The sequence below is a fragment of the Somniosus microcephalus genome, chromosome 6 (genome assembly GCF_052327205.1).
Source record: "Somniosus microcephalus isolate GS21.2 chromosome 6, FLI_Smic_1.0, whole genome shotgun sequence".
Taxonomy (NCBI): Eukaryota; Metazoa; Chordata; class Chondrichthyes; order Squaliformes; family Somniosidae; genus Somniosus; species Somniosus microcephalus.
This window is the reverse complement of record NC_140992.1, coordinates 7,438,271-7,582,449: the sequence shown is the minus strand read 5'-3', so window position 1 is coordinate 7,582,449 and position 144,179 is coordinate 7,438,271. Positions and strand designations below refer to the sequence as shown.

The 144,179-nt window shown below is 45.0% G+C and overlaps 3 protein-coding genes across 3 annotated transcripts; all 3 read right to left on the bottom strand.

Moving 5' to 3' along the window:
* Positions 1 to 11,412: 11,412 nt before the first annotated feature.
* On the bottom strand, positions 11,413 to 24,821 carry LOC147115418 (extracellular calcium-sensing receptor-like). The gene is made up of 6 exons (XM_085989412.1): positions 24,599 to 24,821; positions 17,170 to 17,461; positions 15,662 to 16,495; positions 15,284 to 15,511; positions 12,614 to 12,737; positions 11,413 to 12,513 (listed from the first exon to the last, which is right to left on the bottom strand). Exons 1-6 carry the CDS (start codon positions 24,805 to 24,807, stop codon positions 11,606 to 11,608), a joined length of 2,595 nt encoding a protein of 864 aa, XP_085845538.1. The 5' UTR covers positions 24,808 to 24,821; the 3' UTR covers positions 11,413 to 11,605.
* Positions 24,822 to 72,464: 47,643 nt separating this feature from the next.
* LOC147115417 (extracellular calcium-sensing receptor-like) lies at positions 72,465 to 111,442 on the bottom strand. The gene is made up of 6 exons (XM_085989411.1): positions 111,234 to 111,442; positions 78,178 to 78,469; positions 76,629 to 77,462; positions 76,220 to 76,447; positions 73,479 to 73,602; positions 72,465 to 73,372 (listed from the first exon to the last, which is right to left on the bottom strand). The coding sequence occupies exons 1-6, from the start codon at positions 111,440 to 111,442 to the stop codon at positions 72,465 to 72,467; spliced, it is 2,595 nt and encodes an 864-aa protein (XP_085845537.1).
* Positions 111,443 to 126,794: 15,352 nt separating this feature from the next.
* LOC147115416 (extracellular calcium-sensing receptor-like) lies at positions 126,795 to 141,007 on the bottom strand. The gene is made up of 6 exons (XM_085989579.1): positions 140,927 to 141,007; positions 132,457 to 132,495; positions 130,913 to 131,173; positions 129,377 to 130,210; positions 128,972 to 129,199; positions 126,795 to 126,929 (listed from the first exon to the last, which is right to left on the bottom strand). Exons 1-6 carry the CDS (start codon positions 141,005 to 141,007, stop codon positions 126,795 to 126,797), a joined length of 1,578 nt encoding a protein of 525 aa, XP_085845705.1.
* Between the last annotated feature and the right edge of the window lie 3,172 nt (positions 141,008 to 144,179).

The following is a 144,179-nucleotide window of genomic DNA, read 5'->3' as shown; positions in this document are numbered from 1 at the left end:
GGCCGCAAACGAGACTCCAGGATGGTATGTTGTCTCCCTGGTACAAGTGTCAAGGATGTCTCGGGGCAGCGGCAGGGCATTCTGGAGGGGGAGGGTGAACAACCAGTTGTCGTGGTGCATATAGGTACCAACGATATAGGAAAAAAAACAGAATGAGGTCCTAAAAGCTGAATATAGGGAGTTAGGGGGTAAATTAAAAAATAGGACGTCAAAGGTAGTAATGACAGGATTGCTACCAGTGCCACGTGCTAGTCACAGTAGAAATACAAGGATATTTCAGATGAAGACGTGGCTAGAAGAATGGTGCAAGGGGGGGTTCAAATTCCAGGGACATTGGAACCAGTTCTGGGGGAGGTGGGACTAGTACAAACTGGATAGTTTGCACCTGCGCGGGACCAGTACCGATGTCCTTGGGGGGTGTTTGCTAGTGCTGTTGGGGAGGGTTTAAACTAAAATGGCAGGGGGTTGGGAATCTATGCAGGGAAACAGAGGATAGAGAAACAAGGATAGAAACAAAAGACAGGAAGGAGAACAGCAAAAGTGGAAGGCAGAGAAATCAAGGGTGTAAATAAAACAGGGCTACAGTAAATAATAATTCTAAAAGAACTAAAAGTGTGAAAAAAAACAAGCCTGAAGGCTTTGTGTCTTAATGCAAGGAGCATTCATAATAAGGTGGATGAATTATCTGTGCAATAGATGTAAACGGATATGATGTAATTGGAATTATGGAGATACGGCTCCAGGGTGACCAAGGCTGGGAATTCAACATCCAGGGGTATTCAATATTCAGGAAGGACAGGCAAAAGGAAAAGGAGGTGGGATAGCATTGCTGGTTAAAGAGGAGATTAACACAATAGTAAGCAATGATATTACCTCTGATGATGTGGAACCTGTATGGGTAGAGCTGAGAAATACCAAGGGGCAGAAAACGTTGGTGGGAGTTATATACAAACCCCCAAACAGTAATGCTGAGGTTGGGGATAGCATTAAATGGGAAATCAGAAATGCGTGCAATAAGAGCACAGCAGTTATCATGGGTGACTTTAATCTACGTATAGATTGGGCTAACCAAATTAGTAACAATACTGTGGAGGAGCAATTCCTAGAGTGTATACGGGATGGTTTCCTGGACCAATACGTTGAGGAACCAAATAGAGATCAGGCCATCTTAGACTGGATATTATGTAATGAGAAAGGATTAATTAGCCATGTTGTTGTGCGAGGCCCGTTGGGGAGGAGCGATCATAATGGCCCAGAAATTCGGGTTGGGGGCTTCCCGCGGGTGCAATTCCCCGACCTGCACTTACCTTGCGCGCCGGCCATTGAGCTGTGGGCACGCATGGAATTCCAATCCTGGGCCTGCTGCAGCTGCCGGCGCGCAATGCTTGCATATCCCAGGGGCGCAGTTAGTTCGATGCGGCCCCTGGGATCACGTGGGCCATGGGGAGCCAATCGGAGCAGGGAATGCTCCATTCATAAGATTGACAGGAAGTGCTGTCAAAACTTAGAAATACTACGGGCCCCAAATCATCACTAAATCTTCAAATAAATTTTTTTTTAATCACATTTTTTAAATAAACTATAAATTACATGAAATAACTAATTGAAACAATAATTAAAATTTTTGAAAAAAATAATTTTATTTTCTAACAGGGCTAAAAATAAACTTACCTTGCTTAAAATATTTAATAATAATAAACCTGTGGAAAAAATGTTTTAATTTTAATTAATTCACCACTTACCTTGTAAAAAGCAGGCCTTACGCCTACTTTTTACATGTGTAACTTCTGCAGACTTACCCTCCCAGGAACACCTGTAACAAAAATGTAAGTTTGATGCGCACCCGCAGCCTCTCCTGTGCATGCGTTCGAACTCTGAACCCCTTCTTTCAGGGGAATGGAAGAGCCGGTTTCCCACGCATGCACAGTGCATGCAGGAAACCGAAACTTCCATTGGGACTACAGGTGAGTACCCCATGCGTGCTCACCCGTGGAGACCCGAATTTCTGGGCCAATATGATAGAATTCTTCATTAAGATGGAGAGTGAAGTAGTTGACTCAGAGACTAGTGTCCTGAATTTAAATAAAGGAAACTACAATGGTATGAGACGCGAGTTGGCTAGGGTGGATTGGGGAATGTTACTTAAAGTTTTGACGGGGATCGGCAATGGCAAACATTTAAAGAATGCATGGATGAATGACAGAATGTGTTCATAGAAACATAGAAATATAGAAGATAGGAGCAGGAGTAGGCCATTCGGCCCCTCGAGCCTGCTTCACCATTCAATGCGATCATGGCTGATCATCCAAATTCAGTACACTGTCCCTGCTTTCTCTGCATATCCTTTGATTCCCTTAGTCTTAATAAATATATCTAACTCCATCTTGAATATATTTAATGAATTAGCCTCAACTGTCTTCTATGGTAGAGAATTCCACAGGTTCACCACTCTCTGGGTGAAGAAATTCCTCCTCATCTCAGTCATAAATGGCTTACCCCTTATCTTTAGACTGTGACCCCTGGTTCTGGACTCCCCCGGCCATCGGCAGCATCCTTCCTGCATCTAGTCTGTCTAGTCCTGTTAGAATGTTATAAATTTCAATGAGACCCCCTCTCATTCTTCTCAGCTCTAGCGAATATAAGCCTACTCGACCCAATCTCTCTTCATACATCATTCCTGCCATCCCAGGTATCAGTCTGGTGAATCTTCGCTGCACTCCCTCCATGGCAAGAACATCCTTCCTCAGATAAGGTGCCCAAAACTGCACAATGTGTGGTCTCACCAAGGCCCTGTACAACTGCAGCAAGACATCCTTGCTCCTGTAGTCGAATCTTCTCGCTATGAAGGCCAACATACCATTTGCCTCCTTAACCGCCTGCTGCACCTGCATGCTTACCTTCAGTGACTGGTGCACAAAGACACCCAGGTCTCGTTGCACTTCCCCTTTTCCCAATCTATTGCCGTTCAGATAATATTCTGTCTTCCTGTTTTTGCCACCGAAGTGGATAACCTCGCATTTATCCACATTATACAGCATTTGCCATGCATCTGCCCAATCACCCAACCTGTCAAAATCACACTGGAGTTTCTCTGCATCCTCCTCACAGCACACAAGCCCATCCAGCTTTGTGTCATCTGCAAACTTGGAGATATTATATCTAGTTCCCTCGTCTAGATCATTAATATATATTGTGAATAGCTGGGGTCCTAGCAGCAATCCTTGCGGTACCCCACTAGTCACTGCCTGCCACTCGGAAAAAGACCCATTTATTCCAACTCTTTGCTTCTTGTCTGCCAACAAGTTCTCTATCCAAGACAGTACCTTACCCCCAATCCCATGAGCTTTAACTTTGCATGCTACTCTCTTATGCGGGACCTTATCGAAAGCTTTCTGAATGTCCAAATACAACACATCCACGGGTTCTCCCTTATCTATTCTACCAGTTACATCCTCAAAAATTCCAGTAGATTAGTCAAGCATGATTTACCTTTTGTAAATCCATGTTGACTTTGTCCGATCCTGTCACTGTTTTCCAAGTGCTCTGCTATTACATCTTTTATAATGGACTCTAGCATTTTCCCCACTACCGATGTCAGGCTTATATATAATTCCCGGTTTTCTCTCTACCACACTTTTTAAATATTGGGGTTACATTAGCTATCCTCCAATCCATGGGAACTACCAGAGTCTATAGAATTTTATAAGATGACCAGCAATACATCTATTATTTCTAGGGCTACTTGCTTAAGCATCCTAGGATGTCGATTATCAGACCCTGGGGATTTATTGGACTTCAATCCCGTCAATTTCCCTAACACCATTTCCCTACAAATACTGATTTCATTCAATTCCTCCATCTCATTAGACCCTATGTTCCCCGACAACCCTGGGAGGTTATTTGTGTCCTCCTTTGTAAAGACGGAACCAAAGTATGTAGTTAATTGTTCTGCCATTTCTTTGTTACCCATTTTAAATTCCCCTGATTCTGATTGCAAGTGACCTACGCTTGACTTCACCAATCTTTTTCTCTTCACATATCTATAGAAGCTTTTACAGTCAGTTTTTATGTTCCGTGCTAGCTTCCTCTCTTAATTTATTTTCCCCCTCTTAATTAATCCCTTTGTCCCCCTTTGCTGAATCCTAAACTGCTCTCAATCCTCAGGTTTGCTGCGTTTTCTGGCCAATTTATATGTCGTCTCCTTGGATCTTATGCTATCCCTAATTTCCCTTGTTAGCCACGGTTGAGTCACCTTTTTTGTTTTATTTTTATGCCAAACAGCGATGAACAAATTCTGTCGTTCATCCATGCGATCTTTAAATTTTTGCCATTGCCCATCCACCGTCGACCCTTTAAGTAACATTTCCCAATCCATCCTAGCCATCTCGTGCCTCATTAGAGAACGTGTAGAGGGGCAGCATAAAGCTAAAAGAAAAAGCATACAACATTGCAAAAAATAGCACAAATCATGGCGAATGGCAAGATACAAAGAACAGCAAAAGGTCACAAAACAGATAGTAAGAGCTACAAAAAGGGAGTGCAAAAGGAAACTGGCAAGGGATATCAAATTCTACACAAAATATTTTTACAATTATATTAGGAAAAAGGGGGCAGTCAGGAGCAATGTTGACCCCTTAAAAACTGTAAGTGCTGACATTATCAATGATAATAAGGAAATGGCAGACATGTTGAATAAGTATCTTACATCAGTACTTACAATACAGGAAGAAGATAGCATGCCAGAAATCAGAAGGAAACTAAATCAGGGACAGGGCCTCAATAAAATTAATGTAAGTAAAATAACAGTAATGAAGAAATTAATGGCACTAAAGAGTGACAAATACCCCAGACCAGATGGTTTCCATCCCAGGGTTTTAACGGAAGTAGTTGGGCACATTGCAGATGACCTAACTATAATCTTCCAAAGCTATCTAGATTCAGGAACCGTTCCTTTTGATTGGAAATTTGTGCATGTCACTCCGCTATTTAAAATGGTGAGAGAGGGAAATCAGGGAATTATAGACCAGTTAGCCTAACATCTGTTGTCAGGAAATTGCTAGCGTCTATAATTAAGGATAAGGTGACTGAACACCTCCAAGATTTTCAGTTGCTCAGAGAGAGTTGTGGATTTGTGAAAGGTAGGTCATGCCTGACAAATTTGATTGAATTTTTTTGAAGTGGTGACTAAAGTAATGGACAGGGGAATGTCCAGAAGGCATTTGATAAAGTCCCACATAAGGGACGGTTAACTAAGGTGGAAGACACGGAATTGAGGGTAAATTATTGACCTGGTTAGGAAATTGGCTGAGTGGCAGGAGACACGTATCAGAGATAAAAGGTACATACTCAAATAGGCAGGGTATGATTGGGGTGTCCCGCAGGGATCTGTTTTGGGGCCTCAACTAATCACAGTATTTATTAACGACTTAGATGATATCATAGAAAGTCATATATCTAAATTTGCCGATGATACCAAGATAGGCGGCATTGTAGGCAGTGTAGATGGAAGCACAACATTACAAAGGGATATCGAAAGATTAAGTGAATGGGCAAAACTGTGGCAAATAGATTTCAATGTAGGCAAATGTGAGGTCAACCACTTTGGACCCAAAAAGGAGAGAACATGTTACGTTCTAAATGGTGAAAGGCTAAAAAGAGTGGAGGTCCAAAGAGACTAGGGGATCTAGGTACATAGATCATGAAAATGTCATGAACAGGTACAGAAAATAGTCAAAAGGGCTAATGGGATGCTGGCCTTTATATCGAGAGGACTAGAATACAAGGGGAATGATGTTATGCTGCAGCTATACAAAACCCTGGTTAGAGCACACCTGGAGTATTGTAAGCCGTTCTGGGTACCTCACCTTAGGAAGGACATATTGGCCTTGGAGGGAGTGCAGCGTAGGATTACCAGAATGATTCCCGGACTTCAAGGGTTAAGTTAAGAGGAGCGATTACACAAATTAAGGTTGTAATCCCTAATATTTAGAATGTTAAGGGGTGATCTGATCGAAGTTTTCAGGATATTAAGGGGAACAGATAGAGTAGAGTGAGAAAACTAATTCTGCTGGTTGGGGATTCTAGGACTAGGTGGCATAGTCTAAAAATTGGAGCCAGACCTTTCAGGAGCGACATTAGGAAACACTTCTACACACAAAGGCTGGTAGAAGTTTGGAACTCTCTTCCACAAATGGTAATTGATGCTAGATCAGTTGTTAATTTTACATCGGAGATTGCTAGCTTTCTGTTAACCAAAGATATTAAGGGATATGGGCCATAGGCGGGTATATGGAGTTAAGTCACAGACCAACCATTATCTCATAGAGTGGCGGAGCAGACTCGAGTGGCTGAAAGGCCTACTCCTGTTCCTAAGTTCCTGTGTTCCTATATGGGCTTTAATTTTGCTAACAATTCTATCATGTGTTACATTGTCAAACTCCTTTTGTAAGTCCATATACACAACATCAATCGCACTATCCTAATCAGCCCTCTCCGTTACTTCATCAAAGACCTGAAGTTAGTTACATTTGGCAAATCCATGCTGACATTCATTTACTACCAAATACTTTTCGAAATGCCAATTAATTTTCTCCAAGATTATTGTCTCTAAAAGTTTCCCCATCACTGACGTTAGGCTAACTGCCTTCTAATTGCTAGGTTGTTACCTCTCCCATTTTCCAAACAGGGGGTGCAACCTTTGAAACCATCAAGTCCTCTGGCACCACACCTACATCTAAGGAGCAATGGAAGATTGTAGCCAGCGTCTCCACAACTTCCACCATTAATTCCCTCAGCAAACTAGGGTGTATCCTATCCGGACCAGGTGACTTTTCTACTTTGAGAACTGCCAACCTTTAAAGCTGCTCCTCTGTATTTCTTTTTATCATTACTGCCTCCTCTTTTACCGTGACTTTGGCAGCTGCCTCTTTTTTAATGAAGCCAGATGCAAAGTATTCATTTAGTACCTCAGCCATGCCCTCTGCCTCATCAAGAATATCTCCTTTTTGGGCCATAATCGGCTCCACCCTTCCTTTGACTAACTTTTTACCATTTGTATGTTTATAAAAGACTTTTTGGAGCCCTTTTATGTTACTCGCTAATCTATTTCCATTCTTTCTCTTTGCCGCACTCAGTCGCCTTTTTAGATCTCCTCTGTAATTTCAGTATGCAACTTGGTTCTCTACTGTATTATGAACCTTAATTTGTCAGAAGCTTTCTTTTTCTACCTCATTTTAATCTCTATATCTTTAGTTATCCTTGGAGCTGTAGCTCTGAAAGCCCTGCCTTTCCCCTCGTGGGTATGTGTTTACTCTGTACACAAACCATCTCCTCTTTGAAGGCCGCCCGTTATTCAATTACTGATTTGCCTACCAAGTTTTGATTCCAATCCACCTGGGCCAGATCCCGTACTACTTCAATGAAGTTAGCCCGCCTCCAGTTAATTAATATTACGCTTGATTGTTCCTTGTCCTTTTCCATAACTATTCTAAACCTGATGATATTATAATCACTGTTCACCAAATGTTCCACGACTGAAAGTATCAGTACAACTTTCTTACTAATATAAACTAAGAGTGGAGATATTCAGTTGTAATCACTAATATCAGAAGACAGTGTTCCTGAAGACAGAGGTTCTGAACATTTCACATTATCCTTCCAGATTGGCAACCTAATCAGCTTCCTATTACAGCATCTAACAGCTCCATAAATTAGTCCATTTTCCTGGTCTCAACCACCCTTCATTGACAATGTGGTTCTGATGTTGATTGTGTTCTGTTTAAAATAATAATGTCCTGCCTTCTATCCAAAACCTCGCCCTTTAAAACCACGAGCATCTACTGGCCTGTCCTGGTGATTTGAAATCAACGGACAGGAAAGTTGAACGGTTTCCATAAGGGCGGCCGAGCCACAACACCAATTTCATACCTAAGCCGCAAATTGAAAATCTATCCGTCTTTGACTGCAAGATTTGTATCGGGTTTATTTTCTCTTTCCCAGTATGTGTACCATGTACCTCTACAAGTTAAGCTCTGAGATGTATTTATTTTGAGATTGAAAAGCGCTCCCATGGCTTCAATTTAGGCAAGTTTTCTACCCTGCACCACGTGTTTTCATTTATTCACGGGATGTGAGTGTCGCTGGTAGGGCCAACATTTATTGCCCATCCCTAATTGCCCTTAAGAAGGTGGTGGTGAGCCGCCTGCTTGAACCGCTGCAGTCAGTGAGTTGAAGGTATTCCCACAGCGCTGTTAGGGAGGTAGTTTGAGTTATTCTGACCCAGCGCCGATGAAGGAACGTCCGATATATTTCCAAGTCAGGATGGTGGGTGACTTGCAGGGGAACTTAGAGGTGGTGCTGTTCCTACCTGACTGCTGCCATTGTCCTTCAAGGTGGTAGAAGTCGCGGGTTCGAGAAACATTTCTAACATGTGGATGCCTCACCATGTAACCAGGACCAGGATGGCATACATTATTTGATGGTTAGCCAGATCAGAAATCTGGACAGCTCCAACATATCTATGAACTCCTGATTTATACTCAAATAATTCAGCTGTATAAGCCAATATTCTGATTACTGTGTTTATTATCCCTTTACATTGTTTAGACACGACAGCCTAGAAATTCATTCACACCAGCCTGCCAGCACGACTAATATTGGGATTCAGGCCTCATTTAAATTAGACTGGCGAACTGCAGATGCATGCTGGCTTTTCCCAGGCAGCAGGCCGGTGAGCCCTGCCTTCGATCTAGTTCCTTTTCTCTCCAGTTTTGAAGAAGGGTCAAACCCGAAACGTCAACTCAAATTTCTCTCCACGGATGTTGCCTGACTTGCTGAGTTTTTCCAGCATTTTCTGTTGTTAATCAACATTAGATGTTTGGTAGCTGTATATTACGGTTGTGATCCGTGGTAAGTGGTGGGCAACGGCGTGAGTGAAGCGATCGAGAAGGGCAAACGATTGGGAAAGCAGGAAGTGATCAGGAAGGAAGGGCAATCAGGAATTCAGAGGGAGATTCGGAGAGGGAAGGCATTTTCTGGAGGTATTTGGGAGCAGGACAAGCGGGAGCTGGCAATTATCTCGAGCACTGCACTGGAGCCAGGAGGAGCACTCCTGCACTTCTCCACGCCACATTCAGATGAGGATCTTTTAACAAACGTACCTTTTTGGTGGCGGCCTCCAGCCGCCCCTTTAAGGACCACTGATTAGGCCACATTTAAAGACATTTTCCTGAACGCAGGTGGTCCGGCACTCGCTGAGTTCATGGCAGGCCAGTTTTGGTAAGGTGGCTGCAGACTGAGTTACAACCCTTATATGCATAAGCAAAGGGACCACCGCTTATTTCAGGTGCCGGCCCTGGGCGCCTCATTTAATGCCTTGATCAATGTGTTGGGCAGCGTGCAAGTCCTCCGCCGTACTGGGTGCTGTTGTTTACGCCGGCTCGGCACCAGCCAATTTCCTCTAGCCAGTCTCCCTTAGCTTGGTGTCATGTGCAAATATACCCTAACCCACCCTCAATAAACTCACGGAATCGGGTGCATCACTGGTTTAACACACCGCCCGAATTACTCTCTACTGCACACGTTGAGGTAAAAGGTCCAATCAACGTCGCTCGGTGCCATATGCACAATTGCAGAAATTTCTGACTGAGATAAAATGTGAAATTTATTACATTCAAAGCTAAAAACTTAAACGTTAAGGCATCAGATTGCATAATGCCCAGGACAGTTTAAAACGTAGAATGCTGTTCCCTGTATTATTTGATTCTGTCTTAGGGTTTGCGGTAATTATTGATTCACCTAAAACACGTCCTGAATAAAATCAGAAATAAATTGACGCAGGAATCTCAAGGAGCAAAATAAATTAAGGCTGCAGTCATGAAAATATAAAAGTCTGCAGCCCCCGCCCCCGAGAAAAGGAATCAATCCACTCTTCTCAATAGTTACATGCGGTATTTCAGTGTCAGCATTTAAAGTATTTGCTTGACAGAGTTCAGTATCGTAATTAATTGGCTTCCTTTAATTAAGGACTCTACTCAACTTCGTGCACAGCGACAGAAAGTGCACATAATGCCAGTTTTTGGATAAAAGCTATATGAATTTGAAAATTCAATCGGTTCCATGTAACAGCCTAAGTTCAGACCCCTTCTGTGTGCCAAGTGCTTGGCACCTGAAATAAAATGATAAGTTACCATTAACGTCCCCAAAACATAACATCAAAAATAAAGTGAATTAGGACTATATTTTCCAAGTCATTATTTACTCCATTACAGGGTATGTATTATGGTTATTATCCCGGTACTAAGAAAGTCTAACGCCTTGGTATAACAATGGTCTTTCCGCAATTTTAACCAAGGCCTTATCTACTTCAAAGGAGATAATTCTACCCACAAAATAGAGGCAAAGGCGCGGCATGCCAAGGTGTTGGGAGTTATTACAGTAAGATTGCTAACAGTAAATTCTGTGTGTGTGTGTACGCGCGCACCCGCAAATGAAGTATAGAATTCTGCAAGGACAAAGGGGGAAATTATAACTTTGGGCGAGGGTGTGAAACGAGCGCTTTCGAATTTGCCTCCCGCTATACACCATGTCCGAATTTCCTTGAGTTGAGGTCAATTGAAATAATAATTAGGACAGATATAAAAGGAGCTGCTCACTTGTTTTACACCATCGCACAAAGTCAAGATCTGCCCCAGTGTGAGTCCGCCCTGATTGTGGTGGGTGAACTTCCTACTCTGCAGCTACCAGTCTCACACAGATAGTTTATTGTACAACTGCAGGCTGCGACATACACAGAGGAATGACTGAGTTGTCAATTGAAAAGTTCCACTTTGGTAATAGGTCCATATACGTCCAATAAATCAGTATTGCTTATTATGAACACAATGGGAAATTGCTATACTGAAAACGTAAACCTGTTATTTTCGACTGCATTAATACGTCTTTGTGAAAACAGCAGTTCATTTTCCTTTAATGTCGTCAACATTTACTCTAGTAATTGAAAAACAACAATAGATTTTCTTTTATTTACGTGCTTTTCTTTATTGAAGGAAATATTCACATCCTGGTGTGTGTGAGGCGTCTCCCTCTCAAATGTGTGAACACACGTGTGAAACAAGGATTGAACAATCAAGCCTGAACTCACCATCATTTCAAACCTCAACTATTATACCCTGAGTAGGCTGGGACCATGAAGCAAGTGTTAAAACCTGCTAACGCCAAAGACTGACATCAGCTCAGACATCACAAAGTACTGAACCTGAGATCTTCCAAATCTGCAACTCAGTGCCATACAGGGCGGAGACAGTACCGTGCCATCAAAGTTAAATGCATGGATGTGGAATACTTAAATGCGGAAATAAATTAAAGTTCAAATATTATGTTGGAGAACAATATGTTTATTCATTATATGTTGAATTGTAATTCCACACTTTAAAGTCAATGTTTCCAGCACAATATAGTAGAACAGATGAATCACGTTAAAACATATACTTGAGCTTGATAAATGAATCGATTTGTATGATTTGAGCTCATTGCTACACAAAGCCTTCGACGTACAAATTCTGTGGCAGCAAATATTCATACCACCAAGTCTTATCGTTCTTTAAACCTACTTTTCAATCCCTTTACCCATTAGGTACTTCTTTGTATTTTTCTCTGGAGTGATCATCATAATATAACATTTCGGAGCAAAAATGCAAAGCAACAATCCGAAGCAGGAGGCCAGAATCGCAAACACTTCCACCGCTACAGTGTATTTCCCAGGAGAACTCACAGAAGCCGGAATAAAAGTTATCCAAACAGCACAAAAAATAAGCATGCTGAAAGTTATACATTTAGCCTCGTTGAAATTATCTGGCAGCTTCCGGGCGAGAAAAGCGAAGACAAAACATACGCAGGATAACAAACCAATATAACCTGATACAGAATAGAAGGCTGCAGAAGAACCCGCATCGCATTCTAAAATAATAATGTCCCTGTAATACTTTGTGTTTCTCATGGGAAATGGCGGCGCAGTGACCAGCCAAAGGGCACATATTAAACCCTGAACGAATGTTAGGAGGAAAGCACTTACACGCTGCTGTTTTTGTCCAAACCATTTCATCCTGTTACTGCTGGGATGCGTTGCCTGAAATGCCATCAGCACCAGGATGGTTTTAACCAAAATGCAGGAAATACACAGCACAAATGTAACACCGAACGCTGTGTGTCGTAACATACAAGACCAGTCGGACGGTTCGCCAATGAATGTAACTGAGCACAAAAAACAGCATGTTAGTGCTAAAAGAAGGAGGAAGCTCAGCTCGGAATTGTTAGCTTTAACTAGAGGTGTCTCTCGATATCGAAAGAATAGAACAGATATACTTATAGACATGCCCACTCCAATCAATGCAAGAGTCACCAATACAATTCCCAGGATTTCTGTGAAAGCCAGATATTCTATATTCTTTGGTATGCATTGATCTTTCCGCTCATTGGACCAGTATAGGACAGGACATCTGATGCAGTCTGTGGAGTCTAAGGGAAAAGGAGAACATTATATAGTGAAGAAGCTCAGTATCTCTGAGGACACTTGCCGAATCACACGTGTTAAAATAAAATCTGTATTTCGACTCACCTGTAGTGTTACTAATCTCCCCATCCGCACAGGAAGAGCAGTCAAAGCAACAAACAGGTTGTCCTTTCCTAACCTTTTTTACTGTTCCAGGAGAACAACTTTCAGAGCAAACTGCACGGGGGATCTTAAAGGAAGGAAACAATACATTATTTAGCTTGTTGATAGATACACTGCACATGCACGTAATGTTAACATCAATATTTGTGTCTTCATCGGCAAAATTGTGGGTTTAGATTTAAGGACCTGCACAAACGAACCACGCCAACCGTAATGCTCTGGGCCGGCATGGGATTCCGTTGATGTGCCTCCTCAAACTGCCGGTGTGTAGGGCACGCGTATCCCAGGGGCGCAGCTAGTTCACAGCATCCCTGGGATCACGCAGGCCATGGGGAGCCAATCGGAGCAGGGAATTTCCATTCATAGATTTGACAGGAAGACCTGTCAAATCTATAAATAGAGATCACCCTCAAAACATAAGTAAAACTTCAAATACATTTTTTTTAAATCACAGTTTTAAAAGGGCTATAAATTATATAAACAAAAATTTAAATTTTTGAAAAAAATAATTAACTTTTTAACGGGGCTAAAAATAAACTTACCTTTCTTTAAAGTATTTGAAAATGATAAATAAGTGTTAAAAAATGATTTTACTGATATCACCTCTTCCCTTATTAAAAGCAGGCCTTGCGCCTGCTTTTCCAGGCGCAGCTACTGCCGACTTACCCGGACTGCATCAACCTCGAAAGAAACGGAATTTCCAGGCCTAAGCGCTGCCTCTCCTGCGCAGGCGTTTGACCCTTTCTTCAGAGAACGGAAGTTCCGGTTTCCAGCGCATGTGCAGTGCATGTGTGAAACCGGCACTTCCGTTGGCCCTATGGGTGAGTACACAGCGCGTACACACCCGTAGGGAACGGAATTTATGGGCCATTGTCGTATTCCAAGACCTTCATATGTTTTACTGACTAAAGTTCTGTCATTTATGAAGGCCAGGGGAGCTCTCCCTACCCGCTTGCTAACAGTTGTCGCTCAATCAATATCACCACAAACAGATTAAATGGTCATTTAGCTTCAATTATTTTTTGTAGGATGTTGCTGTGCGCCAAATATCTACAAAACTACAGAGGCTACACTTCAAAAACAATTATTTGGTTGTGTAGCTCTGTGAGACGCCATGAGGCGGCGAAAGGTTCTATATTAATGACGCTTTGGTTTTCTTTTTTAAGTTGAATTACAATTGACACATGTCTGCCCAAGTCTCTAATATGTCCCCTTGCAGTCCTCAAATGTTGATAATATCCCCGGGCTTTCGGCATCTACACTCTCCAAGCCCAGCTTTTCTTGTCCACAATAATGGGAGAATAAAGGGCTAACGTGTGCTTCAGAAGAAAACCGGGGCCTCTCTGCATATTGGACTACACGGCTAACTCAATCTTGTCAATCAGAAAAAAGAGATCCATTTACTTCTACTCTGTTTGCTATGCTTCAGCCATTTATCTACCGTGTTACCAATTCATCTGTAATTGCGTCTTAATTTCTCTAACTAGTCTCTTACGTGGAATTTTATCAAACGATGCTTTGAAAGATTACCAGACCCAAATCATTCCCTTGTGACCAGAGGCAACTGTAACCTATCCCGGCGGCCGGATCATTGACGAAACGGGGGAAATGCTGGTTTTGCACAACGCCAATTTTTACTCTGCATTGAAGACAAGGGTGAGTAATGTTGGGCGGGGAGTAAAACCGGCGTTCCGCCCAATCCCATGGGTTCCCACACTGGTGAGTTAGATTATAATTATGGAATGATTATTTGCAACGCATCTTTGACTCCATCTGCACAGCTGCACCCGTATAGTGCCACGCATGCGCCATCAATCTGGTCAAGCGTGCGCAATACATTACGGTGCCGTGGTTGCGGCCTGCCCCGGCACCTTTCGCTCAGCTCCGTGCGGAGAAGGTCAGGGCAATCGGATGGGGGAGGAAAAGGAGAGAGGATCGAAGGGGGAGGAGAGGGGTTAGAAGAGGGAGGACAGAGGCGGTCAGGCGCTGGCAGAAGAAAGTCAGGAACTGGGGGTGGGAGGAAAGTCAGAAACTTGTTGTTGGGGAGAGAAAAGGTCAGGAACTTTTTGGGGAGGTGCAGGTCAGGAAATCGGGCAGGAAGGACAGGAACTTGTTGGGGTGATCAGGAATTTTATTTTGGGGGAGGGGGAGGGGATAGAGTCGTAATCCCCGAGGGTGATCCCTGTCTGTTCTCTGAAAGCAGCACTGTGAGCTGAGGAGCCTGGCAGTGAGAATGAAAGGATCAAATAATACTTTGCAAAGTACTTGATTATTCAGGCAGCCAGGATTTAATTACACATCCCAGACAAACTGCTGGATGTATCTTGTCCTCCAAGGGGGCCAATTAGAAATATGGTCTTGTCATCCTAGGGGATAAATCAGAACTTTCGTGTTGCAAATACACACTGCCTTAAAAATAATCCTCCGCCTTGTCTACATCTGGCTAATTTCTTGCGTTAAGTTTCGGATTAGTAAAGCCGGATTCGCCTTTTATAAACGACTGTAGCCTGGGCTTAGCTGTCGGGTTTCTGCGGCTATTCCAATAATAATGATTAGACATGAACAAATATGAAATACAGTAAAATTACAGCCAGTTTCAATTGGCAGACATACCTCCTGCTCACCACCTCTCCAGACAATGTGCTTCGGATTCAGCATCAGTTCTTTCCCCGGAGGTGCTGACCCATTATAATGTCCAACTATCCTTAGTTGAACAATACCGTTTTCATTCTTTTGCCAGTTGACAAAGTCGTACCCGGCTACTGGATTGCCACTATCATCAAAGTACACATTCTCGCCAGTTTTCGTTGTGAAATATACGGACTTCATGTAATGGAGCAGCTTTAGAAAATAATGGGACAGATTTCTTTATGCAATTTACATGTAAACAGAGTCTTTTACACTTTAAGATGATACCGTTCGCTTCTTTTTGGATTGGCCAACTTACTTTGCAGTTAAAATGAATGAAATTAAATGGGGTATATACCCTACCTGCCACGGTTGAAAGTTTGAAACATGAGCACATGTATTATTTATAAATGGTCCTTTGCCATTTTCACACGAAAACATGTTGTGCAGCGCGTGTGCGAAAGTATAGACTGCTTTATACACATTGTAGGAACTTCCGTCCATCGTTAGGTCAGTATAGACGTTGTATATTCCATTCAAAGTTTCATTTCCGGTGCATTGAGGGAGCCGAGAAGTTGAACCTACTTGGCTTCTGTTGTTATCTAATATTAGAGTGCATCTGAACGTCGTTTCCCAAAACTCCCTTACGAAACTATCCCCGGGAAATATAGAAGGGTGGACCCTGAACAGGAAGTCCCGCAGACCTGGAACTTCTACCGCACGCACCGCAGTTCCGATTGCCCCGGTAAGGAACCTCGATCTTTTATTTGGAGCAATAATATCCGCTGTGATCCAGCCTTCGCTTCCTACCCACTGAATGCCAGTGAGGTTTTGCCGTAAAATCTCCGCAAATAAAACGCGCATATCCCCTGATGGTGCAAAAGCCACCACAACTTTTGTGGTCGCAGCTTTTATCACTTGTACAATTTTCGTAATTTTTTCTGCAGGATCGGTTCTGTAAAACGATTCGGAGAAGGCAATGCAAATGCCGAAATTCACTGCAGCTTCTATAAACGCTTTCATTCCGGAGATGCCATAGTCATTGTTGCTGTTAATGGTTCCAATCCAAGTCCATCCAAACCCCTTAACAAGTTGAACCAAAGCCTTGGATTGATGGTAGTCACTTGGTATTGTTCTAAAAAAGGTTGGATATTCGTTCCTATTACTGAGACATACACACGTGGAAAAGTAACTAACCTGCATTAAATCAAAAAGGAAATAAAATTGAAGTAGTCCATTGACATGCGGGTGAAATAAGCATATTTCACACTTCCAAATATTCTAAATGCATTGGAATCAGAAAGAGTAACCGTAACCCTAATAGCACATTTAGTGTTACAGCGAAATCACCTTTTCCCTTTGATAACATCAAGGCGCAACATAAAGATGCAGGGAAGAAAGAACTTGCATTTATTTTGGGACTTTCACGAACTCGGAACATCCCGACGCACTTTACAGTCAATGAAGAACATTTGAAGTGTAGTCACTGTTGTAACGTGTTCAAATGCAACAGCCAATTTGTGCACAGCAATGTCCCACAAACATTTTGGCCAAGACAACGGGGCGAGCTCCTCAGCTCTTCTTCAAATAGTGTCATGTGCATTTCAAGTCCACCTCAGAGGGTAGACATCAGTCTATCTCATCGGAAATATGGCACCGCCGACAGTGCAGCACTCCCTCAGCAGTCAGCATAGATTTTCTGCTCAACTCTCTGGAGGGGGAATTGAACACACAACCTTCTGACTCAGAGGGAAGAATGCTGTCACTGTGCCAGGGTTGACAGCTAAATATAGAAATAGCAATATATATCGAACAATTAATTATTTTGTTCCATTTATATGAGAATAACCGCAATAACAGTCGAATCTCACCACTGGTATTTTAAAAAGGCCGATTGTTCTTGCCACTGCTATAGACTCTGAGGATCCATCGCAACCAATAATACCCGGGACATTGAGAGACCCGTTACAGGCATGACCCACATATGTCTCTTCCTGCCCATTAACCAGAGCCAGAGCGACTTTTGTTGAAATCTTGGGAGACGCGCAATCGTCATGAATCATGTAGCCCAGTGTAATGTTCGGAAGAAGTGTCTCATCCTTGTTTATTTCCTCTGTTGTAAAAATCATGGTCTGCACCAAGCGAAACACCCTTGAATCAAAACTGAGGAAAAAACACAGTTAATGTTTAGAGAATGTTGACAGAGTTGCGAAATAAAGAACATTAAAGTAGGCACTGTCCTTTTAAAGCTAGTTAGTTGGTATGGGCTGTACAAATGACTCCATAGCAAGCATGAATTTGCTAAAACTGTTGTAGAACAATGTATCGTATAATCTTACCTTGTTTTACTTAATCAATGTTGGCAAAAATATACTTTTTGGTTCAGGTAGTTCTGCAGTTACTTTGAAAACGTCTTGTAACAGCATCGCACCAGTTAATATCATAGATCAATGAAAGATCACAGTTACGCTTTTAACAGACAAATTACATATCCTCTGCTACATGTTTATATCAAATAAAACATACAGTTTGGCTAATATTTACATTCACAAATAATCATAGCAAGCTTAATGAACATATATCACGTAGAAAGCTGATCAAATCCTTCGTAGGTCTACATTACCTTTAAAAAATGTACAATTAATAGGTGTAGAAGGGCATACATGGATCTGTTTTCCTCGCTGGTGCTTCAAACAAGTAACTGAAGTTAAAATTAGTTTTCTGGTGCTGCTGCAGGTTGCTAAATTACAACCATCAAAAACACGGATTGCGGAAAATGTGTTCGCAGCCTGTCTGCAGAATATTGCGGCGATTCATAGAGTCATAACCGCATAGAAGGAGGCCATTCGGCCCATCGAGTCTGTGCCGGCTCTCTGTAGAGCAATCCAGTCAGTCCCATTCCTGCGCTCTATCCCCATAGCACTGCAAGTTTAATTCCCTCAAGCGCCTATCCAGTCTCCCCTTGAAAACATTGAGTATCTCCGCTTCCACCACATCTGTCGGCAGCGAGTTCCAAGTCATCACCAGTCGATGCGTAGAAACGTTTTTCCTCACACTGCCCCCCCCCCCCACTGTATCTCTTCCTCAAAACCTTAAATCTGTGTCCCCTAGTCCTTGTACCATCAACTAATGGGAACAACCTTTCCTCGTCTAGCCTATACAACCCCGTCATAATCTTGTACACCTCTATCAAATCACCCCTCAACCTCCTTTGCTCTAATGAAAACAAATCCAGCTTCTCCAACCTGTCCTTGTAACTGTGATTCTCCCATCCCCGGAACCACTCTGGTAAATCTCCTCTGCACCCTCTGAAGTGCCTTCACACCCTTCCTAATGTGTGGTGACCAGAACTGGAAGCGATACTCCAGTTGTGGCCTAACCAGCGCTTTATAAATGTTCAGCATAACTTCTCTGCTTTTGTACTCAATACCTCTATTTATGAAGCCCAAGATCCGATATGCTTTGCTAACCACTCTCTCAATATGTCCCGCCACCTTCAGGGACCTATGCACATTAACTCCCAGGTCTCTCTGTCCCTGCACACTCTTTAAAACTGTGCCATTAGGTGTATATTGCCTCTCCCTGTTCCTTCTGCCAAAATGCATCACCTCACACTTCTCTGTATTAAATTCCATCTGCCACTTGTCTGCCCATTCTGCTAGCCTTTCTATGTACTGTTGCAGTCGATTGGTATGATCCTCACTGTTTGCCACACCCCCAAGTTTGGTGTCATCGGCAAATTTAGATATTCTACTCAGTAATCCAATATCCAAGTCATTTATATATATCAAAAAGGCGGTGGCCGCAGCACAGACACGTGGGAAACATCACTGTCTACCATCCTCCAGTCTGAAAAACAGCCATTTACCACAACTCGCTGTTTTCTGCCCTTAAGCCAATTCCTTATCCAAGCTGCCTCAATTTCGTTAAGCAGCCTTCCTAAAATCCATGTAGACAACATCCATTGAATTCCCTTCATCAATCCTCAATGTCACTTCATCCAAAAATTCACTTAGATTAGTCAAGCACGATCTGCCTTTTACAAATCTGTTTTGGCTCTGCTTTGTTACATAGAAGATAGGAGCAGGAGTAGGCCATTCGGCCCCTCGACCCTGCTCCGCCATTCAATGAGATCATGGCTGATCATCCAAATTCAGTACCCTGTTCCTGCCTTCTCTCCATATCCCTTGGTCCCTTTAGCCTTAAGAAATATATCTTAGCTTAGACCTGTCCAACTGCCCGTTAATTTTTTCCTTGATTATTGTTTCAAATTCTCCTGAACGTCCACCACAACTTTGGCGTAAGAGAAGCGAAATCCCGGGAAAATAGTTTTGTAGGGGTTACACTGGCCCCTCTGCTGAAGTTACGGTGGAAGAGTGACAGACCGGCCCCTGCGGAAATTCACCTCCATATTTCAGGTCAGATTTCTAAACCTGCTGCAAATTCCCCTCCCCAAAATGTGTACACTCTATCAGTTGAAATGGCCTGAATTAGCGGTGGGCGGCGAAGCTAAGGAGTACGCCGCCGACATCGCAATGAAATCCGCACCTACCTCGAATGATCCTCCCTGCGAGAATTTCCTTTCAAACGCTGCAGAGTTCCACCCGGCGTACTCCCCCACCGAGCCCAGGAGCGCACCCTTGTGCGTTTGTGAACCCGGGATCACGTGGGGCGGTGGTTCTTTTACTTCCTGATTCTTGGCCTGTGAGCTACAATTATTTCACAAAAGTCTCCCAGCCATTCCTTTACAAGAGTCAGGAGGGAAAAAAGTATTTTACCCGTTATATATATAAATTAAACGAGACGATTGGACAGAAGTGCTCGGAAAAAAGCTTTAGTGCGAAGTGACAAGAGGAGGGATTCACTCACATAGGACAAGAATGGAAATGAAACCTTCACAAATATAATTGCTGTGAAATAAATCGATCCCTTTTCAGCAACGAATGCTGCAGGAGTCGGTAGATTTTGATTATGTTGTGCGATTTATAGAGCATTAAGATTATAAAGTTCTTTTGGACATGTCCGTGAAACGTTTCTGCACATTTATGACAGCAGAACAGGGACAGCAATTAAAAGCAAATATCAACAAAGTTGTCGATCTAGTGAAAAAATGGAGCGTTAGTGTAAATGAAAATAAATGGGAGATAAAATTTGCAGCTACTTCAAAGTGCAATATCTTAAAGAGAAACATAACCAACATGTTTAAGCTTTCCACGTTTAACTCTTTTAACAACAGGAATTGGGCTGTAATTTTACAACAACTGTATTCCACTTTTAAATATGTTCTGCATGTCTTTTTAATCGATGTCTATTACTGGCGAAAACGTGAAAATATAGGTGAGCCAATATGCAATTCCCTTGCCATTTTTGGCACTTTGCAAATTGAGATTAAATGGAACAAATTCTGCAGAAAAAAATGAAGATAGGACTGTTACTAAAAGCTAAAATTGTTAACTAATTTTGTGAGAAGATTTGTTCGGTTCACTATGAGTAGCAAAATCATCAATGCACTGGCAAATGTATTTATGGTTTTGCTGTATAGGACAAATCTTCCCCATAAGCCTCAGCACTGTGTACTCTGCTGTTACAAATCGTTGACAGGAACTTTTGTTATTACAATTTTCTCATCTGGTCCGCTTCCTGTGCCTGTTTGCACAAGACTTAAAAATTTAAAGCGTAATTACTGCAGAGTAGGTGGACAATTAGCCCAACCTTTCGCCAGTACGTTAATTTCTCTCAGGAGTTGAAAGATGCAGTGAAGCCTCTGAGTTCGGGTAACTGGACAGATCGCAAGTTTGGGATTTTGTGCATAGAAATCCTGAACTTGCCATCATTTTCAAAGGCGGTATGACGGTGTACGCTGAAAGTTCGCTGTGAAACTGAACGCAAATTCAGGGCCAGAATGAATTCAGTGATTAGACAAAGATTACAACGACGGTGATGATGATGATTATGGATGAATGCAAAGTATGACTTGCTTTATACTGACCACAGATATACCGACATAAATGATCTGCTGAGGCATTTCAACAAAACATAATCACGAAAGTTATTAATGTTGTTTATAATTCAGGACTATACACCTTAAATCACCTAGAAGGACAAGGACAGCAGGCGCATGGGAACACCACCACCTCCAAGTTCCCCTCCAGGTCACAAACAATCCTGACTTAAAAGTATATCGGCCGTTCCTTCATCGGCGCTGGGTCAAAATCCTGGAACTCCCTCCCTAACAGCACTGTGGGAGTACCTTCATAAGAACATAAGACGTAGGAGTAGGTCATTTGACCCCTCGAGCCTGTTCCGCCATTCAATAAGATCATGGCTGATCTGATCTTGGCCTCAACTCCACTTCTCTGCCCGCTCGCCATAACCCTTGACTCCCTTACCTTTCAAAAATCTATCTATCTCCATCTTAAATATATTCAATGACCCAGCCTCCACAGCTCTCTGGGGAAGAGAATTCCAAAGATTCACGACCCTCTGAGAGAAGAAATTCCTCCTCATTTCCGATTTATAAGGGTGCCCGCTTATTCTGAAATTATGCCCCCTAGGTCTAGATTCCCCCACGAGGGGAAACATCCTCTCTGCATCTACCCTGTCAAGCCCCTTCAGAATCTTATGTTTCAATAAGATCCCTTCTCATTCTTCTAAACTCCAATGAGTATAGGCCCAAGCTGCTCAGCCTTTCTTCATAAGACAGCCCCTTCATCTCCGGAATCAACCTCGTGAACCTTCTCTGAACTGCCTCCAATGCAAGTATATCGTTCCTTAAATAAGGACACCAAAACTGCACACAGTACTCTAGGTGTGGTCTCATCAACGCCCTGTACAGTTGTAACAGGATTCTCTACTTTTAAATTCCACATTCCACATTCTCACCACTCTCTGGGTAACGAAGATTCTTCTGAATTCCCTATTTGATTTCTTGGTGACGATCTTATATTGATGACCTCTAGTTATGCTCTTCCCCACAAGTGGAAACACTCTCTGTATACACTCTATCAAATCCTTTCATACTTTTAAAGATGTCAATTAGGTCACCCCTCAGCCTTCTTTTTTCAAGCGAAAAGAGACCCAGTCTGTTCATTCTTTCATGATAGTTATACACTCGCATTTCTGGTATCATCCTGGTAAATCATCTCTGCACCCTCTCCCATGCCTCTATTACACTGTTGTGTACGATTTCTATTGCTGATGGCTTTCATCTTACTAACCACAAAAGGTAAATCGTGCTTGACTAATCTACTAGAGTTTTTTGAGGATGTAACTGGTAAAGTAGATAAGAGAGAACCAGTGGATGTGGTATATTTGGACTTTCAGAAGGTTTTCGATAAGGTCCCACATAAGAGGTTAGCGTGTAAAGTTAAGGCACATGGGATTTGGGGCAAGGTATTGACTTGGATAGAAAACTGGTTGGCAGACAGAAAGCAAAGAGTTGGAATAAATGGATCTTTTTCCGAATGGTAGGCAGTGACTAGTGGGGTACTGCAGGGATCGGTCCTTGGACCCCAGCTATTCACAATATATATTAATGATCTAGACGAGGAAACTAGATGTAATATCTCCAAGTTTGCTGATGACACAAAGCTGGGTGGGCGTGTGTGCTGCAAGGAGGATGCTGAGAAACTCCAGGATGATTTGGACAGGTTGGGTGATTGGGCAGAAGCATGGCAGATGCAATATAACGTGGATAAATGTGAGGTTATCCACTTTGGTGGAAAAAAGAGGAAGGCAGATTATTATCTGAATGGCAATAGATTGGGCGAAGGGGGAGTGCAACGAGACCTGGGTGTCCTTGCGCACCAGTCGCTGAAGGTAAGCATGCAGGTGCAGCAGGCAGTTAAGAAGGCAAATGGTATGTTGGCCATCGTAGCGAAAGGCTTTAAGTACAGGAACAAGGATATCTTGCTGCAGCTGTACAGGGCTTTGGTGAGACCACATCTTGAGTATTGTGTGCAGTTTTGGTCGCCTTATCTCAGGAAGGATGTTCTTGCCATGGAGGGAGTGCAGCGAAGATTCACCAGACTGATACCTGGGATGGCAGGAATGACGTAAGAGGAGAGATTGGGTCGATTGGGCTTGTACTCACTGGAGTTTAGAAGAATGAGAGGGGATCGCATTGACACTTATAAAATTCTGACAGGACTGGACAGACTAGATGCAGGAAGGATGTTCCCGGTGGTCGGGGAGTCCAGAACCAGGGGTCACAGCCTAAGGATAAAGGGTATGCCATTTAGGACAGAAATGAGGAGAAATTTCTTCACCCAGAGAGTGGTGAACCTGTGGAGTTCTCTACCACAGAAGGCAGTAGAGGCCAATTCATTAAATATATTCAAGAATGAGTTGGATATATTTCTTAAGGCTAAAGCGATCAAGGGGTATGGGGAGAAAGCAGGGGCCGGGTACTGAATTTGGATGATCAGCCATGATCACGTTGAATGGCGGAGCAGGCTCGAGGGGCCGAATGGCCTACTCCTGCTCCTATCTTCTATGTTTCTATGTTTCTATGATAATAGAATAATAAAATAAAATCATTGAATCTAACAGCAGAGTCGGAGGCCATTCGGCCCGGCGTACTTCTGCAAGTTCTTGCAAACATCTATCCAATTTATTCCAACACCTCAGGTTTTTCAAAATAGCCCTGCAAATTAGTTCTCTTCAAGTGCATTTCCAATTGCATTTTGAGTGTTTCTATTCATATTTAGACACTATAGAAGATTTTGAAAATATTCAGTGATAGTAATAATGTTACAGGGCGAATGGTTCATATAATTACACAGATTGCACAGCGCAGAAACATGCCATTAGGACCAACAGGTCCATGCCAGACATTAAGCTTCACACCCGTCTCCTCGCAACTCCTTTCCTCTATCCTATCAGAATATCCTATTCTTTTCACCCTCAAGTGCTTATCTAGCTTCCCCTGAAATGCACCTCAACTACTAGTTGTGGTAGCGAGTTCCACATTCTCACCACTCTCTAGGTAAAGAGGTTTGTCCTGAATTCTCAATTGGATTTATTAGTGACTATCTTATAGGAATGACCTCTCAGTTTGATTTCACCCACATTTTTGTGAAGTTCCAGCTGCTTGGTAGAGACCAAAGACTGCGATCAGATAAATGTTTAATGATTTAGCAATTTATATTGGCTGCAAATTGCCTCCCTGAATACAATATAAAAGAAATATATTTAGCAAAATGCCACTCGGAATGGAAAACATTATGAGCATTAACTCAAACAGGACTATTAGTTAAACTTGGTGGAAAATAAGAACGATCACACCAGAACTGAACTAACCTTCTACATTTGGTTTCTTCTGGTGGTTTTGTAAATCGATTGATCTGCTCAAACCTGTTCGAGTGCACGGCAAACAACCCTCCAAGCACGATGTCCCCATCCTTAGATATATTGGGTAGAGAGAACCTTGCCCGGAGTGTGCAGTTTCGCTCATCTGACCCCCGTGCAAAATACACCATCAGCTGCACTCCCAACATAAGCTGAAACATCGCAGAATTGAGGATATCTATTACTGATTACCTTGCAACGCGTTAACAATACTGTTTATGCTCCTTATATAGTCTGTAAATAATGAATTGCTGGAGCGCTGGGTTTCAAACGCCGAAAAACAAATAGGAAACTATTGTGCCTGCCTCCGGGAAATTAGTCAATATCCTAAGCGAATACAAATGCCTTTGCGACTACGAAATGCTCCAACATATTCCATGTGTCAATTTCTAAGTGATCAGGGCATGGTTCATTTTTCAATTAAGCCGGAAGCCAAAATAAGAATGCAGAAGAACAAGAATTAATGAGGAAATTATGCGGGAGATGCAGAACGAGTCCATGAATTCAGCAAGGACAATGTAAAAAAAATGCTTCCAAATGGATGGACAAGAAGATTTAAATATTAGGAGGGAAAATATTTACAAAGCTTACAGGGCGAAGAATGAGTTCGAACGTTGAACAAGGACAGGAAATATGTCAAAAAAGCGTTTGAGTGTGCCAAGTGAGGCGGGAAAGGAATACAGCAGCAAATTCAAAACATGACTCCCAAATATTCTTCCGTTACTATAAAAACAATTAATGAGAGAGACAAAAGAGTCATTTCTGATGCGCTAAAAGTCACTTTAAGAGAATAATTGAGCACAGCTAAGGTTTGAAAGATGGGCAGACGTAGTTTCCTCGACAGATCCGTTGATTGTGAGATCGCTTAGCATGTCTATAGCCTGCTGCTTCCGTGTTTTAACATGCATCACCTGTGTTGCAGCTTCCCCAGGTTCGCACCTCATTTTTATGTATGCCTGGTGCTGCTCCTGGCATGCTCTTCTACTCTCCTTATTGAACCAGGGTTGGTCCCCTGGCTTGATGATAATGGTAGAGTGAGAGATATGCCGGGCCATGAGGTTACAGATTGTATTGGAGTAAAATTCTGCTGCTGCTGATGGCCTACAGCACCTCATAGATGCCCAGTTTTCAGCTGCTAGATCTGTCCTGAATCTATTCCATTTAGCACGGTGGTAGTACCACACAACACGATGGAGGATGCCCTCAGTGTGAAGATGGGACTTTGTCACAACAATGACTGTGCGGTCATCACTGCTGTCATGGACAGATGCATCTGCAACAGGTAGATTGGTGAGCACGAGTTCAAGTAGGTTTTTCTCTCGTGTTGGTTCCCTCACCACCTGCAGCAAGCCCAGTCTGTCAGCTATGCCCTTCAGGACTCAGCCAGCTCGGTGGTGCTACCCAAACACTCTTGGTGATGGACATTGAAATTCCCCACCCAGAGCATATTCTGTGCCCTTGCTGCTCTCAGTGCTTCTTAACATGGAGGAGTACTGATTCATCAGCTGAGGAAGGGCGGTAGGTTGTAATCAGCAGGAGGTTTCCTTGCCCATGCACCATGAGACTCCGAATCAATGTTCAGGACTCCCCGGGTGACTCCATCCGGGGACCTCCTCCCCTGCTGGGTCTGTTCCGCTGGTGGGAAGGGATGGTGATGGAGGAGTTTGGGACATTGGCTGAAAGGTATGATTCTGTGAGTATGACTATGTCAGGCTGCTGCTTGCCTAGTCTGTGGGACAGCTCTCCCAATTTTGGCGCAAGCCCCCAGATGTTGGTGAGGAGGATTTTGCAGGCACGACAGGGCTGTGTGTGCCATTGACATGTCCGTAACCGATAGGTCCATCTGGTTTCATTCTTCTTATTGTTTTTCATAGCGGTTTGTTACAACTGACTGACTGACTGACTGACTGACGTGCTAGGCCATTCCAGTGGCCAGTTAAGAGCCAGCCACATTGCTGTGGGTCTGGAGTCAGACCAGGTAAGGACAGCAGGTTTTCTTCCCCAAAGAACATTAGTGAACCAGTTGGGTTTTTACGACAATCCGATAGTTTCATGGTTAACATTATTGATACTAGCTTTTTATTCCAGATTTATTTAATTAACTGAATTTGAATTCTCCAGCTGCTGTGGTGGGATTTGATCTCACGTCTTTGGATCATTAATCCAGGTCTCATGATTACTAACTCAGAGACAGTACCATTATACTACCGTTCCCTACTTGTGGAGATGGAGTCCCAGTTGTGTGACACTACCACTGTGCTAAATGGGACAGATTCAAATCAGAACCATCAGATTAAAACTGGGCATCCATGACGTGCTGTGGGCCTTCAGCAGCAGCAGAATTGTATTCCACCACAATCTGTAACGTGAGTACAAAAGAAAAAACTGAAGTGTTTGCAACCATCTTAGGCCAGAAGTGCCGAATGGATGATCCATATCGGCCCACTCCTGAGCTCCCCACCATCACAGAAGCCAGCCTTCAGCCAGTTCAATTCACCCCACGCGATATCAAGAAACGGCTGGATACAGCAAAGGCTATGGGCCCCGACATCATTCCGGCTATCATGCTGAAGACTTGTGCTCCAGAACTAGCCGCGCCTTCAGTCAAACTGTTCCAGAACAGATACAACACGGCATCTATCCCACAATGTGGAAAACAGCCCAGGTATGTCCTGTCCACCAAAAGCAAGACAAATCCAATCTGGCCAATTATCGCCCCATCAGTCTACTTTCAATCATCAGCAAAGTGATGGAAGGGGACATCGACTGTGCTATCAAGCGACACTTACTCACCAATAACCTGCTCACTGGTGCCCAGTTTGGGTTCAGCCAAGACCACTCAGCTTCCGACCTCATTACAACCTTCGACCAAACATGGACAAAGGAGCTGAATTCCAGAGGTGAGCTGAGAGTTACTGGGTACAAACGAAAGTTAACCTTACGTTTCTCACTCTAGCGATGTTGCCTGACCTGCTGAGTGTTTATATATTTTTTGTTGTCATGTACATAGCATGATGCAAAGCAACAGTAAGGCAAAATGGAACTCAGACGATCCGTGAACAGCAAACAATTAAGCAACATGAAAATGAAATAGGATCGGGGAAAATTATTTGTTAACGGGTGTGGAGCCTCAAAAGCCAGATCCATGAGGGGCCATATGACCATAACCGGGGATACAGGAATCGATTTAGAACCCGCCCCCTGTAAAGTCTGTGGGTTGTACAGTTAATAACGACACAGACTTCAGGAATAACAAACAAACAGGTCTTTACTATTCGAAGGTCAGGGCGAATCTGCCCAAGGAATCATGCCACAACACTTATATACCGGTGTGGTCACCGTCGGTATTACAGTATACAGAAGCCAAACAAGTAGTGCCACACCTAAAGTAGTTCTCTTAAAGGTGAACGGTTACATACAATAATTCTCTTAAAGGTAGACGGGTACATACACTACAATCCTCCCTTTTTAGCTTATTACATACAGAGTCCCCATTAAACATAACATATCTTCAACTTCATATAAAACAATTTACAGACATAGTCTCGGTGGGAAACAGTTCACAGGTTCAGTCTCTGCGGGAACAGTTCACAGATTCAGTCTCTGATCTTGACTCGGTCCGAACAACATCTCTTTGGTGTAGATGGTTCACATTGCTAGCGTGACTCCTCCATATCCTTTTCTTGACGTAACAGCTTGAACTTTCGTCCTGCTGAACCAGCAGTGCTGACTTTTACAACAACTGGGTTGCCTTGATATATTCCTACTTCCCAACTGATTTAACTCCTTTCGTAGAGTCCACGCATGATCTGGTAGAAGTGATAATATTTGCGATAGTTATCATCTTCTGCTTCTTCTTTTTCTTTTCTGCTTTTTGGAGACTCTCGGGGCTCCCTTATCAGCTGCCAGCTGTAGCGCCACCAACTCTCTATGTTCCTTCGACTTTAAGTGCTTCATCCTGATTTCGGCACTTTGGGAGTTTTCATCACAAACTGGGCAGACCACATCCTCGTAATATTCAGTGTCACTCAACAGGTCATGGTAATATTCGGGTTCGTCCTGAGTTAGGCCAGCGAGAGGGCCTTCTACTTCCTCCTTACCCATCTGGACGTTAGCTGACTGTGGTTCCTTCCCTAGACATCTTTCTTGAAAAGACTTCTTCATGCATTCATCTTCATCCCGCTCTTCCTGGGTTTCCTGCAAATCCTTCACTAATGACCTCATTTGTGATTTCAACACTTCCCCTTCCCTCGGGGATTGATTGATCGGGCTATTCAATCCTTCTACTGGAGCAGCTGTTTCAACATTCTGTTGTTCACATAGATGCGATTCAGCGTACTTTTGGCATCCCAGTAAAGTCTGTTTTGCAACCTCAGCTATTTCCCAAACTTTTGAGAGCTCCGAACTCCTTCCCGTTGAAGATTGAAGCTCGTGTTCAGATTGTTCCCATTGCAGAGTCTTTTCCCTCAGCATATGAAGGAGTTGGCTGACCGTTAACTCTTCCACGGGAACACTGTGGATCAGAGTCTTCTCCATTTCATCCACCTTTTCCTCCAATGCTTCCACCTTCTGTTCCTCTTGTACTTTGGCTTTCAGCGCTCGGAAAAGTTGCGCCCTGATGCTCTCTAGCTCATGTTCAGGGACCATTCTTACAGTCTCTGTGTTTCTTACAGTTTCCTTTTCTTCCACTGAAAGGATTCCCAGTTGAATCTGTTCTTCAAGTTGTTGAACCTCGGACATTGCCGCCTCATATTTGTCTTGGGTTTCCTTCAATATTTTTATGAGTTCTTGGACCTCTTGTCTTTCATGTTCTGCCATGTCTTTCACCTCTAATTTCTCATCTATGGATGGAACTTCTACCGATGAGTCTGTCTTGGCCTTGAGCTCATCAAGAATTTCCTGCAGCCTTTGGACTTCTTGCTCATGTTCAACCTTTAGTTGTTCATATGCTTCTACTGAAACTAGCTTTTCGGAGGTTGCCGAGTTAACCCCCTCCAGAATTGTAGCCTGGGCCTGTTCATGCTGTTCTTTCAACTTCTCACACTCTGCTTGTAAGGAGTCGTAGAGAAGAACTGGAATAACATCCTGGCTTCCTGAAGATTCCTCTTCATTTGCTTCTTTCGCAATTTCCTGTTGGAGTTCAGCCAAGGCTGCTATGCTATCTGCCTCTCGAAGTCTCGCTGCCATCAAATCTTCTTTATTCTTGCAGTCTATCTCAGCCATTTTCCGATTACTTTCATTTAACTGAGTGAGTAGTCCCTTATTCTGGGCTGAGAGATATTGCACCTTCTCATGTAGACCATAGCACTTCTTCTCTGCTCGACATAGCTGGTTACTGCTGATTTGGTTCTGTGTTTCAAGTTCCAACATCCTTTGCTTAGCTTCTTTCAGTTTCGCCCCTATAAGCTCCTCTTGCAACATGGCCACATTATTCACATCAGGTAAAGAAGCATTTCTCTTTTCCATGTCCAAGGTTTTTTTCTGCATATCCTTAAGTGCACACTGCGATTCAGCTTCTCTTAACCTTGCTTGCACTAGCTCCGTCTCCAATTGCAGAACAAAATCCTCAGTGTAGCGTGGTTTGCCTTTATGCTGTATCTCTAGATCATGCAAATATTCTAACTCCTGAACATCATAAGGGAGATGTGATCGGTAATTGGTCACGATGGCTCTATGGTCGCTCTTTGCTTGAGCTAGCTGCCTCTGCTGTCTTTCCAGGTTCTCCCATTCGGTGTCCCAGAACTTTTCCATTGTTTTCATCTCTTGTACGAGACGGTAACTCAACTGTTCTAATTGTTGTCGTACTTTGAAATAAGTTTGAGTCCGAGTTCGGTGTTCTTCCGTCGTGGATAAGTCCTTAACTTGAACAGGCTCAGAAGTCTCTGTCAAACTGGAGTTCTGCTCTGAAGCTTTATTCTTCTCGGTAGCATAAGCCTTTATGCATGTCTTCGTTTTCTCCACCATAGTCGGCAAGTTCATTTTAGCCTTGTCTTCCATATTTGAGTTGGTCTTATCGTCATCCGTTTCAGAATCTGAGCTGATAGCTTGCACCGAGTCCTCACTCATTATGGCTTTTAGATAGTGCCATTCCATGTCTATTTTCTTGATCCACTCTCGTCCTAGAAGTGGTGGTCCTCCCTCAGATAATACATACAAGTTCATTCTTGGGTGTTCTTTACCCCTATCCTCACCTTGACACTTATCTTCCCCATGGGGTATACCTTATGCCCCGTGTATGTCTGCAATACGAACTTGGTATTTCTTAAGGGTATGTGAGAGAATAGCCGGTGGTAGTCCCTTCGATTTATGACTGATACAGCTGATCCAGTGTCCAACTCCATTCTTACTTGGACTCCAGCTATTTTTAGTATGACCCAGATAGTTTGTAGGTCAGCCTCCTTACTCACATTGTGAATTCTCAGACTACCCAACTCCTGGCTGTTTGGGTCTGAGTCTGAATTCTGTTCGTCTGAACTCTTCTCAGCCACCTTGTGTACCTTGTTGTACTTTTCTTGTGGTGGCTTCCTTTGGTTGTTGGTCTTCTTCCCTGACCGGCATACCTTAGCGATGTGACCCAGTTTGCCACATTTCCTACATTCTTGGTTCTTAAACCAGCATTGATTCTGGTCGTGTGTTGTCTTCCCACAACGATAGCATTTTGTTGTACTTGAGGTAATTTGGTCCACCCCGAGTGCCGCCGCCTTTAGCTGCATTTCCACCGTTCCTTTCGCTGCAGCTTCGTGCGATGCGGCTATAAGGACAGCCCTGTCAAGTATGAGGTCGTTCTCTTCGAGTAGTCGCTTTTGTGTCCCTTCCTTGGACAATCCGCATACGACCTTGTCTCGCAGTGCCTCTGTCAGATTCCCTCCGAACAATTTGAATCGTTCGGCCAACATCAACGGTGTGGGGTTCAAGTGGTCCTTCAGAACAGCCACAATCCCTTCGAAAGTCTGATCCACCGGTTTAGCTGGTGCTAGTAGATGCTTCAAGAACCCGTATGTCTTTGCGCCCATCGAGTTTAGCAATGTTATCACTTTGTCGTCTTCCTCTATTTTGTTGGCTTCACAATAGATCTCGATGCGTTCCACGTACGTGGCCCAGTCTTCTATCTCAGAATTAAAATCGTTAATATTCTCTCGCTTAGGCATCTTCCTTTCCTTGGGAGCAGCACAAGTATTTCTTTAAATTCTTATTTATTTCTAAGGTGGCGGTTTTTCCCACGAAAATGGCGGTTTCCCGCTCTTTCCTTCTCTCTCCGCCCCTCCAATGGCGGTCTCCCGCGTCTGTCGTCTTCTCCGCCTAATGGCGGCTTCCCGCATTTCTTCCCTGGTGGGAGGGGTACGCTTTCCCCACAGCGGACAGGTTCAGCCACTGGGCTGGCTTCCGCACAGCTCCCCTTACTCGGCTCTGTCTTTCTCTCCCGCTCGCACGGCTCTACCGGCACTGGGTACCCCGTTCACGGAGAACAGTTCAGCCGCTGGACTGGCTCTCGCGCAGCCTCTCTCCCCTTGCTCGGCTCTGTCTCTCTCTCCCCCACGTTCGGCTCTACCGGCGCTGGGTACCCCGTTGGTGGAGAACAGTTCAGCCGCTGAACTGGCTCTCGTGCAGCCTCCTTTGGTCGGCTCTGCCTCTCCCACACGCCCGGCTCCCGTTCACCTCCCAGCCCTCATGCAGTCCGGTGCTTCCCTCCCCGGCTGCGGCTGAGTTTCTCTCTTCCCGCGCCTGCTCCCGGTCTCAGCGCTTCGTGGCTTCGGTCGCTGCCCGGCTTTTCCCGCCAATCACGGTCCGGCTATCTCACGACGCCGTTGGACCCGCCTTCCTGACCAGCTCTGCTCCCCCTCGACCGTGGTCGAGTGCACAGCCCTTATCCTCCGGATTTCGTTACACTTTTCCCTACTCACAGTCTCTGCGGCCGCCTTGTTTCCTGCTGATCGGCTCACTCCGCACCGTGGTAGAAGGGTAGTCAGTGCCTGTTGCTGATGGAAGCTTTTGTTGCTAAAGTCTTCCTCCTTTCTATTGCTGCAGCCTCGTGTTTTCTTCCAGCAGAACGACGAGGGCGGTTGCCTCTCTTCGACGCTCTTTAGTTGCTTTGGTAGTCTTGCCGCAGGGTACGATCGGACTCGTCGCCACTGTAAAGTCTGTGGGTTGTACAGTTAATAACGACACAGACTTCAGGAATAACAAACAAACAGGTCTTTACTATTCGAAGGTCAGGGCGAATCTGCCGAAGGAATCATGCCACAACACTTATATACCGGTGTGGTCACCGTCGGTATTACAGTTTACAGAAGCCAAACAAGTAGTGCCACACCTAAAGTAGTTCTCTTAAAGGTGAACGGTTACATACAATAGTTCTCTTAAAGGTAGACGGGTACATACACTACACCCCCGAGTTCGATGATGTCTGCTGGGTCGGTGATAAAGTTACTACATTTGGCTTCAGTGCACCTGCTTTAAGCAGGGAAATCGTCTTGGGTTCCCACTCCTGATGGTTACCCAGTGACCCATGCTGGAATTATATATCTTCAGGTCATTTGAGGACACCCTTCATGCCTGATAATAATTAAATCGCCTACCAATACTCATTAGGCTGAGGTAGCTTAGTTAATTTCCATTGTGTTTTGCTCCGAATTCAAATTCAGAGTGATCATTATAATGCATTTTTGACTATCTCTGCACATGTACACTCGATCCGGTCGTGCATGCGTAGTACCAAACGATGTGCCCGCAGCCTGCACTGCCATGCTTCCCTCGGCTCCGGGTGGAGAAGGTCAGGGGCTCTGGTTAGTGTCCGGGAGCGGGGGATAGAAAGGTGGCAGAGGAGAACAGATCAAAGCGGAGAGAGAGAGGCGAGGGGATGAAAGAGGAGAGACGATTTACGAGGGAGAGATAAAACAGGGAACTACAGGCCAGTTAGCCTGACATCAGTAGTAGGGAAAATGATTGAATCTGTTATTAAGGACGTGGTAACAGGGCACTTAGAAAATAATAGTAGGTTTGGGCAGAGTCAACACGGATTTATGAAAGGGAAATCGTGTTTGACAAAGCTGTTAGAATTTTTTTAAGTTGTAACTAGCAGAATAGGTAAGGGGGAACCAGTGGATGTGGTGTATTTGGATTTTCAGAAGGCGTTCGATAAGGTGCCATACAAGAGGTTATTAAAGAAAATTAGGGCTCATGGGGTTGGGGTTATATACCAGCATGGATTGAGGATTGGTTAACGGACAGAAACTAGAGTAGGAATAAACGGATCATTTTTGGGTTCACAGGCTGTAACTAGTGGGGTACCGCAAGGATCAGCGCTTGGGCCTCAGTTATTCACAAATTACATAGGTGATTTGGATGAGGAGAGCAAATGTAATATATCCAAGTAGGCTGATGATTCAAAGCTGAGTGGGAATGTAAGTTGTGAGGAGGATGCAAGGAGGATTCAAGGGCATGTGGACAGGCTAAGTGAGTGGGCAAATAGAAACATAGAAACATAGAGATAGGAACAGGAGTAGGCCATTCGGCCCTTCGAGCCTGCTCCGCCATTCAATGAGATCATGGCTGATCTTCGTCTGAGATCTTAGCTGATCTTACCAGTTCAGTACCCCGTCCCCGCCTTTTCTCCGTAACCCTTAATCCCCTTAGCCTTCAGAAATATATCCAATTCTCTCTTGAAAATATTTATTGAATTAGCCTTCACAGCCCTCTGTGGCAGGGAATTCCACAGGCTCACCACTCTTTGAGTGAAGAAATTCTTCCTCATCTCTGTTTTAAATGATTTGCCCGCTATTTTTAGACTGTGGCCCCTGGTTCTGTGCTCCCCTGCCATTGGAAACATTCTCTCTGAATTCAGCCTGTCCAGGCCTGCCATAATTTTATATGTTTCGATGAGATCCCCTCTCAATCTTCTAAACTCCAGTGAGTACAAGCCCAAACTATTCAATCTCTCCTCGTAGGTCATTCCCGCCATTCCAGGTATCAGCCTGGTGAATCGCCGCTGCACTCTTTCCATGGCAAGAACATCCTTCCGCAGATGGGGCGACCAAAACTGTACACAATACTCCAGATGCGGTCTCACCAGCACCTTGTACAGCTGTAGTAAGGTATCCCTATTCCTATACTCGAACCCCCTTGATATGAAGGCCAACATACCATTTGCCTTCTTAATCGCCTGTTGCACCTGCATGCTCTCCTTCAGTGACTGGTGCACAAGAACACCCAGGTCCCTCTGCACTTCCCCATCTCCCAATCTATTGCCATTTAGATAATAATCTACCCTCCTGTTTTTACCCCCAAAGTGGATAACCTCGCATTTATCCACATTATAGTGCATCTGCCACGTATCCGCCCATTCCCCCAACCTGTCCAAATCGCACTGTAGCCTCCTGACATCCTCATCAGAGCCCACCCCTCCTCCTAGTTTAGTGTCGTCAGCGAATTTGGAAATATTGCATCCAATTCCCTGATCCAGATCATTTATATATATTGTGAACAGCTGGGGTCCCAGGACAGATCCTTGTGGCACCCCGCTGGTCACTGCCTGCCACTCCGAAAACGAGCCGTTTATTCCAACTCTCTGTTTTCTATCCGCCAGCCAGTTCTCTATCCACGTTAATACTTTGCCCCCAATCCCATGAGCCTTAATTTTGCATGATAATCTTTTGTGTGGAACCTTATCGAAGGCTTTCTGGAAGTCAAGGTACACCACATCCACTGGCTCTCCCCCATCTATTTTACCAGTTACTTCCTCAAAAAATTCCAGCAGATTAGTCAAACACGATTTACCCTTTGTAAATCCATGTTGACTCTGTCCGATCCTTTCCCCATTTGTCAAGTGCTCCGCTATTTTATCCTTAATAATGGACTCTAGCATTTTGCCCACAACCGATGTAAGGCTTACTGGTCTATAATTCCCTGCTTTCTCTCTACCCCCCTTTTTAAATATTGGGGTAACATTAGCTACCCTCCAATCCACGGGTACTGTTCCCGAGTCAATGGAGTTCCGGAAGATGATCCTTAGAGCATCTGCTATCTCCAGGGCCACCTCCTTAAGTACCCTAGGATGTAGTTTATCAGGCCCCGGGGATTTGTCGGCCTTCAGTCCCCTCAACTTACCCAACACCATATCCCTAGAGATACTAATTTCTGTCAGCTCCTCCCTCTCATTAGTCCCTATGTTTGCCGATATTCCTGGGAGGTTATTTGTGTCCTCCTTTGTGAATACAGAACCAAAGTATGAGTTTAATTGGTCTGCCATTTCCTTATTCTCCATTATATATTCTCCCGAATCGGACTGCAAGGGACCGACTTGGGATTTTACCAGTCTTTTCCTCCTGATATACCGATAAAAGCTTTTGCAGTCTGTCTTTATGTTTGCTGCAAGTTTACTTTCGTATTCTATTTTCCCCTTCCTGATTAATCCCTTTGTCCTCTTTTGCTGTATCCTGTACTGCCCCATGGCAAATGGAATATAATGTGAAGAAATGTGAAGATATCCACGTAGGAAAAATAGAAAAGCAGAGTAGTTTTTAAATGGCGAGAGATTGGGAAATGTTGGTGTTCAGAGGAACTTGGATGTCCTTGCACACGAATCACTGAAAGTTAATATGCCGGTACAGCAAGCAATTAAAAAAGCAAATGGTATGTTGGCCTTTATTACAAGAGGAATTGAGTATAAGAGTAAAGATATCTTACTGCAATTATATAAGGCCATGGTGAGACCGCACCTGGAGTATTGTGTACAGTTTTGGTCCCCTTACCTAAGAAAGGATATGCTTTTTTTATATTCATTCATGGGTTGCAGGTGTCACTGGCAAGGCCAGTATTTATTGTCCATTACTAATTGCTCTTGAGAAGGTGATGGTAAGCCTCCTTCTTGAACTGCTGCAGTCGATGTGGTGACGGTAATCCCACAGTGATGTTAGGGAGAGATATCCAGGATTATTAACCAGCGACGATGATGGAATGGAGATATACTTCCAAGTCAGGATGCTGTGTGACTTGCAGGGGAACTTGAAGGTGGTGGTGTTCCCATGCATCTGCTGCCCTTCTCCTTCTAGGTAGAGGGGGTCACGGGTTTTGGAGGTGCTGCCGTGCATCTTGTAGATGGTACACAATGCAGTCATGGTAAATGGGTGGTGGAGCGAGTGAATGATTAAGATGATGAATGGGTTGCCAATCAAGTGGGATGCTTTGTCCTGGATGATGTCAAGCTTCTTGAGTGTTGTTGGAGCTGCACTCATTCAGGTAAGTGGAGAGTATTCTATCACACTCCTTACTTGTGCCTTGTAGATTGTGGAAAGGATTTGGGGAATCAGGAGGTGAGACATTCGCTGCAGAATACCTAGCCTCTGACCTGCTCTTGTTGCCACAGTATTTATGTGGTTGGTCCAGTTAAGTTTCTGGTCAATGGCTACCCCCAGGATGTTGATGATGGGGGATTCGGCGATGGTAATGCCGTTGCAAGTCAAGGGGCGGTAGTTAGACTCTCGTTTGTTGCAGACAGTCACTGTCTGGCATTTGTGTGGCGCGAAAGACACATGCCACTTATCAGCCCAAGCCTGAATGTTGTCCAGGTCGTGTTGCATGCGGGCAAGAGGGAGTGCCATAGAGTGAGTGCAACGAAGGTTCACCAGACTTGTTCCTGGGATGGGGGGATTGTCCTATGAGGAGAGATTGAGTAGACTAGGCCTATATTCTCTAGAGTTTAGGAGAATGAGAGGGGATCTCATTGAAACATACAACATTCTTACAGGCCTTGACAAGGTAGATGCAGGGAGGATGTTTCCCCCTGGCTGGGGAGCCTAGAACCAGGTTTCTCAGACTCAGAATGAGGGGTTGGCCATTTAGGACTTGGATGAGGAGAAATTTCTTCACTCAGAGGGTGGTGAATCTTTGGAACTCTCTACTCCAGAGGGCTGTGGAGGCTCAGTCGTTGAGTATATACAAGACAGACATCGATACATTTTTGGATATTACGGAATCGAGGGATATGGGGATAATGCAGGAAAGTAGAGTCGAGGTAGAAGATCAGCCATGATCTTATTAAATGGTGGAGCAGAATCGAGGGGCCGAATGACCTACTTCTGCTCCTACTTCTTATTTCTTGTATTCTTATGAACAAAATGAGGGAGGGAGAAGAGGGAATCAATGGGAGGAAAGAGCGGTTCGAAGAGGAGCAGAGAGGGATCGAAGGGGAGAGGAGAGTGGGTCAGAGGGGAGAGGAGATTGAATGGGGAGGAGATTGGATCGATGGGGAAGAGAGGGGATGAGAGATGAGTGGGAATCGAAGGGGGAGAGAGGAGAGAGGGGATCGAAGCAGGGAGAAGAGGGGATGAGAGAAGAGAGGGAACTGAAGACAGCGAGATACGAGGAGATCGAAGGGGGGCGAGAGATGATCGGAGTGGGGAGGAGAGGGGATGAGAGACGAGTGGGGATTGAAGGGGTGGAAAGGGAAGAGGGGATAAAAGGGGAGGGAGGAAGGAGCGAGGGTCAAAGGGGGAGAGGAGAGGAGCTCGGAAGGGGGAGAGGAGGTCAGGAGCTCGGGGGTTGGGGGAGAGCATAGAGAGAACAGTGGGGATGGGGGAAGAATGTAATCCAGGACTAAAGTGGGGGGGGGAGAGAAAGAACGTGATCCAGATGGGAAAATGGATTAAGTTATCCCTCCTCTGTTAGATGTGGATCACGTTCTTCGACCCCCACCCCTTTTACACCCACACCAGTGTTGTGGCAAGTGATACCATCGGACTGGATGTAATCCAGAAGTCATGACACCATCACATAGAAACATAGAAAAATAGAAGTAGGAGTGGGCCATTCGGCCCTTCGAGCTTGCTCCACATTCAATATGATCATGGCTGATCCTCTATCTCAATACTATATTCCCGCTCTCTCCCCATACCCCTTGATGCCTATTGTGTCTAGAAATCTATCTCCTTCTTAAATATATTCAGTGACTTGACCTCCACAGCCTTCTGTGGTAGAGAATTCCACAGGTTCACCACCCTCTGGGTGAAGAAATTTCACCTTATCTATGTCCTAAATATCCTACCCCACATCCTGTGACCCCTCGTTCTAGACCCCCCAGCCAGGGGAAACATCCTCCCTGCATGCAGTCTGTCTAGTCCTGTTAGAATTTTATACGTTTCAATGAGATCCCCTCTCATTCTTCTAAACTCTAGTGAATACAGGCCTATTTACTTCATACCCAACAAACCTGTTAACAATCCGTAACCCACACACAATGCCCCAGCGGTGGGGTGGGGGGGGGGTGCGGGGAGAAGTTCAGGAAATTGCTTCACATCCAGGTCAGTAACTTCTTGGGGGGGTTCGGGAACTTGTGGGGTGGGTTCTAACTTATTAGGATGAGCCCTGTCTCTCCTCTGAAAGCTGTGATGTGAGATGTGTCCTGAGCTTGGCAGACAGAATGAGTGGCAGGAAGGATCTAATTACACATTCCAGGCAAGCTGCTGGGTGTGTCTTGTCCTCCAAGAGGACCAAGCAGAAATCTGGTCTTGTCATCCAAGGGGATCAATCAGAACATGAGAACATAAGAAAATGGAGCTGGAGTAGGCCATACGGTCCCTCAAGCCTGCTCCGCCAATCAATAAGATCATGGCTGATGATTGACCTCAACTCCACTTTCTCGCCCGCTCTCCACATCTCTTGATTCCCCTAAAGTCGAAAAATCCATCTATCTCAGCCTTGAATACACTCAAAGACTCAGCATTCACAACCCTCATAGAATCTGCTTTTATATGTCTTGCTAGTTTTATCTCATATTCTATTTCTTCCCTTTTTATCAATTTTTTGGTCAACCTTTGCTGGTTTCTGAAACTCTCCCAATCGCCAGGGTTACTATTATTCTTTGCAACATTATAAGCTTCTTCTTTCAATCTAATGCTATCTTTAACTTCTTTAGTTAGCCAAGGATTGACTACTTTGGTGTTGCAAATACAGACAACCATTTAAATTAGTGAGGATGGCAATCAAGCTTCATTATCGCTGAGTCAAAATCCTGAAACTTGCTACCTAACAGCACCTGAGTACGTTCACCACACGAACTGCAGTGGTTCAAGAAGAAGGCTCCCACCTCCCTCTTAGGGGCATTTAGGAATGGACAATATATTCTGGCTTTGCGAGCGGCGCCCAAATCCCCAGAACAATTTTTTTAAACTACACGTGGTTTGCTCTGCAATATTGAATATGAACGCTGAAATGCACAGTGGGTGATAACCAAGTCACTTTTAATGCTGCCGATTGCACTCTATTTGCAAGGAGGGAGCTCTTCAAAGCTATGTTGGTGCCCAAGCCAAGAAGTCCATAGCCCCCCACAAATTATTTTACTGTTAGGGTAGAGTCAGCAGAAGCAGCTATTTTCTCTTAATATTAAACAGATTGAATATGAACTTGATAAACTGCTCAGCAATCCAACTAACTGCTTCGAGAATTTAAATCACAGATTCATTCCAGACTGGAGTTATACTCCGTGTGATGACAATCCCAACCGGTATGAAATGATTGAGTCGCTTAAGCTTAATGCACTCTGGAACCGGATTAGAGCCTAACTCCGGAGTTTTGCTGTAATTTTCACGTTCTGTATGTGGAAGTATTAATATAGCATTAGCTGTCGATAATATATAATTTCACATGATCTATTGATTTTTAGATAACCGTCCGAGGTGTTATACAAACCCCAACCAAATATTTTTGAGCAAGGACTTCTTTCGAAAGGAGGGTTGGGCAGGTGGTGTCAACATTGATCCACATTAACAGTGCATATTGATGTCGCAGTCTGTGATAGGTCAAATTAAACTCAAATCTATATGTGCTGATTAGTAATTAAGCTAATTTTCCATTTCTGACCATAGGTTCTGTTGGCATATGGAACTCGGTTAATTCAGCTTCTGAAACGTGTTCATGTTTAGTTCATTCGATATAGGGGGAAATGTGGTTGGTATCATTGGAGAGAGCGAAGGAGGGAGAGGCAAAGATTTCACTTAGCAACAGCTGGTGTTTGGTAACTATGGCCTTGGATATTTTCATACGGTTTAGATTAGAAATTATATATTAGGATAAGAAAGAGACTAGAGTACCAGAGCAAGGCCACGATGATTTTTCGTGCTTCTAACGTTGTTGATGTATGTTAAAGAAAATGTAGGCTTCTGTCTCTGGACTATGCACATTCAAAGACTTGTGAGCACACATCCATCTGTTTCACAGTTCCTACACCCACTTTAAAATTGAACCATTGAGTTTATATTGTCTCTCCTCATTCGTCCTACCAAAATGTAGCACGTCACACTTTTTTACGTTAAATGTCATCTGCAATGTGTCTAGATGTTTCACCAGTCTGTTCATATCCACCTGAAATCTGTTACTATCTTCTCCATTGTTTAGTACAATTCAAAGTTTCGTATCATCGTCAAAATTTGAAATGATCTCTTGTATAACCAAGTCCAGGTCATAAAAAATATCAAAAAGAGCAGTTATCGTAATACTGATCTCTGCGGAGCACCACTGTACACTTCCCTCCAATCAGAAAAGCAACCGTTCACCACTACTCTCTGCTTTATGTTCCTTAGCCAAATTCGTACCCAGGCTGCCATTGTCATTTTAATTATATGCTTTGTAAGCCGGATGTTATGTTGCCTACCTGGTGCCAGGGTAAAGGACATCTCGAACTGGCGTGAAACGTTACTGGAGAGGATGGGGGAGGATCCAAACATTGTGGTCCAAGTTGGGGAGTACCAGAAACTAGGAGCTAAATAAAAGAACAGGACCTCAAGGGTTATAATCTCTGGAATATTACGCGAGCCAAGTGCAAATTGGCGTAGGGATCAGCTGATTAGGGGAGCAAATGAGTGGTGTGGGAATGAGGAGTTCCATTTCATGGGGCACTTGCACCAGTATTGGAAAAGGAAGGAACATAACAACATAATAATTAGAAGCAGGAGTAGGCCATTTGGCCCTTCGAGGCAGCTCTGCCATTCAATAAGATCGTGGCTGATTTTCTTTCTCGTCTCCACTTTCCTGCACTATCCCCACATACCTTGATTCCCTGAATATTCAAAAATCTATCGATCTCTATCTTGAATATATTAACTACTGAGCCCCCACAGCCCACTGGGGTAGAGATTTCCAAGGATCCATCACCCTCTGCGTGAAGAAATTTCTCCTCATCTCAGTCCTAACCACTTATTCTGAGACTGTGACCCCTGGTTCTAGGCTCCCCAGCCAGGGGGAACATCCTCCCTGCATCTACCCTGTCAAGCCCTGTAAGAATTTTGTATGTTTCAATAAGATCACCTCTCATTCTTCTAAACTCCAGAGAATATAGGCCTAGACTACTCAATCTCTCCTCATAGAACAATATGCCCATCCCAGGAACCAGTCTGGTGAACCTTTCAGTGATTCGTGTACAAGAACACCCAGGTCCATCTGAACACTAACATTTCCCAATCTCTCACCATTTAAAAGATACTCTGCTTTTCTATTTTTCGTACAAAAGTTGATGACTTCACCTTTCTCCATTTATTTCCCATTTGCCATGTTCTTATCCATTCACTTAGCCTGTCTATATCCCCTTTAAGCCTCCTTGCATCCACCTCAGAACTTACATTACCACCCAGCTTTGTATCATCAGCAAACTAGGATTTATTACATTTGGTCAACTCATCCAAATCATTGATGTAGATTAGATATAGCTGTGGCCCAAGCACTGATCCTTGCGGCACCCCACTAGTTAAAGTTTGACAACCCGAAAATTAACTGTGCCATTGAGACGGGCTCCACCTGAACCGGTCTGGGACCAGGGTCCTAGCGGAAAGGATAAAGAGTGCAATCACAAGGACTTACATAGGATTACATACATAGGATATACGGCACAGAAACAGGCCATTCGGCCCAACCAGTCCATGCGGGTGTTTATGCTCCACTCGAGCCTGCTCCCGTCTTTCCTCCTCTAAATCTATCAGCATAACCCTCTATTCCCTTCTCGCTCATATATTTGCCCAGCCTCCCCTTAAATGCATCTACACTATTCACTTCAACCACTCCCTGTGGTAGCGAGTTCAACATTCTCACCACTCTTTGGGTAAAGAAGTTTCTTCTGAATTCTCTATTGGATTTCTTGGTGACTATCTTATATTGATGGCCTCTAGTTATGCTCCTCCCCACACGTGGAAACTTTCTCTCTGTATCCACTCTATCAAAACATTTCATAATTTTATAGACCTCTATTAGGTCACCCCTCAACCTTCTTTTTTCAAGAGAAAAGAGACCCAGCCTGTTCATCCTTTCCTGATATGTATACCCTCGCATTTCTGATATCATCCTTGTAAATCTTCTCTGCACCCTCTCCAGTGCCTCTATAACCTTTTTATAATATGGCGACCAGAACTGCACGCAGTAATCCAAGTGTGGTCTAACCAAGGTTCGATACAGGTTTAGCATAATATCCCTACTTTTCAATTCTGTCCTACTAGAAATAAACCCTAGTGCTTGCTTTGCATTTTTAATGGCATTGCTAACCTATGGCGAAACTTTTACTGATTTGTGTATTTGTTCTTCGAGATCCCTTTGTTCCTCTGCCCCACCTAGACTCGCACCCTCCAAGTGATAAGTGACCTCCCTATTCTTCTGACCAAAATGTAATACCTCACAATTGTATGTTTTGAACTTCATTTGCCAATTATTTGCCCATTCTGCAAGTTTATTAATGTCCTCCTGTAATTTGTTGCAGTCCTCCTCAGTATTGACTATCCCAGTATTGGTATCATCTGCAAATTTAGAAATTGTGCTTTTGATTCCAAAGTCAAAATCGTTAATATAAATTTTGAGCAACAGTGGCCCCAGCACTGATCCTTGTGGAACACCAGTACCCACTTTCTGCCAATGTGAATAGCAACCCTTTAGTCCCACTCTCTGTGTGTTGTCTTGAACCCAGCTAGCAATGCATCCTGCTACTGTGACTTTAAAATACTAAATAGAGGAGGAGGGTTCAGGAGGAAATTGTAGTAAAAATTGTGACATTAATCATTCATGAAAGAAAGACTTATGAAATAATACTGAGCGACCTGCGGGTGGTGCTGTCCAGGGAGAGTATAAATACTCGGGCATGGGCCCAGTGTGCGCAGGACATTCTTAACAGGAACTGATGAAGGACACACCTAGACCTCCATGTTGTAAAACAGTTGATTAAAGCTTTGTTTACTGCTTAGACCAAGTGCCTAGTAGTTTTCTTATGTCAAATAGTAGCTCATAAACAAACGCAAAGGAAGAGTGTAGAGTAATAGTCAAAAATTGTACTTTAGGCACTACATGTAGAGGGAAAACTAAAAGAAGTAAAGTGATTAAACCAGGTGAGCGAAATAAGAAACAAGTGAGAAATACATTAGAGCAGAAGGACAGGCTAGGGTGTGTGGTCTAAATAAGCAGTCTTTATACCAATGCATGGAGTAAAAGGAATAAATTGAATGAACTGCAGGTGCAAATTCAAATTGGAGGGTGTGACATGGTAGCCATTACTGAGACATGGTTGCAAGACTGTCACGACTGGGAACGAAATATACCAGGTTATAAAATCTACAGGCAATATAGGGAAAATGGCAGAGGGGGTGGAGTAGCCTTAGTGATTAAAGACAAAATCAATTCAATGATAAGAGAGGATATAACGAGAGGTAACCAGGCAGTGGAGACTTTAAGTGCAGAAATAAGAAATAGGAACCGATTTAAGACTGTAATAAGAGTTGTGCACAAGTCCACTGGTAGCAGCTGTGAAGGGATAGATTGTATAAATAGATAGATTAGACAAGCGTGAAGTAAAGGCAGAGTGGTTTTAATGGGGGGTTTTATCTTTCATATAGATTGGGATAAGCAGACTAGCACCTGTCAGAAAGGTACTGAATTTCTTGAGTGTTACTGGGATAGTTTTCTACAACAATATGTCCTAGAGGCAACAACGGGGCATTCAATATTAGATTTAGTAATGAGTAATGAGCCAGATTTAGTTTACAGCCGAACTGTGTGTGAACATTTATCCAATAGCGATCATAACATTATTAAGTTCAATGTAGCATTTGAAAGGGAGAAATGCGAAACAGCTACTAAGATTCTAGATTTCGGTTAGGCCGACTTAAAAGGGATGAGATAGAGACTGTCCACAGTAAACTAGGCAAACCTGGTAATGGGTAAAATGATAGACGATCAGTGGGAGATGTTCAAAAAAGAATTTAACGTGATACAGAACCAGTTTATACTCCTGAGGGGCAAGAGCCCTACTTGCCAAAAAAAAAGCCATGGACGACTAAGGAGGGAAGGGAAAGCATAAAACTGAAAGAAAATCATACAAAAATGCAAAATATAGCACAGATCGTAGCAAATGGGAAAGATACAAAGAACAGCAAAGAGTCACAAAACAGATAGTAAGAGCTACAAAATGGGAGTAGAAAAGGATACTTGCAAGGGATATCAATATCAACACAACACTTTTTTACAATTATATTTAGAAAAAGAGGGTAGTCAGGAGCACTGTTGGCCCCTTAAAACCTGAAAGCGGTGACATTATCAATGATCATGAGGAAATGGCAGACATGTTGAATAATTACTTTGCGTCAGTACTTAAAGTAGAGGAAGATGATTGAAACATAGAAACATAGAAGATAGGAGCAGGAGTAGGCCATTCGGCCCCTCGAGCCTGTTCTGCCATTTAATGAGATCATGGCTGATCATCCAAATTCAGTACCCTCTCCCTGATTTTGCCCCATATCCCTTGATCCCTTTAGCCTTAAGAAATATAGAAACATAGGCCCCGAAATTTGGGTCCCAACATGTGAGTATGCACGAGGTACTCACGCGTAGGCCCAACGAAAGTGCTGGTTTCGTGCATGCACTGCGCATGCGCGGGAAACCGGCACTTCCATTCCCCTGAAAGAAGGGGTTCAGTGGTCAAACGCATGCATGGAGAGGCAGCGCGTGTGCATTGAACTTACGTTTTTTTTCCAGGTTTTTCCAGGCCTGCTTTTAAGAAGGTAAGTGGTGAATTAATTAAAATTAAAACATTTTTTCCACAGGTTTATTATTTTTAAATACTTTAAAGAAAGGTAATTTTATTTTTAGCCCCGTTAGAACATGTAATTAATTTTTTCACAAATTTAAATTATTGTTTAAAATAGTTATTTCATGTAATTTATAGTTTATTTTAAAAATGTTACTTTTTTAAAATTTATTTGAGGTTTTACTGATGTTTTGGGGCTTATAGTATTTATAGGTTTGACAGCTCTTCCTGTCAAACTTATGAATGAAGCATTCCCTGCTACCATTGGCTCTCCATGGCCCACGTGATCCCAGGGGATGCATCGAACTAACCGCGCCCCTGGGATACGCAAGCACTGCGTGCCGGCAGTTGGAGGAGGCCCAGGATCGGAATCCCATGCAGGCCCACAGCTCAACGGCTGGTGCGCTAGGTAAGTGCAGGTCGGGGGCTTGCACCTGCGGGAAGCCCCCGACCCGAATTTCTGGGCCACAGATAGAATGTCAGAAATCCCAAGGAACCTACATCAGGGACAGGGACTCAATAAAATTAATGTAAGTAAAATAACAGTAATGAAGAAAATAATGGCATTAAAGAGTGACAAATCCCCAGGACCAGATGATTTCCATCCCAGGGATTTAAAGGAAGTAGGTGAGTACATTGCAGGTGTCCTAACTATAATATGCTGAAGTTCTCTCGATTCGTGAACTGTTCCATTAGATTGGAAACCTGTGCATGTCACTCTGCTATTTAAAAATAGTGAGAGAGGGAAACCAGGGAATTATAGACAAGTTAGGCTAACAACTGTCATCGGTAAATTGCTAGAGTCTATAATTAAGGATAAAGTGACTGAACACCTCGAAAATTTTCAGCTGAACAGAAAAAGCCAGCATGGATTTGTGAAAGGTAGGTCATGCCTGACAAACCAGATTGAATTTTTGAAGAGGTGATTAAATAGGTGGACAGGGGAATGTCTATGGATGTTATTAATATGGACTTCCAGAAGGCATTTGATAAAGTCCCACGTAAGATATGGTTAATTAAGGTAGAAGCCGATGGAATTAGGGCAAATTATTGACCTGGTAAGGAAAATGGCTGAGCAGCAGGAGACAGAAGGTAGAGATAATTGGTAGGTACTCAAAAAGGCATCAGCTGGTGTCCCACGGGGACCTGTGTTGGGGCTTCAACCATTCACAGTATTTATTAACGACTTAGATGATGGCATACAAAGTCACATATCCAAATTTGCCGATGACACAAAGATAGATGGCACTGTAGGTAGTGTAGATGGAACCATAAAATTACAAAGGGACAGCGACAGATTAGGTGAACCGGCGAAACTGTGGCAAATTGATTTCAGTGTAGGCAAATGTGAGGTCATCCACTTTGGACCTAAAAAGGATAGAACAGGTTACTTTCTAAATGGTGAAAGGCTAAAAACAGTGGAGGTCCAAAGAGACTTGAGAATCTAGGTGCATAGATCATTAAAATCTCATGGACATGTACAGAAAATAATTGAAAAGACTAATGGGATGCTGGTGTTTATATCTGGAGTGCTAGAATATTAGGGGGTGGATGTTAAGCTGCAGCTATACAAAGCCCTGGCTAGACCACACCTGGAGTACTGTGAGCTGTTCTGGGCACCACACCTTAGGAAGGATGTATTGGCCTTGCAGGGAATGCACCAGAATGACACCTGGACTTCAAGGGTTAAGTTACGAGGAGCGATCACACAAATTAAGGTTGTAAACCCTAGAATTTGGAAGGTTATGGGGTGATCTGATCGACGTTTTCAAGATATTTCGGGGAACAGATAGGGTAGATAGAGAGAAACTATCTCCGCTGGTTGGGTATTCTAGGACTAGGGTGCACAGTCTCACAATTCGAATCAGAACTTTCAGGGCGGAAATTAGGAAACACTTCCACACACAAATGTTTGTAGAAGTTCGGAGTTCTCTTCCACAAACGGCAATTGATGCTGGATCTGTTGTTAATTTTAAATCTAAGACTGATAGCTTTCTGTTAACCAAAGAAAATAACGGATATGGGCCATAGGCGGCTATATGATGTTAGGTCGCAGAACATCCATGATCTCATAGAATAATTGAGCAGACAGTAGGGGCTAAATAGCCAACTCCTGCTTCTAAGTTCCTATATTGCAATGTTCCTATATGGGGTTTAATTTTGCTAACAATTCTATCATGTGGTACATGGTCAAACTCCTTTTGGAAGTCCATATACACAACATCAATCACAATATACTCATCAGCTCTCTCCGTTACTACATCAAAGACCTCATAGAATCATAGAGTCATAGAGTTATACAACACAGAAAGAGGCCCTTTGGCCCATCGTGTCCACGCCGGCCATCAAGCCCTATCTATTTTAATCCCATTTCCCAGCACTTGGTCCGTAGCCTTGTATGCTATGGCGTTTCAAGTGCTCATCTAAATGCGTCTTGAATGTTGTGAGGGTTCCTGCCTCTTCCACCCTTTCAGGCAGTGAGTTCCAGATTCCAACCATCCTCTGGGTGAAACAGTTTTCCCTCAAATCCCCTCTAAACCTTCTGCCCCTTACCTTGAAACTATGCTCCCTGTTTATTGACCCCTCTATGTAGGGGAAAAGTTCCTTGCTATCTACCCTATCTATGACCCTCATAATTTTTTACACCTCAATCAGGATCCCCCTCAGCCTTCTCTGCTCTAAGGAAAACAACCCCAGACTGTCCAGTCTTTCTTCATAGCTGAAACGCTCCAGCACAGGTAACATCCTGGCGAATCGCCTCTGCACCCTCTCCAATGCAATCACATCCTTCCAATAGGGTGGCGGCCAGAACTGCACACAGTGTTCCAGCTGTGGCCTAACTAGCGTTTTGTACAGCTCCATCATAACCTCCCTGCTCTTATATTCTATGCCTCGGCTAATGAAGGCAAGTATCCCATATGCCTTCTTCACCACCTTATCTACCTGCCCTGCTGCCTTCAGGGATCCATGTACATGCACACCAAGATCCCTCTGATCCTCTGTCCTTCCTAGGGTCCTACCATTCATTGCGTATTCCTTTGCCTTGTTAGTCCTCCCAAAATGCATCACCTCACACTATTCAGGGTTAAATTCCATTTGCCACTGTTGTGCCCATCTGACAGACCCATTTATATCGTCCTGTAGGCTGAGGCTTCCCTCCTCGCTATTTACCACTCCACCAATTTTCGTGTCATCTGCGAACTTACTGATCATACCTCCTACATTCATATCTAAATCATTAATGTACACTACAAACAGCAAGGGACCCAGCACCGACCCCTGCGGTACACCACTGGACATAGGCTTCCAGTCACAAAAACAATGTTCGACCATTATCCTCTGCCTTCTGCCACTAAACCAATTTTGGATCCAATGTGCCAAATTTCCTGGATCCCATGGGCTCTTACCCTCTTGACCAGTCTCCCATGCGGGCCTTTGTCAAAAGACTTACTGAACTCCATGTAGACGACATCAACTGCACTACCCTCATCCACACACCTAGTCACCCCCTCGAAAAATTCAATCAAATTGGTTAGACATGATCTTCCCCCTGACAAAGCCATGTTAACTATGCTTGATTAATCCTTGCCTCTCCAAGTGGAGACTAATTCTGTCCCTCAGAATTTTTTCCAATAACTTTCCTACCACTGATATTAGGCTCACTGTCCTGTAATTCCCTGGTTTATTCCTACTACCCTTCTGGAATAATGGTGCTACGTTAGCTACATTAGTTCTTGACTTATCCCTCCCCAAGGTCCTGAACTAACCCACCCCCACAGCATCCTGACATTCTCATCCTGCCAAGTTCCTGACCTTCCCACCACTTGGTTCCAAACATTCTCACCCCTAGGTTCCTGACTTTCTCCCCCTGCCCAATTCCTGACCATCCCCCTTCCCCATAGATGGGGCATTGTGTGTGGGTCACAGGTTTATTGGCTATGAAGTGAATCACTACAGTGTCATGGCTTCTGGATTTCATCTATTCCAATTATGTCACTTGCCACACACGTACCGAGCTTGCCAAGAAATCAGCCAGGTCTAGCGGGAGGAGAAGGAGAATGTGGTACAGGTGTAAAGGGGGTGGGGTTTGAAGAACGTGATCCATCTTCCCATCTGGACCAAGTTCTCGCTCTCAATCCCTAAGCTTTGGACCTGGATCAAGTTCTTCTCTTGTCCCCACTGTGCTCTCTGTGCTCTTTACCTCCTCCCACACCACCCCACCGAATTCCTGGCCTCCTATTCTGCTCCGAGCTCCTCTCTCCCTTCGAACCTCTCTCTCCCCTTCGAGCCTCTTCCTCTTTCGATGCTCCCACCCCTGTGATCCTCTCTCCCCTGTGATCCTCTCTCCATTTAGATCTCCACTCTCTCCGATCTCCTCTCTCCTACTGTGATTATATCTTCTCCCTCCGAGATCCTCTCTATCTACAATCTCCTTACTCTCCCCTCTGGTCTCCTCTCTCTCTCTGATTTCCTCTCACTCTCCCCCCTCTGATTCCCTCTCTCAGTGCACGGTGCAGGCCACTGTTGGGTGCTGCACGTACGTGAATACCGGTCTACTGTGAGCTTTCGCAGAATGCCGCACAGGTGTTCATGTAAATAATCACAGCTTTAAAAAAAAGGAGCCATGGTGTGGAGATGCCGGTATTGGACTGGGGTGGACAAATGTAAGAAGTCACACAACACCAGGTTATACTCCAACAGTTTTATTTGAACTCAAAAGCTTTCAGAGCTCTGCTCCTTCGTCAGGTGAGGTGGAGAGATGCATAAAGACACAGCTTATATAGTCAGAGAACAATGCCAGATGATTACAGGTAATCTTTCTAACTGCCATTTATCACACCTCGGCAGAGAGATAATCACAGCAATCAAAGGTGTGAATGGTGTCCAAACAGGTCTGTCAGGAAAACATTACATCAAAGAACAATGAGGTGGGGTCACAAGGGGTCAAATGTTGCAGATGCTGGGGTCTGTATGAAGAACAAAAAACAGACATCAGTCCAGACATGAGTGACTGATGTATGCCATGTAGCTGTATGATATGTAATTCTGTCAGCAGGATGCTGAGATGTCCCCCTCTCTCCCTCTCCCACCTCCAGCTGCCCGCTGACTCCAGAGGTTTCTAAAGCAGCCTCCTCTGCTGTTGTGAGGTTCGCAAATGATGCAGGGCCACTGCCGGTTCTACCACTTTCTCAAACAGACTATTGTTTGCAGCAAATTACCCAGCTTTCAGGAGAACAGCGACCACGACACCACACAACCCTGCCACGGCAACCTCTGCAAGACATGCCAGATCATCAACACAGATACCATCATCACACATGAGGACACCACCCACCAGGTACATGGTACATTCTCATGTGACTCGGCCAACGTTGCCTACATCATACTTTGCAGGAAAGGATGCCCCGGAGCATGGTACATCGCCGAGACCATGCAGACACTGCAACAATGGATGAACGGACACTGCACAACAATCGCCAGGCAGGAGTGTTCCCTCCCAGTCAGGGAACACTTCAGCAGTCAAGGACATTCAGCCTCTGATCTTCAGGTAAGCATCCTCCAAGGCGGCCTTCGAGACACATGACAACGCAAAATCGTCGAGCAGAAACTGATAGCCAAGTTCCGCACTCATGAGGATGGCCTCAACCGGGCTCTTGGGTTCATGTTACGCTACATGTAACCCCACCTGACGTAGAGTCATTCAGACTCGAGTCGTCATTGGCTTGTTCTCTCTACACAGATGCGGCTGGACCTGCTGTGATTTCCAGCAAAAAAAAAGTTTTTATTGTTTTTTGTTTGTGTTTTGTTTTTCATACAGACCCCAGCATCTGCAACATTAGATCCCTTGTGACCCCACCTCATTGTTCCTTGATGTAATGTTTTCCTGACTGACCTGCTTGGACACCATTCACACCTTTGATTGCTGTGATTATCTCTCTGCCGAGGTGTGATATAGGGCAGTTAAAAGGATTACCTGTAATCATCTGGCAGTGATCTCTGACTATATATGCTGGGCCTATATGCATCTCTTCACTTCACCTGATGAAGGAGCAGCGCTCCGAAAGCTTGTGATTTCAAATAAAGCTGTTGAACTATAACCTGGTGTTGTGTGACTTCTCACATAAACCTTCAAACTGCCTCCTCTTTATCTATTTTTAACATATTCAATTAATCCTACCACCTTCTTTATTGTGACATTGGCAGCATCCTGTGCTTTAATGAATACAGATGCAAAATATTCGTTTCGTACCTCAGCCATGCTCTCTGCCACCATAATAAGAGTTCGTTTTTGCTACCTAATCGGCCCCACCCATCCTTTGCCTACCCTTTTATTATTTACATGTTTTTAACTGACTTTTGGGCTCCCTTTAATTTTACTCGCTATTCTATTCTCACACAATCTCTTTGGCCCTCTTATTTATGTTTTCCCTTCTCCTCTGTGTTTTCTGTATTCAGTTTGGTTCTCTAATGTATAATGAATTAACATTTACCATAAGCCTCCTTTTTCAGTTTCATGTGAATCTCTATATCGTCAGTCATTCAGGGAGCTCTAGCTTTATATGCCTTCCCTTTCCCTCTCGTGCGAATGTCTCTAGACTCCAGAATTATCTTGTCACTGAAGATTTCCCATTGCTTGTTTACTACTGTACCTGGCAATCTTTGATTAGAATCCACCTGGGTCAGATCCCCTTTGCAGCCCACTGAAATTAGCCCTCCTACATTTCACATCTGATTTTCCCTTTGTTATTTCCATAACTACTCTAAACTTAATGATATTGTGATCACTGTTCCCAAATATTCCCCCACTGAAGCTTACTCCACTTGCGCCACTTCATTCCCCAGAACTAGATCCAGCACTGACTCGTTCCTCATTGAGTTCGAAACATACTGATCAAGAAAGTTCCATTGAACACATTCATATTGTTTACTTCACTGTCACTTCTTTTTAAAGAAGGCCAACTTTAAGAAGGTTCTGCCACCTCTATTCATAATGGTTCAAACTGACGGTCATTGGCCTGAAAGTTAATCTTACCTTTCTCACTCGAGCGATGTTGCCTGGCCTGCTGAGTGTTTACAGTATTTTCTGCTGTCATATAAATAGCATGATGCAAAGCAGCAGTAAGGCAAAAGGGAAATCAAATGGTACATGAACAGCATACAATTAATCAACATGAAAATGAAACAGGATCAGGGAAAGTGGTTTGTTATCAAAATTAACACAATTATTTTTACAATTATATTAGGAAGAAGAGGGTAGTCAGGAGCAATGTTGGTCCATTAAATACTAAAAGCAGTGATATTATCAATGATAATAAGGAAATGGCAGACATGTTGAATAAGTATTTGTGTCAGTATTTAAAGTAGAGGAAGAGGATAGCATGCCAGAAATCCCAAGGAAACTAAATCTGGGACAGGGCCTCAATAAAATTAATATAAGTAAAATAACAGTAATGAAGAAAATAATGGCACTAAAGTGTGAGAACTGGTTGGCAGACAGGAAGCAAAGAGTTGGAATAAACGGGTCTTTTCTGAGTGGCAGGCAGTGACTAGTGGGGTACTGCAGGGATCGATGCTAGGACCTCAGCTATTCACAATATATATTAATGATCTAAACGAGGAAGCTAGATGTAATATCTCCAAGTTTGCAGATGACACAAAGCTGGTCGGGCGTGTGTGTTGTGAGGAAGATGCCGAGAAAGTCCAGTATGATTTGGACAGTTTGAGTGATTGGACAGATGCATGGTAGATGCAGTATAATGTGGATAAATGTGAGGTTATCCACTTTGGTGGCAAAAACAGGAAGGCAGATTATTATCTGAATGGCAATAGATTGAGAGAAGGGGAAGTGCAACGAGACCCGGGTGTCCTTGTGCACCAGTCGTTGAAGGTAAGCATGCAGGTGCAGCAGGTGGTTAAGAAAGCAAATGGTATGTTGGCCTTCATAGCGAGAGGGTTCGAGTACAGGAGCAAGGATGTCTTGCTGCAGTTGTAAAGAGCCTTGGTGAGACCACACCTTGAGTATCGTGTGCAGTTTTGGTCGCCTTACCTGAGGAAGGATGTTCTTGCCATGGAGGGAGTGCAGCAAAGATTCACGAGACTGATACCTCGGATGGCAGGAATGACGTATGAGGAGAGATTGGGTCAATTGGGCTTATATTCGCTGGAGTTTAGAAGAATGAGAGGCGATATCATTGAAACTTATAAAATTCTAACAGGACTAGACAGACTAGATGCAGGAAGGATGTTCCCGATGGCGGGGGAGTCCAGAACCAGGTGTCACATTCTAAAGATAAGGAGTAAGCCATTTAGGACAGAGATGAGGAGGACTTTCTTCATCCAGAGAGTGGTGATTCTGTGGAATTCTCCACCACAAAAGGCAGTTGAGGCCAAATCATTAAATATATTTGACGTAATAAAACTCACTACGCACTTGGTTTGAGCATAAAGCAAGGCTTTAATCAACTTGTTTCAGAACATGGAGGTCTGGTTGTACTTCACTAGTTCCTTGTCTTACAAAATGTCCCTGGAAAGCAGGGCCCACGCACAAGTATTTATACTCCTTGGACGGCGCCACCAGCTGGCCATACAGCGTTATTTCATGCATAGTTTCTTGATGATGATGAGATTTATAACAATATTCAAGAAAGAGTTAGATATATTTCTTAAGGCTAAATGTATCAAGGGATATGGGGAGAAAGCAGGGACAGGGTACTGAATTTGGATGATCAGCCATGATCTCATTAAATGGTGGAGCAGGCTCGAGGGGCCGAATGGCCTACTCCTGCTCCTATCTTCTATGTTTCTATGTGACAAATTCCCGGCCCAGATGGTTTCCATCCCAGGGTTTTAAAGGACGTTGGTGAGTACATTGCAGATGCCCTAACTTTAATCTTCCAAAGTTCTCTCGATTCAGGAACCATTCCTTTAGTTTAGCAAATTGTACAAGTTACTCCACTATTTAAAAATGGTGAGAGAGGAAAGCCAGGGAGTTATAGAGCAGTTAGCCTAACATCTTTTTTTCGTTCATTTATGCAATGTAGGCGTCGCTGGCAGGGTCAGCATTTATTGCACATCATTAATTGCCCTTGAGAAGGAGGTGGTAAGCTGTCTTCTTGAACTGCTGCAGTCCGTGTGGTGAAGGTACTCCCAAAGTGCTGTTAGGTACGGAGTCCTAGGATTTTGACCCAGCAGCTATGAAAGGTCGATGATATGCTTCTAAGTCAGAATGGTGTGTGACTTGGATTGGAACTTGGAGGTGGTGGTGATCCCATGCGTCTGCTGCCGTTGTCCTTTATAGGTGGAAGAGGTCGCGGGTATCACAGGTGCTGCCAAAGAAGCCTTGGCAAGTTGCTGCAGTGCATCTTGTAGATGGTACACACTGCAGCCATGGTACGCCGGTGGTGGAGGGAGTTAATGGTTAAGGTGGTGGATGGGGTGCCAATCAAGCGGGCTGCTTTGTCCTGGATGGTGTCGAGATTCTTGAGTGTGGTTTTTTTTTATTTCTTAAGTGTTGTTGGAGCTGCACTCATCCAGGCTAGTGGAGAGTATTCCACCACACTCCTGACTTGTGCCTTGTAGATGGTGGAAAGGCTTTGGGGAGTCAGGAGGTGAGATACACGCCGCAGAATACCTTGCCTCTGACCTGCTCTTGTTGCCACAGTATTTAAGTGGCTGGTCCAAGTGAGTTTCTCGTCAATGGTAACCCCAAGGATGTTGATGGTAGTGGATTCAGCGATGTTAATGCCATTGAATGTCAGGGGTGGTGGTTAGAATTCCGCTTGTTGGAGATAGTAATTGCCTGGCACTTCTGTGGTGCAAATGTTACGTGCCACTTATCAGCCCAAGCCTTAATGTCGATCTGGTCTTGTTGCATGCGGGCATGGACTGCTTCATTTTCTGAGGAGTTGTGAATGGCACTGAACACTGTGCAGTCATCAGCGAACATCCCCATTGCTGACCTTATGTTGGAGGGAAGGTCATTGATGAAGCAGCTGAAGATGTTTGGGCCTAGGACACTGCCCTGAGGAACTTCTGCAGTGATGTCCTGGGGCTGTGCTGATCAACCATCTTCCTTTGTGCTATGTATGACTCCAGTCAGTGGAGAGTTTTCACCCCGATCCCCATTGACTTCATTTATACTAGGGCGCCTTCATGCCACACTCCGTCAAGGGCAGTCACTCTCAATTCTCCTCTGGAATTCAGCTCCTTTGTCAATGTTTGGACCAAGGCTGTAACGAGGTCAGGAGCCGAGTGGTCTTGACAGAACCCGAACTGAGCATCTGTGAGCAGTTTATTGGTGAGTAAGTGCCACTTGATAGCACTGTCGATGACACCTTCCATCACTTTGCCGATAATTGAAAGGAGACTGATGGGGCGGTAACTGGCTGGATTGGATTTGTCCTGCTTTTTGTGGACAAGACATACCTGGGCAGCTTTCTACATTGTCGGATAGCTGGCAGTGTTGTAGCTGTACTGGAACAGCTTGGCTAGAGGAGCAGCTAGTTCTGGAGCACAAGTCTTCAGCACGATAGCCTGGATTTTTCAGGGCCCATAGCCTTTGCTGTATCCAGTACGCTCAACCGTTTCTTGATATCACGTGGGAGTGAATCGAATTGGCTGAAGACTGGCTTCTGTGATGATGGATACCCCAGAAGGAGGCTGATTTGTATCATCCGCTCAGCACTTCTGGCTGAAGAAGGTTGCAAATGCTTCAGCCTTGTCTTTTGTAATCACGTGCTGGGCTCCACCATCATTGAGGATGGGAATATTCATGGAGCCTCCTCCTCCCGTTAGTTGTTTAATGGTCCACCACCATTCACGACTGGATGTGGAAGGACTGCAGAGCTTTGATCTGATCCATTGATAGTGAGGTCGCTTAACCATGTCTATAGCATGCTGCTTCCACTTTTTAGCATGCATGTATTCCTCTGTTGCAGCTTCCCCAGGTTGGCCCCTCATTTTTAGGTACGCCTAATGCAACTCCTGGCACGCTCTTCTACACTCATATTGAACCAGGGTTGGTAGAGTGGGGGATATACCGGGCATGAGGTTACAGATTGTGGTGGAATACAATTCTGCTGCTGCTCAAGGCCCAAAGCACCTCATGGGTGCCCAGTTTTGAGCTGATCATTCTGCTCTGAATCCACGACACGATGAAGGGTGTCCTCAGTGTGAAGATGGCACTTCGTCTCCACAATGACTGTGCGGTGGCCACTGCTACCAATACTGTCATGGACAGATGCATCTGCGACAGGTAGATTGGTGAGGACGAGGTGAAGTAGGTTTTTCACTCGTGTTGCTTCTCTCACTACCAGCCGCAGTCCTTTTCTGGCAGCTGTGTCCTTCAGGTCTCGGCCAGCACAGTCAGTAATGGTGCTATTGAACCACTCTTGGTGATGTACATTGAAGTCACCCATCCAGAATACATTCTGTGCCCTTGCTACTCTCAGTGCTTGTTCCAAGTGGTGTTCAACATGGAGGATGCCCTCGACGTATCCAGAGAGGTTCTCACACAGGGTTCCATTGCCTGATACGATAGGACGTCCGGGTGTGTTGGCTTTGTGCATCTTTGGGAGGCAGTAGAAGTCTCCCACGCGGGGAGTACGTGGGATGAGAGTGCGTAGGATGCTTTGAAGGTCTGGATCAAAGGTCTTGATCAGTCTGTTGAGTTGGCGGGTGTGTTCTTTGGTCGGATCTGCGGGTAACTGTCTGTAGTGTTCCTGGTTGCCCAGTTGTCGGTATGCTTCTTTGCAATAGTCCGTTCTGTTCTGTATGACGATGGCTCCTCCTTTGTCTTCTGGTTTGATGACGATGTTGCGGTTGGTCTTGAGAGCGTGGATGGCATTGCGTCATGCTCGGGTGACATTCTGGACTGTCTTGTGAGTGCAGCTGATGAATCTGGCGTTGATGCATCTCCTGACAGCTTGAGCATACATGTCAAGCTTAGGGCAGTGACCGTCCGGAGGGGTCCAATTTGACTCTTTCTTCTTTGGTTGCTGCACTGCGGATCCCTCTGTCTGCTGTTCCACAGACAAGCCCTGCGAATACACAGGATCTGCTCAGACAAGAAGGAACGCGATGAACACCAACAGACGCTGAAAGACACCCTCGTAAGAATGGGATATGATGCTCGACTCGTCGATCAACAGTTCCGACGGGCCACAGCAAAAAATTGCATAGACCTCCTTAGAAGACAAACACGGGACACAACCAACAGAGTACCCTTCGTTGTCCAGCACTTCCCCGGAGAGGAGAAACTATGCCATGTTCTTCACAGCCTTCAACATGTCATCGATGATGGCGAACACCTCGCTAAGGCCATCCCTACGCCTCCACCAGTTGCCTTCAAACAGCCGCCTAACCTCAAACAGACTATTGTTCGCAGCAAATAACCCAGCTTTCGGGAGAACAGCAACCACGACACCACACAACCCTGCCACGGCAACCTCTGCAAGACATGCCAGATCATCAACACAGATGTCATCATCACACGTGAGGACACCACCCACCAGGTACATGGAACATACTCATGTGACTTGGCCAACATTGTCTACCTCATACGTTGCAGGAAAGGATGCCTGGAGCATGGGACATCGGCGAGACCATGCAGACACTGCAACAACGGATGAACGGACACCACACAACAATCGCCAGGCAGGAGTGTTCCCTCCCAGTCGGGGAACACTTCAGCAGTCAAGGACATTCAGCCTCCGATCTTCGGGTAAACATTCTCCAAGGCGGCCTTCGAGACACACGACAACACAAAATCGTAGAGCAGAAACTGATAGCTAAGTTCCACACTGATGAGGATGGCCACAACTGGGATCTTGGGTTCATGTCATGCTACTTGTAACCCCACCTGACGTAGGGTCATCCAGACTCGAGTCGTCGTTGGCTTGTTCTCTCTACAAAGATGCGGCCGGACCTGCTGTGATTTCCAGCAAAGAAAATGTTTTTTGCCTGTTTTTTGTTTTTCATACATACCACAGCATCTGCAACATTTTACTCCTTGTGACCCCACCTCATGCGGACGGCGTTGAGTGAAGCGAGAGTTTGGTAAGTGAGAGAAAAGTTATTTAAGCTTATTTAGTGAGTTTAAGTGAAGGGAAAATTTAATTTTCTGAAGTAAGTTTAAATTATTAAAGTAAATTAAACTGCTGGGGAGTTTAAGCTGGAAGTAGAATCTGGTATAAAAAGGGGCGTGCCAAGTGCAGCAGCGTGAGTGCGGATGGCGTTGAGTGAAGTGAGAGTTTGGTAAGGAAGAGAAAAGTTATTTAAGTTTATTTAGTGAGTTTAAGTGAAGGGAAAATGTAATTTTCTGAAGTAAGTTTAATTTATTAAAGCAAATTAAACTGCTGGGGAGTTTAAACCGGAAGTGGAATCCGGGTATAAAAAGGGGCGGGCCGAGTGTGGCAGCGCGAGTGCAGACGGCGTTGAGTGAAGCGAGAGTTTGGTAAGTCAGAGAGTTCGGGCAAGTGAGAGGTGAGGGGGTGTTCTGCCCTGTTTTGCTTCCCACTCTCAGACTTATCCAGCACTGCAGAAGCGGAGCAGTGAGACGACTCAACCAAAAAGGGAGGTAGATGATCAGCTGGTTGGTAGGTCCTCTTCCTTCTCTGTTATACCTTATAAGTTGGTAAGTCCTATTAAATAGTGGTGTGATATTCATCATCTATATCGGGGCAGAGGGTCTTCATAACTAATAATAAGAAATTTAATTAATTACATTGAAATGGGGGAACAGGTGATGTGTTACTGTCGCGAAACGTGGGAGCCGGTGGACCCCATTGAGGCTCACGGTGATTACATTTGCGATAAGTGTTTGCTGCTAGAGGAACTCAGGCTCCGTGTTAAAGAGTTTGAGACCGAGCTTCAGACAGTGCAACACATCAGGGAGGGGGAAAAGTACCTGGATTCTATGTTTCAGGAGGTAGTCACACCTATGAAATAAATTAATTCAGATGTAGCCCGTTGTCAGGGACAGGATGGTGTGACTATGAGTGAGGCAGGTACGGGGATCCAGGAGGTAGTGTTGGAGGAGCCGCAGCACTTGCTCTTGTCAAACAGGTTCGAGGTTCTTACTCCCTGTGAGGGCGGGAGCGGGGACTGCAGGGGTGATGAGCAACCTGGCCACAGCACCGTGGAACGGGGGGCCATTCAAGAGGGGGGAGTAAAAAGAAATGTTGTAGTGGTAGGGGATAGTATCGTTAGGGGGATAGATAGGATTCTCTGCAGTTGAGAGCGAGAGTCCCGAAGGCTGTGTTGCCTGTCCAGTGCCAGGGTTAAGGACATCTCTTCTGGGCTGGAAAGACATTGGAGTGGGAGGGGGAGGATCCAGTTGTCGTGGTCCATGTTGGTACAAACGACGTAGATAGGACAAGGAAGAAGTTTCTGTTAAAGGAGTATGAGCAGCTAGGGGGCAAACTGAAAAACAGAACCTCAAGGGTAATAATCATGGATTATTACCTGAGCCACGAGCGATTTTGGCTAGGATAAATAAAATTAAAGAGTTAAATGCGTGGCTCAAAGACTGGTGTGGGAGAAATTGGTTTTGCTTCTTGGGACACAGGCATCAGTACAGGGGCAAGAGGGAGCTGTTCCATTGGGACGGACCTCACTTGGCCAGTGCTGGGACTAGAATCCTGGCGAATCATATAACTAGGGCTGTAGAGAGGGCTTTAAACTAATTATTGGGGGGGAGGTTTCTAGAGAGCAAATAATAAAAATGACAACGGAGAAGGACTTAGGTCTAGGTAGCAGTAGGGGAATTAAAAACAAGAGCGTGTCAGGAAGGGACAGAAGGTAAGGAGTAAAAGGTAAAGTAGTAAAAGGGGAAAAAGCAGGAACTACATGTCACAAAACATATTTGAAAGTTCTTTATCTGAATGCATGTAGCATTCATTACAAAATGGATGAGTTCACAGCACAAATAACTACATATGGGTATGATCTTGTGGCCATTACAGAAACATGGCTGCAGAGTGACCATGACTGGGAATTAAACATACCAGGGTATTTAACAATCAGGCAGGACAGGCAGGAAGGAAGGGGAGGTGGGGTGGCTATGTTAATAAAAGAAGGAATCACTGTAATACAGAGAAATGATATTGGATCAAAGGATCAGGATAGTGAAACAGTTTGGGTGGAGATAAGGAATAATAAGGGGAAAAAACACTAGTGGGCGTAGTCTATAAGCCTCCTAACAGTTGTAACTCTGTTGGACGGAGTATTAATCAGGAAATAGTTGGGGCTTGTAATACCGGAAAAGCTATAATTATGGGGGATTTTAACTGTCATATTAACTGAACAAATCAAATTGGGCGGGGCAGCCTTGGGGAAGATTTCATTGAGTGTATTAGGGATGGGTTTCTTGAGCAGTATGCAACTGAACCGACCAGTGGGCAAGCAACCTTAGATCTGGTCCTGTGTAATGAGTCAGGATTAATTAAAAATGTCCTAGTAAAGGATCCCCTTGGAATGAGTGACCATAACATGGTTGAATTCCATATTCAATTAGAGGGTGAGAAGGCTGGATCTCAAACAAGCGTACTGAGCTTGAATAAAGGAGACTATGAAGGTATGAGAGCGGAATTGATTAGAGTGGACTGGGAAAATAGTTTAAAGGGTAAGACGGTACATGAGCAGTGGTGTACATTTAAGGAGTTACTTTACAACTTTCAAAAAATATATATTCCACTGAGGAAAAAAAGGTGTAAAAGAATTGACAGCCATCCGTGGCTAAGTAAAGTAATTAAGGATAGTATCTGACTAAAAACAGGGGCATATAAGGTAGCCAAATCTAGTGGAAGGATAGAAGATTGGGAAGTCTTCAAAAGAGAGCAAACAATAACTAAAAGATTGATTAAGAAAGGGAAGATAGATTATGAAAGTAAATTAGCAAAAAATATAAAAACAGATAGCAAGAGTTTCTATAGTTATATAAAAAGAAAAAGGGTGGCTAAAGTAAATGTTGGTCCCTTAGAGGATGAGATCGGGAAATTAATGGTGGAAAACATTGAGATGGCAAAAACGCTGAACAAATATTCTGTTTCAGTCTTTATGGTAGAGGACACTAAGAATATCCCAACACTGGACAAACAGGGGCCTCTGGGGGGGGAGGAGCTAAATACGATTAAAATCACTAAGGAATTGGTACTCGGTAAAATAATGGGACTCAAGGCGGATAAATCACCAGGACCTGATGGCTTACATCCTAGGGTCTTGAGGGAAGTGGCGGTAGGGATTGTGGATGCATTGGTAATAATTTTCCAAAACTCCCTGGACTCAGCAAAGGTCCCGGCAGATTGGAAAACTGCTAATGTAACACCCTTATTTAAAAAGGGTAGTAAGCAGAAGGCTGGAAACTATAGACCAGTTAGCCTAACATCTGTGGTTGGTAAAATTTTGGAGTCCATTATTAAGGAGACAGTAACAGGACATTTGGATAAACATAATTTAATAGGACAAAGTCAACATGGTTTTATGAAGGGGAAGTCATGTTTGACAAATTTGCTTGAGTTCTTTGAGGACGTAACATACAGGGTGGATAAAGGGGAACCAGTGGATGTAGTGCATTTAGACTTCCAAAAGGCATTTGACAAGGTGCCACACAAAAGATTGTTGCTCAAGATAAAAAAAATCATGGGATTGGGGGTAATGCTCTGGCATGGGTGGAGGATTGGTTATCTAACAGAAAGCAGAGAGTTGGGATAAATGGTTCATTCTCAGACAGGCAATCAGTAACTAGTGGTGTTCCGCAGGGGTCAGTGCTGGGACCCCAACTCTTTACAATCTATATTAACGATTTGGAGGAGGGGGCCGAGTGTAACATATCAAGGTTTGCAGATGAAACAAAGATGGGAGGGAATGTAGTCATAGAGCCATAGAGTCATAGAGTTTTATAGCATTGAAAGAGGCCCTTTGGCCCATCGTGTCTGCGGCGTCCATCAATCCCTGTCCAGTCTAATCCCATTTTCCAGCATTTGGTCCATGGCCTTATATGCAATGGCATTTCAAGTGCTCATCCAAATGCTTTTTGAATGTTGTGAGGGTTCCTGCCTCTACCACCCTTTCAGGCAGAGAGTTCCAGATTCCAACCACCCTCTGGGTGAAAAAGTTCCTCCTCAAATCCCCTCTAAATCTCCTGCCCCTTACCTTGAATCTATGCCCCCTTGTTATTGACCCCCCTACTAAGGGGAAAAGTTCCTCTTTATCTACCCTATCTATGCCCCTCATCATTTTGTACACCTCAATCAGGTCCCCCCTCAGCCTTCTTTGCTCCAATGAAAACAACCCCAGCCTGTTTAGTCTTTCTTCATAGCTGAGGCGCTCCATCCCAGGTAACATCCTGGTGAATCTTCTCTGCACCCTCTCTAAAGCAATCACATCCTTCCTATAGTGAGGCGACCAGAACTGCACACAGTACTCCAGCTGTGGCCTCACCAGCGTTTTGTACAGCTCCATCATAACCTCCCTGCTCTTATATTCTATGCCTCGGCTAATGAAGGCAAGTATCCCACATGCCTTTTTAACCACCTTATCTACCTGTTCCGCTGCCTTCAGGGATCTATGTACATGCACACCAAGGTCCCTCTGACCCTCTGTACTTCCTAGGGTCCTACCACTCATTGTGTACTCCCTTGCCTTATTTGTCCGTCCAAAATGCATCACCTCGCACTTTTCAGGGTTAAATTCCATTTGCCACTTTTCCGCCCATCTGACCAACTCGTTTATATCTTCCTGTAGCCTGAGGCTTTCCTCCTCACAATTTACCACCCCAGCAATTTTCGTGTCATCTGCGAACTTACTGATCATACCTTTTACATTCTCATCCAAATCATTTATGTAGATCACAAACAGCAAGGGACCCAGCACCGATCCCTGAGGTACCCCACTAGACACAGGCTTCCAGTCACAAAAGCAACCTTCGACCATCACCCTCTGCCTCCTGCCACTCAGCCAGTTTAGGATCCAACGCGCCAAGGCACCCTGGATGCCATGGGCTCTTACCTTCTTGACCAGTCTCCTATGCGGGACTTTGTCAAAAGCTTTACTGAAGTCCATGTAAACCACATCCACAGCATTTCCCTCATCCACACACCTAGTCATCCCCTCGAAAAATTCAATCAGATTTGTCAGACATGATTTACCCTTGACAAAGCCATGCTGACTATTCCCGATTAATCCTTGCCTCCCCAAGTGGAGACTAATTTTGTCCCTCAGAACTTTTTCCAATAATTTCCCTACCACAGATGTTAGGCTCACTGGCCTGTAATTCCCTGGTTTATCCCTGCTACCCTTCTTGAATAATGGTACTACATTAGCTGTTCTCCAGTCCTCTGGTACATCCCCTGTGGCCAGAGAGGTTCTGAAAATTTGTGTCAGAGCCCCTGCAATCTCCTCCCTTGCCTCACACAACAGCCTGGGATACATCTCGTCCGGGCCTGGGGATTTATCCACCTTTTGGCCTGCTAAAACCGCTAGTACCTCCTCCCTCTCGATGCTAATATGTTCAAGTATGTCACAGTCCCCTTGCCCGATTTCTATGTCTACATCGTCTTTCTCCATAGTGAACACAGATGCAAAAAATTCATTTAAAACCCCGCCTACATCATCTGGCTCTACACACAGATTGCCACTTTGGTCCCTAATGGGCCCTACCCTTTCCCTGGTTATCCTCTTGCCCTTAATATACTTATAAAACATCTTAGGATTTTCCTTTATTTTGCTCACCAGTGTTATTTCATGGCCCCTCCTCGCCCTCCTAATTTCTTTTTTAAGTATGCCCCTGCACTTTTTATACTCCTCTAGGGCTTCCTCCGTCTTTAGTCTTTTGTAACTGCCAAAAGCCCCCCTTTTTTTCCAAATGCATTTTTGTATATCCCTTGTCATCCAAGGTCCCCTTTGCTTGTTGGTCCCACCCTTGACCTTTACAGGAACATGTTGGCGTTGTACTCTCTCTATTTCCCTTCTGAAGCCTCCCACTGCTTTGATGTGGATTTTCCTATAAGTAGCTGCTCCCAGTCCACTTTGGCCAGATCCTGCCTTATCATATTAAAATCGGCCATCCCCCAATTTAGAACCCTTATCTCCGGGCCGTCATTGTCTTTTTCCATGACCACCTTAAATCTCACCGAATTATGGTCACTGTCGCCAAAATGCTCTCCTACTGACACTTCCACCACTTGCCCAGCTACATTCCCTAGAATTAGGTCCAGTACCGCCCCCTCTCTTGTAGGACTTCCTACATGTTGGCTCAAAAAGCTCTCCTGGATGCACTTTAAGAATTCTGCACCCTCTAAGCCTTTCACACCCTGACTATCCCAATTAATATTGGGGAAGTTGAAATCCCCCACTATTATTACCCTATTATTTGCACACTTCTCCGGGATTTGCCTACATATCTGTTCCTCTATCTCCCCCTGACTGTTTGGGGGCCTATAGTACACTCCCAGCAAGGTGCTTGCCCCCTTTTTGTTTTTAAGTTCTACCCATATGGCCTCATTAGAGGAACCCGCTAATATATCATCCCTCCTTACAGCAGTAATCGACTCCTTAATTAATATTGCAACACCCCCTCCCCTTTTACACCCCCCTCTGTCTCTCCTGAAGATTCTATACCCCGGAATATTGAGCTGCCAGTCCTGACCCTCCCTCAACCATGTCTCCGTGATAGCAACAATATCGTACTCCCATGTGTTCAACAACAACTTCAGTTCATCCACCTTATTTGCAAGGCTCCTTGCATTAAAATAAATGCCTTCCAGCCTTGCCATATTCCCTTTTGCCCTCACATATTTTCTCTGTCTTCCCAGCTGACTTGTTTTTTCCTCTGCATTTGGCTGTAAATCACCCCCTACTATAGCTCCACTCTGTATCCCATCCCCCTGCCAAGTTAGTTTAAACCCCCCCCCCCAGCAGTGCTAGCGAACCTCCCCGCAAGGATATTGGTCCCCCTCTGGTTCAGGTGTAGACCGTCCGACTTGTACAAGTCCCACCTTCCCCAGAAGCAGGCCCAGTGATCCAGGAAACTAAAGCCCTCCCCCCTGCACCATCCCTTTAGCCACGCATTCATCTGTTCTATCTTCCTATTCCTATACTCACTAGCACGTGGCACCGGGAGGCTGAGTAGATTGGGACTCTACTCATTGGAGTTCAGAAGAATGAGAGGCGATCTTATTGAAACATATAAGGTTGTGAAGGGGCTTGATCGGGTGGATGCGCTAAGGATGTTCCCAATGATGGGTGAAACTAGAACTAGGGGGCATAATCTTAGAATAAGGGGCTGCTCTTTTAAAACTGAGATGAGGGGAAACTTCTTCACTCAGAGGGTAGTAGGTCTGTGGAATTTGCTGCCCCAGAAAGCTGTGGAAGCTACATCATTAAATAAATTTAAAACAGAAATAGACAGTTTCCTAGAAGTAATGGGAATTAGGGGTTATGGGGAGCAGGCAGGCAATTGGACATGAGTCTAGGTTCGGATCGGTCATGACCCTGTGGGTGGCGGAGCGGGCCCAGGGGCTGTGTAGCCTGGTCCTGCTCCTACTTCTTGTGTTCTAATTCTGTGTTAGATTTCAGGAGATGATTCTATTCACAGGGATTAGTGGAGACCTCGGGAACAGGCTGCCAGCTAGGAGTCCTTCAAGAGTAAATTGGGCCTGTTCCTGGCTGGAGTGGAGATCATCTTTTACAGAAGGTAAGTACTGCAGGAAATACAGGGACAGAGTGATCTCCTGGACGAATTTCGATCGCCTAGATGAGTTGGAGAGGGACTTCCCAGATTTTTTCTCCCAATTTGGCCATTGGGTTTTCATCTGGTTTTTCGCCTCTCCCGGGAGATCACATGGCTTCGGGTGGGATGGAGAGTGGAAGTAGATTTGAGGTTAGGATCAGATCAGCCATGATCTTATTGAATGGCGGAGCAGGCTCGAGGGGCCAATTGGTCTACTCCTGCTCCTATTTCTTATGTTCTTATGTTCTTATGTTCTTATTGTTCTTTGATGTAATGTTTTACTGACTGACCTGTTTGGACACCATTCACACCTTTGATTGCTGTGAGTATCTCTCTGCTGAGGTGTGATAAATGGCAGTTAGAAAGATTACCTGTAATCATCTGGCATTATTCTCTGACTATATAAGCTGTGTCTTTATGCATCTCTCCACTTCACCTGATGAAGGAGCAGCGCTCCGAAAGCTTGTGATTTCAAATAAAACTGTTGGACTATAACCTGGTGTTGTGTGACTTCTTACATTTGTCCACCCCAGTCCTACACCGGCATCTCGACACCATAACTATTCTAAACATGATGATATTATGATCACTGCTGCCCAAATGCTCCACCACTGAAACTTTCAGTACAACATTCTTACTAACATAAACTAGGAGTCGAGATATTCAGTTATAATCGCAAAAATCAAAGACAGTGTTCCTGAAGACAGCTGTTCTGAAGATTTCACATTATCCTTCCAGAGTGACAAACTAATCACCTTCCTATTACAGCATCTAACCGCTCCATCGATTAGTCAATTTTCCAGGACTCAAGCACCCTCCATTGACAATGTGGTCCTGATGTTGAATGTGTTCTGTTTAAATTAATAACGTCCTGCCTTCTATCATAAACTTGCCCTTTAAATCCATGAGCATCTACTCGCCTGTCCTGGTGATTTGAAATCAGCAGAAAGGAAAATTGGTCGGTTTCTATATGGGTGGACGATCGGCAACATCAATTTCACACCTTGGCCGCAATTGCAAATCTATAGGCATGTGTCTGAAAGATTTGTAGCGGGTTTATTTTATCTTTCCCATTAAATGTACCGTGTACCTTTATAAGGTAAGCTCAGAGATGTATTTTTTCGAGATTGAAAAGACCTCCTCTGGCTTCACTATCGGCATCATTCTCACACCGAGGATCAGGCAAGATTTCTACCCTGCACCACGTGTTTTCATTTATTCACGGGATGTGGGTGTCGCTGGCAAGGTAAACATTTATTGCCCATCCCTAATTGCCCTTGAGAAGGTGGTGGTGAGCTGCCTTCTTGAACCACAGCTGGAAGGAACTGCTGATTTATTTCCAAGTCAGGATAGTGTGTGACCTGCAGGGGGAGTGGAAGTGATGATGTTCCGAAGCGACTGCTGCCCTTGTCCTCCAAGGTGGTAGAATTTACGGGTTTGCGAAGCACTTCTACCATGTGGATGCCTCACCATGTTACCAGGACCAGGATGCCATAAATTACTTGATGGCGAGCCAGCTCAGAATTCTGGAGCACTCCAATATACCTACTGGCCCAGAAATTCGGGTCCCAACGCAAGTACGCACGGGGTACTCATGCATAGGCCCAATGAAAGTGCCAGTTCCGTGCATGCGCTGCACATGCATGGGAAATCGACACTGCCATTCCCTTGAAAGAAGGGGTTGACAGGTCGAACGCATGCGCCGGAGAGGCAGCACGTGCGCATTGAACTTATGGTTTTTTTGCAGAGTGCTCCGGGAGGGTAAGTCTCCAGGAGTTACACTTTTAAAAAGCAGGCGCAAGGCCTGCTTTTAACAAGGTAAGTGCTGAATTAATTAAAACTAAAACATTTTTTCCACAGGTTTATTATTTTTAAATACTTTAAAGAAAGATAAGTTTATTTTTAGCCCCGTTAGAAAATGTAATTAAATTTTTCAAGAATTTAAATTATTGCTTAAAATAGTTATTTCATGTAATTTATAGTTATTTTTAAAATGTGATGATTTTTTTTTAATTTATTTGAAGTTTTAGTGATGTTTTGGGGCTTATAGTATTTATAGGTTCGACAGCTCTTTCTGTCGAACTTATGAATGAAGCATTCCCTGCTACCTTTGGCTCTCCATGGCCCACATGATCCCAGGGGACGCATCGAACTAACTCCGCCCCTGGGATACGCAAGCACTGCGCGCCGGCAGTTAGAGGAGGCCCAGGATCGGAATCCCGCGCGGGCCCACAACTCAACGGCCGACGCGCTATTCAGTTGTAATCGCAAAAATCAAAGACAGTGTTCCTGAAGACAGCTGTTCTGAACATTTCACATCAGTGCAGGTCAGGGGCTTATACCCTTGGGAAGCCCCCAACCCGAATTTCTGGGCCAATTAACTCATGATTTATACTCAAATAATTTAGCAGTATAAGGCAATGTTCTGATTACTTCATTTATTATCCCCTTACATTGTTTAGACTCGGCAGCCTAAAAATTGGATCACACCAGCCTGCCAGCGCAAATTGGACCAGGGAACGAACGCCGTGCCGGAACAAGTGGTCCGATGTGCAACCAATATTGGGCTCCAGGCTCATTTAAATTAGAGTGCCAAACTGCAGATGCATGCAGGCATTTCCCAGGCAGCTGGCCAGTGAAGCAACGTCAGATGTTTGGAACAATAGCAAAATACTGCGGACGCTGGAAATCTGAAATAACACAACGGAAAATACTGGAAACACTCAGCAGGCTAGGCATATTCGTGGAGAGAGAAACAGAGTTAACGTTTCAGATCTGTGACCCTTCGTCAGAACTGGCAAAAGGTTAGGGATGTAACAGCTTTTAAGCAGATGCAGAGGCAGGGAAAGGGGTGGGGGACGAAGAAACTAAAGGGACGGTCTGTGCTAGGGTGGGGGGCAGGAGAGATTAAATGTTGCAAATGGGGATGGCATGATCATCAACAGCTGCCGCCTGAAAAAAATGGGGACAGGGGATATAGTTTGAAATTGTTGAACGGAAAGTTGAGTCCAGAAGGCTGTAAAGTTCCTAATTGAAAAATGAGGTGCTGTTCCTCGAGCTTGATTTGAGCTTCATGTTTATGATTCTGCCATTCCCATTTGCAACAATTAATCTCTCCTGTCCCCCACCCTAGCACAGACTGTCCCTTTAGATCCTTCCTCCCCTCCCCCTCCCCCTTTCCCTGCCTCTGCACTTGCTTAAAACCTGTTACATCCCTAACCTTTTTCCAGTTCTGACGAAGGGTCACAGACCTGAAATGTTAACTCTATTTCTCTCTCCATGGATGCTGCCTGGCCTGCTGTGTGTTTCAAGCATTTTCTGTTATTTTAGATGTTTGGTAGCTATATATTACGGCTGTGATCCGTGGTAAGTGGTGGGGGACGAGGTGGTTGAGGTGATCGAGAAGGCCAAACGATTGGGCAAGGAGGAAATGGTCAGGAAGGAGGGGCTATCAGGAATTAATGGATAATTCCGAGGAATGGCGTGATTGGGAGAGGGGAGGCGTTTTCTGGAGGCATTTGGCAGGAGGACAAGCGGGAGCTGGCAATTATCTCTAGCACTGCACTGGAGCCAGGAGGAGCACTCCTGCACTTCTCAGCGGCACATTCAGGTGAGAATCTTTTAACAAACGTACCTTTTTGGTGGCGACCTCCAGCCGCCCCTTTAAGGACCACTGATTAGGCCACATGTAAACACATTTCCCTGAATGCAGGTGGCCCGGCACTCGCTGAATTCCTGGCAAGCCAGTTTTGGTAAGGTGGCTGCACACTGAGTTTAGGACCCCTATATGCATAAGCAAAGGGGCCACCGCTTGTGTCAGCTGCCGGCCCTGGGCGCCTCATTAATGCCTTGCTCAATACGTTGGGCAGCGTGCAAGTCCTCCGCCATACCGGATGCTTATTTTCACGCCTGTAATACAGGCGCGGTACCAACCAATTTCCTTTAGCCAGTCTCCCTTAGCTTGGTGTCATGTGCAAATATACCTTAACCCATCCTCATTAAACTGGCGGGATCGGGTGTATCACTGGTTTAACACATCGCCCGAATTACTCTCCATTGCGAACATTGAGGTAAAAAGGCCAATCAACGTCGCTCGCCAGCATATGCGCAATTGCAGAAATTTCTGAGTAAGACAAAATGTGAAATATATTACTTTCAAAGCTAAAAACGTAAACGTTAAGGCATCAGATTGCATAAAGCCCTGGCCCGTTTTATAGGAACAATGTTGTTCGCTGTATTATTTGATTCATCTTAGGGTTTACGATAATTATTATTTCGCCTAAAACACGTCCTGAACAAAATCAGAAATAAATTGACGCAGGAACTTCAATAAACAAAATAAATCAATGCTGGAAACGAGAAAATATAAAAGTCTGCAGGGACCCTTCAAGAGAAGGAATCAACCCACTCTTCTTAATAGTTACATGTGATATTTCAGTATCAGCATTTAAAGTGTTTGCTTGACAGAGTTCAATATCGTAATTAATTGGCTTGGTGCACAGCGACAGAAAGTGCACATAATGCAAGTTTTTGGATAAAAGCTATACGAATTTGACAATTCAGTCGGTTCCACGTGACAGCCTAAGTTTAGATCACTTCTATGTGGCAAATATTTGGCAACTTAAATAAAATGAAAAGTTACCATTACCGTCCCCAAAACATAACATCAAAAATAATGTGAAATAGTGCCATGTTTTCCAAGTCATTATTTACTCCATTACTGGATAGGTATTACAGTCATTAGTAAGAAAGTCTACCGCCTTGGTATAACAATGCTCTTTCCGCAATTTTAACCAAGTCCTTATCTACTTCAAACAAAGGAAATAATTCTACCCACAAAATAAGAGGCAGAGGCACAGCATGCCAATGTTTTGAGAGTACTTGCAGTAAGATTGCTGACAGTAATTTCTAGGTGTGTGTGCGTGTGCAAATGAAGTATAGAATTTTGCAAGGACACGGGGGGAAATTTTAACTTAGGGCGAGGCTGTCAAACGAGCGCTATCGAATTTGCCGATTATACACCTTGCCCGAATTTCCCTGAGTTGAAGTCAATTGAAATAATAATCAGGAGAGATAGAAAAGGAGCTGCTCACCTGTTTTACACAATAGCACAAAGTCAGGATCTCCCCCAGTGTGAGCCCGCCCTGATCATGGTGGGTGAACGCCCTACTCTGCAGCTACCAGTCTCACACAGGTAGTTTATAGTATAACTGCAGACTGCAACATACACAGAGGAATGATTGGATTATCAATTCGCAATTTCTATTTTGGGTAATAGGTCCATATACGTCCAAAAAATCAGTGTTGCTCATTTTGAACACAACGGGAAATTGCTATACTAAAAACGTAAACATGTTATTTTCGACTGCATTTATCATGTCTTTGCGAAAACAGCGTTTCAATTTTCCCTTCATGTCGTCAACATTTACTCTAGGATTTGGAAAAGAACAATAGATTGTTTTGTATTTTTGTGCTTTTCTTTATTCAAGCAACTGTTCACATCATGGTGTGTGCGAGGCGTCTCTCTTTCAAATGCGTGAACGCACATGTAAACAAGGATTGAACAATCAAGCATAAACTCACCATCATATCAACATCAATTATTTTCCTCTGAGTAGGATGGGACCATGAAGCAAGTTTTAAAACCCGCTAACACCAAAGACTAAGATCAGCTCACTCGTCACAAAGTACTGAAACTGAGATCTTCCAAATCTGCGACTCAGTGCCATACAGGGCGGAGCCAGTACCGTGACATCAATGTTAAATGCGTGGATGGGGAATACTTAAATGCGGAAAGGAATTAAAATCCAAAGATTAGGTTGGAGTCCAATATGTTTATTAATTATATGTTGAAATTTAATTCCACACTTTAAAGTCGACGTTTCCAGCACAATATAGTAGAAAAGATGAATCACGTTAAAAGATATATTGAGCTTGATAACTGAATCGATTTGTAGGCTTTGAGCAGAATGCCACATAAAGTCCTCGAAGTACAATGTAATGTAGCAGCAAATATTTATAACACTAATTTCCAACTTTCTTTAAACCTACTTTTCAATCCCTTTACCCATTAGGTACTTCTTTGTGTTTTTCTCTGGAGTTATCATGATAATGTAACATTTCGGAGTAAAAATACAAAGCAACAATCCGAAACAGGAGGCCAAAATCGCAAACACTTCCACCGCTACAGTGTATTTCCCAGGAGAACTCACAGAAGCCGGAATAAAAGTTATCCAAACGGCACAAAAGATAAGCATGCTGAAAGTTATACATTGAGCCTCGTTGAAATTATCTGGCAGCTTCCGGGCGAGAAAGGCGAAGGCAAAACATACGCAGGATAACAAACCGATATAACCTGATACAAAATAGAAGGCTGCAGAAGATCCCTCATCGCATTCTAAAATAATAATATCTCTGTAATACTTTGTGTTTCTCATGGGAAATGGCGGCGCAGTGATCAGCCAAAGGGCACATATTAAACCCTGAACGAATGTCAGGAGGAAAACACTTACACGCTGCTGTTTCTGTCCAAACCATTTCATCCTGTTACTGCTGGGATGCGTTGCCTTAAATGCCATCAGCACCAGGATGGTTTTAACCAAAACGCAGGAAATACACAGCACAAATGTAACACCGAACGCTGTGTGTCGTAACATACAAGACCAGTCGGACGGTTCGCCAATGAATGTAACTGAGCACAAGAAACAGCATGTTAGTGCTAAAAGAAGGAGGAAGCTCAGCTCGGAATTGTTAGCTTTAACTAGAGGTGTATCTCGGTATCTAAAGAATAGAACAGATATACTTATAGACATGCACACTCCAATCAATGCAAGAGTCACCAATACAATTCCCAGGATTTCCGTGAAAGCCAGATATTCTATATTCTTTGGTATGCATTGATCTTTCCGCTCATTGGACCAGTATAGGACAGGACATTTGATGCAGTCTGTGGAGTCTAAGGGGAAAGGAGAACATTATATAGTGAAGAAGTTCAGTTTTAGATATCTCTGAGGACACTTGCCGAATCACACATGTTAAAATAAAATTTGTATTCGACTCACCTGTAGTGTTACTAATCTCCCCATCCGCACAGGGAGTGCAGTCGAAGCAACAAACAGGTTGTCCTTTCCGAGCCGTTTTTCTTGTTCCAGGAGAACAACTTTCAGAGCAAACTGCACGGGGGATCTTAAAGGAAGGAAGCGATAGATTATCTACCTTGTGATGTTGATAGATACACTGAACAAGCACTTATTGGTAACATCAATATCTGTGTCTTCATCGGTAAAAATGCATGTTTACAATTAAGGTTAAAGTTCGTATCGTATTCCGAGATCTTCATATGTTTTACTGACTAAGGTCCTGTCATTTATGAAGACCAGGGAAGCTCACCCTACCCGCTAGCTAACAGTTGTCGCTCAATCATTATCATCACAAACAAATTAAATTGTCATTTAGCTTCATTATTGTTTGCGGGATGTTGCTGAGCGCCAAATATCTGCAAAACTACAGGGACTACACTTCAAAAACAATTACTTAGCAGTGTAGCTCTGTAATACGCCATGAGGACGTGAAAGGTTCTATATTATTGATGCTTTTGGTTTCTTTTATAAGTTGAACTACAATTGCCACATGTCTGCCCAGGCCTCTAGTCTTTCCCCTTGCAGTCTCCTACATGCTCTCCAGTCTGACATGCCCATTGACTTGGTGTTGTCCTCAAATTTTGACAATATCCCAGGGCTTTCGGCAGCTGCACGCTCCAAGCGCAGATTTCCTTCTCCACCTACAATAATGGGGGAATAAAGGGCTAACCTGTGCTTCAGAGGAGAACCGGGGCCTCTCTGCATATTGGATTGCACGGCTAACTCTATCTTGTCAATCAGAAAAAAGGGCATCCACTTACTCCTGCTCTGTTTTCTATGTTTCAGCCATTTTTCTGCCGTGTTACCAATTCATCTGTAATATAACGCGTCTTAATTTCACTAAACAGCCTCTTATGTGGAATTTTATCAAACGATGCTTTGAAAGATTACCTGACCTAAATCACTCCCTGCGACCGGAGGCAGTTGTAACCTATCCCGGCGGTCGGGACAATGACGAGAAACGGGTGAAATGCTGGTTTTGCACCACGCCACATTTTACTCTCCGTTGAAGACAAGGGTGAGTAATATTGGCCGGGGAGCAAAAGCGGCATATCACCCAATCCCGTGGGTTCCCAGCCCGTTGAGTTAGATTAAAATTATGGAGTGATTATTTGCAGCAACTTTGACTCTGCACTGATTTTATTTCAACATGATACCACGCGTGCGCACTCAATCTGGTCGGGCATGCGCAGTACCATACGGAACCGTGGTTACATAGAAACGTAGAAAAATAGAAGCAGGAGTAGGCCATTCGGCCCTCCGAGCCTCTTCCGCCATTCAATATGATCATGGCTGATCCTCTATCTCAATACCATATTCCCGCTCTCTACCCATATCCCTTGATGCCTTTTGTGTCTAGAAATCTATCTATCTCCTTCTTAAATATATTCAGTGACTGGGCCTCCACAGCCTTCTGTGGTAGAGAACTCCACAGGTTCACCACCCTCTGAGTGAAGAAAGTTCTCCTCATCTCAGTCCTAAATGTCCTACCCCGTATCCTGAGACTGTGACCCCTCGTTCTAGACCCCCCAGCCAGGGGAAACATCCTCCATGCATCCAGTCTGTCTAGCCCTGTCAGAATTGTATACATTTCAATGAGATCCCCTCTCATTCTTCTAAGCTTTAGTGTATACAGGCCTAGTCGACCCAATCTCTCCTCATACGAGAGTCCTGCCTTCCCAGGAATGAGTCTGGTGAACCTTCGCTGCACTCCCTCTATGGCAAATATATTCTTTCTTAGGTAAGGAGACCAAAACTGCACACAGTACTCCAGGTGTGGTCTTAGCAAGGCTGTGAACAACTGTAGTAAGACATCCTTGCTCCTGTACTCAAATCCTTTTGCAATGAAGGCCAACATACCATTTGCCTTCCTAACTGCTTGCTGCATCTGCATGTTTGTTTTCAGTGACATCGCTTTCAGCGGCCTGCCCTGCCACACTTCACTCAGCTCCATGCAGAGCAGGTCAGGGGAATCGGATGAGGGAAAGAAAGGAGAGAGGATCCAAGTGGGAGGAGAGGGGTTCGAAGAGGAAGGGCAGAGGCGGTCAGGAGCTGGGAGGAGAAAGTCAGGAAAATGAGGAACTCAGAGATGGATGGCATGGAACTTGCTTTTGGGGAGGGAAAAGGCCAGGAACTTGTTGGGGAGGGACAGGATCTTGTTGGGGTGGTCAGAAACTATATTTTGGAGGAGGGAGGAGAAGGTCCTAACCCGCGAGGGTGAACCCTGTCTGTTCTCTGAAAGCAGTAGTGTGAGCTCTGAGTGGAGCCTGACAGTCAGAATCAATGGATGAAATTACACGTTGCGAAGTACTTATTATTCAGGCAGCCAGGATCTAACTACACATTCCAGACAAACTCTTGTTGTGTGTCTTCTCCTCCAAGCGGGCCAATTAAATATCTCGGTCTTGTCATCCAAGGGGAACAATTAGAACTTCGGTATTGCAAACACACACTGCCTTAACATTACCCCTTCTCACCTTGTCTAAATCTGGTTAATTTCCTGCATGAAGCATCGGGTTAGAAAAACCTGATCCGCCCTTTAAAAACGGCTGTAAACTGGGCCAAGCTATTGGTTTTCTGGGGCTATTCCCTATTATATTGATTAGGCACTAACAATAATGAAATACAGTAAAATTACAACCAGTTTCAATTGGCAGACATACCTCCTGCTCACCACCGCTCCAGACAATGTGCTTCGGATCCAGCGCCAGCTCTTTGCCCGGAGGAGCTGACCCATTATAATATCCAACTATCTTTAGTTCAACAACACCGTTTTCATTCATTTGCCAGTTTACAAAGTCGTACCCGGCTACTGGATTGCCACTGTCATCAAAATACACCTTCTCACCAGTATCCGTTGTGAAATATACGGACTTCATGTAATGGAGCAGCTTTAGAAAATAATGGGACACATTTCTTTAGGGACTTTACATGTAAACAGCGTTTTTTACACTTTTAGATCATATCGTTCGAACAATATATTCCAAAACGTTATTTCATATGCTTTGTTTTATGTTAGACAACTTATTTTGCAGTTGAAATGAAAGATGTTAAATGGGGTATATTCCCTACCTGCCACGGTTGAAAGTTTGAAATATGTGCACATGTATTATTTATAAATGGTCCTTTGCCATTTTCACACGAAAACATGTTGTGCAGCGCGTGTGCGAAAGTATAGACTGCTTTATATACATTGTAGGAACTTCCGTACATCGTTGAGTCAGTATAGACGTTGTATATTCCATTCAAAGTTTCATTTCCAGTGCATTGAGGGAGCCGAGCAGATGAACCTACTTGGCTTCTGTTGTTATCTAATATTAGAGTGCATCTGAACGTCGTTTCCCAAAACTCCCTTACGAAACTATCCCCAGGAAACATAGAAGGATGGACCCTGAGCAGGAAGTCCCGCAGACCTGCAACTTCTACCGCACGCACCGCAGTTCCGATTGCCCCGGTAAGGAACCTCGATCTTTTATCTGGAGCAATAATATCCGCTGTGATCCAAGCTTCGCTTCCTACCCACTGTATGCCAGTGAGGTTTTGCCGTAAAATCTCCTCAAACAAAACGTGCATATCCCCTGATGGTGCAAAAGCCATCACGACTTTTGTGGTCGACGCTTTAATCACTTGTACAATTTTCGTAATCTTTTCTGCAGGATCGGTTCTGTAAAACGATTCGGAGAAGGCAATGCAAATGCCGAAATTCACTGCAGCTTCTATAAACGCTTTCATTCCCGAGTTGCCATAGTCATCGTTGCTGTTAATGGTTCCAATCCAAGTCCATCCAAAACCCTTAACTAGTTGCGCCAAAGCCTTGGATTGATGGTAGTCACTTGGTATTGTTCTATAAAAGGTTGGATATTGGTTCCTATTACTGAGACATACACACGTGGAAAAGTAACTAACCTGCATTAAATCAAACAGGAAATAACATTGAAGTAGGTCATTGGCATAAGCATATTTCACACTTGCAAATATTCTAAAGTAATTGAAATCACAAAGAGTAAACGTCACCCTAATAGCACATTTTGCGATACAGTGAATTCACCCTTTCCCTTTGATAACATCAAGGAAACAACATAAAGATGCAGGGAAGAAAGAACTTGCATTTATATTGGGACTTTCACGAACTCGTGACAACCCAACGCACTTTACAGTCAATGAACAACATTTGAAGTGTAGCCACTGTTGTAACGTGTTGAAATCTAAAAGGCAATTTGTGCACAGCAATGTCCCACAAACTGCAATGTGATAAAGATCAGAAAAAACATATTTTCCTGATGCTGGTTGAAGGAAATATTTTGGCCAAGGCAACTGGGCGATCTCTTCAAAATAGTGTCATGTGCACTTTTAAGTCCACCTCAGAGGGCAGATATCAGTTTATCTCATCGGAATTATGGCATCGCTGACAGTACAGCACTCCCTCAGCACTATACCTAGTTTTTGTGCTCAAGTCTGTGGAAGGGGAATTGAACTCGCTACCTTCTGACTCAGAGGGAAGAATGCTATCACTGAGCCAGGGCTGACAGCTAAATGTAGAAATAGCAATCTATATATATCCAGCAATTAATTATTTTGTTCCATTTATATGAGAGTAATCGCGATAACAGGCGAATCTCACCATTGGTATTTTAAAAGGACCGATTGTTCTTGCCACTGCTATAGACTGTGAGGATCCATCGCAACCAATAATACCAGCGATATTGAGGGACCCGTTACAGACATGTCCCACATACGTCTCTTCCTGCCGATTAACCAGAGCCAGAGCGACTTTTGTTGAAATCTTGGGTGACGCGCAATCATCGTGAATCCTGTAGCCCACTGTAATGTTCGGGAGAAGTGTCTCATCCTTGTTTATTTCCTCTATTGTAAAAATCATGGTCTGCACAAGACGAAACACCCTTGAATCAAAACTGAGGAACAAACACAGTTAATGTTTAGAGAAGGTGCTTCAGTTTTCCTGTACACGTCTTAACACTTTGAAAGATTTGCGAAATGAAGAACATTAAATAACGCACTGTCCATTTAAAGCTAGTTAGTTGGTATGGGCCGTACAAATGACACCATAGCAAGCATTAATTTGCTAAAACTGTTGTAGAACAATGTACCGTATAATTTTACCTTGTTTTACAAAACCAATGTTGGCAAAAAATATACTTTTTGGTTCAGGTAGTTCTGCAGTTACTTTCAAAACGTCTTGTAACAATATCGCACCAGTTAATATCATAGATCAATGAAAGATCACAGTTGTGCTTTTAACAGACAAATTACATATCCTCTGCTATATGTTTATGTCAAATAAAACATACAGTTTGGCCAATATTTACATTCACAAATAATCATAGCAAGCTTAATGAACATATATCATGTAGAAAGCTGATCAAATCCTTCGTAGATCTACATTACCTTTTAAGAAATGTACTATTAATATGTGTAGAAAGACATAAATGGATTTGTTTTTCTCGTTGGTGTTTCAAGCAAGTAACTGAAGTTAAAATTAGTTTTCTGGTGCTGCTTTAGGTTGCTAATTTAAAACTATCAAAAACAAGGATTGTGGAACATGTGTTCGCAGCCTGTCTGCAGACTATTACAGTGATTCATAGGCCTAGAAATTCAGTATAGACACTTTTGGGGCGCTAAAGTCGGGCGGCCGCTAAAGTTTGCGCCCGGCGCAAAGTCGCGCCCCCTTCGCCGATATTCAGTCGCATCGCCCCAAGAGGTTGCTGCTGCACTAAAACAGGCGATGCACGACTATCTTTAGGCGCTAAGCCGGTGGTGCTGAGTGATACCCCCGAGGCCGGGCGCAGCGCCGGTGCGGCGAGTTCTTGATTGACAGCAGACACTCTGGCGCCGGTCAGCTCTTAAAGGGGGAGGGTCGATTTGTTTGCCTGCCACGCCCTGCACACTGCAGCCCTCAACCTAGGCCTGACCACTTCAGCTGCACCTGCACAACGCCCAGGGCTATGGAGAAGGCCAGGGAGAGAGCGCAGCGCTTCAGCGACAGTGACCTGAGGCTGCTGGTTGGCGGAGTGGAGCGCAGGCACTATGTTCTGTTCCCAGAAGGTGGCAAGAGGCCGCTGCCCAGCGCCTACCAGAAAGCCTGGAGGGAGGTCTCCAACAGGGTGTCTTCCAACAGCGTGGTTGCCAGGACTCCTGTGCAATGCCGGAAGAAGTTCAACAAGGCAGGAAGGTAGTGCAGGAGTCACCTGCGGTCATCTCCCTCCAAAACAGGTTTACCGTTTTGGGTACTGTTGGGGGAGATGACTTATCAGGGGAAGGCACCAGCAGCCAGGTTCAGGGCACCATGACTGGCTCTGCTGCACAGAAGGGCGGGAAAAAGAGGGATAGGGCTATAGTGATAGGGGATTCAATTGTAAGGTGGATAGACAGGAGTTTCTGTGGCCGAGACCGAGACTCCAAGATGGTATGTTGCCTCCCTGGTGCAAGGGTCAAGGATGTCTCGGAGCGGGTGCAGAGCATTCTGAAGGGGGAGGGGGATCAGCCAGTTGTCGTGGTACATGTAGGTACCAACGATGTAGGTAAAAAGAGGGAGGAGGTCCTACAAGCTGAATTTAGGGAGTTAGGAGCTAAATTGAAAAGTAGGACCTCAAAGGTAGTAATCTCTGGATTGCTACCAGTGCCACGAGCTAATAAGTTTAGAGAGAGTAAGATAGATAAGCTAAATACGTGGCTTGAACAGTGGTGCAAGGGAGAGGGATTTAAATTCTTGAGGCATTGGAACCAGTTCTTGGGGAGGAGTGACCTGTACCAAGGGGACGGTCTACACCTGAACTGTGAGGGAGCCGATGTCCTCAGGGTAATATTTTCTAGGGCGGTTCAGGAGGATTTAAACTAATTTGGCAGGGGGATGGGAACCTAGGTAGTGGAAAAGAGGGAAGTCATATGAAGTCAGAAATAGATGGTAGAAAGGTGAGAAGCAATAAGCAAAGGAGAGAAACACAAAGGGCCAAACTAATTCATAATGAGAGTGTGAAAAAAGCAAGCCTGAAGGCTTTGTATCTTAATGCTAGAAGCATTAGGAACAAGGTGGATGAATTAGTTGTGGAAATAGAGGTAAACAAGTATGATTTGATTGGGATTACAGAAACGTGGCTGCAGGGTGGGCAAGGCTGGGAACTTAACATCCAGGGATATACAATATTTAGGAAGGATCGGCAAAAAGGTAGGGGAGGTGGGGTAGCATTGCTGGTAAAGGAGGGGATTAATGCAATGGAAAGGAAGGATATTAACTCGGATGAAACGGAATCTGTATGGGTAGAAATGAGAAATAGCAAGGGGAGGAAAACGTTAGTGGGTGTGATATATAGGCCTCCAAATAGTAATATGGAGGTGAGGGAAGGCATAAAAAGGGAAATTAGAGAAGCGTGCGATAAGAGCACAGCTGTCATCATGGGTGACTTTAATTTACATATTGATTGGACTACCCAAATTAGTAAAAATTCTGAGGAGGAGGAATTCCTGGAATGTTTTCGGGACGGTTATCTGGACCAATATGTCGAGGAGCCGACTCGAGATCAGGCCATTTTAGACTGGGTATTGTGCAATGAGAAGGGACTTATCAGCAATCATCTTGTACGAGGCCCCTTGGGTCAGAGCGATCATAATATGATCGAGCTCTCAGTCGAGATGGAGAGTGAGGAAATTGAATCAGAGACTAAGGTCCAGAACTTAAATAAAGGGAATTACGAGGGTCTGAGATGGGAATTGGGTAAGATTGATTGGGTGGTGTTTCTGGGGGGATTGACAGTGGAGAGACAATGGCAAGCATTCAAAGATAGAATGGAAGAATTCCAGAACATGTTTATACCGGTTTGGCATAAAAATAAACCTAAAAAGGTGACTCAACCGTGGATAACGAGGGAAATTAGGGACAGCATAAAATCAAAAAAAAGGGCATATCAACTGGCAAAAAAAAGCACCAGACCGGAAGATTGGGGGCAGTACAGGATACAGCAAAAGAGGACAAAGGGATTAATCAGGAAGGGGAAAATAGAATACGAAAGTAAACTTGCAGCAAACATAAAGACAGACTGCAAAAGCTTTTATCGGTATATCAGGAGGAAAAGACTGGTAAAATCCCAAATCGGTCCCTTGCAGTCCGATTCGGGAGAATATATAATGGAGAATAAGGAAATGGCAGACCAATTAAACTCATACTTTGGTTCTGTATTCACAAAGGAGGACACAAATAACCTCCCAGGAATATCGGCAAACATAGGGACTAATGAGAGGGAGGAGCTGACAGAAATTAGTATCTCTAGGGATATGGTGTTGGGTAAGTTGAGGGGACTGAAGGCCGACAAATCCCTGGGGCCTGATAAACTACATCCTAGGGTACTTAAGGAGGTGGCCCTGGAGATAGCAGATGCTCTAAGGATCATCTTCCGGAACTCCATTGACTCGGGAACAGTACCCGTGGATTGGAGGGTAGCTAATGTTACCCCAATATTTAAAAAGGGGGGTAGAGAGAAAGCAGGGAATTATAGACCAGTAAGCCTTACATCGGTTGTGGGCAAAATGCTAGAGTCCATTATTAAGGATAAAATAGCGGAGCACTTGACAAATGGGAAAAGGATCGGACAGAGTCAACATGGATTTACAAAGGGTAAATCGTGTTTGACTAATCTGCTGGAATTTTTTGAGGAAGTAACTGGTAAAATAGATGGGGGAGAGCCAGTGGATGTGGTGTACCTTGACTTCCAGAAAGCCTTCGATAAGGTTCCACACAAAAGATTATCATGCAAAATTAAGGCTCATGGAATTGGGGGCAAAGTATTAACGTGGATAGAGAACTGGCTGGCGGATAGAAAACAGAGAGTTGGAATAAACGGCTCGTTTTCGGAGTGGCAGGCAGTGACCAGTGGGGTGCCGCAAGGATCTGTCCTGGGACCCCAGCTGTTCACAATATATATAAATGATCTGGATCAGGGAATTGGATGCAATATTTCCAAATTCGCTGACGACACTAAACTAGGAGGAGGGGTGGGCTCTGATGAGGATGTCAGGAGGCTACAGTGCGATTTGGACAGGTTGGGGGAATGGGCGGATACGTGGCAGATGCACTATAATGTGGATAAATGCGAGGTTATCCACTTTGGGGGTAAAAACAGGAGGGTAGATTATTATCTAAATGGCAATAGATTGGGAGATCGGGAAGTGCAGAGGGACCTGGGTGTTCTTGTGCACCAGTCACTGAAGGAGAGCATGCAGGTGCAACCGGCGATTAAGAAGGCAAATGGTATGTTGGCCTTCATATCAAGGGGGTTCGAGTATAGGAATAGGGATACCTTACTACAGCTGTACAAGGTGCTGGTGAGACCGCATCTGGAGTATTGTGTACAGTTTTGGTCGCCCCATCTGCGGAAGGATGTTCTTGCCATGGAAAGAGTGCAACGGCGATTCACCAGGCTGATACCTGGAATGGCGGGAATGACCTACGAAGAGAGATTAAATAGTTTGGGCTTGTACTCACTGGAGTTTAGAAGATTGAGAGGGGATCTCATCGAAACATATAAAATTATGGCAGGCCTGGACAGGCTGAATTCAGAGAGAATGTTTCCAATGGCCGGGGAGCACAGAACCAGGGGCCACAGTCTAAAAATAGCGGGCAAATCATTTAAAACAGAGATGAGGAAGAATTTCTTCACTCAAAGAGTGGTGAGCCTGTGGAATTCCCTGCCACAGAGGGCTGTGAAGGCTAATTCAATAAATATTTTCAAGAGAGAATTGGATATATTTCTGAAGGCTAAGGGGATTAAGGGTTACGGAGAAAAGGCGGGGACGGGGTACTGAACTGGTAAGATCAGCTATGATCTCAGACGAAGATCAGCCATGATCTCATTGAATGGCGGAGCAGGCTCGAAGGACCGAATGGCCTACTCCTGTTCCTATCTCTATGTTTCTATGTTGACCTCACTCGGGTTGTCAAGGTGAGTACCCTTTCCAGTGTCCTCCTCATCCTTGCATGTGCACCTCACTTTATGGGCAAAGGGACCTGAAAGCCCTAATGGCCAGCCCTCATCCAGCAGCTATGGGACTGGCATAAAAATCACTTGCACATTCAGCACTTTACACACTGTACAAGCTCTCGACCATGGGAGGCATTGCAGACAAGATCAGGGCTACACACTGTACAAGCTATTCGACCATGGGAGGCAGTGCAGACAAGATCTTGGCTACACACTGTACTTAGAGGCCGTCCTTTCTCTTGCAGGCCAAGGTGGCGCACAACCGGCGCAACCGAACTGAGACCGGGGGAGGCCGCCCTGACCTCAAAGAGCTCTCCGACCTTGACCAGCATGTGGAGCGCATTATGGCAGGCCGGCTGATTGGCCCCATCGCCAGTGGAGATGCCGACCCTGTTCTGGGCACCAATGGTAAGGGCATCACCTTTTGGACCTCTCTCGTGCCACTTGCGCATGAGATCAGCATCCTTTGCCACTGTCCGACCAATGCGGTGAATGTCAGCACTCATGCCTTCCTCGCTGCCGCCCTGTCCTCACTCTAAAGCTACTCTTGTGCCTTCCTGCTTTCAGATGGTGAATTGCCAGGTGAGGAGGCGGGCCCTCCAGCTGCCACTGTCAGTGCTTCGGAATATGAGGAGGAGGAAGAGGAAGCCGGCCCATCAGTGCCACCCTCAGCCGCGCCAGCCCATGGCGATGTAGGGGACACGTCTTCCCTGGAGGGGAGCCGGGGGGTATGGGTCGGAGGAGAGTGAGGCTCCGGGGCCCAGTGGCTTGCAGCAATGTGGGAGGTGTGGGGAAGCTCGGCGGACTTCTCCCCAGAGGGTGAGTGCAGCCTCCAGTCCTGCGATGGTCAGCGCAGAGGAGGTGCGCCTCCTAGAGGAAATGGCCATCCAGGCTGAGTGCAGGCACACTGAGCTCATGGCTGCAGTGGCAAGGATGCCTGACTCCATGGAGTCTCTGTCAAGGAGTGTGCAGCAATTCGGAGCAGCACAGGCCAGGAGTCTGCAACAATTCAATGCAGCACAGGCCAGGAGTCTGCAGGGCTTCGCGGCAGCACAGTCAGCTTCTAGCCAAGTGCTCAGTCGTGCCACATGGCTGGTGTCATGCGGACACAGACCAGGGCCACACGGGCACTAACTGCTGCCACCCTCGCTGGATCAGCCAGGCATCGCCAGGGCACTCGCCGCGCAGCAGCAGCCCAGCAGTCTGTTCTTCAGCTGTTTGCTGCGCATGCTGCAGTGCTGGCCCGTGTGAGTGCCAATGTCTCAGGCGACCAGCGAGCACCTGCGATCTGCCAGGTTGCCACCATTCCTGCAGCCGACACTGCCACTCCGCCATTGCAGCTGCCATGAGCGGCTGGACAGACTGCTGCCACCCAGCCAGAGTTGGAGCAGTCAGCAGCCGGCCACTCCAAGGCCAGAGCTGGTGCAGGCCGACCCCCAAGGGCATCTGCCGTCTCGCCATCTGCCCCTCAGCAGCCTTATCCCAGCCTTGCTGCAGCCACTGGGCTCCCATTGAGGAGGAGCTGCAGGGTGGGCAGGGGCCAGGCAAGGATGTGCAAGGCATCGCCCTCGCAGGGCAAAAAGTAGAGGTATGCACAAATGCCTGGTGCTTGTTGTAAGGCCGAGACTGGTGCAGTTGTGTTTTTGTAAGGCCGAGACTGGTGTCTTTCTTTCTTTTTGTAAGGCCGAGACTGGTGTCTTTCTTTCTTTTTGTAAGGCCGAGACTGGTAGTTTTGTGTTTTTGGAGGGGGCTTCTCCACATGAGGATGTAATGTGGGAAGGGCAGAGGTTTGCAATAAATTATTGTTCTTAAATTGCAGTGTGCATGGTTTTTTTGTTAAGTCCTGGTTGCCCTGCTCGGCTGAGGGCTTGTGGAGTGGCTACATTCATCTGCTGACATTGGCACAAGCCATTCCCAGAGAGGGGGCCTAGAACCGACGTTCAATAAGCCGGCGACGGGCGGCCCTTGCACTTTGTGCCTCCCTCCTGTGCTGGTCCTCCTCCTCCTCCTCCTCCTCCTCCTCCTCCTGAGGTGGTCCTCCAATCTCTGGTGGCAGTGCCTGAGTCCTGCAGATAGCCAGGTTGTGCCGCATGCAGCAAACGACCACGAAATGGGAGACTCGCTCCAGCGAATACTGTAGGGCTCCACCGGAACAATCCAGACAGCAGAACCGTTGCTTCAGGACGCCGATTGTTTGTTCGATGATGTTCCTGGTCGCTTGATGGCTCTCGTTGTATCCCTCTTCAGCAGGGGTGCTGGGCACATGGAGCGGGGTCATCAGCCAGGTACACAAAGGATAGCCTTTGTCCCCGATAAGCCATCCTCGTGGGTGAGGCCGTGCCTGGAACATGTCTGCCACAGAAGTCTGTCGCAGGATGAAGGCATCGTGGCTGCTGCCTGGAAAGCTGGCATTGACAGCTAGGATGAGCTGCCTGTGGTCACACACCAGCTGGACATTCAGCGAATGGTAGCCCTTCCAGTTGCGGTAATCCTCGGCATTCTCCAGAGGTGCCCGCAAAGCCACATGCGTGCAGTCAATGGCGCCCTGCACCATGGGGAAGCCCGCGAATGCTGCAAAGTCCATTGCACGCTGTTGCTGCTTGGCAAGGGCCATGGAGAAGGAGATGAACTGATGTCTCCTTTTTAAAAGGGCATTGGTCACCTGGCGGATGCAGCAATGCACGGCGAACTGGGAGATGTTGGCAATGTCCCCAGTAGCGGATTGGAAGGAGCCGGTGGCATAGAAGTTGAGAGCCACCGTCACCTTCGCTTCCACCGACAGAGACGTCCTGCTCCTCAGCTGTGGCTGCAGATCACCGCCAAGCAGCTGGCAGATCTCTGTGACTACGTCCCTTCGGAATCGCAGCCTCCGAACACACTGCTCCTCAGACATGTTGAGATAGGAGAACTGCTGGCGGTATACCCTGGGTGGGTAAGGCCTCCTTTCCCGATGCCTGTTGCCCCCTCTCCATCTAGCCAGGGCTGCCACTCTCTCATGGCGTCTGTGAGCCCTTTGGATGTAATTGAGAAAGCCAGCGTTGACACCCATTGCAGCCCCCATAATATGCTGGCAAACAATGAGATGTCAATGAAGGCAAAGACTAGTGGAAAGCTGTGGCCTGAAGCCAGAAGTACCTGTCCGAGTGTTGGGCCAAAGCAGAAAGCTATCTACCTTGGTCTCTCTCCAAAGATCCATTTCTCAAGAAGGAGTGCTGCGAAATGGCAGCCTTTTATAGTGCAGGAGGAGTGCCCTTTAATTTGCGCCCCCCGCGCCCCGCATCGGCTGAGCACCGTTCCACTCTAACAGTCGCTAGGAGCGCCAGGCGCACAATGGGGCGTCGCCACTGAAGTTGCGGTTGGGGGCGCACAAAGGGCGTTGCACGAGGAAATGACGTCATGATCTGCGCGCGCAGCTGAGCGCGCGCAAAGACTTTGCGCCGCTGCTAAATCTCGAGTGAAGTTGGGGCGAGGTGCAGATCGCGCTGCGCCCGGGCGCTAGCCGCCTAGCAACCGACATCTACTCCTCCTAAGGTGCTAACGGCTGGTGCAACCAACTGAATTTCTAGGCCATAGAGTCATAGAGTCATAACCGCACAGAAAGAGGCCATTCGGCCCATCGAGTCGGTGCAAGCACACTGTAGAGCAATCCAGTCAGTCCCATTCCCCCGCTCTATCCCCGTAGCCCTGCAACTTTATTTCCCTCAAGTGCCTATCCAGTCTTCCCTTGAAAACATTGAGGGCTAAAAATTCAGTTGGGCGCCATTTGGGGCGCCAAGCTCGCCTGGGCACCAGAATTACCGCTGCGAGCGGAGCCACTTGCGCCATCCGGATATTCAGTTTCTGCACCCCAAATGGAAACGGGCCGCTAAACGAGGCTTCCCGCGCCCCGCTTGGGGCGCTGAAACTGAATTTCAGCGCACTAAGGGCCGCAGCGCCACACGCTGCAGCACAGCAGGCTGCGGTACTGCAGGCCTTCCTCCCACTGTTAAGGGGGAGGTGCCTGCAACAGCGCGATCCCCGCTCGCGAGTGCCGGCAAATGAGCCCGGCACCAAGGAGAAGTGCCGGGCTCTCGGGAAACAGCCGGCAATGCCGCGGGGGCGGGGTGTAGGAGGCCGGGGATGGAGGTGCGGGCAGGCGGGCGCCGAAAAAGCGGCCGGCCGCACCTCCACCTTAACTAGCGCCACTACCGCCACAGGTAGGCCCGTGTGCCGGTCACTGTTTGCGGCCGCCGCTGAAGAGGCGGGCGCGACCAAATATGGCCATCGGGGCGATAGCGGGGCGCTGCGCACACCGATGATGTCATCGGTGGTGGCGCAGCGCTACAGGCTAACGCCACCATTAGTGCCCCGCTAAATATCGCGGTAGGTGTGGCCAGTGGCGCAAAAGCCACTGAGTGCCCTCTTTGGGCGCAAACTGGTGGCGCAGGCCACTGAATTTCTAGGCCTGAGTGTCTCCGCTTCCACCACTTCTGTCGGCAGCGAGTTCCAGGTCCTCACCACTCGCTGCGTAAAAAGGTTTTTCCTCACATCCCCCCTGTATCTCTTGCCCAAAACCTTAAATCTATGTCCCTTAGTCCTTGTACCATTAACTAGTGGGAACAGCCTGTCGTAATAGCAAAATACTGCGGATGCTGGAAATCTGAAATAACAACAGAAAATTCTGGCACTGCTCAGCAGGCCAGGCAGCATCCGTGGAGAGAGATACAGAGTTAAAGTTTCAGGTCTGGGACCCTTGATCAGAACTGGAAAAAGCTGGAAATGTAACAGATATTAAGCAGGTGCAGAGACAGGGAGGGGGGTTTAGGAGTGGAGGAAGGAATTGAAAGAACATACTGTGAAAATGTTGCAAATGCGAATGGCAAAATCATACTGCATGAAAAATGGGGGCAGGGATTATTATCTGAAATTGTTGAACTCGATATGGAGTCCAGAAGGCTGGAAAGTGCCCAATCGAAAGATGTTCCTCGAGCTTACGTTGAGCTTCATTGGAACAATGTAGTAGGCCGAGGACAGAGAGATCAGAGTGGGAGTGAAGCGGAGAATTAAAGTGACAAGCGACCGGAAGCTCAGGGTCACCCTTACGGACTGAACGGAGGTGTTCCGCAAAGCGGTCGCCCAATCTGCGTTTGGTCTCCCCAATGTAGAGGAGACCGCATCGTTAGCAGTGAATACAGTTTTTGCAAGAATTGTAAGAAGTACAAGTAATTCCTTCCTCCCCTCCTTAACACCCCCCTGTCTCTGCACCTGCTTAATATCTGTTACATTTCCAGCTTTTGCCAGTTCTGATGAAGGGTCGCAGACCTGAAACATTAACTCTGTTTCTCTCTCCACGGATGCTGCCTGGCCTGCTGAGTATTTCCAGCATTTTCTGTTATTTTTGGAATAGCGTTTCCCCGTCTTGCCTACACAAACCCGTCATAACCGAGTACACCTCTATCAAATCACCCCTCAACCTCCTTTGCTCTAATGAAAACAAATCCAGCTTCTCCAACCTGTCCTTGTAGCTATGATCCCCCATCCATGGAACAATTCTGGTAAATCTCCTCTGCAGCCTCTGAAGGGCCTTCACAGCCTTTCTAAAGAGTGGTGACCAGAACTGGACGCAATACTCCAGTTGTGCCCTAACCAGCGCTTTATAAAGGTTCAGCATAACTTCTCTACTTTTTGTACTCAATACCTCTATTTATGAAGCCCAAGATCCCTTATGCTTTGCTAACCACTCTCTCAATATGTCCCACCACCTTCAGGGATTATGCATATTAACTCTCGGCTCCCTCTGTCGCTGCACATTCTTTAAAACTGTGCGATTAAGTGTATATTACCTCTCCCTGTTCCTTCTGCCAAAATGCATCACCTCACAGATCTCTGTATTAAATTCCATCTGCTACTTGTCTGCCCATTCTGCTAGCCTTTCTATGTCCTGTTGCAGTCGATTGGTATCATCATCACTGTTTGCCACACCCCCAAGTTAGGCGTCATCGGCAAATTTAGATATTCTACTCAGTAATCCAATATCCAGGTCATTTATATATATCAAAAAAGCGTGGCCCCAGCGCTGACACTTGGGGAACATCACTGTCTACCATCCTCCAGTCTGAAAAACAGCCATTTACCACAACTCGCTGTTTTCCGTCCTTAAGCCAATTCCTTATCCAAGCTGCCACTGACCCACTTATTCCAGGAGCCTCAAGTTTGTTAACCATCCTTCTATGTGGTACTTTGTCAAATGCCTTCCTAAAATCCATGTAGACAACATCCATTGCATTCCCTTCATCAATCCTCACTGTCATTTCATCAAAAAATTCAATTAGATTAGTCAAACACGATCTTCCTTTTACAAATCCGTGTTGGCTCTCCTTGGTTAGCTTAAACCTCTCCAAGTGCCCGTTAATTTTTTCCTTGATTATTGTTTCAAATTCTCCAACCGTCCACCACAACCTCAGCGTAAGAGAAGCAAAATCCCGGGGAAATAGTTTTTTAGGTGTTACAGTGGCCCCTCTGCCGAAGTTACGGTGGAAGAGGGACAGACCGGCCCCGCGGAAATTCACCTCCATATTTCAGGTCAGATTACTAAACCTGCTGCAAATTCCCCTCCTCAACATGTGTACACTCTATCAGTTGAAATGGCCTGAATTTGCGGTGGGTGGCGAAACTAAAGAGTACGCCGCCGACATCGCAATGAAATCGGCACCTACCTCGTATGTTTCTCCCTGCGAGAACTTCCTTTCAACCGCGGCAGAGTCCCACCTGGCGTATTCCCCCACCGAGCCCAGAAGCGCACCGTTGTGCGTTTGTGAACCCGGGATCACGTGGGGCGGTGGTTCTTTTACTTCCTGATTCTTGGCCTCTGAGCTACAGCTGAGCGCTTTAGTGCGAAGTGACAAGAGGAGGGATTCACTCACATGGGATAAGAATGGAAATGAAACCTTCACAAATATAATTGCTGTGAAATAAATCGATCCCTTTTCAGCAACGAATTCTGCAGGAGTCGGTCATTTTTGATTATGTTGTGCGATTTATAGAGCATTAAGATGCCATAAATTTCATTTGGACGTGTCCTTGAAGCGTTTCTGCACATTTATGACAGCAGAACAGGGACAGCAATAAGAAGCAAATATCAACAAAGTTGTCGATCTAGTGAAAAAATGGAGCGTTAGTGTAAATGAAAATAAATGGGAGAGGAAAAATTTGCAGCCACTTCAATGTGCAATTTCTTCAAGAGAAACATAACCAAAATGTTTAAGCTTTCCACATTTAACTCTTTTAACAACAGGAATTGGCCTGTAATTTTACAACAATTGTATTCCACATTGAAATATGTTCTGCATGTCTTTTTAATCGATGTGTATAACTGGCGAAAAAGTTAAAATGTAGGTGAGCCAATATGCAATTCCCTGGTCATTTTTGACACTTTGCAAATTGAAATTAAATGGAACATATTCTGCAGAACAAAATGAAGACGTGACTCTGTTATTTAAAGCTTAAACTGTTAACTCATTTTGTGGGGAGATTTGTTCTCACAGAATCACAGAATCACAGGAACCCCACAGTGCAGATAGAGGCCATTTCGGCCCATCGAGCATGCACCGACACATATCCCACCCGATCCCCGTAACCCCTACACCAACACATATCCCACCCTATCCCCGTAACCCCATGTATTTAATCCCCCTAACACTAAGGGTCAATTTATCATAGCAAATCAACCTAACCCGCACATCTTTGGACTGTGGGAGGAAACCGGAGCACCCGGAGGAAACCCACGCAAACACGGGGAGAATGTGCAAACTCCACACAGACTGTTCACTATGTGTAGCAAAATCATCAGTGCACTGAGAAATGTACTTATGATTTTGCTGCATAGGACAAATATTCCTCATTATTATTACAAGCATAGAAACATAGAAACATAGAAGGTAGGAGCAGGAATAGGCCATTCGGCCCCCTCGAGCCTGCTTCGCCATTCAATGAGATGATGGCTGATCATCCAAATTCAGTACCCTGTCCCTGCCTTCTCTCAATATCCCGTGATCCCTTTAACCTTAAGAAATATATCTAACTCCTTCTTGAATATATTTAATGAATTGGCCTCTACGGCCTTCTGTGGTAGAGAAGTCCACAGGTTCACCACTCTCTGGGTGAAGAAATTCCTCCTCATCTCTGTCCTAAATGGCTTACCCCTTATCCTTAGACAGCGACCCTTGGTTCTGGACTTCCCGACCATCGGGAACATCCTTCCTGCATCTAGTCAGTGAACGAGGCCCGACCAGAGCGGACCTGCGTGCGAGCAGCTGAGGAGTTCAAAAACCGGCGGCGGTTGGGGAGCGGCGGCTGATTCAGCGAACGAGGCCCGACCAGAGCGGACCTGCGTGCGAGCAGCTGAGGAGTTCAAAAACCGGCGGCTGATTCAGTGAATGAGGCCCGACCAATTCAACAGCAGGGTAGAGAGGTAAAAAGTAGTCAAAGTGTGACGTCACCAGGAAGCAGTTAAGTGATTGGTTGGTGAGTATTTCTCTCTTTTTTTAAACTTTAACTCTGGTTTATAGTTTCTAAGGTCTCTCTAGTGTAGCAGGGACTGTTGGTAAACCAGTTAACCGTAGTGTAATTAGTGGGATTGAATGATTTAATTTAAATTCAATTAATTAAAGGGTAAGTCATGGCAGGGCAGCCGGGCCCCGCGATCTGCTCCTCCTGCAATATGTGGGAACTCAGGGACACTTCCTGTGTCCCTGACAACTACATGTGCAGGAAGTGCATCCAGCTGCAGCTACTGACAGACCGCATGGCGGCGCTGGAGCTGCGATTGGATACATACTGGAGCATTCACGATGCTCAGGACATCGTGAATAGCACATTTACGGAGTTGGACACGCCGCAGGTAGAGGTTGGACAGGAAGAAAGGGTATGGGTGACCAACAGGCAGAGCACTAGGCGCAGGCAGGTAGTGCAGGGGTCCCCTGTGGCCATCCCCCTCTCCAACAGATACACCACTTTGAGTACTGTTGGGGGGGATGGCTTATCAGAGGAAGGCAGCAGCAGCCAACTTCCTGGCACCAGGGGTGGCTCTGCTGCACAGAATGGGAGGAAAAAGAGGGGTAGTGCTATAGTAATAGGGGATTCAATTGTAAGGGGAATAGATAGGTGTTTCTGTGGCCGCAAACGAGACTCCAGGATGGTGTGTTCCCTCCCTGGTGCAAGGGTAAAGGATGTCTCCGATCGGCTGCAGAACATCTTGGAAGGGGAGGGTGCACAGCCAGTTGTCATGGTGCATATAGGCACCAACGATATAGGTAAAAAGCGGGATGAGGTCCAAAAAGCGGAATATAGGGAGTTAGGAGATAAATTAAAAAACAGGACCTCAAAGGTAGTAATCTCAGGATTGCTACGAGTGCCACGTGCTAGCCAGAGTAGAAATAGAAGGATACTTCAGATGAATACGTGGCTAGAGGAATGGTGCCAGGGGGAGGGATTCAAGTTCCTGGGACATTGGAACTGGTACAAACCGGACGGTTTGCACTTGGGCAGGGCTGGAACCGATGTCCTAGGGGGAGTGTTTGCTAGTGCTGTGGGGTGGGTTTAAACTAAAATGGCAGGGGGTTGGGAACCTGAGCAGGGAGACAGAGGAAAGGGAAACAAGGATAAAAGCAAAAGATATGAAGGAGAAAAACAAAAGTGGCAGTCAGAGAAATCAACGGTTTAAATCAAACATGGCCACAGTAAATAATAATTCTAATAGGTCTAAGAGCGTTAAAACAACAAGACTGAAGGCTTTGTGTCTTAATGCGAGAAGCATTTGTAATAAGGTGGATTAATAGGCTGCGCAAATAGAAGTAAACAAATACGATTTGGTTGGGATTACGGAAACGTGGCTCAAGGAATGCCAGGACTGGGAACTCACCATCCAGGAAAGATAGGCAAAAAGGAAAGGGAGGTGGGGTAGCATTACTGGTTAAAGAAGGGATTAACACAATTGTAATGAAGGATATTAGCTCTGATGAGGTGGAATCTGTATGGGTAGAATTGAGAAATACTAAGGGGAAAAAAACGTTAGTGGGAGTGGTTTATAGGCGTCCAAACAGTAAGGCGGAGGTTGGGGATGGCATCAAAAGGGAAATTAATCTACATATAGATTGGGCCAACCAAATTAGTAACAATACTGTGGAGGAGGAATTCCTGGAGTGTTTACGGGATGGTTTCCTGGACCAATATGTCGAGGAACCAACCAGAGATCAGGCCATCTTAGACTGGGTATTATGTAACGAGAAAGGATTAATTAGCAATCTTGTTGTACGAGGCCACTTGGGTCGGAGCGATCATAATATGATCATTAAGATGGAGAATGAAGTCGTTGACTCGGAGATTGGGTCCTCAATTTAAATAAAGGAAACTACGATGGTCTGAGGAGCGAGTTGGGTAGGATTGATTGGGGAATGGCACTCAAAGGGTCGACGGTGGATAGACAATGGCAAACATACAAAGACCGAATGGATGAACTACAGAATTTGTTCATCCCAGTTTGGTATAAAAATAAAACAAAAAAGGTGACCCAACCGTGGCTAACAAGGGAAATTAGGGATAGCATAAGGTCCAAGGAGAGGGCATATAAATTGGCCAGAAAAAGCAATAATCTTGAGGATTGGGAGCAGTTTAGGATTCAACAAAGGAGGACAAAGGGATTAAGCTTGCAGGGAACATAAAAACTGACTGTAAAAGCTTTTATAGATATGTGAAGAGAAAAAGATTGGTGAAGTCAAGCGTAAGTCCCTTGCAGTCAGAATCGGGGGAATTTATAATGGGGAACAAAGAAATGGCTGACCAACTAAATACATATTTTGGTTCTGTCTTTACAAAGGAGGACACAAATAACCTCCCAGAGATGCAGGGGAACATAGGATCTGATGAAAGGGTGGAACTGAAAGAAATCAGTATTTGTAGGGAAATGGTGTTAGGAAAATTGATGGGACTGAAGGCTGATAAATCCCCAGGGCCTGATAATCTACATCCCAGGGTACTTAAGGAAGTGGCCCCAGAAATAGTAGATGCATTGCTGGTCATCTTCCAGAACTCGATAGACTCTGGAACGATACCCATGGATTGGCGGGTAGCTAATGTTACCCCACTATTAAAAAAAGGTGGTAGAGAAAAGGCAGGGAATTATAGACCAGTAAGCTTGACATCGGTAGTGGGGAAAATGCTAGAGTCCATTATAAAAGATGTAATAGCAGAGCACTTGGAAAGCAGTGACTGGATTGGACAAAGCCAACATGGATATACAAAAGGTAAATCATGCTTGACTAATCTACTGGAATTTTTTGAGGATGTAACTGGTAAAATAGATAAGGGAGAACCAGTGGATGTGGTGTATTTGGACTTTCAGAAGGCTTTCGATAAGGTCCCACATAAGAGATTAGCGTGCAATATTAAGGCACATGGGATTGGGGGCAAGGTATTGACTTGGATAGAGAACTGGTTGGCGGACAGGAACCAAAGAGTTGGAATAAATGGGTCGTTTTCCGAGTGGCAGGCAGTGACTAGTGGGGTACCGCAAGGATCGATCCTAGGACCCCAGCTGTTCACAATATATATTAATGATCTGGACGAGGGAATTGGATGTAGTATCTCCAAATTTGCAGACGACACAAAGCTGGTTGGGAGGGTATGCTGTGAGGAGGATGTCGTGAAACTCCAGTACGATTTGGACAGGTTAGGTGATTGGGCAGAAACATGGCAAATGCACTATAATGTGGATAAATGAGAGGTTATCCACTTTGGTGTCAAAAACAGGAAGGCAGATTATTATTTGAATGGCAATAGATTGGGAGAAGGGGAAGTGCAAAGAGACCTGGGTGTTCTTGTGCACCAGTCGCTGAAGGTAAGCATGCAGGTGCAGCAGGTGGTTAAGAAGGCAAATGGTGTGTTGGCCTTCGTAGCAAGAGGGTTCGAGTACAAGAACAAGGATGTCTTGCTACAGTTGTACAGGGCCTTGGTGAGACCACACCTTGAGTATTGTGTGCAGTTTTGGTCGCCTTACCTGAGGAAGGGCGTTCTTGCCATGGAGGGAGTGCAGCGAAGATCCACCAGGCTAATACCTGGGATGGCAGGAATGACGTATGAGGAGAGGTTCTGTCCATTGGGCTTATGCTCACTGGAGTTTAGAAGATTGAGAGGGGATCTCATCGAAACCTATAAAATTCTGTCACGCCTGGACAGACTAGATGCAGGAAGTATGTTTCTGATGGCCGAGGAGGCCAGAACCAGGGGTCATAGTCTATGGATAAGGGGTGAGCCATTTAGGACTGAGTTGAGGAGGAATTTCTTCACCCAGAGAGTGGTGAACCTGTGGAATTCTCTGCCACAGAGGGCGGTGGAGGCCAGTTCATTAAGTATATTCAAGAAAGAGTTGGATATACTTCTTAAGGCTAAAGGGACCAAGTGATATGGGGAGAAGGCAGGGACAGGGTACTGAATTTGGATGATCAGCCATGATCTCATTGAATGGTGGAGCAAGGTCGAAGGGCTGAATGGCCTACTCCTGCTCCTATCTTCTATGTTTCTATGTTGGTCTGTCTAGTCCTTTTAGAATTTTATAAGTTTCAATGAGATCCCCTCTCATTCTTCTAAACTCCAGGGTGTATAAGCCCAATCGACCCAATCTCTCCTCATACGTCATTCCTGCCATCCCAGGTATCAGCCTGGTGAATCTTCGCTGCACTCCCTCCATGGCAAGAACATCCTTCCTCAGATTAGGCGACCAAAACTTCACACAGTACTCAAGATGTGGTCTCACCAAGGCCCTGTACAACTGCAGCAAGACATCCTTGTTCCTGTACTCAAACCCTCTCGCTATCAAGGCCAACATACCATTTGCCTTCTTAACCGCCTGCTGCACCTGCATGCGTATCTTCAGCGACTGGTGCACAAGGACACCCAGGTCTCGTTACACTTCCCCTTCTCCCAATCTAATTCCATTCAGATAATAATCTGCCTTCCTGTTTTTGACACCAAAGTGGAAATCCTCGCATTTATCCACGTTATATTGCATCTGCCATGCTTCTGCCCAATCACCCAACCTGTCCAAATCATCCTGGAGTTTCTCAGCATCCTCCTCACAGCAGACACGCCCACCCAGCATTGTGTCGTCTGCAAACTTGGAGATATTACATCCAGTTCCCTCGTCCAGATCATTAATATATATTGTGAATAGCTGGGATCCAAGGACCGATCCCTGCGATACCCCACTAGTCACTGCCTGCCACTTGGAAAAAGACCTGTTTATTCCAACTCTTTGCTTTCTGTCTGCCAACCAGTTCTCTATCCAAGTCAATACCTTGCCCCCAATCCCATGTACCTTAATTTACATGCTAATCTCTTATGCAGGACCTTATCGGACGCCTTTTGAAAGTCCAAATACACCACATCCACTGGTTCTCCCTTATCTATTTTACCAGTTACATCCTCAAAAAATTCCAGTAGTTTAGTCAAGCACGATTTACCCTTTGTAAATAATAAGAACATAAGAACATAAGAAATAGGAGCAGGAGTAGCCCAATCGGCCCCTCGAGCCTGCTCTGACATTCAATAAGATCATGGCCGATCTGATCCTAACTGCCAATCCACTATCACAGAACCATCTCCTAAATCTAACAGAAGTAGACACACCTAATAGGAGCAGGGTCAGGCTACACGGCCCCTGGGCCCGCTCCGCTACCCACAGGGCCATGACCGATCCGAACCTAGACTCATGTCCAAATTCCTGCCCTCTCCCCGTAACCCTTAATTCCCTATACTGCTAGGAAACTGTCTATTTCTGTTTTAAATTTATGTAATGATGTAGCTGCGACAGCTTTTTGGGGCAGCATATTCCATGGACCTACCACCCTCTGAGTGAAGTAGTTCCTCCTCATCTCAGTTTTGAAAGAGCAGCCACTTATTCTAAGACTATGCCCCCTCGTTCTAGTTTCACCCATCATCGGGAACATCCTCCCCGCATCCACCCGATCCAATCCCTTCACAATCTTATATGTTTCAATAAGATCGCCTCTCATTCTTCCGAACTCCAATGAGTAGAGTCCCAATCTAGTCAACCTCTCCTCATATGTCCATCCCCTCATCCCCGGGATTAACCGAGTGAACCATCTTTGTACTGACTCGAGAGCAAGTATGTCCTTTCTTAAGTATGGACACCAAAACTGTATGCAGTATTCCAGGTGCGGTCTCAGCAATGCCGTGTACAACTGAAGCAATACTTCCCGATTTTTATATTCTATCCCCCTAGCAATGAAAGCCAACATTCCATTAGCCTTCTTAATGACTTGCTGCACCTGCATACTAACCTTTTGAGTTTCGTGCACCAGGACCCCCAGATCCCTTTGTACTTCAGTACTTTCCAGTTTCTTGCCATTAAGATAATAACTTGCTCTACGATTTTTCCTGCCAAAGTGCATAACCTCACACTTTCCAGTATTGTATTCCATCTGCCAAATCTCTGCCCACTTACTTAGCCTGTCTATGTCCCCTTGCAGGCTTTTTATGTCCTCCTCACTCACTACTTTCCCTCCCATCTTAGTATCATCTGCAAACATTGATATGTTACACTTGGTCCCCTCCTCCAAATCGTTAATATAGATTGTAAAGAGTTGGGGACCCAGCACTGACCCCTGCGGAACACCACTAGTTACTGATTGCCAGTCTGAGAATGAACCATTTATCCCAACTCTCTGCCTTCTGTTACATAGCCATTCCTCTCTCCATGCCAGAATATTACCCCCAATCCCGTGATTTTTTATCTTAAGCAATAATCTTTTGTGTGGTACCTTGTCAAATGCCTTTTGGAAGTCTAAATACACTACATCCACTGGTTCCCCTTTATCCACCCTATATGTTACTTCCTCAAAGAACTCCAGCAAATTTGTCAAACATGACTTCCCCTTCATAAAACCATGCGGACTTTGTCCTATTAAATTATGATTATCCAAATGTCCTGTTACTGTCTCCTTAATAATGGACTCCAAAATTTTACCTACCACAGATGTTAGGCTAACCAGTCTATAGATTCCAGCCTTCTGTCTACTGCCCTTTTTAAATAAGGGTGTTACATTAGCAGTTTTCCAGTCTGCCGGGACCTTTGCCGAGTCCAGGGAGTTTTGGAAAATTATTACCAATGCATCCACAATCCCTACCGCCACTTCTCTCAAGACCCTAGGGTGTAAGCCATCAGGTCCAGGTGATTTATCCGCCTTGAGTCCCATTATTTTACCGAGTACCACTTCCTTAGTGATTTTGATCGTGTTTAGCTCCTCCCCCCCTTTAGCCCCCTGTTTGCCCAGTGTTGGGATATTCTTAGTGTCTTCTACTGTAAAGACTGATATAAAATATTCATTCAGTGTTTTTGCCATCTGATATTTCCCACCATTAATTTCCCGGTCTCATCCTGTAAGGGACCAACATGTACTTTAGCCACCCTTTTTCTTTTTATATAACTATAAAAACTCTTACTATCTGTTTTTATATTTTTTGCTAATTTACTTTCATAATCTACCTTCCCTTTCTTAATCAATCTTTTTGTTATTTTTTGCTGTCTTTTATAGTTTTCCCAATCCTCTATCCTCCCACTAGATTTGGCTACCTTACATGCCCTTGTTTTTAGTCGAATACTATCCTTAATTTCTTTACTTAGCCACAGATGGCTGTCTTTTCTTTTACACCCTTTTCTTCTCAGTGGAATATATATTTTTTGGAAGTTGTATAATAACTCCTTAAATGTACACCACTGATCATGTATCGTCTTACCCTTTAATCTATTTTCCCAATCCACTCTACTCAATTCCGCTCTCATACCTTCATAGTCTGCTTTATTCAAGCTTAGCACGCTTGTTTGAGATCCAACCTTTTCAGCCTCTAATTGAACATGGAATTCAACCATGTTATGGTCACTCATTCCAAGGGGATCCTTCACTAGGACATTTTTAATTAATCCTGTCTCGTTACACAGGACCAGATCTAAGGTTGCTTGCCCCCTGGTCGGTTCAGTTACATACTGCTCAAGAAACCCATCCCTAATGCACTCAATGAACTCATCCTCAAGGCAGCCCTGCCCAATTTGATTTGTCCAATTAATATGATAGTTAAAATCCCCCATAATTATAGATGTTCCCTTATTACAAGCCTCAACTATTTCCTGATTGATACTCCGTCCAACAGAGTTGCAACTGTTCGGAGGCCTATAGACTAGGCCCACTAGTGTTTTTTTCCCCTTATTATTCCTTACCTCCACCCAAACTGTTTCATTATCCTGATCTTTTGACACAATATCATTTCTCTGTATTACAGTGATTCCTTCCTTTATTAACATAGCCACCCCACCTCCCCTTCCTTCCTGCCTGTCCTTCCTGATCGTTAAATAACCTGGTATGTTTAATTCCCAGGCATTGTCAACCTGCAGCCATGTTTCTGCAATGGCCACAAGATCATACCCATATGTAGTTATTTGTGCCATTAACTCACCTATTTTGTTACGAATGCTACGTGCATTCAGATAGAGAACTTTCAAAGATGTTTTGTGACACTTAGTTCCTGCTTTTGCCCTTTTTATTACTTTACCTTTTACTCCATACCTTCTGCCACTTCCTGACACGCTCTGGTTTTTAATTTCCCCACTGCTACCTAAGTCTATGACCTTCTCTGTTGTCATTTTTATTATATGCTCTCTAGGAACCTCCCCCCCACTAGTTAGTTTAAAGCCCTCTCTACAGCCCTAGTTATATGATCCGCCAGGACTCTAGTCCCAGCACTGGCCAAGTGAAGCCCGTTCCAATGGAACAGCTCCCTCCTGCCCCAGTACTGGTGCCAGTGTCCCAGGAAGCAAAACCCATTTCTCCCACACCAGTCTTTGAGCCACACATTTAACTCTCTTATTTTATTTGTCCTAGCCAAATTCGCTCGTGGCTCAGGTAATTATTACCCTTGTGGTTCTGCTTTATAATTTGGCCCCTAGCTGCTCAAACTCCCTCAGCAGAACCTCCTTCCTTGTCCTATCTATGTCGTTGGTACCAACATGGACCACGACAACTGGATCCTCCCCCTCCCACTCCAAGTTTCTCTCCAGTCCAGAGGAGATGTCCTTAACCCTGGCACCGGGCAGGCAACACAGCCTTCGGGACTCTCACTCTCGGCTGCAAAGAACTCTATCTATCCCCCTAACGATACTATCCCCTACCACTACAACATTTCTTTTAACTCCCCCCACTTGAATGGCCCCCGCTCCACGGTGCTGTGGCCAGGTTGCTCATCCTCCCTGCAGTCCCTGTTCCCATCCTCACAGAGAGTGAGAGCCTCGAACCTGTTGGACAAGTGCAAGGGCTGCGGCTCCTCCAACACTACCTCCTGGATCCCCGTACCTGCCTCACTTCTAGTCACGCCATCCTGACCCTGGCCACGGACTACATCTGAATTAATAAATCTAATTGGTGTGAATACCTCGTGATACACAGAGTCCAGGTAACTCTCCCCCTCCTTGATGTGTCTCAGTGTTTGAAGCTCGGACTCCAGCTCTTCAACACGGAGCCGGAGTTCCTCGAGCAGCCAGCACTTACTGCAAATGTGAGCATCAATGTTGTCCACCAGCTCCCACATATTGCAGCAGCAACACATCACCTGATCTGCCATTCTATGTAATTAATTAAATTTATTAATATTATTCTTAAATACCCTCTGCCCCGATTCTAGATGGTGAATATCACACCTTAGAAACTATAAACCAAAGAAATTTAAGCTTAAAAAGGGAGAAATACTTACCAACCAATCACTTACCCGCTTTCTGGTGACGTCACACTTGGATTACTTTTTACCTCTCTCCTTCCCTCTGAGTTCCCAGACTGGAGATTGGTAGCCTTACCTGTGTCTCTGGGACTTTTATAGCCCCGCTGCTGCCGCTGCATTCCCGCCGATGCACTGAGGCCTTACCTGGGTCTCTGGGACTTTTATAGCCCCGCTGCTACCGCTGAGTTCCCGCCGACGCACTGAGGCCTTAGCTGGGTCTCTGGGACTTTTATAGCCCCGCTGCTGCCGCTGAGTTCCTGCCGACGCACTGATTTGTTGACTTTCTCTGATCCGGTCACTGTTTTCCAAGTGTTCTGCTATTACATCTTTTATAATGGACTCTAGCATTTTCCCCACTACCGCTGTCAGGCTTACCGGTCTGTAATTCTGCATTTTCTCTCCACCACCTTTTTTGAATAGTGGGGTAACATTAGCTACCCTCCAATCCATGGGTACTTTTCCAGAGTCTATTGAATTTTGGAAGATGACCCGCAATGCATCTACTATTTCTAGGGTCACATCCTTAAGTACCCTAGGATGTAGATTATCAGGCCCTGGGGATTTATCCACCTTCAATCCCTTCAATTTCCCTAACACCATTTCCCTACAAATACTGATTTCTTTCAGTTCCTCCCTTTCATTAGACTCTATTTTACCTGACATCTCAGGGAAGTTATTTGTGTCCTCCTTTGTGAAGAGAGAACCAAAGTATGTAGGGAGGTATTGCTTCAGTTGTACAAGGTATTGGTGAGACCGCACCTGAAATACTGCGTACAGTTTTGGTGTCCATACTTAAGAAAGGACATACTTGCTCTTGAGTCAGTACAAAGAAGGTTCACTCGGTTAATCCCGGGGATGAGGGGATGGACATATGAGGAGAGGTTGAGTAGATTGGGACTCTACTCATTGGAGTTCAGAAGAATGAGAGGCGATCTTATTGAAACATAAGATTGTGAAGGGGTTGGATCGGGTGGATGCGGGGAAGATGTTCCCGATGATGGGTGAAACTAGAACTAGGGGGCATAGTCTTAGAATAAGGGGCTGCTCTTTCAAAACTGAGATGAGGAGGAACTACTTCACTCAGAGGGTGGTAGGTCCATGGAATATGCTGCCCCAAAAAGCTGTAGAAGCTACATCATTACATAAATTTAAAACAGAAATAGACAGTTTCCTAGAAGTAAAGGGAATTAAGGGTTACGGGGAGCGGGCAGGAATTTGGACATGAGTCTAGGTTAGGATTGGTCGTGGCCCTGTGGGTAGCAGAGCGGGCCCAGGGGCCGTGTAGCCTGATCCTGCTCCTATTTCTTATGTCTAATTCTGTTAGATTCAGGAGATGGTTCTGTGATCGTGGATTGGCGGTTAGGATCAGATCAGCCATGATCTTATTGAATGGTGGAGCAGGCTCGAGGGGCCGATTGGCCTACTCCTGCTCCTATTTCTTATGTTCTTATGTTTTTATGTATTTAATTGGTCTGCCATTTCTTTGTTCCCCATTATAAATTCCCCAGATTCTGACTGCAAGGGACCTACGCTTGACTTCACCAATCTTTTTCTCTTCACATATCTATAAAAGCTTTTACAGTCACTTTGTATGTTCCCTGAAAGCTTACTCTCATACTCTATTTTCCCCCTCTTAATTAACCCCTTTGTCCTCCTTTGTTGAATCCTAACCTGCTCCCAATCCTCAGGTTTACTGCTTTTTCTGGCCAATTTATATGTCCTCTACTTTGATCTTATGCTATCCCTAATTTCCCTTGTTAACCACGATTGAGTCACCTTATTTGTTTTATTTTTATGCCAAACTGGGATGAACAAATTCTGTGGTTCATCCATGCAATCTTTGAATGTTTGCCATTGCCTATCCACCGTTAACTCTTTGAGTGACATTCCCCAATCAATCCTACCCAACTCGTGCCTCATACCATCGCAGTTTCTTTTATTTAAATTCGGGACCCTAGTCTCTGAGTCAATTACTTCACTCTCCATCTTAATGAAGAATTCGATCATATTATGATTGCTCCGACTCAAGGGCCCTCACACAACAAGATTGCTAATTAATCCTTTCTCATTACATAATACCCAGTCCAAGATAGCCTGATCTCTAGTTGATTCCTCGACATATTGGTCCAGGAAACCATCCCGTATACACTCCAGGAATTCCTCCTCCACAGTATTGTTACTAATTTGGTTAGCCCATCTATATGTAGATTATAGTCACCCATGATAACTGCTGTGCCCTTATTCCACGCTTCTCTAATTTCCCTTTTAATGCCATCCCCAACCTCCGCATTACTGTTTGGAGGTCTATGTACCACTCCCACTAACGTTTTCTCACCCTTGGTATTTCTCAGTTCTACCCATACAGATTCCACATCATCAGAGCTAATATCCTTCCTTACAATTGTGTTTATTCACTCTTTAACCAGCAATGCTACCCCACCTCCTTTTCCTTTTTGCCTATCTTTCCTGAATATTGAATACCCCTGGATGTTGAGTTCCCGGCCTTGGCCACCCTGGAGCCATGTTTCCGTAATCCCAATCATATCATATTCGTTTACCTCTATTTGCACAGCTAATTCATCCATCTTATTACGAATGCTCCTCGCATTCAGACACAAAGCCTTCGGACTTGTTTTTTTAATGCTCTTAGACCTTTTAGAATTATTATTTACTGTGGCCATGTTTGATTTAAACCCTTGATTTCTCTGACTGCCACTTTTTTTTCTCCTTCCTGTCTTTTGCTTTTATCCTTGTTTCCCTTTCCTCTGTCTCCCTGCTCAGGTTCCCAACCCCGTGCCATTTTAGTTTAAACCCTCCCACAGAGCACTAGCAAACAGTCCCCCTAGGACATCGGTCATGGCCCTACCCAGGTGCAAACTGTCCGGTTTGTACTGGTCCCACCTCCCCCAGAACCGGTTCAAATGTCCCAGGAATTTGAATCCCTCCCCCTTGCACCATTCCTCTAGCCATGTATTCATCTGAAATATCCTTCTATTTCTACTCTGACTAGCACGTGGCACTGGTAGCATCCTGAGGGCCTCAGCACTATGTACTCTGCTGTTACAAATCGTTGTCAAGAACTTCTGTTCTACAATTTTCTCATCTGGTCCCCTTACAGTGTGCAACAGGCTTCCTGCACCTGTTTGCACATGATTTAAAAATTTAAAGCGTATTTACTGCAGAGTAGGTGGGCAATTGGCCCAACTTTTCGCCAGCACGTTGATTTCTCTCAGGAGGTGAAAGATGCAGCGAAGCCTCTGTGTAGTCTTAACTGGACAGATCGCAAGTTTGGGAGTTTGTGCATAGAAATCCTGAACTTGCCATCAGTTTCAAAGGTAGTATGATGGTGTACGCTGTGAAACCGACCGCAAATTCGGGGCCAGAATGAATTAAGTGATTAGACAATGATTACAGCAACGACAATAAATATGATGATTATGGATAAATGCAAAACATTACTTCGTTATTCACTGACCACAGATAAACCGACATAAAGGATCTGTTGGGGTATTGCAACAAAACATAATCATGAAAGTTATTGGGCCGGATATGCCGATCCCCATCGGTGGGTACGCGCTGTGTACCCACCCGTAAGGACATCAGAAATGCCTATTTCAGGCATGCACTGCACATGCGCTGGAAACCGGCATTTCCGATCATGTCAAGAAAGACCTTGACGGAACTTCTGGCTGCCCTGAAGAAGGGCCTCTGCGGGCGGATAGTTCACTTTTGGAGACCCTCCGCCACAGAAAGCACTTAGAATTCTTGCACCTGGTAATTGCAGGTGTAAGGCTTGCTTTTACCAGGATCAGAGTTGAAATTTTTTTTTTTTAATTTCCACTGATTTATCATTTTAAAATACTTTAAAAAAGGTTACTTTATTTTTAGCCCTGTAAAAATGTTTAATTATTTTTTTCAACATTTTCAAGTTTTGTTTAAAATAGTTAATTTATTGTACTTTAAAGTCATATTAACAATGTGATTTTTTTTTAAATTTATTTAATGTTTTACTATGTTTTGGAGGTGATCGCCATTTATATATTTGACAGGCCTTCCTGTCAATTGTCTGAAGGGAGATTCCCTTCTGTGATTGGCTCCCCATGGCCCACGTGATCCCAGGGATGCTGCGAACGACCTGCACCTCTGGGATACCTGGGCCCTGCGCACCGACAGTTTGGAGAGGCCCAGCATTGGAATTGTGCGCCTCCCAGGAGCCCTCAGGTAAGGGCGCAGATTTTTTCTGATCACTGTCCTCCACCCACGGAAGGCCTGCGATCGGAATATCTGGGCCATTAATGTTGTTTATACTTCAGGACTATACACCTTAAATCACCTAGAAGGAGAAGGGCAGCAGGAACATGGCAACACCACCAACTCCAAGTTCCCCTCCAGGTCACACACAATCCTTACTTAAAATTATATCGGCTGTTCCTTCAACGTCGCTGGGTCAAAATCCTGGAACTCCCTCCCTAACAGCACTGTGGGAGTACCTTCATAAGAACATAAGAAGAAAAGACGCAGGAGCAGGAGTAGGTCATTTGGCCCCTTGAGCCTGCTCCGCCATTCAATAAGATCATGGCTGAACTGATCTTGGCCTCAACTCCACTTCCCTGCCCGCTCCCCATAACCCTCGACTCCCTTATCGTTCAAAAATCTGTCTCTCTCCATCTTAAATATATTCAATGATGCAGCCTCCACAGCTCTATGGGGAAGATAATTCCAAAGATTCATGACCCTCTGAGAGAAGAAATTCCTCCTCATTTCCGATGTAAAAGGCTGCCCACTTATTCTGAAATTACGCCACTAGTTCTAGATTCCCCCACGAGGGGAAACATCCTCTCTGCATCTACCCTGTCAAGCCCCTTCAGAATCTTATATGTTTCAATAAGATCCCCTCTCATTCTTCTAAACTCCAATGAGTATAGGCCCAACCTGCTCAACCTTTCTTCATGAGACAACCCTTCATCTCCGGAATCAACCTCGTGAACCTTTTCTGAACCAACTCTGATGCAGGTATATCTTTCCTTAAATAAGGAGACCAAAACTGTACGCAGTACTCCAGGTGTGGACTCACCAACGCCCTGTACAGTTGTAACAGAACTTCCCTACTTTTATACTCCATTCCCTTTGCAATTAGGGCAACATTCCATTTCCCTTCCTGATTACTTGCTGTAACTGCATGCTAACTTTTTGTGATTTATGTACAAGGCCCCCCAGATCAATCTGTACCTCAGCATTTTGTAATCTGTCCCCACTTAAATAATAATTTGCTGTTTTATTTTTTCTACCAAAGTGGATAACCTCACATTTTCCCACATTAAACTCCATCTGCCAGATTTTTGCCCACTCACTTAGCCTAACTATATCCCTTTGGAGATTCTTTGCATCGTCCACGCAATGTGCTTTCCCACCTATCTTTGTATCATCAGCGAATTTGACTACATTACACTCAGTCCCTTCATCCAAGTCATTAATATAGATTGTAAATAGTTGAGGCCCAACCACTGATCCCTGTGGCACCCCACTAGTTACTGATTGCCAACCTGAAAATGACCCATTTATCCCGACTCTCTGTTTTCTGTTAGTTAGCCAATCCTCTATCCATGCTCATATATTACCCCCAACCCCATGAGCTCTTATCTTGTGTAGTAACCTTTTATATGGCACCTTATCGAATGTCTTCTGGAAATCCAAATACGCAACATCTACTGGTTCCCCTTTATCCACCCTGCTCATTACATCCTCAAAGAATTCCAGCAAATTTGTCAAACATGATTTCCCTTTCATAAAACCATGCTGACTCTGCTTGACTATATTATGATTTTCTAAATGTCCTGCTACCACTTCCTTAATAATGGACTCCAGCATTTTCCCAATGACAGATTTTAGGCAACTGGTTGATAGTTGCCTGCTTTCTGTCTCCCTCCTTTCTTAAATAGGGGCGTTGATTTTGCAGTTTTCCAGTCCGCTGGGACCTCTCCAGAATCCAGGGAATTTTGGTAGATTACAACCAATGCATCCACTATCTCTGCAGCCACCTCTTCTAAGACTCTAGGACGCAGGCCATCGGGTCCAGGGGACTTGTCCACGTTTAGTCCAATTAGTTTGCCTAGTACTTTCTCTCTAGTGATAGTGATTGTTTTAAGTCCCCCTCCCCGCCACCCCAATAGCCTCTTGATTATCCATTATTGGGATGCTTTTAGTGTCTTCTATCATGAAGACTGATACAAAATATTTGTTCAAAGTCTCTGCCATTTCCCTGTATCCCATTATTAATTCCCCAGACTCATCCTCTAGGGGACCAACGTTTACCTCAGCTACTCTCTTTTTTTATATACATGTAGAAGCTCTTACTGTCTGTGTTTATATTTCTTGCTAGCTTACCCTCATAAACTATCTTCTCTCTCTTTTATTTTTTTAGTCGTCCTTTGCTGTTTTTTAAAGATTTGCCAATCCTCTGGCCTTTCACTATTCTTTGCAACATTGTATGCTGTTGTTTTCAATTTGATACCATCCTTTACTTCCTCAGTTAGCCACGGATGATTCACCCTTCTCTTAGAGTCTTTCTTTCTCCTTGGAATATATCTTGGCTGAGAGTTATGAAATATCTCCTTAAATATTTGCCACTGCTTTTCTATAGTCTTTCCCTGTAATATATTTTCCCAGTCCACTTTAACCAAGTCTGCCTTCATACCTTTGTAATTGCCTTTGTTTAAGTTCAGGACACTAGTTTGAGACCTAGCTTTCTCACCCTAAAACTGAATTTGAAATTCTACCATGCTATGATCACTCTTCCCAAGAGGATCCTTCACTTCGAGATTATTAATCAATCCAGCCTCGTTACAAATACCAGGTCTAAAACAGTCTTCTCCATGGTTGGTTCCACGACATATTGTTCCAAGAAACTATCCCATTTACACTCTAAGAACTCTTCCTCAATTCTACATTTGCCAATTTGCTTTGTCCAATCAATATGAAGATTAAAATCGCCCATGATTATAGTCGTAAGTTTCTTACAAGCCTCTATTATTTCTTGATTTTTACTCTGTCCGACAGTGTGGCTATTGTTTGGGGGCCTGTAGACTACTCCCACCAGTGACATCTTACCCTTATTATTTCTTATCTCCACCCAAACAGATTCTACATCTTGATCTTCTAGTCCAATATAATTTCTCACTACTGCACTGATCTCATCGCTTATTAACAGAGCTACACCACTTCCTTTTCCTTTCTGCCTATCATTACAAAATGGCAAATATCCCTGAATATTCAGTTCCCAGCCTTGGTCACCTTGCAACTACGTCTCTGTAATGGCTATCAGATCATACCCATTTATTTCTATTTCTGCTGTCAACTCACCTATCTTGTTACGAATGCTGTGTGCATTCAGATATAGTGCTTTTAATGTTGTCTTTTTACCATTTTCCCTACTCTGACCCCTCTTTCTGATGCACTCTTATGTGTATACGCTCTGCCCCTACCTGTTACACTCTGGTTATCATTACCCCTATCGCTACCCTGCACTTTTGCCTTCTCATTTTTTTTGGACTTTTTAAGTTTCCACTCAGTGTATCCCTCCCCCCACTATTTAGTTTAATGCCCTATCTACAGCCCTAGTTATTCGATTCGCCAGGGCACTGGTCCCAGCCTCCTTCGAATGAAGCCCGCCCCGATGGAACTGATCCCTCTTATCCCAGTACAGGTGCCAGTGCCCCAGGAATCAAAACCCATTTCTCCCACACCAATCTTTGAGCCACTCGTTCATCCCTCTGATCTTATTTACCCTATGCCAATTTGCACGAGGCTCAAGTAGTAATCCAGAGATTATTACATTTGTGGTTCTGCTTTTTAATTTAGATTCTAGCTGCTCATACTCCCTCAGAAGAACCTCTTTCTTTGTCCTACCTATGTCATTGGTACCTACATGGACCACGACAACTGGATCTTTCCCATCACACTCTAAGTTCCACTCCAGCCCAGAAGAGATCTCCTTTATCCTGGCACTGGGCTGACAGCACAGCCTTTGGGACTCACGCTCTTGGCTGCAGAGAACAGTGTCTATCCCCCTAACTATACTGCCCCTACCACTACCATATTTCTTTTAGCTCCCCCCACTTGAATGGCTCCCTGTACCACGGTGCTGTGGTCAGTTTGCTCATCATCACTGCAGTCCCTGCCCTCGTCCAGACAGGGAGAAAGAACCTCGTAAGTGTTGGACAACTGCAAGATCTGAGGCTCCTCCAGCACTACCTCCTGGGTCCCCATACCTGCTTCGCTCGTAGTCACGCCTACCTGCCGCTGAGCACGGACCAAATTTGAATGAATTAATCTAAGGAGTGTGACTGCCTACTGGAACACAGCGTCGTGGTAGCTCTTCACCACACAGACTGCAGCGGTTGAAGAAGGCGGCTCACTGCCACCTTCTCAAGGGACAATTAGGGATGGGTAATAAATGCTGGCCTTGCCAGAGACGCCCACATCCCATAAACGAATAATAAATTGTTAGTTACACTGTTTTACATAGGATGTCATAGGATACACAGCACAGAAACAAGCCATTCGGCCCAACCAGTCCATGCCAACGTTTAAGCTCCACTCCACTCGAGCCTCCTCCCATCTTTCCTCATCTTACTCTGTCAGCATAACCCTCTGTTCTCTTCTCCGTCATATGCTTATCAAGTCTCCCCTTAAATGCAACTATATTATTTGCTTCAACTACTCCCTGTGGTAGCGAGTTCCACATTCTCACCACTCTCTGGGTAAAGAAGTTTCTTCTGAATTCCCTATTGGATATCTTGGTGACTATCTTATATTGATGACCTCTAGTTATGCACTTCCCCACAAGTGGATACATACTCTCTGTATCCACTCTATCAAATCCTTTCATAATTTCAAAGATGTCAATTAGGTCACCCCTCAGCCTTCTTTCTTCAAGCGAAATTAGACCGAGCCTGACCATCCTTTCCTGATAGATATACCCCTGAATTTCTGGTATTATCCCTGTAACTCTTCTCTGCACCCTCGCAAGTGCCTCTGTTACACTGCTGTGTACGATTTCTATTGCTGATGATTTTCATCTTAGTAACCATGATAATAGAATAAAATCACAGAATCTTACAGCAGAGTTGGAGGCCATTCGGCCCGGCATGCTTCTAAAAGTTCTTGCAAAGAGCTATGGAACTTAGTCCCACACCTCAGATTTTTCAACATAACCCTGCAAATTAGTGCTCTCCAACTGCATTTCCAATTGCATTTTGAGAGTTTCTATTAATATTTAGACACTATAGAAGATTTTGAAAATATTCAGTGATAGTAATAATGTTACAGGGCGAATCGTTCATAAACTTACACAGATTGCACAGTGCAGTGACATGCCATTAGGACCAACAAGTCCATGCCTGTCTTTAAGCTACACAACCCTCTTCAGCTATCCTATCAGAATATCCTTCTATTCCTTTCTCCCTCATGTGCTCATCCAGCTTCCCCTGAAATGCATCGATGCTATCACCTCAACTGATACTTGTGGTAGTGAGATCCACATTCTAGCCACTCTCTGGGTAAAGAGGTTTGTCCTGAATTCCCTATTGGATTTATTAGTGACTATCTTATAGAAATGACCTCGCAGTTTGATTTCACCCACATTTTTGTGCAGTTCCAGCTGCTTGGTAGAGACCAAAGCCTGCAATCAGATAAATGTTTAATGATTAAGCAATTTACATTGGCTGAAAATTGCCTCCCTGAATACAATATAAAAGAAATATATTTAGCAAAATGCCACTCGGAATGGAAAACATTATGAGCATTAACTCAAACAGGACTGTTAGTTAAACTTGGTCGAAAATAAGAACGACCACACCAGAACTGAACTAACCTTCCACATATTGTTTCTTCTGGTGGTTTTGTAAATACATTGTTCTGCTCAAACCTGTTCGAGTGCACAGCAAACAACCCTCCAAGCACGATATCCCCATCCTTAGATATATTGGGTAGAGAGAATCTTGCCCGAAGTGTGCAGGTTCGCTCATATGACCCCCGTGCAATAAACATCATCAGCTGCACTCCCAACATAAGCTGAAACATCGCAGAATTGAGGATATCTATTACTGATTACCGTGCAACGCGTTAACAATTCTGTTTGTGCTCTTAATATAGTCTGTAACTAACGAATATCTGGAGCGCTTGGTTTCAAACGCCGAAAAACAAATAGGAAACTGTTGTGTCTGCCTCCGGGAAATTAGTCAATATCCTAAGCGAATACAAATGCCTTTGTGACTATGAAATGCTACAGCTCATCCCATGTGTCAATTTCTAAGTGATCAGTGCATGGTTCATTTTGCAATTAAGCCGGAAGCCAAAACAAGAATGCAGAAGAACAAGAATTAATGAGGAAATTATGCGGGAGATGCAAAACGAGTCCATAAGTTCAGCAAGGACAATGTAAAAAAAATGCTTCCAAATGGATGGACAAGAAGATTTAAATATTAGGAGGGAAAATATTTACAAAGCTTACAGGGCGAAGAATGAGTTCGAACGTTGAACAAGGACAAGAAATATGTCAAAAAAGCGTTTGCGTGTGTCAAGTGAGGCGGGAAGGAATACAGCAGCAAATTCAAACATGATTCCCAAATATTCTTCCGTTACTATAAAAACAATTAATGAGAGAGACAAAGGGGTCATTTGTGATGCGCTAAAAGTCACTTTAAGAGAATAATTGAGCTCTCATAAGGTTTGAAAGAGGGGCGGATGTAGTTTCCTCGACAGATCCGTTGATTGTGGGATCGCTTAGAGCCTGTCTATAGCATGCTGCTTCCGCGTTTTAACATGCATCACCTGTGTTGCAGCTTCCACAGGTTCGCACCTCATTTTCAGGTACGCCTGGTGCTGCTCCTGGCATGCTCTTCTACACTCCTTATTGAACCAGGTTTGGTCCCCTGGCTTGACGGTAATGGTAGAGTGAGGGATATGCCGGGCCATGAGGTTACAGATTGTGTTGGAGTACAATTCTGCTACTGCTGATGGCCCATGGCGCCTCATAGATGCCCAGTTTTCAGCTGCTAGATCTGTTCTGAATCTATTCCATTTAGAACGGTGGTAGTACCACACAACACGATGGAGGATACCCTCAGTGTGAAGACGGGAGTTCATCACCACAATGATTGTGCGGTGGTCACTGCTACCAATACTGTCATGGATAGATGCATCTGCGACAGGTAGATTGGTGAGGACGAGGTCAAGTAGGTTTTTCCCTCGTCTTGGTTCTCTCACCGCCTATCGCAGGCCCAGACTGGCAGCTATGTCATTTAGGGCTCGGCCAGCTCGGTGGTGCTACCAAACCACTCTTGTTGATGAACATTGAAATCCCCCACCCAGAGTATATTATGTGCCCTTGCTACTCTCAGTGCTGCTTCCAAGTGCTGTTCAACATGGAGGAGTACTGATTTTTCAGCTGAGGGAGGGCGGTAGGTGGTAATCAGCAGGAGGTTTCCTTGTCCATGCTTGACCTGAAGCCATGAGACTTCATGGGGACCCGAATCAATATTCAGGGCTACCAGGGTCACTCCTTCTCCACTGTATACCACTGTACCTCCACCCCTGCTGGGTCTGTCCCGCCGGTGGGAATGGATGGTGATGGAGATGTGTGGGACATTGGCTGAAAGGTATGATTCTGTGAGTATGAATATGCCAGGCTGTTGCATGACTAGTCTGTGGGACAGCTCTCCCAATTTTGGCACAAGTCCCCAGATGTTGGTGAGGAGGCCTTTGCAGTGTCGACTGGGCTGTGTGTGCCGTTGACATGTCAGTAGCCAATAGGTCCATCTGGTTTCATTCTTATTATTGTTTTCCATAGCGGTTTGCTACAACTGACTGACTTGCTAGGCCATTCCAGTGGCCAGTTAAGAGCCAGCCACATTGCTGCGGGTCTGCAGTCAGACCAGGTAAGGACGGCAGGTTTCCTTCCCTAAAGGACATTAGGGAACCAGTTGGGTTTTTACGACAATCTGATAGTTTCATGGTTAACATTACTGACACTAGCTTTTTATTCCAGATTTATTTAATTAACTGAATTCAAATTCCCCAGCTGCCGTGGCGGGATTTGAATTCACGTCTCTGGATCAATCGCCCAGGTCTCAGAGACAGTACAAATATGCTACCATTCCTTTATTGTGGAGACGGATTCTGGTCTTCACACTGCAAACACCCACCATCATGCTGTGTGGCACTACCACCAAGCTAAATGGGTTAGATTCCCAACAAATCTAGAAGCTCAAAACTGGGCATTCATGAGGCGCTGTGGGCCATCAGCAGCAACAGAATTGTATTCCACCGCAATCTGTAACCTCATGGCCCGGCTTATTCCTCACTCTACCATTACCATCAAGCCAGGGGACCAAACCTGGTTCAATAAGGAGTGTAGAAGAGCATGCCCAGAGCAGCACCAGGCGTACCTAAAAATGAGGTGCCAACCTGGGAAAGCAGCAACACAGGACTGCAGCATGCTAAAAAGCAGAAGCAGCATGCTATCGACAGGGCTAAGCAATCCCACAATCAACGCATCAGACCAAAGCTCTGCAGTTCTGCCACATCCAGTCACAAATGGTGCTGGACCATTAATCAACTAACGGGAGGAGGAGGCTCCATGAATATCCCCATCCTCAATGATGGTGAAGCCCAGCACGTGAATGCAAAAGACAAAGCTTAAGCGTTTCCAACCATCTTAAGCCAGAAGTGCCGAATGGATGATCAATATCGGCCTACTCCTCAGGTGTCCACCATCACAGAAGACAGTCTTCAGCCAGTTTAATTCACTCCACATGATATCAAGAAACGGCTGAGCACACTGGATACAGCAAAGCCTATGGGCCCCGACACCATTCTGGCTACCATGCTGAGGATTTGTGCTCCAGAAGTAGCCGCGCCTCTAGCCAAGCTGTTCCAACACTGGCATCTATCCCAGGTATGTCCTGTCCACCAAAAGCAGGACAAATCCAATCCAGCCAATTACCGCCACATCAGTCTACTTTCAATCATCAGCAAAGTGATGGAAGGTGTCATCGACAGTGCTATCAAGCGGCACTTACTCACCAATAACCTGCTCACTGGTGCCCAGTTTGGGTTCAGCCAAGACCACTCATCTTCCGACCTCATTACAGCCTTCGTCCAAACATGGACAAAGGAGCTGAACTCCAGAGGTGAGCGGAGAGTTACTGGGTTCAAACGAAAGTTAACCTTACGTTTCTCACTCTAGCAATGTTGCCTGACCTGCTGAGTGGTTATATATTGTTTGTTGTCATGTACATAGCATGATGCAAAGCAACAGTAAGGCAAAGGGGAACTCAAACGATACATGAACAGCATACAATTAAGCAACATGAAAATGAAATAGGATCAGGAAAATGATTTGTTAACGGGTGTGGAGCCTCAAAAGCCAAATCCATGTGGGGCCGATAAGCCATAACCAGGGATACAGGAATCGATTTAGAACCCGCCCCCGAGTTCGATGATGTCTGCTGGGTAGGTGATAAAGTTACTACATTTGGCTTCAGTGCACCTGCCTTAAGCAGGGAAATCGTCTTGGGATCCCACTCCTGATGGTTACTGGAATTATATATCTTCCGGTCATTTGAGGGCACCCTTCAGGCCTGATAATAATTAAATCGCCTACCAATGCTCATTGGGCTGAGGTAGGGAGGGAAGCAATGCCGCTTAGTTAATTTCTATTGTATTTTGCTCCGAATTTAAATTCAGAGTGATCATTACAACGCATTTTTGACTCTCTCTGCACAGGTGCACGCGATCCGGTCGCGCATGCGTAGTACCAAACGATGTGCCCGCAGCCTGCACTGCCATGCTTCCCTCAGCTCTGGATGGAGAAGGTCAGGGACTCTGGTTGGTGTCCGGGAGCGGGGGATAGAAAGCTGGCAGAGGAGAGCAGATCAAAGCGGAGAGAGAGAGGAGAGGGGATGTAAGAGGAGATACGATTTACGAGGGAGAGATAAAACAGGGAACTACAGACCAGTTAGCCTAACATCAGTAGTAGGGAAAATGATAGAATCTGTTATTAAGGACGTGGTAACAGTGCACTTAGAAAATAATAATATGTTTGGGCAGAGTCAACACGGATTTATAAAAGGGAAATCGTGTTTGACAAATCTGTTAGAGTTTTTTAAAGTTGTAACTAGCAGAATAGATAAGGAGGAACCAGTGGATGTGGTGTATTTGGATTTTCAAAAGGCATTCCATAAGGTGCCACACAAGAGGTTATTAAACAAAATTAGGGCTCATGGGGTTGGGGGTTATACTGAGGATTGGTTAACGGACAGAAACCAGAGAGTAGGAATAAATGGATCATTTTCGGGTTGGCAGGCTGTAACAATTGGGGTACCGCAAGGATCAGTGCTTGGGCCTCAGCTATTCATGAATTACATCGATGATTTGGATGAGGGGACCAAATGTAATGGGCCGGATATTCCGATCCCTACGGGTGGGTACGCACTGTGTACCCAACCGTAGGGACATCGGAAATGCCGGTTTCAGGCATGCACAGCGCATGCGCTGGAAACCGACATTTCCGATCTGTCATGAAAGCACTTGACAGATCCTCCAGCTGCCCGGGAGAAGGGCTTCTGTGGGTGGATAGTTCCACTTTTTGGAGCTCCTCCACCCACAGAAAACCCTTACAATTCTTACGCCTGGGAAAAGCAGGTGTAAGGCCTGCTTTTACCAGGATAAGAGTAGAAAAAAGTTTTTAAAAATTCACTGATTTATACTTTAAAAATCCTTTAAAAAAGGTAAGTTTATTTCAGTCCTGTAAAATACTTCAATTATTTTTTCAAAAAATTAAATTTTTGTTTAAAATACATTGTAAAAAATGTATTGTAATTTAAAGTCATTTTAAAAATGTAATTTTTTTTTTATTATTTAAAGTTTTCTATGCTTTTTCATTGATCTCCATTCATATATTTGACAGGTCTTCCTGTGGGTGAGGCCACACCTGGAATAGTGTGTACAGTTTTGGTCTCCTTACCTAAGGAAGGATATAGGTTTTTTTTATATTCGTTCATGGGATGAGGTTGTCACTGGAAATTATAGCCCATCACTAATTTCCCTTGAGAAGGTGGTGGTGAGCCTCCATCTTGAACTGTTGCAGTCTGTGTGGTGAAGGTACTCCCACAGTGCTGTTAGGGAGGGAGTTCCAGGATTATTACCCAGCGACGATGAAGGAACGGAGATGTACTTCCAAGTCAGGATGCTGTGTGATTTGGAGGAGAACTTGAAGGTGGTGGTGTTCCCATGAACCTGCTGCCCTGGTCCTTCTAGGTGGTAGAGGTCGTGGGTTTGGGAGGTGCTGCCGAAGAAGCCTTGGCGAGTTGCTGCAGTGCATCTTGTAGATGGTACACACTGCAGCCACGGTGCGCCGGTGGTGGAGCGAGTGAATGTTTAAGGTGGTGAATTGGGCGCCAATCAAGCGGGATGCTTTGTCTTGGATGATGTCAAGCTTCTTGAATGTTGTAGGAGCTGCAGTGATCCACGCAAGTGGAGAGTATTCTGTCACACGCCTTACTTGTCCCTTGTAGATGGTGGAAAGGCTTTGGGGAGTCAGGAGGTGAGACACTCGCCGCAGAATACCGAGCCTCTGACCTGCTCTTCTTGCCACAGTATTTATGTGGCTGGTCCAGTTAAGTTTCTGGTCAATGGCGACCCTCAGGATGTTGATGATGGGGGATTCAGCGATGGAAATGCCGTTGAATGTCAAGGGGCATTGTTAGACTCTCGCTTGTTGCAGATAGTCATTGTCTGGCACTTGTGCGTGCAAATGTTACATGCGACTTATCAGCCCAAGCCTGAACGTCGTCCGGGTTTGGTTGCATGTGGGCAAGAGGGAGTGCCATAGAGGGAGTGCAACGAAGGTTCGCCAGACTTGTTCCTGGGACGGGGCGATTGTCCTATGAGAAGAGATTGAGTAGACTAGGCCTATATTCTCTAGAGTTTAGAAGAATGAGAGGTGATCTCATTGAAACATTTAAAATTCTTGCAGGCCTTGACAGGGTAGATGCAGGGAGGATGTTTCCCCTGGCTGGGGAGCATAGAACGAGGTTTCTCAGTATCAGAATAAAGGGTCAGCCATTTAGGACTGAGATGAGGAAAAAAAATTCACTCAGAGGGTGGTGAATATTTGGAAATGCTCCACCCCAGAGGGCTGTGGGAGTTCAGTCGTTGAGTTTATTCAAGTCAGAGATCGATAGATTTTTGGAAATTAATGGAATCGTGGGATATGGGGATAGTGCAGGAAAGTAGAGTTGAGGCATGATCTTCTTAAATGGCAGAGCAGACTCGAGGGGCAGAATGGACTACTCCTGCTCCTATTTCTTAGGTTCTTATATTCTTATGATCAAAAAGAGGGAGGGAGGAGAGGGAATCGACGGGAGGAGAGAGCGGATCAAAGAGGATGAGAGAGGGGATCGAAGGGAAGAGGAGATTGAATGGGGGAGGAGATTGGATCGATGGGGAAGAGGGGAGATGAGAGACGGGGGAAATCGAAGGGGCAGAGAGGAGAGAGGGGATCGAAGCAGGGAGAAGCGGGGTTCAGAGAGGAGAGGGTACATAAGAACATAAGAACATAAGAAATAGGAGCAGGAGTAGGCCAATCGGCCCCTCGAGCCTGCTCCGCCATTCAATAAAATCATGGCTGATCTGATCCTAACCGCCAATCCACGATCACAGAACCATCTCCTGTATCTAACAGAATTAGACACAAGAAATAGGAGCAGGCTCAGGCTACACAGCCCCTGGGCCCGCTCCGCTACCCACAGGGCCATGACCGATCCGAACCTAGACTCATGTCCAAATTCCTGCCCGCTCCCCGTAACCCTTAATTCCCTTCACTTCTAGGAAACTGTCTATTTCTGTTTTAAATGTATGTAATGATGTAGCTTCTACAGTTTTTTGGGGCAGCATATTCCATGGACCTACCACCCTCTGAGTGAAGTAGTTCCTCCTCATCTCAGTTTTGAAAGAGCAGCCCCTTATTCTAAGACTATGCCCCCTAGTTCTAGTTTCACCCATCATCGGGAACATCTTCCCTGCATCCACCCGATCCAACCCCTTCACAATCTTATATGTTTCAATAAGATCGCCTCTCATTCTTCTGAACTCCAATGAGTAGAGTCCCAATCTACTCAACCTCTCCTCATATGTCCATCCCCTCATCCCCGGGATTAACCGAGTGAACCTTCTTTGTACTGACTCGAGAGCAAGTATGTCCTTTCTTAAGTATGGACACCAAAACTGTATGCAGTATTCCAGGTGCGGTCTCACCAATACCTTGTACAACTGAAGCAATACCTCCCTATTGTTATATTCTATCCCCCAGCAATGAAAGCCAACATTCCATTGGCCTTCTTAATCACTTGCTGCACCTGCATACTAACCTTTTGAGTTTCGTGCACCAGGACCCCCAGATCCCTTTGCACTTCAGTACTTTCCAGTTTCTTGCCATTAAGATAATAAATTGCTCTACGATTTTTCCTGCCAAAGTGCATAACCTCACACTTTCCAGTATTGTATTCCATCTGCCAAATCTCTGCCCAGTCACTTAGCCTGTCTATGTCCCCTTGAAGGTTTTTTATGTCCTCCTCACTCACTACTTTCCCCCCCATCTTAGTATCATCTGCAAACTTTGATATGTTACACTCGGTCCCCTCCTCCAAATCGTTAATATAGATTGTAAAGAGTTGGGGACCCAGCACTGACCCCTGCGGAACACCACTAGTTACTGATTGCCAGTCTGAGAATGAACCATTTATCCCAGCTCTCTGCCTTCTGTTAGATAGCCAATCCTCTATCCATGCCAGAATATTACCCCCAATCCCGTGATTTTTTATCTTAAGCAATAATCTTTTGTGTGGCACCTTGTCAAATGCCTTTTGGAAGTCTAAATACAATAAATACACTGAAGGCAGCGAGATAAGAGGGGATCGAAGGGGGGTGAGAGATGATCAGAGTGGGGAGTGGAGGGGTTGAGAGAAGAGTGAGGGTCGAATGGGTGGAGAGGGAAGAGGGGATCAAAGGGGAGGGAGAAAGCAGAGAGGAACAGTGGGGATTGGGAAGAACGTGATCCAGGTCTAAAGTGGTGGATGAGAGCGAGAACGTGATCCAGCTGGGAAGATGGATTAAGTTCTCCCTCCTCTGTTAGATGTGGATCACGTTCTTCGAACCCCACCTCCTTTACACCCACACCAGGGGTGTGACAAGTGATAACATTGGACTGGATGTAATCCGGAGCTCATGACACCATCACACAGAAACATAGAAAAGTAGGAGCAGGGCTAGGCCATTCAGCCCATCGAGCCTGCTCCGCCATTTAATATGAGCATGGCGGATCCTCTATCTCAACACCATATTCCTGCTCTCTCCCTATACCCCTTGATGCCTTTTGTGTCTAGAAATCTATCTATCTCCTTCTTAAATATATTCAGTGACTTGACCACCACAGCCTTCTGTGGTAGAGGATTTCACAGGTTCACCACCATCTGAGTGAAGAACATAAGAACATAAGAAATAGGAGCAGGAGTAGGCCAATCGGCCCCTCGAGCCTGCTCCACCATTCAATAAGATCACGGCTGATCTGATCCTAACCGCCAATCTACTATCACAGAACCATCTCCTGAATCTAACAGAATTAGACACACGAAATAGGAGCAGGATCAGGCTACACGGCCCCTGGGCCCACTCCGCTACCCACAGGGCCATGACCGATCCAAACCTAGACTCATGTCCAAATTCCTGCCCGCTCCCCGTAATCCTTTATTCCCTTTACTTCTAGGAAACTGTCTATTTCTGTTTTAAATTTATGTAATGATGTAGTTTCTACAGCTTTTTGGGGCAGCATATTCCATGGACCTACCACCCTCTGAGTGAAGTAGTTCCTCCTCATCTCAGTTTTGAAAGAGCAGCCCTTTATTCTAAGACTATGCCCCCGAGTTCTAGTTTCACCCATCATCGGGAACATCCTCCCCGCATCCACCCGATCCAACCCCTTCACAATCTTATATGTTTCAATAAGATCGCCTCTCATTCTTCTGAACTCCAATGAGTAGAGTCCCAATCTACTCAACCTCTCCTCATATGTCCATCCCCTCATCCCCGGGATTAACCGAGTGAACCTTCTTTGTACTGACTCGAGAGCAAGTATGTCTTTTCTTAAGTATGGACACCAAAACTGTATGCAGTATTCCAGGGGCGGTCTCACCAATACCTTGTACAACTGAAGCAATACCTCCCTATTTTTATATTCTATCCCCCTAGCAATGAAAGCCAACATTCCATTGGCCTTCTTAATCACTTGCTGCACCTGCATACTAACCTTTTGAGTTTCGTGCACCAGGACCCCCAGATCCCTTTGTACTTCAGTACTTTCCAGTTTCTTGCCATTAAGATAATAACTTGCTCTACGATTTTTCCAGCCAAAGTGCATAACCTCACACTTTCCAGTATTGTATTCCATCTGCCAAATCTCTGCCCACTTACTTAGCCTGTCTATGTCCCCTTGCAGGTTTTTTATGTCCTCCTCAATCACTACTTTCCCTCCCATTTTAGTATCATCTGCAAAATTTGATATGTTACACTCGGTCCCCTCCTCCAAATCGTTAATATAGATTGTAAAGAGCTGGGGACCCAGCACTGGCCCCTGTGGAACACCACTAGTTACTGATTGCCAGTCCGAGAATGAGCCATTTATCCCAACTCTCTGCCTTCTGTTAGATAGCCAATCCTCTATCCATGCCAGAATATTACCCCCAATCCCGTGTTTTTTATCTTAAGCAATAATCTTTTGTGTGGCACCTTGTCAAATGCCTTTTGGAAGTCTAAATACACTACGCCCACTGGTTCCCCTTTATATACCCTATATGTTACTTCCTCTAAGAAGTCCAATAGATTTGTCAAACATGACTTCCCCTTCATAAAACCATGCTGACTTTGTCCTATTAAATTATGATTATCCAAATGTCCTGTTACTGTCTCCTTAATAACGGACTCCAATATTTTACCTACCACAGATGTTAGGCTAACCGGTCTATAGTTTCCAGCCTTCTGTCTACTGCCCTTTTTAAATAAGGGCGTTACATTTGAAGTTTTCCAGTCTGCTGGGACCTTTGCTGAGTCCAGGGAGTTTTGGAAAATTATTACCAATGCATCCACAATCCCTACCGCCACTTCTCTCAAGACCCTAGGATGTAAGCCATCAGGTCCAGGTGATTTATCCACCTTGAGCCCCATTATTTTACCGAGTACCACTTCCTTAGTGATTTTGATCGTGTTTAGCTCCTCCCCCCTATAGCCCCCTGTTTGTCCAGTGTTGGGATATTCTTAGTGTCTTCTACTGTAAAGACTGATACAAAATATTCTTTCAGTGTTTTTGCCAACTCCATATTTCCCACCATTAATTTCCCGGTCTCATCCTCTAAGGGACCAACATTTACTTTAGCCACCCTTTTTCTTTTTATATAACTATAAAAACTATTACTATCTGTTTTTATATTTTTTGCTAATTTACTTTCATAATCTACCTTCCCTTTCTTAATCAATCTTTTTGTTATTTTTTGCTGTCTTTTAAAGTTTTCCCAATCCTCTATCCTCCCACTAGATTTGGCTACCTTATATGCCCTTGTTTTTAGTCGAATACTATCCTTAATTTCTTTACTTAGCCACGGAATGCTGTCTTTTCTTTTACACGCTTTTCTTCTCAGTGGAATATATATTTTTTGGAAGTTGTAAAATAACTGTACACCACTGATCATGTATCGTCTTACCCTTTAATCTATTTTCCCAATCCACTCTACTCAATTCCGCTCTCATACCTTCATAGTCTCCTTTATTCAAGCTTAGCACGCTTGTTTGAGATCCAACCTTCTCACCCTCTAATTGAATATGGAATTCAACCATGTTATGGTCACTCATTCCAAGGGGATCCTTTACTGGGACATTTTTAATTAATCCTGTCTCGTTACACAGGACCAGATCTAAGGTTGCTTGCCCCCTGGTCAGACTGCTCAAGAAACCCATCCCTAATACACTCAATGAACTCATCCTCAAGGCAGCCCTGCCCAATTTGATTTGTCCAATTAATATGATAGTTAAAATCCCCCATAATTGTAGATGCTCCCTTATTACAAGCCTCAACTATTTCCTGATTGATACTCCGTCCAACAGAGTTGCAACTGTTCGGAGGCCTATAGACTACGCCCACTCGTGTTTTATTCCCCTTATTATTCCTTACCTCCACCCAAACTGTTTCATTATCCTGATCTTTTGACCCAATATCATTTCTCTGTATTACAGTGATTCCTTCCTTTATTAACATAGCCACCCCACCTCCCCTTCCTTCCTGCCTGTCCATCCTGATCGTTAAATAACCTGGTATGTTTAATTCCCAGGCATTGTCACCCTGCAGCCATGTTTCTGTAATGGCCACAAGATCATACCCATATGTAGTTATTTGTGCCATTAACTCGTCTATTTTGTTAAAAATGCTACGTGCATTCAGATAGAGAACTTTCAAATATGTTTTGTGACACTTAGTTCCTGCTTTTGCCGTTTTGATTACTTTACCTTTTACTCCATACCTTCTGCCCCTTCCTGACACACTCTGCTTTTTAATGTCCCCACTGCTACCTAAGTCTATGACCTTCTCTGTTGTCATTTTTATTATTTGCTCTCTAGGAACCTCCCCCCCACTCGTTAGTTTAAAGCCCTCTCTACAGCCCTAGTTATATGATCCGCCAGGACTCTCGTCCCAGCACTGGCCAAGTGAAGCCCGTCCCAATGGAACAGCTCCCTCCTGCCCCAGTACTGGTGCCAGTGTCCCAGGAAGCAAAACCCATTTCTCCCACACCAGTCTTTGAGCCACACATTTAACTCTCTAATTTTATTTGTCCTAGCCAAATTCGCTCGTGGCTCAGGTAATAATCCAGAGATTATTACCCTTGAGGTTCTGTTTTTTAATTTGACCCCTAGCTGCTCATACTCCTTTAACAGAACCAGCTTCCTAGTCCTACCTACATCGTTTGTACCAACATGGACTACGACAACTGGATCCAGCCCCTCCCCATGCAAGTTTCTTTCCAGCCCAGAGGAGATGTCCTTAACCCTGGCACCGGGTAGGCAACAGAGCCTTCGGGACTCTCACTCTCGGCTGCAGAGAACTCTATCTATCCCCCTAATAATACTATCCCCTACCACTACAACATTTCTATTTACTCCCCCCGCTTGAATGGCCCCCCATTCCACGGTGCTGTGGCCAGGTTGCTCATCCTCCCTGCAGTCCTTGCTCCTGTCCCCACAGGGAGTAAGAACCTCGAACCTGTTGGTCAAGAGCAAGGGCTGCGGCTCCTCCAGCTGTACCTCCTGGATCCCCATACCTGCCTCACTCGTAGTCACACCGTCCTGTCCCTGACCATGGGCTACATCTGAATTACTTAACTTCATAGGTGTGACCACCTCCTGATACACAGAGTCCAGGTACTTCTCCCCCTCCCTGATGTGTCACAGTGTCTGAAGCTCAGACTCCAGCTCACCAACGCGGAGCTGGAGTTCCTGTAGCAGCAGACACTTGTCACAGACGTAATCACCGTGAGCCTCAATGGGGTTCACCGGGTCCCACATCTCGCAACAGTAACACATCACCTGCTCCATTCTATGTCATTAATTACATTTTTTATTGTTAGTTATGGACACCCTCTGCCCGATTTTAGATGCTAGTATCCCCTTTAATTAATTGGATTTAAATTAAATCAATCCCTCTAGTTACACCAGTTAAATGGTTTACCAACAGTCACTCTGCACCTGAAAGGCCTTGGTACACCACAGCAACCTTAAAAACTATAAACCACAGACTTAAAGTTTTAAAACGAGAGAAACACTCCAACCAATCACTTGCCTGTTTTGTGGTGACAATATACAGGCTTATATAGCCCGAGTGGCCATTGCCGGCATTACAGCACACATGGGGCTCTTAAAGGCACATACACTACAAGTAAAACATATGAAGATCTCGGAATACGATATGAGCTTTAACATTAATTGTCAACATGCATTTTTACTGATGAAGACACAGATATTGATGTTACCAATAAGTGCTTGTTCAGTGTATCTATCAACATCACAAGGCAGATAATCTATCGCTTCCTTCCTTTAAGATCCCCCGTGCAGTTTGCTCTGAAAGTTGTTCTACCGGAACAAGAAAAACAGCTCGGAAAGGACAACCTGTTTGTTGCTTCGACTGCACTCCCTGTGCGGATGGGGAGATTAGTAACACTACAGGTGAGTCGAAATACAGATTTTATTTTAACACGTGTGATTCGGCAAGTGAGGTGCTGCCGAATTGCAGGTAAGTCCGTTTCCACTTCGTCGCCACTGTAGTGTCCGTGTGTTGATAGAGACACTGAAGACAGGAGTTGGTTCATAGGTGTTTACTAAGCAAAGTCTGGGGCAGGGGGGGGCGGTAACTAACGGTAGACCCAGTGGAGATGTTCCACTCTACCATAGTGGAATGTCTACCAGTAACAAATTCTGCCATTGAAAGGGAGACAAGAAATGACCCGACTCTCTCACGGGTCTACGATTTAACAGTGAAGGGATGGCCAGCACACGGCGAACTACTGTTGCCAGCATTCTCGCAAAGAAGAGAACAGCTGTCAGTGTGCCGAGGAACCTTGATGTGTGGATCCAGAGTGGTGATTCCACCCAAACTCCAGGATAAAGTGCTAAAGGAGCTTCACGAGGGGCATCTGGGTGGGGTGAAAATGAAGAACCTAGCCAGGGCGTTTTTATGGTGGCCAGGTATCGATGGAGACATCGAAGAAATGACCAAGAGCTGCCTAGGATGCCATAAGGTCCAAATCGCTCCCCAACAAGCCCCTCTACATCCATGGGAGTGGCCCTCATCTCCCTGGCAAAGGGTACACATCGACTTTACTGGTCCATTTATGGACTCAATGTTCTTAATCGCGGTTGATGCACACTCCAAGTGGCCGGAGGTAATAAAGATGTCCTCCACCACCACGGAAAAAACCATCACCGTATTAAGGACCATATTTGCCAGGAATGGGCTGCCGGAACAGATCTGTTCTGATAATGGACCGCAATTTGTGTCCGAAGAATACAGGAAGTTCTTAAAAAACAATGGGGTTAAGCATTACACGTCCGCCCCATACCATCCCGCCACCAATGGATTGGCTGAAAGGTTTGTCCAGACCTTCAAGAAGGCCATAAAGGCCATGGGTAATGAAGACATAAAACTTCAGCACAAGGTGGATAACTTCTTGTTTGCATACAGGAATGCAACACATATGGTTACCAACCAAACTCCCGCCATGATGTTCTTTAATAGAAACCTAAGATGCCGGCTGGATTTGGTCAAGCCCAACATCAGAAGGGACGTGGAGAACCGGCAGTTTCAAGGCATGAATGAAAGGCCAACTAGAACCTTCCAGATAGGTCAACAAGTTTTGGCCCGGGATTACCGTACCGAGAAATGGCAGCCTGGAATTATCTGCACATGACTAGGACCACTGATGTATACCATGGACATCGGAGAAAGCATAATAAGGTGCCATGCTGACCAAATCATAGAGTCATCCGAAAAGGGACAACCTACACCACAACTCTATACGCCTAACGATGAAGTAGAGATACCCATATCTACCTCCGATCCGGTGATACTGGAACCCGATGAACCCGACACTGGCATTGAAGCCGAATCAGCCTTGCCAAAAGAACCTACTACACCACCAGAAACTACTACACCACCGAGGCGTTATCCGGACCGAGTCAGGAAGCCTCCTGAGAGACTGACTTATAATTAATTAACTACAGCAATGTGTCTATTATTTTTCTTATAACATGTAATTAATAATTACTAAAACATGATGTACTGGTTAGCTAAAAGGGGAGGAATTGTAGTGTATGTGCCTTTAAGAGCCCCATGTGTGCTGTAATGCCGGTAATGGCCACTCGGGCTATATAAGCCTGTATATTGTGTTATATCCGTTAGTACCCCCCCAGACTTTGCTTAGTAAACACCTATGATCCAACTCCTGTCTTCAGTGTCTCTATCAACACAGGGACACTACATTACTGACTAAGGTCCTGTCATTTATGAAGACCAGGGAAGCTCACCCTACCCGCTAGCTAACAGTTGTCGCTCAATCAATATCATCACAAACAAATTAAATTGTCATTTAGCTTCATTATTGTTTGCGGGATGTTGCTGAGCGCCAAATATCTGCAAAACTACAGGGACTACACTTCAAAAACAATTACTTAGCAGTGTAGCTCTGTGATACGCCATGAGGACGTGAAAGGTTCTATATTATTGATGCTTTTGGTTTCTTTTATAAGCTGAACTACAATTGGCACATGTCTGCCCAGGCCTCTAATCTGTCCCCTTGCAGTCTCCTACATGCTCTCCAGTCTGACATTCCCATTGACTTGGTGTTGTCCTCAAATTTTGACAATATCCCAGGGCTTTCGGCAGTTGCACGCTCCAAGCGCAGATGTTCTTGTCCACCTACAATAATGGGGGAATAAAGGGCTAACCTGTGCTTCAGAGGAGAACCGGGGCCTCTCTGCATATTGCATTACACGGCTAACTCTATCTTGTCAGTCACAAAAAAGGGCATCCACTTACTCCTGCTCTGTTTTCTATGTTTCAGCCATTTTTCTCCCATGTTACCAATTCATCTGTAATATAACGCGTCTCAATTTCACTAAACTAGTCTCTTATGTGGAATTTTATCAATCGATGCTTTGAAAGATTACCTCATCTAAATCACTCCCTGCGACCGGAGGCAGTTGTCCCAGACCGGCGGTCGGGACATTGACGAGAAACGGGTGAAATGCTGGTTTTGCACCGCGCCACATTTTACTCTCCGTTGAAGACAAGGGTGAGTAATATTGGCCGGGGAGCAAAAGCGGCATATCACCCAATCCCGTGGATTCCCAGCCCGGTGAGTTAGATTAAAATTATGGAGTGATTATTTGCAACGCAACTTTGACTCTGTCTGCACATGTGCACCCGTATGGTACCACGCGTGTGCACTCAATCCCGTCGGGCATGCGCAGTACCATACGGAGCCGTGGTTACATAGAAACATAGAAAAATAGAAGCAGGAGTAGGCCATTCGGCCCATCGAGCCTGCTCCGCCATTCAATATGATCATGGCTGATCCTCTATCTCAATACCATATGCTCTCTCTCTCCCCATACCCCTTGATGCCGTTTCTGTCTAGAAATCTATCTATCTCCTTCTTAAATATATTCAGTGACTTGGCCTCCACAGCATTCTGTGGTGGAGAATTCCACAGATTCACCACCCTCTGAGTGAAGAAATTTCTCCTCAGCTCAGTCCTAAATGTCGTAGCCCGTATCCTGAGACTGTAACCCCTCATTCTAGACCCCCCCCACCAAGCCAGGGGAAACATCCTCCCTGCATCCAGTCTGTCTAGCCCTGTCAGAAATGTATACATTTCCATGAGATCGCCTCTCATTCTTCTAAACTCTAGTGAATACAGGCCTAGTCGACCCAATCTCTGCTCATACGACAGTCCTGCCATCCCAGGAATCAGTCTGGTGAACCTTCGCTGTACTCCCTCTATGGCAAGTATAGTCTTTCTTAGGTAAGGAGACCAAAACTGCACACAGTACGCCAGGTGTGGTCTTACCAAGGCCCCGTAAAACTGTAATAAGACATCCTTGCTCCTGTACTCAAATCCTCTTGCAATGAAGGCCAACATACCATTTGCCTTCCTAACTGCTTGCTGCATCTGCATGTTTGCTTTCAGTGACATTGCTTTCAGCGGCCTGCCCCGCCACACTTCACTCAGCTCCATGCGGAGAAGGTCAGGGGAATCGGATGGGGGAGAGAAAGGAGAGAGGATCCAAGTGGGAGCAGAGGGGTTCAAAGAGGGAGGACAGAGACGGGCAGGAGCTGGGAGGAGAAATTCAGGAACTGGGGGCGGGGGTTGGTGGAGAAAATAAGGAACTCAGAGGAGAATGTCAGGAACTTGCTTTTGGGGAGGAAAAAGTCCAGGAACTTTTTGGGGAGGGACAGGATCTTGTTGGGGTGGTCAGAAACTATATTTTGGTGGAGGGAAGAGAAGGTCCTATCCCGCGAGGGTGAGCCCTGGCTGTTCTCTGAAAGCAGTAGTGTGAGCTCTGACTGGAGCCTAGTAGTCAGAATGAATGGATGAAATTACACGTTGCGAAGTCCTTGAATATTCAGGCTGGCAGGATCTAATTACACATTCCAGACAAAGTGTTGGGCGTGTCTTGTCCTCCAAGCGGACCAATTAGATATCTGGGTCCTTTCATCCAAGGGGACCAATCAGAACTTTGGTGTTGCCAATACACACTGCCTTAACATTACCCCTTCTAAATCTAGTTAATTTCCTGCATGAAGAATCGGATTAGTAAAGTCTGATCCGCCCTTTATAAACGTCTGTAGACTGGGCCTAGCTATCGGTATTCTGGGCTGTTCGCTGTTTTAATGATTAGAAACTAACAACTACGAAATACAGTAAAATTACAGCTAGTTTCAATTGGCAGACATACCTCCTGCTCACCACCACTCCAGACAATGGGCTTCGGGTCCAGCACCAGTTCTTTCCCCGGAGGTGCGGACCCATTATAATGTCCAACTATCTTTAGTTCAACAGCACCGTTTTCATTCATTTGCCAGTTTACTAAGTCGTACCCGGCTACTGGATTGCCACTGTCGTCAAAATACACCTTCTCGCCAGTTTTCGTTGTGAAATATACGGACTTCATGTAATGGAGCAGCTTTAGAAAATAATGGGAGAGATTTCTTTAAGGACTTTACATGCAGAGCTTTTTACACTTTAAGATGATGCCGTTCGAACAATATATTCCAAAACGTTATTTCATAGGCTTTGTTTTATGTTAGACAACTTATTTTGCAGTTGAAATGAAAGATATTAAATGGGGTATATTCCCTACCTGCCACGGTTGAAAGTTTGAAACATGAGCACATGTATTATTTATAAATGGTCCTTTGCCAATTTCACACGAAAACATGTTGTGCAGCGCGTGTGCGAAGGTATAGACTGCTTTATATACATTGTAGGAACTTCCGTACATCGTTGGGTCAGTATAGACGTTGTATATTCCATTCAAAGTTTCATTTCCGGTGCATTGAGGGAGCCGAGCAGATGAACCTACTTGGCTTCTGTTGTTATCTAATATTAGAGTACATCTGAACGTCGTTTCCCAAAACTCCCTCACTAAACTATCCCCGGGAAACATAGAAGGATGGACCCTGAGCAGGAAGTCCCGCAGACCTGGAACTTCTACCACACGCACCGTAGTTCCGATTGCCCCGGTGAGGAACCTCGGTCTTTTATCCGGAGCAATAAAATCGGCGGTGATCCAACCTTCGCTTCCTACCCACTGTATGCCAGTGAGGTTTTGCCGTAAAATCTCCTCAAACAAAACGCGCATATCTCCCGCTGGCGCAAAAGCCATCACGACTTTTGTGGTCGACGCTTTAATCACTTGTACAATTTTCGTAATCTTTTCTGCAGGATCGGTTCTGTAAAACGATTCGGAGAAGGCAATGCAAATGCCGAAATTCATTGCAGCTTCTATAAACGCTTTCATTCCCGAGTTGCCATAGTCATTGTTGCTGTTAATGGTTCCAATCCAAGTCCATCCAAACCCCTTAACAAGTTGAACCAACGCCTTGGATTGATGGTAGTCACTTGGTATTGTTCTATAAAAGGTTGGATATTGGTTCCTATTACTGAGACATACACACGTGGAAAAGTAACTAACCTGTATTGAATCAAAAAGGAAATAAAATGGAAGTACATCATTGGCATGTGGGTGAAATAAGCATATTTCACACTTGCAAATATTCTAAAGTGATTGGAATCAGAAAGAGTAACCGCGACCCTAATAGCACATTTAGCGATACAGCGAGATCACCTTTTCCCTTTGATAACATCAAGGAGCAACATAAAGATGCAGGGAAGAAAGAACTTGCATTCATATTGGGACTTTCACGAACTCGGCACATCCCAACGCACTTTACAGTCAATGAGTAATTTTTGAAGTGTAGTCACTGTTGTAACGTGTTGTAATCCAACAGCCAATTTGTGCACAGCAATGTCCCACAAGCTGCAATGTGATAAAGATCAGAAAAAACATATTTTCGTGATGCTGGTTGTGGGAAATATTTTGGGCAAGACAACTGGGCGAACTCTTCAAAATAGTGTCATGTGCACTTTTAAGTCCACCTCAGAGGGCAGATATTATGGCACCGCCAACAGTGCAGCACTCCCTCAGCAGTCAGCCTAGTTTTTGTGCTCAAGTCTCTGGAGGGGGAATTGAACACACAACCTTCTGACTCAGAGGGAAGAATGCTGTCACTGAGCCAGGGCTGATAGCTAAATGTTGAAATAGCAATATATATCTAGCAATTAATTATTTCCTTCCATTTATATGAGAGCAATCGCAATAACAGGCGAATCTCACCATTGGTATTTTAAAAGGACCGATTGTTCTTGCCACTGCTATAGACTCTGTGGATCCATCGCAACCGATAATACCAGGGACATTGAGGGACCTGTTACAGACATTACCCACATACGTCTCTCCCTGCCCATTAACCAGAGCCAGAGCGACTTTTGTTGAAATCTTGGGAGACGCGCAGTCATCGTGAATCCTGTAGCCAAGTGTAATGTTGGGAAGAAGTGTCTCATCCTTGTTTATTTCCTCTATTGCAAAAATCATGGTCTGCACAAGACGAAACGCCCTTAAATGAAAACTGTGGAACAAACACAGATACTGTTTAGAGAAGGTACTTCAGTTTTCCTGTACAGGTATTAAGACCTTGACAGATTGCAAAATAAATAACTTTAAAGTAGGCAATGTCTTTTTAAAGCCAGTTAGTTGGTATGGGCCGTACAAATGACTCCATAGGTAGCATTAATTTGCTAAAGCTGTTGTAGAACAATGTATCGTATAATTGGACTTTGTTTTCCGGAAACAATGTTGGCAAAAAATATACTTTTTGTTTCAGGTAGTTCTGCAGTTACTTTGAAAACGTCTTGTAACAGCATCGCACCAGTTATTAGCACAGATCAATGAAAAGGTCACATTTGCGCTTTGAACAGACAAATTACATATTTACTGCTACATGTTTAATGTAAAAAAAACATACAGTTCGGCCAATATTTATACTCACAAATAATCATAGCAAGCTTAATGAACAAATCTCATGTAGAAACCTGATCAAATCCTTTGTAGATCTACATACGCTTTTTCAAAAAATATACATACAGGTGCAGAAGGACATAAATGGACTTGTTTTTCTCGTTGGCGTTTCAAACAAGTAACTGAAGTTAAGATTAGTTTTCTGGTGCTGCTTGTGGTTGCTAATTTAAAACCATCAAAAATAAGCATTGCAGAAAATGTGTACGTATCCTATACGCAGATGATCGCGGCGATGCTCCTGCACGTCCAGCGCAACTTCGGCGTAACAGAAGCGAAAATCAAGGAGAAATAGCAGAGATGGCTGCGCCGTGTTCCAGAGGTTACAGCGGCCCTTCTGCCGAAGTCACGTCGGAAGAGTGACAGCCTCCCCAACCCCGCGGAAATTCACCTCCACAGGATCTGCTGGGGCATTTCAACAAAACGTAATCACGAAAATTATTAATGTTGTTTCTACTTCACGACTATCCACCTTAACTATTAGTGACACTGTTTTATATCGGATTTCATAGGATATACAGCACAGAAACAGGCCATTCGGCCCATTCAGTCCATGCCGGTGTTTATGCTCCACTCCCGCCTCCTCCCATCTTTCCTCATCTAAATTTATCCTCTATTCTCTTCTCCCTGATATGCTTATCTAGCCTCCCCTTAAATACAACTGTGCCATTTGCCTCAACTACTCCCTCTGGTAGCAAGTTCCACATTCTAACCACTCTCTGGGTAAAGCGGTTTGTCCTGAATTCCCAATTGGATTTATTAGTGACTATCTTATCGTAATGGGCCCTCATTTTGGTCTCGCTCACATTTTTGTGCAGTTCCAGTTGCTTGGTAGAGACCAAACCCTGCGAACAGAATAAATGTTTAATGATTTAACAATTTACATTAGTTGCAAATTGCCTCCCTGAACACAATATAAAAGAAACATATTTAGCAAAATGCCACTCGGAATGGAATACATTATGAGCATTAACTCAAACAGGACTGTTAGTTAAACTTGTTCGAAAATAAAAACGATCACACCAGAACTGAACTAACCTTCTACATCTGGTTTCTTCTGGTGCTTTTGTAAATACATTGATCTGCTCAAACCTGTTCGAGTGCACAGCAAACAACCCTCCAAGCACGATGTCCCCATCCTTAGATATATTGGGTAGAGAGAATCTTGCCCGGAGTGTGCAGTTTCGCTCATCTGACCCCCGTGCAAAATACACCATCAGCTGCACTCCCAATATAAGCTGAAACATCGCAGAATTAAGGATGTCTATTACTGATTACCTTGCAACATGTTAACAATTTTGTTTATGCTCTTTATATAGTCTGTAAATAATGAATTGCTGGAGCATTGGATTTCAGACGCCCTAAAACAAATAGAAAACTATTGTGTCTGCCTCCGGGAAATTAGTCAATGTCCTAAGCGAATATAAATGCCGTTGTGACTACGAAATGCTACATCACATCCCATGTGTCAATTTCTAAGTGATCGGTGAATGGTTCATTTTGCAATTAAGCCGGAAGCCAAAATAAGAATGCAGAAGAACAAGAATTAATGAGGAAATTATGCGGGAGATGCAGAACGAGTCCATGAATTCAGCAAGGACAATGTAAAAAAAATGCTGCCAAATGGATGGACAAGAAGATTTAAATATTAGGAGGGAAAATATTTACAAAGCTTACAGGGCGAAGAATGAGTTCGAAAGTTGAACAAGGACATGGAATATGTCAAAAAGCGTTTGCGTGTGTCAAGTGAGGGGGAAAGGAATACAGCAGCAAATTCAAAACATGACTCCCAAATATTCTTCATTATAAAAACAATTAATGAGAGACAAAAGAGTCCTTTTGTGACGCGCTAAAAGTCACTTTAAGGGAATAAATGGGCACTGCTAAGGTTTGAAAAAGGGCAGATGTAGTTTCCTCGACAGATCCGTTGATTGTGGGATCGCTTAGCCTATCTATAGCATGCTGCTTCCGCGTTTTAACTGTGTTGCAGCTTCGCACCTCATTTTTAGGTATGCCTGGTGCTGCTCCTGGCATGCTCTTCTACATTCCTTATTGAACCAGGGTTGGTCCCCTGGCTTGATGGTAATGGTAGAGTGAGGGATATCCCGGGCCATGAGGTTACAGATTGTGTTGGAGTACAATTCTGCTGCTGCTGATGGCCCACAGCCTCATGGATGCCCAGTTTTCAGCTGCTAAATCTGTTCAGAATCTATCCCATTTAACAAGGTGGTAGTGCCACACAACACGATGGAGGGTGTCCTCAGTGTGAAGACGGGACTTCGTCACCACAATGCCTGTGCGGCGGTCACTGCTACCAATAATGTCATGGACAGATGCATCTGCGACAGGTAGATTGGTGGGGACGAGGGTAAGTAGGTTTTTCCCTCCTGTTGGTTCTCTCACCACATATCGCAGGCCCAGGCCGGCAGTTATGTCCTTCAGGACTCGGCTAGCTCGGTCAGCAGTGGTGCTACTGATCCACTCTTGGTGATGGACATTGAAGTCCCCCACCCAGAGTACATTCTGTGCCATTGCTACTCTCAGTGCTTGTTCCAAGTGGTGTTCAACATGGAGGAGTACTGATTCATCAGCTGAGGGAGGGCAGTAGGTAGTAATCAGCAGGAGAGTTCCTTGCCCATGCTTGACCTGAAGCCATGAGACTTCATGGGGTCCCAAATCAATGCTCAGGACTCCCAGGGCCACTTCTTCCAGACTGTGTACCACTGTACTGCCACCCCTGGTGGGTCTGTCCTGCTGGGGATGGTGATGGAGGAGTTTGGCTGAAAGGTATGATTCTGTGAGTATGACTGTGGCAGTCTGCTGCTTGACTAGTCTGTGGGACAGCTCTCCCAATTTTGGCACAAATCCACAGATTTTGGTGAGGAGGATTTTGCAGGGTCAACTGGGCTGGGTGCACCATTGTTGTATCCATAGCCAGTGGCTCGTCTGGTTTCCTTCTTATTATTGTTTATCATTAGCGGATTGTTACAACTGAGTGGCTTTCTAATCCATTTCAGAGGGCAGTCAAGAGTCAACCACATTGCTGTGGGTCTGGAGTCACACCAGGCAAGGATGGCAGATTTCCTTCCCTAAAGGAAATTAGTGAACCAGCTGTTTTTTTACAAAAATCCGATAGTTTCATGCTTACCATTACTGCTGCTAGCTTTTTAATTAGATATATTGAATTAAAATTCTCGGTTGTTGTGGTGGGATTTGAACTTAACTTACTGGATCATTAAGTCCAGGTTTACTGGATTACTAGCCCAGAGGCATTACCACTATGCTACCGTTCCCTTATTGTGGCAAAGCTGTCCCATCTTCACACTGAGGACACCCTACCTTTGTGTTGTGTGGCACTACCACCGTGCTAAATGGGATAGATTCAAAACAGATCTAGCAGCTGAAAACTGGGCATCCATGAGGCGCTGTGGGCCAGCAGCAGCAGCAGAATTCTACTCCACCACAATTTGTAACCTCATGGCGCGGCATATCCCTCACTCTACAATTACCATCAAGCCAGGCGACCAACCCTGCTTCAATAAGGAGTTTAGAAGAGCATGCCAGGAGCAGCATCAGGCGTACCTAAAAATGAGATGCGAACCTGGGAAAGCAGCAACACAGGACTACATGCATGCCTAAAAAGTGGAAGCAGCATGCTATAGACGGAGCTAAGTGATCCCAAAATCAACGGATCAGATCAAAGCTCTGCAGTCCTGTCACATCCAGTCACGAATGGTGGTGGACTATTAATCAACTAACGGGAGGAGGAGGCTCCATGAATATCCTCATCCAATGATGTTGGAGCCCAGCACGTGAGTGCAAAAGGCAAGGCTGAAGCATTTGCAACCATCTTAAGCCAGAAGTGCTGAGTGGATGATCCATATCGGCCTACTCCTGAGGTCTCCACCATCACAGAAGCCAGTCTTCAGCCAGTTCAATTCACTCCACGTGATATCAAGAAACGGCTGAGCACACTGGATACAGCAAAGGCTATGGGCTCGACAACATTCCGGCTGTCATGCTGAAGACTTGTGCTCCAGAACTAGCCTCTAGCCAAGCTGTTCCAGTACAGCTACAACACTGGCATCTATCCAACAATGTTGAAAACAGCCCAGGAATGCCCTGTCCACAAAAAGCAGGACAAATCCAGTCCGGCCAATTACCACCCCAGCAGTCTACTTTAAATCGTCAGCAAAGTGATGGAAGGTGTCATCGCCTGTTCTATCAAGCGGCACTTACTCACCAATAACCTGCTCACTGATGACCAGTTTGGGTTCCACCAAGACCACTCAGCTTCCGACCTCATTACAGCCTTGGTCCAAACATGGACAAATGAGCTGAATTCCAGAGGTGAGCTGAGAGTGACTGCCCTTGGCATCAAGGCAGCATTTCACCGAGTGTGGCATCAAGGGGGGGTGGCAAACTCTCCACTGGCCGGTATTATACCTGGCACAAAGGAAGATGGTTGTGGTGGTTGAATCTCAATCATCACATCCCCAGGACATCACTACAGGAGTTCCTCAGGGCAGTGTCCTAGGCCCAGCCATCTTCAGCTGCTTCATCAGTGACCTTCCCTCTAACATAAGGTCAGAAATGGGGACGTTCGCTGATGACTGCACAGTGTTCAGCACCATTCACAACTCCTCAGATAATGGGCCAGTAATTCCTGTCCCAATGCATGAGTACGGACGGGGTACTCACGCGTGGGCCCGGAGGAATTGCCGGTTTTCAGCATGCACAGCGCATGTGGGGAAAACCGGCATTTCTTCTCCTCTGACCCAAGGGGTTAAGAGGCGGAATGCGTGCGAGGTTTTAAGTAGCGCGTGCATGCTGAACTTCCCTTTTTTTTTAAGAGTTGCCTGTGGGGAAAAGACTCTGGTTTTTACGCGTGGAAAAAGCAGCGTAAGTACTAACTTTTAACAGGTAAGTGGTCTATTAAGTAAAATTAGAAATTTTTTCCACAGGTTCATTTTTTTTGAAGACTTTAATAAGTGTATTTTTAGCCCCGATTTTTTATATAATAATTTTTTCAAAATTTAAAATATTTTTTTACAGTTATTTATATTTTATTTAGGTAGTGCGATGTTTTTTTTAATTTTCTTTCAAGTTTAAGTAGTGTTTTGGGGCCAGGAGTTTTGATGAGTTTGACAGTTCTTACTATCAAACTCATGAATGAACTTTTGCAACCTCCCATTGGTTGCCCAGTGCTGACGGGATCCCAGCCGGCCCATCGCACTAAGTACTCCGCTGGGTAACGCACACACAGCGCAGCAGGACCTGAAGCGGGCCAGTGACAGGAAATGCAATGCGGGCCAGGATTGAAATGTCAGTGCGCCGGGTAAGTGCACATCGGGGGCTTGCACGCGCGGCAAGCCCCCGAACCTAATTTCTGGGCCAATGAAGCAGTCCATGCCCGCATGCAACAAGACCTGGACGATGTTCAAGCTTGGGCTGATAAGTGGCAGGTAACATTCACACCACACAAGTGCCAGGCAATGACTATATCCAACAAGCGAGAACCTAACCACCACCCCTTGACATTAAACAGCATTACCTTTGCCGAATCTCCCACCATCAGCATCCTGAGGGTCACCATTGACAAGAAACTTAACTGGACCAGCCACATAAATAGGGTGGCAACAACAGCAGGTCAGAGGCTGAGTATTCTGTGGCGAGTGTCTCACTTCCTGACTCCCCAAAACCTTTCCACTATCTACAAGGCACAAGTAAGCAGTGTGCTGGAATACTCTCCACTTGCCTGGATGAGTGCAGCTCCAACAACACTCAAGAAGCTCGACACCATCCAGGACAAAGCAGCCCGCTTGGTTGGCACCCCATCCACCACCTTAAACATTCACTCCCTTCACCACCGGCGCACCATGGCTGCAGTGTGTACCATCTATAAGATGCACTGCAGCAACTCGCCAAGGCTTCTTTGGCAGCACCTCCCAAACCCGCCATCTCTTCCAACTCGAAGGACAAGGGCAACAGGCGCATGGGGACACCACCACCTCCAAGTCACACATCACCCTGACTTCGAAATATATTGCTGTTCCTTCATCGTCGCTGAGTCAAAATCCTGGAACTCCCTCCCTAACAGTACTGTGGGAGTACCTTCACCACACGGAATGCGGAGGTTCAATAAGGCAGCTCACTACCACCTTCTCATGGGCGACTAGGGATGGGTAATAAAAGCTGGCCATTCCATTGACACCCACATCCCATAAACGAATAAAAAAAGTTACACTCGCAGAGGAAACAAGTGGGGGAGAAATGTGGACTCAGATTAGTCAGCTAAAAGCATTGTTCAGAGTTTGCGCCAATGCTGATTATCAGTAACTTAATTTCAGTAGAAAAATATTGCACATATTAAAAGCAAAAAAAATCACGTCTATTTGCAACACAAGATTTCTGATTGATCCCCTTGGATGACAAGACACACCCAACAGTTTATCTGGAATGTGTAATTCGATCCCGCCTGCCGAAGCAATCAAGTACTTTGCAAGGTGTAATTCCAGCCATTCATCCTGACTGCCAGGCTCCAGACTGAGCTCACAGAGAACAAACAGAGCTGTGCCTCGCGGCTTAGGACCTTCTCCTCCCAAACAAATTTCTGCCGCCAACAAGTTCCTAACCTTCTCCCCTGCCCAAGTTTCCGACCTCCCCGCCCCCCTCCATAGATGGGGCATTGTGTGTGGGTTACGGTTGTTAACAGGTTTATTGGGTATGAAGTGAATAGTGACAGTTACTTGGCTTCCGGATTTCGTCCATTCCAATGATGTCACTTGCCACACACGCACCGAGCTTTCCCAGAAATCAGCCATGTCTAGGGGAAGGAGAAGGAGAATGTGATGCTGGTGTAAAGGGCGTGGGGTTGGAAGAACGTGATCCGCCTTCCCATTTGGATCACATTCTCAATCTCAAACCCTAACATTTGGACCTGGATCATGTTCTTCTCCCATCCCCACAGTGCTCTCCGTGCTCTTTACCTCCCCTCCCCCCACCTCGCCGAGTTCCTGACCTCCTACTCCCCCCTTCGAGCTCCTTTCCTTTCCAGCTTCCATCCTTTCTCTCCCTTCAAACCGTTCCCCTTCCGATCCTCTCTCTCGGCCTTTCGATCCTTTCTCCCCCTTCGATTCTCTCCCCTTCAATCCTCTCTCTATCCCCATCGACCCTTTCTCTCCCTTTACATCTCCTCTCTCTCCCCTCCGTTCTCTCTCCCCACATCCGATCTCCTCTCTCTCCCCTCCGATCACCTCCCTCTCCTCCACTCGCCTCTCTCTATGATTTTATGACTCTCTCTCCGATCTCCTCTCTTTCCCCTCCGATCTCCTCTCTCTCCCCTCCGATCTCCTCTCTCTCCCCTCCGATCTCCTCTCTCTCCCCTCCCTCTCCCCTCCGATCTCCTCTCTCTCCCCTCCGATCTCCTCTATCTCCCCTCCGATCACCTCTCTCTCCTCCACTCTCCTCTCTCTATGACTCTATGACTCTCTCTCCGAACTCCTCTGCCTCCCCTCCGATCGCCTCTCTCTCCCCTCCGATCTCCTCTATCTCCCCTCCGATCACCTCTCTCTCTCCTCCACTCTCCTCTCTCTATGACACCATGACTCTCTCTGCGAACTCCTCTGCCTCCCCTTCGATCTCCCCTCTCTCTCCTCCTTTCTCCTCTCTCGCTGATCTCCATTCTCTCTCCCCCACCGATTCCCTCTCTCTTTCCCCTTCGACCCCCTCTCTCACCTGTCGATGCTCTCTCCACCGAACGGATCCCCTGACCTTCTCCGCACGGTAGCCCATGGTGCAGCCCACTGTTGGGTGGTGCTATGAGCGTCTCCGGTATACCGTGTGCCTGCGCAGAAGGCCGCACAGGTGTTCATGCAAATAACACAGCTAAATAAAAGAGACACATGTACTCAGTGGGTGTGATAATACCTGGGAATAAGGCAATTCCTTCAGCTTGTGACGTACCATGTTTAAACAATGTGAGGCGGCCGAAAAACAAAACCAAAGAACTGGCATGCTGGGCTTTATATCGCCAAAGAAATAGTTAGCTTCCACCCGAATAACCTTCACTGCTCTATGGAGAACAATCCCAGATTATCCAGTGTCTCTCCGCCTAATGGAACCCGCATCCTTGGTATCATTTTAGTAAATCTGCTCTGCACACTCTCCAAGGCCTTGGCATCCTTCCTAAAATGTGGTGCCAGAGTTCACCACAACAGTCCAGCTGGGGCTAAAAAGTAGTTTACACAGTTTTAGAATAACTTCCTTGCTCTGTGCCTCTATATATAAGGCCAAGGATCCCGTATGCCTTTTTAACAGCGTTTTCACATTGTCCCGCCACCTTCAAAGATGTCAGTATGTACACCCCCAGTTCTCTCTGTTCCTCCACCCCTGTAAACTTGTACCATTTAGTTTATATTGCCTCAGCCCGCTGTTCCTTCCAAAATGAATCATTTCATACTTCTCTGCGTTAAATGTCACCTGCCATGTGTCTGCCCATTTCACCAGTCTGTCTATGACATCCTGAAGTCTTCACTGTTTATTACATTTCCAAGTTTTGTCTGGTCTGCAAAGTTTGAAATTATGTCCGGTATACCCAAGTACACGTCATTAGTATATATCAAAGAGAGCACTGGTCCTAACGCTGACCACTTTATACTTCCCTCCAGTCTGAAGAACAACGGTTCACCGTTACTCTCTGCTTTCTGTCGCTTAGCTAATTTCATATCCATGCAGCCACAGTGCCTTTAATCCCTTGGGCTTTCATTTTGCCAAAAAGTTTATTTTGTAGTATATTATCAAACGCATTTGAAAGTCCATACACACATCACCAACCGGACTGCCCTCATCAACTCTGTCCATTACTTCAACAAAGAACTCAGTCAAGTTAGTCAAACATAATAAATCTCTTTAACAAATCCATGCTGGACTTCTTTTATGAAACCATATTTTTCCAAGTGCCAGTTCAATTTGTGACGGATTTTTGTCTCTACATTGTTTCCCAGTACCTTTGTCATGCTGACTGGTCAATATTTGCCGGGTTTATCACTCTCCGCTGTTTTGAAGAGGGTGTAACTTTTTCCATCCTCCAGTCCTCTGGCACCATTCCCTTATCAAAGGAGGATTTGGATATTGTAACCAATTTCCACCCTTACTTCTCTCAAAAACAAATGGGTGCACCCCATCTGGACCAGGTAACTTTTCTATTTTGCGCGCTGCCAACCTTGAAACTGCCTCCTCTTTATCTATTTTTACCATATTCAATTTCTCTACTACCTCCTCCTTTACTGTGTCATTGACAGCATCCTCTTCTATAGTGAAGACAGTTGTAAAGTATTCATTTAGTACCTCAGCCATGCTCTCTGCCACCATAAGAGCTCATTTTTAGACAATAAGAACATAAGAAATAGGAGCAGGAGTCGGCCGTTTGGCCCTTCGAGCCTGCTCCATCATTCAATAAGACCATGGCTGATCTCCAACCCCATCTGCACTTTCCTGCACTATCCCCATGTCCCTAAATTCCCTTGATATCCCAAAATCTATCGATCTCTGTCTTGAATATATTCAACGACTGAGCCACAACAGCCCTCTGGGCTAGAGAATTCCAAACATTCACCACCCTCTGAGTGAAGAAATTTCTCCTCATCTCAGTCCTAAATGGCCGACCCCTTATTCTGAGACGGTGACCCCTGGTTCTAGACTCCCCAGCCAGGGGAAACATCCTCCCTGCATCTACCCTGTCAAGCTCTGTAAGAATTTTGTATGTTTCAATGAGGTCACCCCTCATTCTTCTAAACTCTGGAGAATATAGGCCTAGTCTACTCAATCTCTCCTGATAGGACAATCCCCCCATCCCAGGAACCAGTCTGGTGAACCTCCGTTGCACTCCCTCTATGGCAAGTATATCCTTCCTTAGGTAAGGAGACCAAAACTGTACACAATACTCCAGGTGTGGTCTCACCAGGGCCCTATATAATTGCAGTAAGATGTCTTTACTCTTATACTCAAATCCTCTTGTAATAAAGGCCAACATACCACTGGCTTTCCTAATTGCTTGCTGTAACTGCAAGTTAACTTTCAGTGATTCTTGTACAAGGACACCCAGGTTACTCTGAACACCAACATTTCCCAATCTCTCACCATTTCAAAAATACTCTGCTTTCCTATTTTTCCTACCAAAGTGGATAAGTTCACATTTTTCCACATTATACTACATTTGCCATGTACTTGCCCACTCACTTCGCTTGTCTCTCTCCCCGTGAAGCCTTTTGCATCCTCCTCACAACTTATATTCCTGCCCAGGTTTGTATCATCAGCAAACTTGGATATATTACATTTGGTCCCCTCATCCAAATCATTGATGTAGATTGTGAATAGCTGAGGCCCAAGCACTGATCCTTGTGGTACACCACTAGTTACAGCCTGCCAACCGAAAATGACACATTTATTCCTTCTTTCTGTTTTCTGTCCGTTAAACAATCCTCAATCCATGCTAATATATTCTCCCCAATCCCATGAGCCCTTTTTTCAATAACCTCTTGCATGTCACCTTATCGAATGCCTTCTGAAAATCCAAATACACCACATCCACTGGTACCCCCTTCTCGATTCTGCTAGATACAACCTCAAAAAACTCTAACAGGTTTGTAAAAAACGATTTCCCTTTCATAAATCTGTGTTGACTCTGCCAATCCTGTTATTATTTTCTAAGTGCTCTGTTACCACGTCCTTAATAAGAGATTCTAGCATTTTCCCTACTACTGATGTCAGGCTAACTGGTCTGTAGTTCCCCATTTTCTCTCTCCCTCCTTTCTTAAATAGTAGGGTTATATTTGCTTACCTTCCAATCCACGGGAACCGTTCTAGAATCTATGGAATTTTGCAAAATGACAACCAATGCATCCACTATCTCTATAGCTACCTCTTCCATAACCCTAGGACGTAGGCCATCAGGTCCACGGGATGTATTGGCTTTCAGTCCCATTAATTTCTCCAGTACTATTTTTTTACTAATACTAATTTCTTTCAGTTCCTCATTCTCGTTAGAGCCTTGGTTCACCACTATTCCCAGGAAGTTTTTTTCCATCATCTTCTGTGAAGACAGACACAAAGGGCTGGATTTTGCTACGGGAGCGGGTTGGAGGTGGGAAACCCACATTCGGGCTTGTTGTCCCGCCTCCATGGAGATGTAGCCAACCCACTGGATTTTCCTCTGATTGACCTTGTTGAGCCCGCCCTGTGGGCTCAGCAGGCCAATTAAGGGCCACCCGGCAACAGGTGACGTCAGAGATTGACATTTCATCTGTCAAAAGCTTTTGGCAGATGAAATATCAGTGTTTAACAGCTGTTTGAAGCTGTCAAGCACTGAAAAACTGCTAATTCAGCCTCAGTCCTTTCTCAGGATAACTTTAAAATCATTTTGCTGCAGAAACCAAGAAGCTGATTTTTTTTTAAAAATCGGAGCTTCTGTGGTTCTTGCAGCCGACTCCCGACACCGGAATGCAGGACTCCTGTAAAGGTAAGTAAAAGTAAGTTAAGCTTATTTAAACACTTTAAACACTTGCAAAACACTTACCTTTGCACTCCTGCACCCCTCACTCACCTGAACACTGGGCATCTCGACCCCTCCAAGACCTCAGACCCACGTCCCACCTCGAAAACTTTTTGTGGTTTGGAGCTGTGGGAAGCCCACAAACCAGCAATAAAAATCGCGAATAGGCAAAAAACTACCTGTTAACTACCTGTTAACAGGCAGTTTAATTGCCTTTAATCCCTTCCCGCCTCTGGGAGGCGGGTTCCAGCACTTGTCGGCAACCCGACTCCTATGAAATTGACATGGAGGCGGGTTGGAGGCGGGATGGGGTCGGGACCCCCGGATCTCCGATTTTTATCGCCAGCACGCCTCCAACCCGACTCCAGGGGCTTAGGGAAATCCAGCCCAAAGTATTTGTTTAATTTCTCTGCCATTTCCTTAGTTCCCTTTACAATTTCTCCTGTCTCAGCCTGTAAGGGATTCACATTTACTTTTGCTAATCCTTTCCTTTTTACATACCCATAGAAGCTTTTCCAGTCTGTTTTTATGTCTCTCGCTAGTTTACTCTCGTATTCTATTTTCACTTTCTTTACCAATTTCTTGGTCCTCCTTTGCTAAATTCTAAAATCCTCCCAATCCTCAGGCTTACTACGCTTTTTTGCAACATTATAAGCCTCTTCCTTTGATCTAATACTATCTTTAACTTCTCTTGTTAGCCACCGTTGGACCACATTTCCTGTGGGGTTTTTGTGCCTTACCTAGAAAGGAGGGTTCGGCAGGTGGTGTCAACACTTCCGATTAGGCACTTTACAGCCTTCCGGACTCAATATCGAGTTCAACAATTTCAGATCATAACCTCGGCCCCCATTACATTTTTATATATTTTTTTTATCCACACCTTTGTTTTGTGCCCTTACCCCTTTTTTTCTCTCCCACATGGCAGCTGTCTCTCATTCTGCCAGCACATTTCACACCTAATCTAGAGCCGTCTTTTGT

What these genes read in the sequence shown, in the direction of transcription:
- LOC147115416 (XM_085989579.1), bottom strand. Translation starts at nt 141,007, where the DNA reads ATGGCTGAGGTACTAAATGAATACTTTACAACTGTCTTCACTATAGAA. An exon ending in ATGACACAGTAAAGGAGGAG is followed by an intron (nt 132,496 to 140,926) that starts GTAGTAGAGAAA and finishes TTCTGTTCGCAG; the next exon opens with GGTTTGGTCTCTACCAAGCA. An exon ending in GTCCTTTTAAAATACCAATG is followed by an intron (nt 130,211 to 130,912) that starts GTGAGATTCGCC and finishes GATTCAATACAG; the next exon opens with GTTAGTTACTTTTCCACGTG.
- LOC147115417 (XM_085989411.1), bottom strand. Translation starts at nt 111,442, where the DNA reads ATGTTTCAGCTTATGTTGGGAGTGCAGCTGATGATGTTTATTGCACGG. An exon ending in GAAGAAACAATATGTGGAAG is followed by an intron (nt 78,470 to 111,233) that starts GTTAGTTCAGTT and finishes TTTGTTCCTCAG; the next exon opens with TTTTGATTCAAGGGTGTTTC. An exon ending in CAAACTTTCAACCGTGGCAG is followed by an intron (nt 76,448 to 76,628) that starts GTAGGGAATATA and finishes TATTTTCTAAAG; the next exon opens with CTGCTCCATTACATGAAGTC.
- LOC147115418 (XM_085989412.1), bottom strand. Translation starts at nt 24,807, where the DNA reads ATGTTTCAGCTTATGTTGGGAGTGCAGCTGATGGTGTATTTTGCACGG. An exon ending in GCCTTTTTAAAATACCAGTG is followed by an intron (nt 16,496 to 17,169) that starts GTGAGATTCGAC and finishes GATTTAATGCAG; the next exon opens with GTTAGTTACTTTTCCACGTG. An exon ending in GGAGATTAGTAACACTACAG is followed by an intron (nt 12,514 to 12,613) that starts GTGAGTCGAAAT and finishes CTTTTCCCTTAG; the next exon opens with ACTCCACAGACTGCATCAGA.